Source organism: Cyprinus carpio, chromosome B16 (genome assembly GCF_018340385.1).
Source record: "Cyprinus carpio isolate SPL01 chromosome B16, ASM1834038v1, whole genome shotgun sequence".
NCBI classification, from domain to species: domain Eukaryota; kingdom Metazoa; phylum Chordata; class Actinopteri; order Cypriniformes; family Cyprinidae; genus Cyprinus; species Cyprinus carpio.
In genome coordinates, this window is record NC_056612.1 from 5,837,658 (window position 1) to 5,977,253 (window position 139,596).

The 139,596-nt window shown below is 37.0% G+C and overlaps 3 protein-coding genes and 1 long non-coding RNA gene across 7 annotated transcripts in view; 2 read left to right on the forward strand and 2 right to left on the reverse strand.

Annotated features, from left to right (window-relative positions):
- Window positions 1-46,281, reverse strand: part of LOC109095453 (CUGBP Elav-like family member 3) — a 48,259-nt gene extending 1,978 nt beyond the window's left edge. Inside the window, exons 1-13 of one of the 4 annotated variants that reach the window (XM_042740462.1) lie at window positions 46,126-46,281; window positions 44,821-45,049; window positions 42,760-42,842; window positions 31,115-31,163; window positions 24,957-25,085; window positions 24,493-24,572; window positions 20,020-20,163; window positions 18,458-18,593; window positions 17,197-17,343; window positions 16,676-16,756; window positions 16,527-16,619; window positions 15,791-15,934; window positions 15,342-15,480 (exon numbers count right to left, since the gene is read on the reverse strand). In XM_042740462.1, coding sequence (XP_042596396.1) covers window positions 15,353-15,480; window positions 15,791-15,934; window positions 16,527-16,619; window positions 16,676-16,756; window positions 17,197-17,343; window positions 18,458-18,593; window positions 20,020-20,163; window positions 24,493-24,572; window positions 24,957-25,085; window positions 31,115-31,163; window positions 42,760-42,842; window positions 44,821-44,965 — 1,359 coding nt within the window. In that variant the 5' untranslated portion in view covers window positions 44,966-45,049; window positions 46,126-46,281 and the 3' untranslated portion in view covers window positions 15,342-15,352. Of the gene's footprint in view, window positions 1-15,341; window positions 15,481-15,790; window positions 15,935-16,526; window positions 16,757-17,196; window positions 17,344-18,406; window positions 18,594-20,019; window positions 20,164-24,492; window positions 24,573-24,956; window positions 25,086-31,114; window positions 31,164-42,759; window positions 42,843-44,820; window positions 45,050-45,907 lie in introns of those variants that run through there. The other 3 variants (XM_042740461.1, XM_042740459.1, XM_042740460.1) reach the window with 3 other exon arrangements.
- LOC109078526 lies at window positions 5,084-7,181 on the forward strand. Its single transcript, XR_006156671.1, has 4 exons — window positions 5,084-5,126; window positions 5,787-5,804; window positions 6,247-6,341; window positions 6,932-7,181. It is a non-coding gene; the product is annotated as an uncharacterized LOC109078526 (long non-coding RNA).
- On the forward strand, window positions 25,773-29,413 carry LOC122139945. The gene is made up of 5 exons (XM_042740463.1): window positions 25,773-25,921; window positions 26,144-26,207; window positions 27,691-27,978; window positions 28,614-28,916; window positions 29,069-29,413. Exons 1-5 carry the CDS (start codon window positions 25,844-25,846, stop codon window positions 29,359-29,361), a joined length of 1,026 nt encoding a protein of 341 aa, XP_042596397.1. The 5' UTR covers window positions 25,773-25,843; the 3' UTR covers window positions 29,362-29,413.
- Window positions 46,282-50,196: 3,915 nt separating the features above from the next.
- Window positions 50,197-109,526, reverse strand: LOC109104582 (ADAMTS-like protein 4). Its single transcript, XM_042740465.1, is given in 18 exon segments — window positions 50,197-51,009; window positions 51,093-51,237; window positions 51,314-51,328; window positions 51,330-51,494; window positions 52,806-52,985; window positions 53,091-53,264; window positions 54,332-54,536; window positions 55,929-56,058; window positions 57,289-57,561; window positions 59,028-59,154; window positions 61,178-61,365; window positions 66,970-67,174; window positions 67,740-67,879; window positions 80,131-80,233; window positions 95,224-95,842; window positions 101,087-101,631; window positions 106,356-106,425; window positions 109,355-109,526. Coding segments are annotated over 18 exon segments (3,438 nt in total). The 5' UTR covers window positions 109,378-109,526; the 3' UTR covers window positions 50,197-50,878.
- Between the last annotated feature and the right edge of the window lie 30,070 nt (window positions 109,527-139,596).

Below are 139,596 nucleotides of genomic sequence, written 5' to 3' on the forward strand. Positions count from 1 at the left end.
CAACATCTAGTAGACGTCATTATGGTAACGTCCAATCAACGTCAAGTTCTAACATCATTTGATGTTGATCTGTAGTTAGTTTTAGGTTGTGGCATTAACTAACCAAAATCCAACGTCGAGCCAACGTCTCAAGCCAACGTCACATTGACATCAAAAACTTATGTTTTGTTGTCAGGTATGGCAACCATAATCCAACGTTTTCTAGACGTCATAATGGCAACATCCACACAACGTCAAATTAAAACATCATTTGATGTTGATCTGTAGTTAGTTTTAGGTTGTGGCATTAACTAACCAAAATCCAACGTCGAGCCAACGTCTCAAGCCAACGTCACATTGACATCAAATACTGATGTTTTGTCGTCAGGTATGGCAACCAAAATCCAACATCTAGTAGACGTTATTATGGTAACGTCCAATCAACGTCAATTTATAACATCATTTGATGTTGATCTTTAGTTAGTTTTAGGTTGTGGCATTAACTAACCAAAATCCAACGTCGAGCCAACGTCTCAAGCCAACGTCACATTGACATCAAAAACTCATGTTTTGTCGTCAGGTATGGCAACCATAATCCAACGTTTTCTAGACGTCATAATGGCAACATCCACACAACGTCAAATTAAAACATCATTTGATGTTGATCTGTAGTTAGTTTTAGGTTGTGGCATTAACTAACCAAAATCCAACATCAAGACATCGTCTCAAGCCAACGTCAGTATGACATCAAATACTGATACTTAGTCGTCAGGTATGGCAACCAAAATCCAATGTCTTCAAGACGTCATAATGGTAACGTCGAATCAACGTCCAATTATAACATCATTTGACTTTGATCTTTAGTTTGTTTTTAGGTTGTGACAATAACTAACCTAAACCCAACGTCGAGCCAACGTCTCAGGCCAACGTCAGATTGACATCAAATACTGATGTTTAGTCGTCAGGTATGGCAACCAAAATCCAATGTCTTCAAGACGTCATAATGGTAACGTCCAATCAACGTCAAATTATAACGTCATTTGACTTTGATCTTTAGTTAGTTTTAGGTTGTGACATTAACTAACCAAAATCCAACGTCGAGCCAACGTCTCAAGCCAACGTCACATTGACATCAAAAACTTATGTTTTGTCGTCAGGTATGGCAACCATAATCCAACGTTTTCTAGACGTCATAATGGCAACATCCACACAACGTCTATTTAAAACATCATTTGATGTTGATCTGTAGTTAGTTTTATGTTGTGGCATTAACTAACCAAAATCCAACGTCGAGCCAACGTTTCAAGCCAACGTCACATTGACATCAAATACTGATGTTTTGTCGTCAGGTATGGCAACCAAAATCCAACATCTTGTAGACGTCATTATGGTAACTGTCCAATCAACGTCAAGTTCTAACATCATTTGATGTTGATCTGTAGTTAGTTTTAGGTTGTGGCATTAACTAACCAAAATCCAACCTCGAGACAACGTCTCAAGCCAACGTCACATTGACATCAAATACTGATGTTTTGTCGTCAGGTATGGCAACCAAAATCCAACATCTAGTAGACGTCATTATGGTAACGTCCAATCAACGTCAAGTTATAACATCATTTGATGTTGATCTTTAGTTAGTTTTAGGTTGTGACATTAACTAACCTAAACCCAACGTCGAGCCAACGTCTCAGGCCAACATCACATTGACATCAAAAACTTATGTTTTGTCATCAGGTATGGCAACCATAATCCAACGTTTTCTAGACGTCATAATGGCAACATCCACACAACGTCAAATTAAAACATCATTTGATGTTGATCTGTAGTTAGTTTTAGGTTGTGGCATTAACTAACCAAAATCCAACGTCGCGCCAACGTCTCAAGCCAACGTCACATTGACATCAAATACTGATACTTAGTCGTCAGGTATGGCAACCAAAATCCAATGTCTTCAAGACGCCATACTGGTAACGTCCAATCAACGTCCAATTATAACGTCATTTGACTTTGATCTTTAGTTTGTTTTTAGGTTGTGACATTAACTAACCTAAACCCAACGTCGAGCCAACGTCTCAGGCCAATGTCATATGACATCAAATACTGATGTTTAGTCGTCAGGTATGGCAACCAAAATCCAATGTCTTCAAGACGTCATAATGGTAACGTCCAATCAACCAATTATAACGTAATTTGACTTTGATCTTTAGTTGTTTTTAGGTTGTGACATTAACTAACCTAAACCCAACGTCGAGCCAACGTCTCAAGGCCAACGTCACATTGACATCAAATACTGATGTTTAGTCGTCAGGTATGGCAACCAAAAATCCAATGTCTTCAAGACGTCATAATGGTAACGTCCAATCAACGTCAAATTATAACGTCATTTGACTTTGATCTTTAGTTTGTTTTTAGGTTGTGATATTAACTAACCCATAACCCAACGTCGAGCCAACGTCTCGAGCCAATGTCACATTGACATCAAATACTGACAACGTCAAATTATAACATCAATTTATTCTTTTTTTTATTATTATTATTTAATAAAATGGTTTCACTTCATTTGATGGTCCCTTTTGAAATTTACGTTGTCGCACCTACAGTCATTGCCAAAAATATCAGCACCCTTGGTAAATATGATCAAAGAAGGCTGTGAAAATTCATCTGCATTGATAATCGTTTTGAACTTTTATATAAAAAATTCACAAAATTGTATCCTTTCATTGGATAATAAGAATTTAAAACAGGGGGAAATATCATTATGAAATAAATGTTTTTCTCTAATACAAATTTTCCACAATTAATGGCACCCTTTTATTCAGTACTTTTTGAAAACTCCATTTGCCAGGTTAACAGGTCTATTTTTTTTTCCTATAATGCCTGATGAGGTTAGAGAACACCTGACAAGAGATCAGAGACCATTCCTTCATCCAGAATCACTCCAGACCCTTTAGATTCCCAGCTCCATGTTGGTGCTTCTCCTCTTCAGTTCACTCCTCTCATATTCCGTAGGGTTCAGGTCAGAGGACTGGAATGGCTATAGCAAGCAGAAGCTTGGTTTTGAGCTCAGTGACCCATATCTGAATTGTTGTTTTCGAGGTTTGTGTTTGGATTATTGTACGGTTGAAAGATCCAAACATGGACCATTATACGATTTCTTACAGTCACTTACTGATTTTTTTATCTGTTGGTATTTGATAGAATCCATGATGTCATGTATCTAAACAAGATGTCCAGGACCTCCAGCAGAAATATAGGCCCAGAAAATAAAAAATACAGCAGTATATTTCATTGTACACATGGGGTAGTTTTTTCTCTCTGTGTTCACCAAACCCATCTTGAGTGTTTGCTGCTAAAAAGCTAATTTTTTAGTTTCATCTGATCATATAAGCCATTCCCATGTAAAGTTCCAGTCATGGCTGATAACTGAATATGCTTTAGTTTGTTTTTGAATGAGCTAGGAGAATTTTTCTTGTAACCCTCCCAAACAAAATGTGTTGGTGTAGGTTCTGTTTGACAATTTTTTTAACGGTTTTCTGAACCAGAGACTCTGCTATTTTCTGCAATTCTCCAGCTGTGACCCTTGGAGAGTCTTTAGCTACTCAAACTCTCCTTATCATCGCACATTAGGATGATTTAAACACACGTCCTCTTCCAGGCAGTTTTGTAACATTTTCTGTTGATTGGAAATTCTTAATTATTGCCCTGATGGTGGAAATAGGAATTTTCACTGCTCTAGCTCTTTTCTTAAAGCCACTTCACCAATTTGTGAAGCTCAATTATCTTTTGCTGCACATCAGAAATACATTCTTTGGTTTTTCTCATTTTGATGAATGATTAAAGGAATTTGGGCTTTGTTTTCCCTCCTCTTTATATTTCTGTGAAACAGGTAGCCATGTCTGGATAATTTCATGTTTATAATCATGCTGGAGTGCTCAAAATTGTGAATTTGAATGGGAATATACTTCAGAGATATTTTACTCATAAGAATTTCTAGGGGGGCCAATAATTGTGTCCAAAGAGCATTTGAGAAAAAAAAACGTTTTCAATTCTTATTATCCAATGAAAGGATACATTTTTTGTGAATTTTTTTTAAATAAAAGATCAAAAGGATTAACAATGCAGAAGAATTTTTTATTTTTTTTTTTTATAATATTTACCAAGGGTGCCAATATTTTTGGCCAGGACTGTACATACCTGCTCTCATTAGAGTGTTAGAATAAATTGATGTACTTGCAAAGTTACTTGTAGTGAGTATTTTGGGAGACCATCAGAATTAAGAGTTAGAAATTAAGCAGACAGGCTATTAACACTGTAATGAGAGTTAGTTGACATGTAAGTGCAATTATATTGTCAATAGAATATTCAAAAGGGACTATGAAAATAAAGTGTTATGACTTTAATTTGACCCATGACCCATTCATGAACCATTGCAGTTTATATAAATTGATATCCAATCTTTTTTTTGCAATATAATGCAATTCAAACACTCTCAAGCCTGTTAAGACATATTTAGGATGATCAAAACAGTATTGCTTACTCGATTCTGGGCTGGAAACATTGCTTATCACAACATAAACTTTTTGATCTTTGTGTTGGAAAGTAAAGTGAGTGCATGCAGACAATGCAAACATTAGGCTACTGTTTATTGTACAGTCTTGTAATTATGCAATATAACTGTCTAATTCCTTTGCTATAATTTGGTCTGTTCTTTATATTATTATTCTTTTTTTATATATATAAAATAATTGATCAGATTGATTGCTGCTGCTTCTTACTTGCATTTTTTTTTTATATTTAAAGTACATTCTAGTTAAAAATGTAAAATTACAAATCATTTCATATTTAAATGTTGATCTCATCCATCAAAGATGATTATGCTTCAACTTTTTCTGTGTATGGATTTTGTGGATAAGCACTAATGTACAGAATAATACAAGTTAATTTAAAGTATATTATTGTTTATTTTATTTGAATTATTATTATTATTATTTATTTATTATTTTGCCAACCCCCATAATCCCATGTCCAAACATAATGCAACGCGGTGACATCGCGCTATTGCGCCATTTTGCGACTACTTGGCGGTCTTTTTTGGATCGGCATCAATTTATCAGGAGGCCTGCAGTGCACTTACAGCTCGAACTGTGGTGAGTATATCTGGAAATTAGATCATGTATAATGTAAGTGTTTATGCCCCCCTATATAATGATATTACTTGTAATACGTATCAAATACATCGAAGTGTTTTAGCTGTAAGACGATGGGTAGAGATAATTAATTAGAAAATGGTAACGTTAACTGTTAAGTTATATCCCTGAAATAACGCCTGAGTCACTAAAGCCATCTAGCGCTGAAAAACAGTTCAAATGAAGTTTAAACTTAAGACGTATGTTTTTAATTAGTATATTATTATTGTTTCGGATAATTTAACGTTAAGCTTTTCATCATGAAATTCGTTCGATTCGATGCTTTTTTTTCCTTCAATTGTGTCATGCGAATTAGTTATGCAGATGTTTATAGTAACTTAATATTCTGCTGTACAAGTTGTTTAATTAATTTGGGAGTAATTAGGCTATCTCCTTTAGCTGTGAGATTTCTACACAGGATGTAAAGAGGCTCCTTTTTTTATTAATTTAAGCAAAAACAGCCTTTTCTACTACAAGCTCTAGTTTTATATTTGGGGTTCAAGTTTATCACTGAGGTCTATTATAGTATTTAATATTGTGTGATTTCAGGTGTTGTGGAGCTATACTATATGAGGTTATAACATTTGGTTTTTGCTTTTATCTCCTTGCCATGGTCTGAAGAAGCCATATTGTTGTAAGGTATGTTTTTTGTTCATTTATAAATGAGCCGCTAGAACACTTATGTTTTAATATATTACATTAATTAGATTTAAAATATTAATAGATTGAAGGTCATTAATCTAATTCTTCTGGTTTTCTTGTGTGCTCTTCTGTTATCCTATAATTTTGCACTTTACAGTTGCTAGCAAGGAGAAAATGAATGAAATTAATATTTACAGGCCAAGTTGTTGAAATAGTGTTGGTTTTACATTTTGAAATGGCACAAAATCAGTTGTTCTGCAATAAGATAAAAACCTGCCAGTTTGGGTGAGCCTATGACTTTTAATCTAGTACCAACTGGAGGACCTGTATGATATCTGCATTATACTAGATATGATGAACACGTAACACAAACTATAATACCTGCCTCATAATGTGTCATCTATAATCAATTATTTGGGCATTACTCTTGTATCCACAGGTTGATGACAAATGAGGTCATGGCCTGTTTCAGTATGAAGTGGGGGAAGGGGAAGCTTGCCTTCACCAAGATCAATCTTTACACTGTTGTCACAGGTAAAACAAAATTAACAAATAATACTAATATTAGCGTCATATCACTGTGACATTCAGGGTTGTTTAGTTTCTGTTTTAGTTGGTTTAGTGAAAACCAGTAACCTCGTATTGTAGGTACTCATCTGTCACACAGAAATCACACAAACGTTCATATATACACTTCTTGCTGATTGGCAGGTCATTCCTGTTGTCAGCCTTTCTTTATTGTTCAGAACTCTAACAATTGTTTTTGCATTTTAAAGATATGTATTAGACATTAAATGTTAATTTACCTTAAGACACTCTGCAAAAATACTGCAATGTGTCTTTGTTGTCATGGTTTTCTTTTGCTTGCTTAGTGTTTGTGAATTGCATCACAAGCTGAAATATATTTTGATGACTTATAGCATGTACTTTACATTCATGAGTTTCTGTTTTAGTTGGTTTAGTGAAAACCAGTAAACTCGTATTGTAATTACCCAGTCAATAGTTTAAGTGGTCTAAATGTATTCTGTGGAAGGCAAAGAAATAGTTAATGATAAAATACAGTGATTACTGTAGTGCATCATATTCTATACTTATACATTTTCTTATTCAAATATTTCTTACAGAGAGTGTCCAGAAAACATCAAAAGAGACGGGGCAAATATTGCAGCGGCCACCGCCTTTTGTTTAAAATATGCCCCAGCAGAGCCGTCGCAAGAAGGGTGAGATGCCCTGTGCAAAGTTGACATGCGAGGCCCTCTACAATTTTGCGTGTGTGTGTGTGTGTGTGTGTGTGTGGTGGGGGAGGTTGCTGTAGTAAGGCAAGGCAAGTTTATTTATATAGCAGATTTCGTACACAATGGTAATTCAAAGTGCTTTACATAAAATAAAGTAAAATAATCATGAAGAACAAAACTAAAACAAGCAATTTTTAAAACTTTGGAAATGATTTAAAAATTGACTTGAATTTAAAACAGTTAGAAATAGAAAATGATTTTACATAAAATACAGTGAATACGTAAAATACAGTGCAATCAGGTCGGACATCGCACAGTGCTCATTAAATAAATGCACAGCTAAACAGATGAGTTATTGAGTCTAGATTTAAATGTGACTAGTGTTTTAGCACATCTGATCTCTTCTGGAAGCAATGTATTTTGGTACTAGGTCACTGAGTGACTTCTAGACGAGTAAAAGTACTTTAAAATCAATCCTTAAATGTAACTGGAAGCCAGTGTAAGGACCTGAGGACTGGTTTTTTTTGTTCAGTTGTTATTGTTTTTTTAAGTGTTTTGGCAGCAGCGTTCTGGATGAGCTGCATCATTTTTGAAAAAAGATGTGGGAAGTGTGTCAAGATAGCAAGTTGACGATTTTAGTTGCTGCACTACTATGTCTTCCAAAATGTTTGCTATCAATTGCTTCAAAATAGACAGTATCTTTTTGATATTGCAGCCGAATCTGTCTGACCTCTGCATTGCTTGAGGATGTGCTAATCGCCTTCCTGATATTGATGATCTTCTCAGAAAAGAAGGAAGCAAACTCATTGCATTTGCAGTCTGACAGCATTTCACTGGGAATCTGACTCTGGGAAACTGATTTCTGTCTGTTTTGTTTTCTTACTGACTATTATTGGAGCAATATCATTAATACCATTCTTAACTTTTGAGTTAAAGGAATCATGGAGAATATCAACAGAGTCCACAAAAATACTTAGTGTTAAAGATATAGCCTCCATAAATAGTACACTAGTGTTCTCGTTAGGGCTGCACTATTAATCGCATGCAATTGTCATACGCGTCTCATCAGTAAAGCTGGTTCTGTGATTAGCGCTTAATGTCCAGAGCCGTAGTTCGCTGACGCAATATCACGTTAATAACGGCATGCGATTCATCTGCGATTATGAACGCGATATTGCGCCGCTTGTCAGCAAACTACGGCTCGGTCTATTAAGTGCAGCTACATTTGAAAGCATCTCCTTCTGACAGAGACAGATCTAGATTCAGTGGTAGCAGAGATCAATATATCAAAGAAAATACAGAAGTGATCAGATAATAACAATGGATGAAATGTTAGGAGCCCTACTGATGATTAAATCTAGGGTGTGTCCACCCTTGTGTGTGGGTCCATGCACATGATGAATCAGGTCAAAAGTGTTTAGAACCGTTATCATTTCTTTTGTAGTTTTGTTTTCTGCATTATCTATGTGAATATTAAAATCCCTGCAATAGCAAAACAGTCAAACTCTGAGGAAATCATTGATAACATTTCTGTGACCTCTTCAACAAAGGCTGGAGAGTATTTTGGAGGCCTGTAAATAATGATAAACAGAATGCATGGAGCACCTTTCAGCACAATTCCTAGATATTCAAAAGACAAGTACTGACCAAATGACACTTGCTTGCATTGATAGACATCTTTAAATAGAGCAGCTACACCTCCACCTCTCCTAACAGTCCTGCAGACACTCATGAAAGTAAAGTTAGGAGGGGCTGCTTCATTGAGGACTGTTGTACTGCAGCTGTCTTCTAGCCATGTTTCATTTAGAAACATAAAATCCAGATTGTTTGTGGTTATAAAGTCATTGATTAGAAAATGATAAATTTTTTAGTGAGCGAATGTTTAAAGATGCTAACTTGATGGCAGTGCTTTATGTCATTACATCATTTTAGTTTGATGCATAATAGGCTGCAGATTAGATGAGTTTTGCCCTTCGGCTTGAGATGGACTTAAACTTTCTGTCACATGATAAAACTGAAATAGAGAAAGCTACAGGCACACTGGGTTCCCGCTTGTTCTTTAAACATTTGTGAATGTTGCTGCTATTATAGCGGGGACCCGACACATATCACTGAGAGCTGCTATCAGTTGTTTTTGGTTCACCTACAGCAGATGGAGGGTTTGGGCCCTGACGTTGTGGCAGCGGTCGGAGAGCTCTCAGAGGAGCAGGTCCCACAGGCTTTGGTGTTTGGGGGGCCCGCTGTTTTCTTGTTGATATCTGCGGGCTTGCAACGAATGAGTGTGAGAGTTTAGTCCCAGCATACACCAATTCCTCCATTTTCTGTGAAAAGCACAGAAGTGGAGATGCTGGAGAGAGGGATAATGTGTCTGGTGAGATGGGCTGTGTCTCTGGTGTTTCCGGTGACTGTGATATGTTGTCTTGGCTTCCCCGGCTGTCTTCCAGAAAGTCATCCTTGAGTGCTGAGTCTTGTAGCTGTTTTGATACATCACAGTCTGTCTGTGAGGAGCTCTGAGGGCAGGGCTCGGCCAGGATGGTGTCCATCAGCAGTGCTTATTGTGGCTGCATGGTGTTATCAGTTGGGAGTGGTCCACTGATGAACTTTGAGTCTTCAAAGTGTTTGAAAAAGGTTCACTAAAGTCCTTCTTAAGGAGTTCTGACTGCTCTTTCAGAGTATCATTCTTCCCCACATGGATGATAATTGGATTTGTAGTCTTGTGCTTCATCAGAATATTCTGAAGTTCCTTGTTCACATCAGAGACCATTGCTTGAGGAAGGCAGCATGTTGTTGTAGTCCTGCTACTGATGTTTCTGATAATAGAGTCACCCACTATCAGAGTCCTGGGCTTGACTGCGCTCTGAGCTGAATGTCGTTGTCTGCTCGACCTTGAGCACCTGTTAGTAGCGGTGTGTTAGCTGCTGGCTGATCCAATAGATGTTTATCACATTTGGGGATTCCTCACCCGCATTCATTAATGCTTCAAATCTGTTCTCAAGATGTATAGGGGGTGGTAGAATACTGGTATTCACAAGCCTTGTCATAGTCGAATCTGGGGTAGAGGATGCTACAGCAGCAATACGAGAAACTCGTGACAATCTGATGTCTCCCTGTTTGTGCCATCGATTAGTGTGGCGATCAGTTTTGGCTTGTTCCTCTACACTTGGTATAAACTGTTGAGATTTAGAAGATTCATGGGACTCACCGGCTGTATGCTGAGAGGGTCCATGACGATGGTCTGCTGAATGTTCTGCCTGTTTTGGAAGTCCGGCAAGTAACTTTGTTTCAAGAATCACAATCCTTTGTAGAAGTTTGCAGCAGTTCATGCAACAAGTGGATCCAACAGGAGGCATTTTTTCTCTCTCTTCTCTTTGAATGTAGGCAGTTGTTATCCCATCTCCGGAATGTAAGCTGCTGGCAGTGGGAGGCAAAGTCTTCATTTGTAGTATTATCCAGTCCCAAAGTTTTTAGTTTTAGTGTTTGTGCCAAAAATCTTTTGTTTGAGCACTGTGCTGATCTTCTGAAGTAAAAAATCTTAGAAAAATCAGAGAAAAGTACAGAAATAAGAAGCAAAAGCGGAGAACAGTAAGCTAGAACGTCCGAACGGTAGCGAAGCCGGAACCTTAACAAACTCAACTTTAACATGCATCTGTCCGATTGTGATGCCTTGCTTACTGACATGCTTGCGCACAAATCACGGCCACGCACTAGCTCATAAGGATCTACAATCATAATAATAATAATAATAAGTTAATAAGAATGCTTAAATTAGTTCTAGGCTTGTAGACAGTTATATATGAAGAGTTCAGATGGAAAAGCCTCTAAGTGCGATCCAACATTTTCTTCTAAAATAATTATTTTCTCATCCTCCTATGTTTATGTTCAGTTATTTCACTTTAATAGGAAAGAAAAGAAACTGTTCATTGCTATTAAAGTGAAATTACTGAACCTATACATGGGAGCCTGATAAAATTTGTATTTTTTAGAAGAAAATTTCAAACGGCACTAGGTTTTTGGCAGCTGAACTTTTCATAAAATCAATTTGCACTATTGCACTCTCACTCTTATTCGTATGTTTAATAGTCGAAAACGCAAACATCTATTGTCACATTTATTAATGTTTTACATGAATCATTAACCTATCGCATATTTTCAATTCAAAAGGGCGGAATTTCATAAAAGGTTGAGTAGTTTGCATCACTAGATAGTCTATGTCGGTGGCTGAACATTTCTATCATAAAACAGTTCTGTAATACTGTAGGCTACTGCTTACATTTTTCCACAAACTCTAGTCATGATGCGCTTTCTACCGTCTCGTCTTGAACAGGAGCGCTTCACAAAAATTAACCAAAGCTCAGTGAATACATGGCTCACAGACGTGACAAATATATCTATTGAAAGCTTTAAATGACTACTAAACGAAATACAACAAATCAGAAACAAAAAAACTCATTCATTATAATCATAATCCGTAAAGATTAACTTTTTTCTAAAGGCGCGTAAAATGAAGAGGTTGCGAGTCAGGATTGGCAACATCATCCTTGCGACACCAACTCAGAAAACACTATTTATTAGTAAATAATTCAATATCTCATTCCTGTTTCCCCCATGACTCATTTATGGTAATAATTTTTTGACGATGCTTTGTGTCAAGCTTAAGCCTATTGCATGCATTTGAAAGCAGAACACTGCGCTGCTGCGGGACACTTAACACTGTTGAGCCACTATTGACAGTCACGGTAGCACGGTCTTGTGTTGTTTTCCCCCAGTGCGGCAATTTTTTCATCATTTGACAGTCGTGGCAGCACGGTCTCTAATTGATGGATGTTTAAACAGGTCTGAGGCCGGCCCGCATCTGAACTATGATGTGAAAATTGGCCCGAAGCCCGGCCCAAGGTGTAAAAAATTCAGGGTGAAATGCAGGGCTCTAGACCAGACTAAAAGTTAAACTTTATAACTTTTTGTCGTCCTAACAACAAACAGTTTTACTCATTCTTATACTCAGAGTCTTATACTGTCTATCCGCTATGACTATTTTAGTCTTACAAAGGACAAGATGGGTGGAAAAACAGTAATAAAAATTAGATATAAACAACATAAAATGCAGGCCAGGAGCGAGGCCCTCTAGAGGTGCGAGGCCCTGTGCAGTTACACACTTGGCACAGCCCTTGCGACAGTACTGTGCACCAGACAGGGTGGGTGGAGGTGGCAGGAAAAAAAAGCTGTTAATAAAATGTATCTTAATGTTTTCAAAACTATTCAGTTCCAATAAGGTTGATGTTAAAATGTAATTATTTTGAAAATGTTCTGTTGCATGTTAAATGTAAATGATAGAACAATTGAATAAATAAATCATATTTGTTATAACCCAGTTCATCTCTTAGTCATTTTTCTGATAAAACCACAAAACATTTGTGGATTCCATTTTCAGATTAAGTTTAACTATTCTTTTTGCTAATGTCTTAAAGGGTTAGTTCACCCCAAAAATTAAAATTGTCATTAATGACTCACCCTCATGTCATTCCAAACCCGTAAGACCTCCGTACATCTTCGGAACAGAGTTTAAGATATTTTAGATTTAGTCCGAGAGCTTTCTGTTCCTCCATTGAAAGTGTATGTACGTACGGTATACTGTCCGTGGTTAGAAAGGTAATAAAAACATCATCAAAGTTTCTGACATATGATGCTGCGGATGTGTTTTCTGGTGCGCCCAATAACACATCAGCAGCATCACTGCAGTGTTGTGAACGCGCTCAGAACAGACCCGGAAGAGAAGACAATGAATAAAGTTGTAATTTTTGTTATTTTTTGGACCAAAATGTATTTTCGATGCTTCAACAAATTCTGACTGACCCTCTGATGTCACATGGACTACTTTGATGATGATTTTTTATTACCTTTCTGGACATGGACAGTATACCGTACATACATTTTCAATGGAGGGACAGAAAGCTCTCTGACTAAATCTAAAATATCTTAAACTGTGTTCCGAAGATGAATGAAGGTCTTACGGGTTTGGAACAACATGAGGGTGAGTCATTAATGACATAATTTTCAGTTTTGGGTGAACTAACCCTTTAAAATTTAATCATTTAGTGTTGTCTCACATTGAATCTTGAACTCTGTCTGATCTGATGTTACACTTTCTCTGTATGTTTTTATTTTTCTTTTCTCTCTCTGTATGTTGATTTTTATTTTACAACAAAATTCCTGTCTCTGTTAAAGGTTTGATGTCATGTCAACACAATCCATACTAGCCATATCTTATTTTAAAGTTTGAGTTTGACAGTTTTGACAATTTTGACAGTTGTTGGTTTGTGACAGATAATGATTTTGATTTAATTTTCCAACAAAATGCAATGTCTGTCAGATGAAGGAGATTGATGTTAGTCTGACGTTGGGTTCTAACATCGACCCGATTTTCATTTTCATCCTAAATACCAGATCTGACCAACGTCGGAGATTGACGTCAGTCTGACGTTGGGTTCTGACGTCAACCCAGATTTTCATTTTCAACCAAAATGCAACGTCTTACCAACGTCGGAGATTGACGTCAGTCTGACGTTGGGTTCTGACGTCAACCAGATTTTCATTTTCAACCAAAATGCAACGTCTTACCAACGTCGGAGATTGACGTCAGTCTGACGTTGGGTTCTGACGTCAACCAGATTTTCATTTTCAACAAAAATGCAACGTCTTACCAACGTCGGAGATTGACGTCAGTCTGACGTTGGGTTCTGACGTCAACCAGATTTTCATTTTCATCCAAAATGCAACGTCTTACCAACGTCGGAGATTGACGTCAGTCTGACGTTGGGTTCTGACGTCAACCAGATTTTCATTTTCATCCAAAATGCAACGTCTTACCAACGTCGGAGATTGACGTCAGTCTGACGTTGGGTTCTGACGTCAACCAGATTTTCATTTTCATCCAAAATGCAACGTCTTACCAACGTCGGAGATTGACGTCAGTCTGACGTTGGGTTCTGACGTCAACCAGATTTTCATTTTTCAACCAAAATGCAACGTCTTACCAACGTCGGAGATTGACGTCAGTCTGACGTTGGGTTCTGTCGTCAACCCGATTTTAATTTTCAACCAAATTACAACGTCTGTCCAACGTTGGGATCCAATGTCAGTATGACGTTATATTGACGTCCAGTGCCTGCTGGGTCATCACAGAGAGGGAGAGGGTTACTAATGTGTAACTCATTTCCAATCGAACTGAAAATGATCAGTCAAATCTCACAGTAATTCATCAGAGGAATCAAATGCACCAAACAATGCATCGGCAAAATGCCATGCAGCCCACACCTCGTGGCCAAAAACAACAGAGCAACCCGAACCAAACAGGCCAATCAACTTACTACTACTTCAGAGCTAGTGGATTATCTGTTGCTATAGCAAACCATAGCCACGGGGTCTCCGTCATTTATGATTTTCATCAAGAGAACACAAAACAGCATCATCAGTAATGAAAACTGGATCATAGTATTTATTATTATGCTTGTTTGTCGCATTTAAACGTGACGTGTATAATTTCTGACAGTGTTACTTTAGAAAAAAAAGTGATTTATTAAGTTTTTATATCATATTTCATAGTTGCTTTATTTTCACTTGTTTTCTAAAGTTAGTTATGTCAAGTTGTTACTTGTTTCTTTGTCATTTGTTTCTCTTTCATTTTTATATGACCCTCTATAGCACTCTCAATTCTAATTCTATTCTTTAAAAAAAATTAAACTTGCAATCTATTCATTTACAACTGCTTGTTTTCTTAAAAACAAACAAACAAAACAAAAAAAAAACAACACTAGCTTTTCTAATCTTTTTGTATTCTATCTGTTTTCTTTTTACATATTATTCAATTAACAAAAGCTTGCTCTATTCTTTTTCTATTCTATCTGTTTTCTTTATTTATTATATGATTTATAATAAGTGTTCTGTGTTAAGCTAACCGAGACTTGTTAAAACACTTGCATATCATTTCTCTTTTGTTGATTTTGATTGCATTTGTAAGTCACTTTGGATAAAAGCATCTGCTAAATGACTAAATGTAAAAGTAATCATTTGTGAAATTTACTAAGTGAAAACTGTTTTCACAATTTTTTAAGTCCTCTGGGTCAATTTCTCATCTGTTTTTTTTTTTTTTTTTTTTTTTGCATGCACTGCCTCTGTCGCCTCCTATTATCTATTATAAGCATCCTTATTCAGACAAATCCCTGCAGAACTGACTCTTTTTCTCATCTTCTCCTCCTTTTGCATGATAAATCTCTCTTTTCCCTAATGTTTGGTCCTCTCTTACCTGTCTGGGTCTCAGTAGGGTCTGTTGGCATCTTTTGGTCTTTTCAGCTGCACTTTGAGTCTCTTCATGCCGATCTGAAATCCGTTCATGGCCTGGATGGCCGTCTGAGCGCTCGCTGGGTTATCAAAGCTCACAAAGCCTGAGAGACAAAGCGAACAGAAAAGTGCTGCTGTGCAGTTTCTGAGCTGTTCTGATTGGTCGATACTGGCAGGATTATTACTGTTAGCTAAAACTAAGACTAAAATAAAAATTGTTTACTTGAAATTAAATAAACATGAACTGAAATGTTTCATATATATACATGTATGTATGTATAAAAAAAAATCTAGATGATAATACAATAACATCAGTCTATTGCTATGTGAAAGCTGGGAATTGTGGGAGGTTTCTAGGTAGTTGCTCCCTACCTAGTTAGTATTTTCAGGAACACATACGCTGCTCGTTCTTACCGAAGCACTTGCTTTGATTGGTGGCTCGATCCACAAAGACTTTTGCAGAAATGACATTACCGAACGGCAGAAACATCTGGAGCATTTCTGAGTCAGTGAACTCCTGAGGCAAATGGTAAATGAAGATGTTACACCCCTCAGGACCTGCAGCACACACACACACACACACACACACACACACACACACACACATTAGACTCATACAGACATACTCATAATGAGAAACTCATATGCAATGATTTATGAACACATGTGTATAAATAAACCAATAATTAACAATGCACTTGTGAAAAAGTACACTTAATTGTACTGAATGTGCACTTGTAGTGTACTTAAAATTCTGTAAGTATATTTTGTTTTTTTTAAATGTATTAAATTGCAACTGCATTTTTACAAATGTGTAATATTTAAATACATACAAGTTTCAATAGAAATTACATTAATGTATATTTTAGCTTATCATAAAGTTATAGTTTTAGTTTGTCAGTACATTGAGCAGCACTTTAACCATTTTTCAAAGACAATACAAGTAATTATTAAATGAAAAAGTCCTACTTAAGTGTGTTCAAAATCTCTAAAGTTCAGCTAATCGAATTTAATATCAATCATATTATAGTACATTTAACATGCAATTAAATGTCAGGAAACATGCATTCATTTGACACTTTATTTTCCTAAGAACTCATTTGTGGAAGTACACAAACTGTCCTTTTTTTCGAACAGGAAATGACATCACCTTCTCTCTGTTGCTGCAGCTGTTGCTGGGAAACCAGGGCGGGCTGCTGTATATACGGCTGGCTGACCAGTCCATATGCGGCCGGATAGGCAGCTGTGAAACAGAGAGTTTGACACATGCTGATACAGACTGATGTGACACAGAGAGACACTGCAGCAGCTCAGTCACCTGTATAGTGCTGCACGCCTGCTGGAGCGGATCTAACGCTGCCGCCGCCGCTGGACTCTGGGCTGGAGGAACGATGAAGAGAAAGCATTGCAGTTTCTGAATAAACGTGAGTGGTTCTGTGCATGCTAAACTCGCTGCCATGATGTTAGAGGACTAGTTAGTGACTTAATACAACTCGACTAGTTCAAGTCGACTAAACATATTTGAGTTGACTGAACTTCAAATTTGAAGGCAGTGGGATTTTTTAAAGTGTAAATGAAGTACCCTACACACACATACACATACAAAGACATATGAATACTCAAAACTGTAGAATAGTTCTGTTGTTTCTATTTTTATTGTTATGTCATAATAAAAAAAAAATGTGTTCTTTCTTTTTTTATTTAGATTTCAAGTACTTTATTTCCTACAATAAAACATTTATTTTAATCACTATGGGTTTTGTGATGTTATTTGGCATACCAAAGCATGTTTCAAAGCATTAGGGATCCTCATTTCTCACCTTGATATGGATGAACACCGTTGGTGTAGATTTCTGAAGCTGGCAGTCCATTGGTGTTTGCCGGTATGGGGCTATAGCCGTTCACTCCGATTGGTGGAGGCAGAGCTGAGACGGGAGTGGCTGCAATAGTGGGCGGAGTGTTTGTGCCTGTAGCCAATCACAGAGCAGCGTGGAGTTTAAACAGACAAGTAAAAGAACAGTAAACACTGAGCTCTTCACATACAGATCACCTTGTGAAAAAGAAGGCTCTTGTATTGAATGTGCACTTGTAGTGTATAATATAAAATGAATGAAATAAAAGGTAATTTAAGTGCACTTAAAGGATGTTTTCATCAAAAAATTCGACTGAAGAAAAAAATACATAAACATCTTGGATGACATGGGAGTGAGTAAATTATCAGGAAATTTTAATTTGAAAGTGAACTAATCCTTTAAACAGAGACAAATCCATGACTTAAGTACACTTTTAAAACGTGCACTTTGTAATGATGTCAAATTAAAAGATTCACTTTAAAGGACATTTTAAATCAACATGTTTTAATAATCTTTTGTCATGTTTTAAAGTAGTACATTTATTTTGATGTGTTGGCTAACATACTTAATCACAAGAACTTGATCACGATTTTAACTGTAGTGTGTTATTTGATATTACATATTAAAGTGAATGTATTTTAAATGTACTAAATTCCAAATTCATTACAAATGTGTAATTGCAAACATATTTAAAATACAAGTTTCAATAGAAATGTCATTAAAGTATATTTTAGTTTATCATAAATGCTTGTTAGTATTCAGCAGTAACACTTTAACCATAATTATGAAATTACAATTACTTGTATTTAAGTCCTACTTAAGTGGGTCAAAACACTCTAAAGTTTAGATAACTGCATTTAACATAAATTTAAACTATAATACATATAATACATTTTTTACATGTTTAACTGCAGATAGCAAGCATTTAAGTCTAAGAAAACATTGGATTCAGTTTGCACTTAAGTACTTTTTTTCTGTAATAAATACTCTTTTAAGAAGTATGCTAAAGGGTACTTTTCCCAACTTTTTTAAAGTTTTCTGGCTTTTAGTTAATGTCTACCTTTATTTTTAACAAAATAAACCTTTAGGACACACAAAGACTTTCTTATCCACTCTTTGACATCCGTCTGTGTGGTCTGAATATTGTAAGGTAACCATATTATGATGTCATTCGGACCTGGTTCCTGGAGCACAGGTAGCTGTGCTGTGTGGTGACGGTGGTGATCACCTGACGAGGGGGTGATGGGTGCGGCTACGATGCTGTTAGCACTGAGTGCTGCCATCTGCTGCATCTGCAGCGCCGCTACGGTAGACACAGGTGACAGGTATGATGACTGTGCGGCCAGCGCCTGCTGCTGAAGCACCTGAGGCAGAGAGGAAAGAGTTAACACAACACTACTTCCACATACGCTTGAGCACAAGATAAATCCACAACGACTGTCATTAATAATGGAGAGAACAACGATATAACTGGAAACAGCAATATATGTAAGTTCAGAGATTCAAGCAGGGTCTGTAATAAAGACAGGTGGAATACTGGATAAAGAGCTGTAGGCTCTTTGTGTTTCTACAACTGCAGGCACTTTTATGGCCTAGGGCTTGATTTTTATTGCAGTCTGTTAAAACTTGCTCTCTTTAGTTTGTTTACTTACATGGAAATAAACAAATAATTTAAATATTTATTGTTTGAAACTGATTCATGATATGTGTCATATAACATGACACAACAGAAAAATATATTGTTTGTATATTATATATTTAATAAAAACAATACAGTGTTGTTGTTATTATTATTATTAGGGAAAATAATTTACATTATGAAGTCTCTTTTGCTCACCAAGGCTGCATTTTTAAAAAATAAAGTAAAACCGGTAATATTGTGAAATTGTTGTTTTCTATGTGAATGTATTATAAAATGTAATTTACTTCTGTGATCAAAGCTGAATTTTCAGCATCACTTCAGTCTTTAGTGTACAGTCTTCATTCTAATATGCTGCCTTGCTACTCCAGAAACATTTCTGATTATTATCAATGTTGAAAACAGCCCAAATATTTTTGTGGAAACTGTGATACATTTTATTTTTCAGGATTCACATATGAATAGACAGTTTAAAAGAACAGTATTTATTTGAAACAGAAATCTCTTGTAACATTATAAATGTCTTTACTGTCACTGAATAATTCTTATTGAATAAAAGTATAACTTTAAATAAATGTGTACTGCGTTAAGCTAACTGAGACTTTTTATAGCACTAGCATATCATTGCTCTTTTGTTGATTTTGATTGCTTCCATTGTCCTCATTTGTAAGTCATTTTGGATAAAAGCGTCTGCTAAATGAAATGTAAATGCAAAATCCCATTTAAAGCTACTTTTCTTTCTACAATGATAAAAAGGGAAAACTAAAATCTTATAAAGCTAATGGACATGTAATGTATCACTGCTCTGTGTGTGTGCACTGGTTTGGGTGGTTTACAGAAACACAAATTAGTAGAATGTCATGGTTATGACATAGGTATTACAATTTTAAGGTGGTTTATGGGGGACACTGCCTATGTCCCCATAATTCAAAAGGCTTAAAAAAAACATACTAAATTGAGTTTTTTTTTTTTTTTTGAAAATCTAAAATGCAGAAAGTTTTCTGTGAGGTATAGGGTTAGGTGTAGTGTTGGTGTAGGGTGATAGAAAATACAGTTTGTACAGTATTAAAACCATTACGCCTACGGAGAGTCCCCGTAAACCACCAATACCAACATATGTGTGTGTGTGTCTGTGTGTGTGTTGTACTCACTGCTTGTGTGTAGGCATTATATGCATTAAAGTTGAGTGTCACCGGACTGAAGATGCTGAGCTGCGAGGCCACCTGCTGCATGCGCCGCATCCCACGCTCCTTCTCTGTGTCTGCAAACTTCACCACCAGACTGGAGGAGGCACCCTGACCACACACAGACAGAGATTACAGCCAACAGGAGAGGAGGAGAGACTGAGAGGAGAGAGATGAGAGAGGAGGAGAGAGAGAGAAGAGATGAAGAGAGACCATGAGGATAGAGGAGGAGAGACTGAGAGGAGAGAGGAGAGAGGAGGAGAGAGAGAGAAGAGATGAAGAGAGACCATGAGGATAGAGGAGGAGAGACTGAGAGGAGAGAGGAGGAGAGATCGAGAGGAGAGAGGAGGAGAGACCGAAAGGAGAGAGGAGAAGAGACTGAAAGGAGCGAGGAGGACAGAAGAGACCAAGAGGAGGGATGAGGACAGGAGAGACCAAGCGGAGAGAGGAGGAGAGACCGAGAGGAGGGAGGAGAAAGGAGAGTGGAGGAGGGACCAAGAGGAGAGAGGAGGAGAGACCGAAAGGAGGGAGGAGGAAAGATCGAGAGGAGAGAAGAGGAGAGAGGAGGAGAGACCGAAAGGAGGGAGGAGGACAGGAGAGACAGAGAGGAGGAGACATCGAGAGGAAAGAGGAGGGAGGAGGAGAGACCGAGAGTAGAGAGGAGGAGAGACTGAGAGGAGGGAGGAGGAGAGCATCGAGAGGAAAGAGGAGGGAGGAGGAGAGACCGAGTGGAGGGAGGAGGACAGAAGAGACCAAGAGGGGAGAGGAGGAGAGACCGAGAGGAAAGTAACAGCACTATAGATTATTTCATCACAGACATTGATCAAGTTCAGTCCTCAAACACCTCTGTCAGACCACTGTAAAATTACAGTCTATCTGAAACCAATTCAAAACAATTAAATATGCAGACAGCCCTCTCATTTACTAAGGCTACATCAATCCTACAAATGGACAAAAAACACCAAAGAAAACGATCAAAGTGTAATAGAAAGTCAAACTATTAAATTACTATTGAACAAATTTAGAATTAACACATATCCACAAAATAAAGTAGGCATAAATCTGGCACTATAAGGACATTAAAGATATATTCCACCAATCAGCATCCATGTGCAATTTGAAAAAAAAAAAAATCATCAAAAAGAAAACCAAAAAAACACCAATGAAAGTGGTTTGACGATGAGTGTAAAAGAATTAGAACGAAGTATAGTTCATTTTAAATGGTTAATTTAGCATTTGTATGTTACTGGCACTTTTTTGGTTTTTAATAATTGAATGTAATATAAAAGTGACCATTGGGTTTTCTTTTACTAGTAAATACAAATACAAGTGCTTTTATTTTTAAAAAGTTAACTCGTTCCAAATTTAGTAGGCACTCATTATATTCTAGTAGCTTTTCTCTAAAGTATGCAATCAATGTTAAATAGTAATGTAGCAAAAGAAAAGAGATGAGATTTCTGTTTCAGTGTTACTTATACTTATGGCTTCAGACATTTGTTCTATTCGAACGTAAGTGCCCTGCGAAGTGGACATCACAGGATATTCCGCCATGATTCCAGTTCGAAGCGAACGCATATGTTCCATTCAAAGTGCACTGAAGTGTGCGAGACGTGAATTTAAATTGTGTTTATTTACAGAGGTATATGATGTCACACTTGTCCGTGTGTGAAGAAGTTGCGCAGTGCAAATCCGTGAATGAATGTTCCGAAGTGAAGTAAACTTGAACAGATTTTCCCTGCTCAGGGAGTAGGGAGCAATGAACACTGTGTAGGGACCATGTCAATGGGAACACAGTTCATGCACGGAGCTCACCTCTAACGAGCTGATTATCTGAATCAGGTGTGTTAACAAAGAGAGACATGCAAAATATGCAGAGCTGGGGGGTGCGAGGACTGGAATTGAGAACCGCTGGTGTAGAGGACACACTTTGAAAATATGTACAAAACAACTGAAACAAATCCTGCTCGAAATGAAATAAAAACCAAATTAGAAATCCTGAAAGAGAAAATTAAAGACAATCAGAACCCGCTGGATTTCCCAATCACAGTAAATGAGCTACCAGAGAGACTACATGCACTAAAACCTAACAAGGCATGTGGCGTCGACGGAATATTAAACGAAATGATCAAATACACAAATGACAAATTCAAAACTGCAATAACCAAATTATTCAACATTGTTTTGAGTGTAGGATATTTTCCAGACACCTGGAATCAAGGCCTCTTTAAACTTTAAACTAAATCTTTAAACAAGGAGACAAGTTTGAGCCAAGTAATGACAGAGGCATCTGTTTTAATAGCAACCTGTGGAAAATATTCTGTTCGATTATTAACAAAAGAATACAAAACTTTCTCAAAACCCACAAAAATCTTGGAAAAAAGTCAAATTGGATTTCTGCCCAAACACAGAATATCTGACCACATCTATACCCTTCACATAATCATTGATAAACGTACATCAAAACAAAACCAAAATCTTTGCTTGCTTTATCGACTTTGAAAAAGCTTTTGATTCAATCTGGCATGAAGGACTCTTTCTAAAACTACTGGAAAATGGGTTTGGAGGGAAAATTTTTTATTTAATCAGCACCATGTATAAAAACAATGCATGTGCTGTAAAAATAGGGAACGAACGAACTGAATTTTTCTCTCAACAATGAGGAGTTAGACAAGGCTGCTCATTGAGCCCCACTCTGTTTAACATTTATATAAATGAATTAGCCAAAGAAATAAACAATTCGTCTGCCCCCGGCCCAACCCTAACTGAATCAGAAATCAAATGTCTCCTCTTCGCAGATGATTTAGTGAATCAGAAATCAAATGTCTCCTCTTTACAACAGCTCCTCGACATCAAGAGAGACATTCAGTCAAACATGGGCTCTAGCAAAAACAAAAATAATGATTTATCAAAAGAGACCCAGGTGTAAGGAAAACAAATACACTTTAAGAGCAGGAAACCAGGTCCTCCAACACACCCAGGAATACACCTATCTGGGGTAAAAATCAGTTCAACAGGGAACTTCAATCTGGCTGTGAATGAACTGAAAGCAAATGCACTGAGAGTCTTCTACATGATCAAAAATACAAATTCCAAAACGAAATTCCAATTCAAACCTGGCTAAAAATCCTAAAACCAATAATCAAACCAATTTCTCTTTACGGCAGTGAGATATGGGGACCTCTAAAAACCCAAGATTTCTCTAAATGGGATAAAGAAGACATTGAAATTATGCACACCCAAATATGTAAACCATCTTAAAAGTTAACAGAGCAACCTCAAACAACTCGTGCAGAGCTGAATTAGGACAATACCCATTATTAATTAGTATTCAGAAGAGAGCTGTGAAATTCCAGCAGCACCTGAAATGCAGTGATGCGAGCTCGTATCAGACTGAAGCCCCGCAGCAATCCGAGCTCGTATCAGGCTGAAGCCCCTATTTGGTATGAGCTTGTATGTGATCCGAACTCTTACCAGATTCGAGCTCGTATCAGGCTGAAGCCCCGCTGCAATCCGAGCTCGTATCAGACTGAAGCCCTGCAGTGGCAGGACCAGAACCTGCAGAAGAGCGCCCTTCTACAGCTGGTGCTCAAACTACACCCAAACCAGCACAGCACAATCCGGCCCAACCAAATCACAGTTACAAAAACACAATTACATTGCCTACTGGAAAGATGCCACTAAAATACAAAAGAAGATGGAACTGTATTTAGACCTGAAAGAGACTACAAACCAGCAGAATACTTGAGCTGTGTAAAAGATCCCAAATTAAGAAAGACACTAACAAAATACAGAGTAAGTGATCAGTGTCTGGCTCTAGAGAGAGGATGACACAGACAGAGAACAGAGACTGTGTTAACTGTGCTCGCAGAAAGAGCTGGAAACAGAGCAATATTTCCTACTGCACTGTGATTACGATCACAACGTTAGAGCTGCATATTTCCCCAAATTACAACAAATTAAACCAAATTTTATGGCATCACCAAATGCAGAAAAATTAAGTCACATTTTAGGGTAAAATTCCAAAATGATCACAACAGCTGCAAGATATGTATCAGCCTGTCACAAACTAAGACTGTCAGCCAGTAGACAAAAAAACTGAAGCCAGATCATTCCTTACATGTACTGTTTTTTTTTTTTTTTTTTTTTTAAACAATGTCTTTAATATTTTTCTTGTTTCTTGTTTGTGGAAAAAAGAAAGAAAGAAAGTATACATATACTTATTTACTTAATTATTTTACAGATCTGTTTTTGTTTTGTTTATGTATTATACTGTATAATCGTTTATTCTTTATTCATGTAATGGACAATGCTTTGGCAATACTGTGCAAGTCATGCCAATAAAGCTCATTTGAATTTAAATTGACGAGAGGCGAGAGAAGAGAGGAGAGACCAAGAGGAGAGACCGAGAGAGTAGAGAGGACGAGAGGAGGACACACTCACGGGAAGAGTCCGGCTCCCATGCAGACTGTTAATGGCAGACTGGGCCTCTGAGTGATTCTGGAACTTCACAAACGCACAACCTGTGAAAACAAGACAAACATCAGATTGTGTGAGGCAGATTAAGTTTGTGTTTAACACAGTCTCCCAGCATGAAAATGTCCTCACCTTCAGTCCATCCATGATGCAGATGAGTTTGTTTCTTCATCAGATTTGGAGAAATGTAGCATTGCAAACACGCAGCTTTTGTCTTCTCCAGATGTTAACTGATGGACTGGAGTGCTGTGGATTATTGTGATGTTTTTATCTGCTGATTGGACTCTCATTCTGATGGCACCCATTCACTGCAGAGAATCCATTGCTGAGACACTGATGCAATGCTACATTTCTCCAAAACTCATCTACACGTTGGATGGTCTGAGGGTGAGGACATTTTAATTTCTGGGTGAACTATTCCTTGAACAGACCTTTGCTGGTGCCTTCAGGTCCTCTCAGTACCGTACACTCATCAATGCTCCCAAACGGCTCAAACATCTTCCTCACGTCCTCATCAGACTGCTGCTTTCCCAACATCCCCACAAACAGCTTTCTGTCCTCTAAAAAAAAAAAAAGGAAAAAGGGAGAAATGGTCATGATCTGTTATTTAGTATCATGACTTTATTTTTAATTCTAGTTTTTTTTGAAGTGTGTCATTATAAGTTGTAATACCATAAGTCGCCAGGAGAGGGATGGTTGTAATATGAACTGTGTGTGTGTGTTAGTTTGATGATACAGTACTTGTAAGGCCCAAATGTCCTGACTAATACAACACTGTAGCAACATGTCTCTGATGTCATCACATCTCTCTGGTATTCATCTACAGTACTTATGCAACTCTTCCACATTGCTCTCATTGTATGGCAGGCCGTTTTAACATCTATTGTTTAAACTGTATTGGTATAAAACACTGAAACAGAAATCTCATCTCTTTTCTTTTGCTACATTACTATTTAACATTGATTGCATACTATAGAGAAAAGCTACTAGAATATAATGAGTGCCTACTAAATTTGGAACGAGTTAACTTTTTAAAAATAAAAGCACTTGTATTTGTATTTACTAGTAAAAGAAAACCCAGTGGTCACTTTTATATTACATTCTATTATTAAAAACCAAAAAAGTGCCAGTAACATACAAATGCTAAATTAACCATTTAAAATGAACTATACTGGTGTTTAGTCTAACTAGTTTTCATTTAAATGTTCAAATGTCTTGCCATAGCTCTCTGGGAGGAGCTTTCTCTCACTGTCTCGGAAGTAAAGACACCTTGTTGTTATGCGCTGAAATGGCGTTACAGTAGAGTTTTAAACTTCTTATGGTCATTTTGAGGAAAAAAAAAACGACTCTTTTTAGCACTTGGAACTTTCAATTGTTGCTGCTGAGTGCTTTTGCAGTGAGTTGAACTAAATATTTGGTCTTGCGTTAGAGAGAGTCACGATTGTTTTTTACCTGCGTCAGATCAGAAATTTTCATTACAATCAGAAGACTGTAATAAATCTACAGTTAATCTTAACGACCAACCCACAAGTGTGATATGAATCATTGCATTGAGTGTATTTATAGCTGAGCACAATGACTGACATGATGTAATAGTATTTGCGGATGTGTGTTTCAGTGCATCATAATGAAGGCTATTCATTTGATTTTGGCTTCAGCAGTTATGGTTGTACTTTATGAAGGTAGGAAACTTCTTTCTTTGTCTTTCCCTTTTAATTTAGGTTGATTGTTGTGTGTTTATACAGTATAATTAATCACAGCCATACTGATGTTCAGTACTAAGGCATTATACTGTATATTTCATATGCATTTGGTTGAGTAATAATTTTCTTGCATTTGAACTGCATTCATATGTGTAGCTGCATATCTGTTCACTATACAGTATGTTTACCTTTCTGTTTGCAATAAATTCCCAGTAACGTGTCCTTGTTATACATGTACTTACTATAGTAATAACCTATCTGGTCTCATGGCATGAATGTACATGTGTGCATTTTTTAGTGAGATGCAAAATACGTACCAATAAGTACATATCGCTGCAGTTTTCAAACACTAGAGGCAGTAAAACTTTGACAGCTTTTATTCCTCTTCACACAAATTTACAGAGTTTTGATTAATAAAGCGTAATTTTTGAGCAATTTCTTGACAAATATCATGTTATGACTTCAAAACAATATTAATATGCTGGGAGATTTGAAAACCAATGCTTTTGAACGTTAGCATCGCACATCTCCAGCTTCAGATCTATGGGTTTTCATAGACGGTAGGTTTGTTCGGTAGCTCACGGAGTAAGGAGATGTACTTGAGAGACGAGAGGTCTGGTTTGAAACCTGTGTAACCACGGTTTGACAAAGCAGTTCAAATCTGCAAATAAGGAAGTTGAAATGGCACGGTTGCATCAGCAAATGCGTTTTTTTTTTATCAGTTTTGCATCTGTTAACACTTTTGGGTAGGTTTAGGGTTGGGTTTGGTGTAGTGCATATTTCCAACACGATAGAGCATTAGCTTTAGCGACAGTCCCCGGATATTTGGATTCTGAACCGCCGCAATATGTACCTGAAGCAACATAATAAAAACACAGCAATACGTACCTATATCAACGTAATAAAAACGTGCCAGGGTTCACGAATTGAACCAGTGTTTTAGAGCCGCTAAGCGGACATTTCTCTTTAAAACTGCGGCGAAACGTGCAGTAAGGAATGTAAAAACAGTGTTGCACAACAAGTGAACAGAGGTACGTATTTTTATGAGACCAGGTTGGTAAATAACAGCAAAATTACAAACAACTAACCCTAAATCAAATACCTTTACAAATACACTTACAAATAAAGGGTCCTAAGGGATGTTTATCACAATAAATGAGCCATTTTTTGTTCCTCAAAGAACATTTCAGTGATCAGTTCTTAAAAGAACCAGTTTATTCTAATTCTGCTGAACATTTTAATCATCTAAAGAACCGTTTTCCATTTTGTGCAATGGAAAGGTTCCACAGATGTTAAAGCTTCCACAGATGTAAATAAGGACCATTTATTTTTAAGAGTGTATTGCTAATTAATATTACTCAGTGCTTTTTTGTGTATTTGCACTGTAACAATGACACCTTTAAAAAGTGTAACCAAAATTCCCTTCATTAGAGTGTCTGTCTCTTCTGTGAATCTGTTTCAGGAGCGTTCTGCCAGAGTATTCAGTCTGGATTTGTGTTGCTAAACCAACCGTACACATTCCCCGGTAACGCCAGCGGCTGTCATCACGCTGAATGGAGAAAGATACCCCCCACAGACACCACTATCGCCACATACAAAAACCATGTGTGCACGACTGGCAAAGGTTTTGAGGAAGAATTCACATGTGAAGACAACCACCTGCTTCTCATATCATCACAATACACCGACCAGGGGCCCTATGAGTTCATCTGTAATGGGGTTAAAACTTCAGTTATTCTGGATGTTTTATGTAAGTCTTTACTATATCTGATTGTTTTATTTAATGTATAAATTTTTTAATAATTGAGATGTTTTTTTTTTCATTTTATTTTTTTTGTGGAAGCCATGAAACTTTTTTTCTTCTTCTCATGATTCTTTAATGAATAGAAAGTTTAAAAACAGCATTTATTCGGAATAGAAATAATTTTTAAAAGTCTTTAGTGAAGCTGCTATCAATTTAATGCATTCTTGCATTACTTCAGTTTTTAATGATAATATATGATTGGTTTCCATAAAAATATTGTGCAGCACAACTGTTTTCAACATTGATAATAATCAGAAATGTATCTTGAGCAGCAAATCATCATATTAGAATGGTTTCTGAAGATCATGTGACACTGAAGACTGGAGTAATGATGCTGAAAATACAGCTTTCATAATCAATTACAGCTGAACAGATATTTACACAGAAAACATTATTTTAAGTTGCAATAATATTTTGCAGTATTACTGTTTTTACTGTATTTTTGATTAAATAAATGACACTTAAAAAAAAAATATTAATAACCTTTTGACTGGTCATGTATAAGAGAGCTACTTACTGAAAGTAGATCATCAGCACATGATCATCAATTGATCTTGATTTAAATCATGTTCCCTGTATAGATGCTCTAAATGAGAGTGCAGAAGAAACGGACAGCATCACCCTGAACTGTTATGCGCACAGTGCCAAAGATGTGACGTGGCTGCATAACAACAAAAGAGTTTTGCACTACAAGATGGACAGATCCATGAATCCCGGCAAAGGCTTCGAGAGAAGAGATTTGCTGGCAAAGAATTACTTCAAAACCGGCAATTTCTCTTTGACCATTACTCGTGTTCGCAAGGCAGATGCTGGATTATACCGTTGCTTTGTGGATAGTGAAACAGTTAAAGGAAACCCACAAGCCTATGTGCTGCATGTGAACGGTAAGACATGGGAAACTTGATTGCATCGCATTATATTTAATTTTTACCAGCCAGCGTTGGCATAATAACAATTCGGTGCAGTCTGCACTGTTTTCACCCTGAAAAATGCAGTCAGCGTCTATAAGCCTGATTCTGTTGTTTAATTCACACAGAGAAAAGCTCCGGTCCAGGAGACCAGACACACTCCAGCTGCAACGAAACAATTCTGATCGTGCTCACTGTGGTTTTTGGGCTCATCTCAGTGATCAGTGTGACATATTTGATCACCATAAAACTACGCAATCGTCAATCCATGTCCACTACAGCCACTGAAACTGACCGTATGCTGATGTCTGCTATTAGCACAGCTTCACCTGTCAGCGAAAGTCAGTCGGTGGATACTTATCCTGTTCAGGAGAGCGACTCCACTGGAAACAAGCCTTCCAACACCAGGCCTATTTTGTAATCTTGTGAAACGAGGCCTGTGAAGATACAGTCAGCTACAGTAGGCGTGTTTTAGGTCGTGTTTAACATTTCTGGTGAATTTTCTGCTGCATTAAAGTATTCAATTACTGGGGTCAACTGTGATCGTTGTGGAATTTAATTTACTTGAGAAGCAGCACCACATTTGCATCCAAACTGTAATGAATGTAAACGATCAAGTTTAAACATTATTCACTCCAGCATTAAATGTTTTAATTGCGTATGGAATAACTGATGAAGGTTTCAGTGTGTTTGTGTGTGTGTGGACGAAAGAATGTCTACATGTTATTTAGCAGCAAAATTGTTTGTTATATTTCTTTGCAGTCAGTGTTGTTGTAGGCTTTGAATAATTTGCTGTTTCAGGGACTTAACTTAATAAGTAACTTAAATACTATGATATGAAGCTGTAATGACAATCCTGGAACTACTTCATAGCTGGGCGTTTACTGGAAAAAAAAAAATTGCACACCTTACAATGTTGTCAACCAATTAGAATCAAGTATTTAACAACCCTGCGATAAAATAGGTTTTTATTTTCATATACACTAATATGGACATTGGAATGATTATGGAACATAGTTGCTGCTTACAACTTTTAGTCTTTTATTTTGGTATTTTGGTAATCTAGTCCATTTTATAGAAAAATAAACTGAATATATATATATATATATATATATATATATATATATATATATATATATATATATATATATATATATATATATATATATATATATATTTGGTGAGAAAAAAAGGAGACTTTCAGACCAAATATATATATTTTTCTAATTAGCATTTTAATGCATTAGCCATTTTAATGTTAATTTATTGAGTGTTTTGTAGGAAGACAAATCAGTCATTGTAATGTTCACACAGTGCATTAACTTCCTTTGTTCCTCATCACATTTATGCATTTAGCAGATGCTTTTATCCAAAGAGACTTACAGTGTATTCAGGTTATACATTTTTTATTTTTTAGTTTTTTTTTTACCAGTATGTGTGTTCCCTGGGAATTGAACCCACAACCTTTTGTGCTGTTAATGCAATGCTCTCCACTGAGCCACAGGAACACTCATCAAAAACCTCATGCATGAAGAGACTTCCTATATAGCTCCTGTTTAGCACTTTTATTAGTCTTTGCTATTTCATATATTTTCTGTTCTTTTTACCATATACATTTCATATATATATAGATTTTTTTTTCCATTTAATGTGTACAGCTTTATATTTGTTGAGAGTATTACTTGTAGTAGTTGAAATGGAGTATTATTATAGTGTTTTCTAATGCTGACTGAACAATAAGGTTGTATCAGCAAACCCATGGAAGTTTTCAGATTAATAAAATGTACAGGTGGCAGTCAATAGAATACATTTTATCTTGAACAAATGGTGTTGTTTTGAATTTACACACATATACACAAACTGTTTTCAGCATTAATGATGACTTGCTGCTCAAGAAACATTTCTCATTATTAGACTTGATTAGAATGATTTCTGAAGATCGTGTGACACTGAAGACTGGAGTAATGATGCTGAAAATACAGCTGTGCATCACAGAAATAAATTACAGTTTAACAGATATTCAAAAAGAAAATGGCTACTTTAAATTTTAACATTTCACAATATTAATCTATAAATATAATTACATTTATGATCAACTGAATGCAGCCTTGATGAGCAGAGGATCTTTAGAAATCTTTATAATAAGCCAAATAAAGATGTATAAGATGATTTACCTCCTCTCCCCTCACTCTCTGCAGGCTTCACTTGAATGGGCCGATTCATCTAAAAAATACAAATCAATAAAAATAATTTGAATTACAAAATATATAGACTCTATTCATGCATCATACAAGACAATTAAGACTTCTAGTATACAGTACATAACCATAGCCTATAGGTGAAAGTGCAATAATAATAATAATAATAATAATAATAATAATAATAATAATAATAATAATAATAGGTCAGTTTTAATTCCTCAAATGACAACAATCATGAGCAGAATAATTATGATAATTAGTTTAACCATTGTGCTGTATGACAAAAAAGTTTTTAACTGACTAAAGATAGACTAAAATTCCCAGATGTTTAGTCGACTAAAACTTGATTAATCAAACAACAGGTTTAACTGGCTCAAAGTTAAAGCACCAAGACTGATTTCACTAGGAATGGGAGAAAAAAATAACAGCAAAACATAAAGACCGTAATATATAATGAAAAGATAGAGAGAGTTCTTGACGTAAACAAGATTTAAAGAAAATCCAGAGAAAGAGGAAGACTAATACATAGGGCATTCTTTAAGTGTATTTAAAATCAACCAGAGGGATCAAATAAACCGCTGTTTTATCTGTTGACAGTTTGTGCATAGATCAGACATACATAATAAACATTATTTGGTAACACTTTTTTAAAGGTGTCATTGTTACACATAAATTAGCACTGATTTACACACCTACTGAAATCTGCTTGACGTACACTGATAACCCACCACAATAACACAGGTGTAAAATACAGAATGTAAAATAAAAGAGTCCAACATACATGATCACAACACAAATAAGAAAAATAACAATTTAACAAAAAACACTCATTAAATGTGATGGGAACTTCTTTTTCCCCCTTAAACTGTGGCTTGCATTTTTTTTTTTACACATATTTAATATTTAAATTTATTTTTACTGCACATAGTCTTATGAATATATAATAGATAATATCAGCATATATATATATATATATATATACACAAATATACAGTATATATAACCTAATATATATTTTGCAATAGGCCTATAGCCTACTATATGGCAAGGTAACTTATAGTTAACAGGTTTCAAAAGTTGTACTCCACATGCTTTTCTGCTGAAATTACAAAGCTTTTTATCAGTGTATGAGTGAAAGAGAGCGTGAGGGAGAGAAGAGACACGCTTTAGTTTCTAGAGTCACGAAGCTCATTTGTAAAATGTCACGAGCACAGCGATGTGCTTAGTCATGGAGAGAGATAGAGATACTGAGAATACAGGAGGACTGAGAAACTGTGAAGGACAAACGGCAGATAGACAGCACAGTGAAGACATGAATGAGAAATGAGGGAGAGAGAGAGAGAAAAGCACACAACAAAAAAAGTGTTGAAAGCCCAAGACATTTCTTAGTTGTCAGTCCAAGGGCTGCTATATTTACTAGGAACATTTACTATTCATTATTTCTGTAACACAGTGACACTCCGCATTGCCATGGTAACAGAGGCAACAGCCTCCTCCGTTGTCATGGCATCATCGTGGCATCAGCATTGGACAACATCATCATGCTGATAGTAGGTAAACAAGGATGCTTGTTGCCAGGGGCAACAGTTGAAATGAGTGGTTAAATAAAGGATAAAACTAAAACTATAAAAAAGAGAAAAAAAAATTAAAAGAAAATATAAAAAACTGAAGTAATAAAAAAAAAACCTAAATAAACTAATGCTTAACTAAACCATATAGACATATGAAAAAAAAACTACACACAGTAAAATTACTAAATCTTAACTAAAATTAAAATGAAAAAAAAAAAAAAAAATGAAAAAATAAAATTTTATTTATTTTCTAAGTTAACAAAACCTATAATAGTATATCAATGATACTAAAATAACAGTGAATAACAGTTCTCCTTAGTGAAGCAGCTCTGACCTTCAGTAGTTTCATCACATGACTAACACTGAGCACTAGTGATGCTTGATCTTTCCTCTACTCTAAGATGGGTTGGTGGAGGGTAATTAATAAATACATACATGCATACAATGATGTACTGAAAAAAAAAAGCTATCTAAACACACTCTCTTCTAGGTGAAATATCAAATGATTATTTAAAAGGGTCATATGATGCTGCTAAAAAGAACATTATTTTGTGTATTTGGTGTAATGCAATGTGTTTATATGGTTTAGGGGTTCAAAAAACATTATTTTCCACATACAGTAAATTATTGTTTCTCCTCTATGCCCCGCCTTCTGAAACACGTTGATTTTTACAAAGCTCATCGTTCTGAAAAATGAGGTGTGCTCTGATTGGCCAGCTATCCAGTGCTTTGTGATTGGCTGAATGCCTCAAGCGTGTGACGGAAAAGTCACGCCTCTTAACATACTGTGATGCCGTGTGTCCCGGTGCGACGATTCAATACCAATAAAACACATTACAAACTAGCCATTTGTTGCATCCAGTGGGGACATAATTACTGATTATAATGACTTGTACTGTCTTTTTACACGTTGCGTTGCGTACAGTGCTGCGTAAACATAGAACCATGTCTGCATTTGTGATCTGAGAAACGACAAACAACAAGCTCCAACAGTTATTCTACACTGCTTAAATCTCACGTTTGAATCATCAGTGACAAATCCTTTAAATATGAAAACATACTTACAGGCTGTGAGTCAGAAGCACCAGACTGTCCTTGCAAAGTTGGAACTGCCCCACTTTATAGAAACAGACACAGGCATTATAGGCTACTCTCACAGGAAACAGTCCTTGTCCTCCGCAAAATCTGAATATTTGGCTTGAACTGTTCTGGAACAGTGTTGTAAGAACAACTTTTTTCTTTTTTTGGAAAAAAAAAAAGTGTATTTTTTTTTTCACAAAAAAACACAGAGTGTCTACAAAATGTGAGATGTGCGGCTACAGAGAGAATAAAAGTCACGCCTTCTTTCTTTGTGTGAACATCTGGGCGGTGTTATGCAAATCTTCCCACACAGTGACGTAGAGATGTGGGGTGTGTTAGAACGAGGTGTTTAAGGAGGGTGTGGTTGACTCTTAACTTTTATAAAGAATATCTCTTTGGATTTGAGACTTTAGTCTTTGTAACTTTACAGATCTTCTTTATGCACCAAGAGCTTGTAACACTCCAAAGAGAAAGTAAAACTTGAAATCGCATCATATGACCCCTTTAAAAAAAATCTACACGTCCACACAGCAGAATCCTCAGGCACCTCATCATAAACCTGCTAGATGAGGGTTTGATTTAAACACATCTGTAGGCTTTATATTAAGTCTCTCTCACACATAAATAGATTTTCATGCACTCGCTCTCTCTCTCTCTCTCACACACACACACACACACACACACTCCTCCTGTACAGTTTACAAAACACACACAGCAAGATGCACACGCTCTGTAAGTCTCGACCCTGCAGTCATTCTGAAAGGATTTTTCTTGGATTATGCTGTATTAAATCTGAGGATTATTCAACAAATTGTATTTTTCCACCTTCCATCCCCAGCCAACATGCAGTCACTGGACCGAACCAAACACACACACACACACACACACACACACACACACACACACACACGCATGCAGACACACACACACACACACACACACACGCATGCAGACACACACACACACACACACACACACACACACACACACACACACACACACACACACACACACACACACACACACACACTTTAACAATTTATTTAAGTCCACATAAAAGAAGCAACTTACAAGGACATAGATATTTTAGATGCAGTTAAATACAAGTACAAGATCATGGACCAGTGGCATACAGCAGATCTTTACAATATTAAGCACAACACTCAGTTCTTATGGGTATAAATAACAGCGTCTCCTCCATACATGACGGCTGCCTATAATAGCAGACAGTGCACAATACTTTGTCAAGCGTTTGGCCCTCGTTTTGGGCATCCCAAGTTGTTAAAGCCCTCTTACAACCAGCCTATGTGTGTCCAAAGCTGCCAAATATAAAAACAAGTAATCAGCCTCGATAACCTATTTCTGAAATGGTATTTAGGAGTGATTGATATTTAATGATTTTAGTCATGAAAGCTTCCTCCATACTAGAGTCAAAGGTGCATGCAACACCTCTCTACACTCCTCATTAATCACAATAACATCTGGTGTGTTAGCAGACAGATGAGAAAAGATTTCAGAATTACTGTTAAGATACTGAAACATGGATGAATTTACACAGGAATGTTTGAATATTCTTACTAAAGATGGTAAATAGTTTTGTAGGAGCCATTTTTGAGTTTAGGTTAATCTAAATTGTTGTGCTATTGGAGCATGGGTATGTTTTGTTTTGTTAGGTTAGTTTATTTTGTTTGGTATTTTATTTTAGTTTGATAGTCGAATGTTTGAAGATAAAGATGGCCGCCTCTCACCTTTCTAAAACAAAAGGAACATAGGAAGCTGTTGGAACGTATTAAACATACAGTCCTTTACATCGCTATTGAATCGCTAAAGAATCTATACTGAATTAATCGAATCACTATTGAAAACTATTTGGACATTGCTTTTGATATTAAGTTGTGCCTTTTTTAACCACCATTTTTTCAACCACTTACCAATCGTTTGTTGGACTACTGGAGTCCATGCTTTGTCTGCTACTACCAACCTACTTACCTGCCTGCTGCCTGCCTTGCTCTGCTTACCTGCCCTGTTTATCTATCGGCTGGAATCCCGTCTCATCCACCTCAAAAAAAGGTACAATTTAAGTTTCTCTGTGTTGGATAGCTTGTCAAAGAAGCTAAGCAATACGTCCCAGCTAAGAGTGGTCCGCCAATACAAGTTTGATATGTCTTTCACTACCAAGTCAACTATTCTATCGTGGCGTGCTATGTACAGTACATTCCTTTGTAAGCATGACAGCTGTTCAATGTTTCTGTGATCTGTTCTGTAGTGTGATGCACACAGTGAGGAACCTGAGTTGTAGGAAACCAGATAGAAAGGTTGAGGCTAGTTGGAAGAACTTGTAATCTGGCTTTTACTGTGAAAATAACAATGTCCTCGCTGAGTGCAGTATTCTTGAGAAATGAGTGATCAGCAGAGGGAAGACAAGCAAGTTTTCCCTGAAGGTTCAATCCTGTCCAGTGTTGTTTTTGGTGATACTGATGTAAATCCATGAGAGTTCGCCGGGCACCTGTAGATGTTAGCAGGGGGCTATATCCACCAAATGCAGCTGTTGCTCTGACATAGATCAGGGGGTCAGTGATGATATCCTCTGAGACCTCACTGTCCCAGAGTCAGACCGAGCCCACTCCAGTGATACTCCAGAGGTCCATCCAGTCTGACCAGACACCAAAACCAGCCGAGAGAGTGTCCAGTTTCCTGCTGGTTTTTTTTTTTAAAGCCAAGGAAGCGGGGCTCTGAGTTCGTGGCTAACGGCACCCTGCGTCTCCTGAGATCCAGGAACAGGGAGGATCGAGCCAACTCCCTAACGTCTCTGTCATCATTATTCAGCATGTTCAGAAGGTGGGAGATCCGCATGCTGGTATAAACCCATATCACGTTCGGCACCCCAACCCTCCTTCCCATTGGGGATGAAAAATGATGTCACGAGTGCTGTGTGTATTCAGTCCGAAACACTTTCGCACTAAGCTCATTGTTTTGTTATTCATTTCGCTCAGCACTTTCTGCTGGATATGAACGTTGGAGAACAGATGTTGTACTTTAGACAGTGCCACCTGTCTAACAGCCTCCAGCTTCATGGTCAGTGGCAGTGGACATTTATCAATCAGGTCCAGCCTGCATGTGAACTCTGACAAGATGATGTTTACTTGCTCTTTCCATTCTCCTGCAATATTAATTTTATGTCCAAGATAAGTGTATGTCTCATGAAGAGAATATACACGAATAGGTTTTGTTGCTACTGTAAACACTGGACATTTATCAGATTTTGAGCGGTACCAGCTGTTCCCTCCACTCCTCCTCTCATACAGAACAGCACATTTTGAGTCATTAATCTCCAGACCTGGCCATTTCAGAAAAGAATCTGTTCTGGCTAGCATGTTTTTAATTACGCTCTCTTCTCTGGAGGCAATCTGGACATCATCTGCATAGCCCTGTACTGGGATCGGGGATATCACACCGGGGGGGGCACACTGACACATCCACTTTAACCATTGGTTAATGGCAATTATAAAATGAATTGCACTCCAAGGGCATCCAGTTTTTATGCCTATCTGAAGTGGTGTTGGGTGAGTGAGCTGTTCTCCACAGCTGAGGCAGCTGTATTTCCTCCAGTGGTCTAGGAAGACTGAATACAATCTGGACCGAACCAAACACACACACACACACACACACACACACACACACACACACACACACACACACACAGTATAAGAGAGAAGATGGGAGGTTGCTAGGGAACATGAATGATGCAACAAGTGAATGTGGAATGGAAATTTGGGAGAGAAAGAAAAATCGTGTATGCTTGTGTTGTAAAATTAAGTGTGTGTGTGTGTGTGTGTGTGTGTGTGAGTGTATGTGTATGTGTGTGTGTGTGTGTGTGTGTGTGTGTGTGTGAGTGTGTGCGTGTTTTTGTGACATATCAGGACACAACTTTGTATAATGTCATGGGTATGTCACAGGTATTACAAGGAGAGGGTGACTTATGAGGACATAACCCATGTCCCCATTTTTCAAAACGCTTATAAACCATACAGAATGAGTTTTTTTGAGAAAGTAAAAATGCACAAAGTTTCCTGTAAGGTGTAGGGTTGGTGTAGGGCAATAGCACATATAAACTGTACTACAAACTGTACAATATAAAAACCATTATGCCTATGGAATGTCCCCACAATTTACAAAAACAAACGTGTGTGTGTGTGTGTGTGTGTGTGTGTGTTACTAATACTAATACAAAAATGTGTTGCACTGTCTATGTGGTTATGATATTCTGGAAAAAATAAAACTAATTTAACTGGTTTTATTCAAGTCAATATTATGTAATATCACTGAATAAAAGTTCACCAAAAAATAATACCATAATTATACCAAAAAAACAAAATTGCATAGGTTAAATCAAGTAGAAATAGCTATTCAGTGTAACAAATGCTTGCCAGCAGTTTTACAGTGTAGATAACATTAAGTGTGAGGTGTATGTGTGATATAAATGTAAAAGCACAGCTCTCTTCAACAAACCTCAAGATCTGATACTGCATGAGCCTCAACAAGCACCATTAATAATTTCCCTCTGATAGCATCACTGTTTTATGGCTTCATGATGTAATACATTGTATGTATTAGAATGACTGCACATTCAGACACACTCCTAAAAGAGCTGCTGTTGCTCATATCCTCACTATAGCAGATAAAACAAGATACAGAACAGGAGATGTCCACAAACACTGGGTCACATCAGTTTAACTCTGTCAGATGCCTCAGTGCAGACTGACAGCTGGATTTCTCTCATTAAGGCAAAGGTTTATTTCCCATCCTCCCACAGCTCTTTTCATCTCGTCATTCTCTCTCTGACCTTCCTGAGCTCATTCAGCTCCTCTCATCTCATCTCTCCTCACTGCCCCAATCCCTTTATCCTTCAGAGAGGAGAGGAAAAGAGATTATCAATTAGAAATTGGAAAAAGAGATCTTAAACATAAATCTGACTGCAATTTAAATTAGGATCTTCATAGAGGTTTCAAAATGTTAGTTATTAAGTGAGTGTATACACTACTGTTCAGCTGTTTGGGGTCAGTTTTTTATTTTTTATTTTTTGTTAAGTTAAAGAAGTCTCTTAGGCTCATCAAGGATTTGATGCATTTTTTTGATTAAAATACAATAAAACAATAAAATATTATTAAAATTTTATACAACTTTCTATGTGTATATTGTCACATGTATGATCTGTTTAACTTCAGTCTTCAATGTCACATGATCTTCAGAAATCATTCTTATTTGCTGCTAGGGAAACATTTCTGATTATTATCAATGTTGAACACAGTTGTGCTGCTTCATATTTTTGTGGAAACCGTGACACATTTTATTTTTCATGATTATTTGAATAGAAAGTTCAAAAGAACAGCATTTATTAGAAATAGAAATCTTTTGTAACATTATAAATGTCTTTACTGTCACTTTTGATTAGTTTAATGCATCCTTGATGCATAAAAGTATTTCTTTCAAAAATCTTACTGACCCCAAACTTTTGAGCAGTTGTATACGTACAGTCTGTACGCATCTATCTATTAGGACTTTAATTTAATTAATTGCATGATATGCTGATTAATTAATAGTCTATGTAAAAACCTTTGGCTATGTATCACATCTTTCAATTTTTCAGCATCTTGCAGCATGAAAGCCATAGGGCTGTAACTAAACATTATTTTTAGGCCCATTGTTGTGCCATTCATCCACGACCATCACCTCACGTTGCAGCATATTAATGCACGGCCCCATGTTGCAAGGATCTGTACACAATCCCTGGAAGCTGAAAACATCCCAGTTCTTGCATGGCCAGCATACTCACCGGACATGTCACCCATTGAGCATGTTTGGGATGCTCTGGATCGGCGTATACAACAGCGTGTTCCAGTTCCTGCCAATATCCAGCAGCTTCACACAGCCATTGAAGAGGAGTGGACCAACATTCCACAATCAACAACCAGATCAACTCTATGTGAAGGAGATGTGTTGCACTGCGTGAGGCGAATGGTGTTCACACCAGATACTGACTGGTAGAACTGCACATTTTAGAGTGGTCTTTTATTGTGGTCAGCCTAAGGCACACCTGTGCAATAATCATGCTGTCTAATCAGCATCTTGATACGCCACACCTGTGAGGTGGATGGATTATCTCGGCTCACAAACACAGATTTAGACAGATTTGTGAACAATATTTGAGAGAAATAGGCCTTTTGTGTACATAGAAAAAGTCTTAGATCTTTGAGTTCAACTCATGAAAAATGGGGGCAAAAATAATTGTTGCGTTTATAATCTTGTTCAGTGTAGATTAGTTCTTGCCGCCCTAGAAAGCAGCATGTCAAACTTTTTGAATGTGTCTTATGCACTCAATTTTTCTAAGTACAATAAATGAACAAGCTAGATTGTATGCTGTTTATCTGTCATTTTATTCCAAGCTGTAGTTATTACTTCTTTACTGTCTATCTCTATGCTACTCACTGCTCAATCAGAATTCACCGAACACTCATCCCAAACTCTGCTGCGTGACTCCTGTTTGACCTCTAGAAATCCTCTTGGCTATTCTCTGGACTCCAGCAGCTGCTGCCATTAGATTCATGTCACTGTTTCTGTGTACTGTAACAGCTCAGCCTCTGCTCCACCCCCTCACTACCCACAATCCATTACAGTCCATTATCAGACAGTATGTGTCCCAGAGAGGCCACTGCCAGCGCTGATATGAGCCTCCTCATCTCTGCACTCCAAGAGACACTGCCTGAGTCACTCTGGGAAGGGAGTAGTGAATATAACTACATAATTTAAATGTAAATTCATTTTATGGCTGGGTAGTGCATGCAAGTTGTTTTCTATAAGCAGTTTGCATATGTGTGTGTGTGTGTGTGTGTGTGTGTGTGTGTGTTTGTGTGTGTGTGTGTGTGTGTGTGTGTGTGTGTGTTCAGATTCAGATGAAAAGCACAGTGTGCTTAACCACTAATTACATTTAGACTAATGTGTTTTTGATTTATGTCCTTACAACTCCACCCCCCACCCCTACCAAAGTGTAATTAGCTAATGATATATGCCTTCATAAAAACATAAACATGCTTCACCACACACACACACACACACACACACACACACACACACACACACACACACACACACACACACTTATGTATCCCTTTGGGGGCCTTCCATAGATTTCTATTGTTCTTATAGTCAGCTGGTTATCAATTATATACACTTACCCCATACCCTAACCTCAGCGCTAACAGAAAACATAAAAATGCAAACTACAGTGTAGTTAAATAGGCACACACACAATAATTCATGCATGAACTTTCTACTATTTCTAAATGATCAGAAATAGCAAATTTGTGACTGTTAAGGCCTGTTCACAACAAAGATTTACAACAATAAATATAACTACATCTCTGGAATAGTATCGTTGGTATCACTTTCAGAGCAATTTGTTTTCAAGCTGATGAATGATAAAAACACTGACATCCAATCAGAATCTACTGACTTTGAAGAGCTCGAGCATTTATGACAGAAAAGCCACACGATTATAATTAACAGAGTGCTTTCGTCCATTGATAAGGATGCTTATATAGTTTTCATCCATTGGTGTGAACCGAGTTATTGTTATAGTTATCATTAGAGTCATCGTGTCAACTTCACAGCATTAGAGTTATAGCGCTTCTCAACAGACATTTCAAGTCAGAACTGCGGTGACATGTACAATAGCAATGTCACTTAAAACTTACCATATGCAGTTATCCATTAGTGTGGACACTAATATAGTTATTGTTATAGTTATCAATAAAACGTACACAAAGAGCATGCGATGCAGTAGTGATGAGTATAAAAGCAGAACTGCACTCACAGAGAGACACAGAGAGATGATGTGCTATTATCACTACTGCTGACCAAAGTCAACTAAACATCTAACAAATGTCCTGTTGTGAACACACACACACACACACACACACACAAACACAGAAGCATTAGAGAGTGAACTGCTCATAATAGCACTTCCCAGAGGACAGCAAGGCCACGACACACACATAAACACAAACACACTCATCACTAACATGACACTTCCTCAGAAGAAAGAAGGGAATGAAAGGAAAAACTGTGAGCAGTATAATGTCTGTCTTTGGCTGCCCTCAGTTATTGCCCATTGTCTTGTTATCTTTCTCTGCTGAAATTAAACCAGTGTTTGTGCTTCAGTGATCCACAGAAAGGGCCATCTGTCACCCTCAACCAGGGATTGCCTGCATTTCAGTATAACATCTGATAAAATATCAGACCAATATCACTCTTGAGCACATAACAGGACAGAAATGAAGACAAAAATGTAGAATAAGAAAAGGAAAAGGACAAAAAGACACCAAATGGGAGACAAAGTCAGAGTTTGCAACAGATCAGGAGGAAAAAAAAAACAGAAGAAATGATGCAACTCTCTATCCAAAGAGTGTCACAGAAGCAGGAGGAGGCAGAGTGGAGGGATAGAGAGAAGACTGTCAGAGTGATCTTCAGCTAAAGGTCAGCCTGGTGTCATGCTGCTAATAGGATTAATTACTGCATTTGCTCCCCACCAACCCTCCACCCCGCCGTCATCACTCTCAGCCCCAGTCTGTGACAAACAGCCGCTCTTGGCTCTGCTCTGCAGCGCGTTTACATTTTAATGCCTCATTTCTGAGAGCCTGCAGCTTGAAAAGGTGTGGGGAATACTCCAAATAATCTCTGCGGATACATACAGCTCGCCACTCCAGTGGAGCAATCCAGATGGACACACAGTCTCTGAGCTGAGCCTGGTCTGGACGTGTGTACAGGACACACACACACAAACACACACACAAAGTGAGAGAGATGGCAGGACATGAAAGAGGATAAAATGTTATGAGACCCCTGTCATGCCCTCCACACACACACACTATATATATATATATATAACACACACACACAGAAAGGACTCACCCCTGGCAGGGTTTTCTGTTCATGAAGAGCACTTTGTGCTTTAACGGCTGACTCTCGAGCACAATACGTCAGAAAGGCACATCCTAAGACAGAAAGGCACACTGTTAGAATTCATTGATAGTTTATGTTTGCAGAGTTTTTATTTATATATTTATATAAATAGACATAATTTTCATTCATGCAAAATTATTGTCATCATCAATCATATTAAAATATTATTAATTATATTCATTCATCAAGCAATGACCTACATTTTAAATGGAAATTCAATTTCAAATATTTTTTTCCTGTATTTCTTAGAATACATGCAGCATGATTACACATGATGAACGACAGAAATGTAATTTCACACTCATTACATTTCCAGTGGAGCTTCTGGGATAGCTCACCCTGAACTCTCTCTCTCTCTCTCTCTCTCTCTCTCTCTCTCTCTCTCTCTCTCTCTCTCTCTCTCTCTCTCTCTCTCTCACAAACACACACACACACACAGACACACACACACACATCTCTCTCTCTCTCTCTCTCTCTCTCTCACACACACACACACACACACACACAAAGCTAAAGAAATCAGGTGGCACCTTATGCCTTCATTTCTGTGATGGAAACTCTGTGTAAAAGCACATGCAAACCACAAAGCAATGCTACATATGCCTCTATAGAACAGTGTGTGTGTGTGTGTGTTTGAGGCAGTGTGATTTTAATATCATTATTGTTTGTTAATATTGTGAATAAGATTTTATTATATTCTGTTTTCTGTTCATATATATACACACAGTATATATACAGTTGAGGTCATAAGTTTACACCCCCTTTCAGAATCTGCAAAATGTTAATCACTTTACCAAATTAAGAGGGATCATACAAAATGCATGTTATTGTTTATTTAGTACTGACCTGAATAAGATTTTTCACATAATGATTCTTACATATCATCCACAAGAGAAAATAATAATTGAATTTATAAAAATGACCCCATTCAAAAGTTTACATCCCCTTGATTCTTGATACTGTTTTGTTACCTGAATGATCTACGGCTGTGTGTTTTTGTTTAGTTATTGTAGTGTATTTGAACCCTTACCAAAAATGACTGTATGATTTTGACTTTGAGATGCATCTTTTCACACTGAGGACATCTGAGGGACTCATACACAACTATTACAGAAGGTTCAAACGCTCAACTGATGCTCCAGAAGGAAAACCATGCATTAAGATGCCAGCACACGTGACTTGAAAGCTGCTGCAAAGATTTTAGTGAGTAACTACTTACTCATCAGATGACTTCAGAGGACTATAGTGCATTAGTCATGGTGATGACCACTTCCTGGCCTTAATCGGAGAAAGATGTGGACTGCATATATTCTTTAAAAATTCACCTTTTGTGTTTCACAAAGGAAATAAATTCATATGAATTTGAGAGTGAGTAGCATACTTTATAATGCATGGGTGAACTAATGCATCTTTCTTCTTTTATCACCTCAGTGACCTTAAACCACTAAGAAATCCACATGATTAAATCCCGGTCAAGCCCCCGAACAGGGTTGATTCAGCGCAAACAAACACCCAGAACAGAGTTGCACCACAGAGTAGAATCCTAATACTCAACCACAGGGCACAGAAAGCAAGAGCAGTTAATGAAGACGACAACAGAGAGACGGTGAGAGGCTTTCCTGGTATATACAACATACTGTCCCTTTTTATAGTAACACAGAACTCATGCTGTGCACCGTCATGCTTGTGCTGCTGCTACTGTCCTCTACATCACACCCGCCCAGCCCATGACAAAAACATTACTCATATACACACATTCCCTAAATGCACTAAAATAATACTGCAATAAGTATACTAAAAGAAAATGCACTGCATGATGCAGAATCTAGATTCAGAAGCTAAAATAAATCACATTCAGAATGTTTGCATACAAAGCATGCAAATGAACACCACTGTAAAGAAAGGGTTAAATCACACTGTTTATTCAAATGCACTCTACACATGCGAGTCGTGACTGAGAAACGCTCAGCCCCGTCCCCTCCTGAAGCGTAAACTCATGCGTCTCCTTACCTTTGTGCACGCCTGTGTACTTGTCCTTGATCACAGTCAGCTCGTAGATCCTGCCGAACTGCTCGAAGATGGGCTTGAGTTCCTTCTCGTCCAGATTGCGTGGGATCTGCCCGATGAAGAGTTTGATGGCATCGGGCTCCTTCATTGGGTCGATGTTTGGAGAAAGTCAGAGGCGAGATGAACGTGCGGAGAGTGAGCGGGAGAGAGAGGATGGAGGTGTGGATGGTGCCTGCGGAGGCGGGGTGTGATCAAAACAATGAATGAATGGATGAGTTGATCTTTAATTGATGCATCATTTTTGAGAAATTTAAACCTTATTGCGATGTGTTATTCAATGCTAATATTAATGCATTAGTTATCATAACCTGACAATACTGCTAACACTTTGTCTTAAGGTGTCCTTTTACATGTACTTACTATACTAATAATAACAAAACATTATACATAATTATATGCATATAACCCTTAACCAAATCCTAACCCTAACCATATAACCAACTACATGCAGTTAAATGTATATTTGAACTTTAACAAGGACCCCTTAAAATAAAGTATAACCACAATACTTTTTATTTATGTAGCCATCTTGGTTATTACTAATACATAAAATACACTGTTTGTTTTTATTTTTAATATGGATATGTAAAAAATGAACATTAACCAAGATTAATAAATGCTGGGTATAGTTCATAACCAGTTAACATTGTAAAGTGTTAACAATACTGGTACTGTAAAAAGTAAGTAAATATAGGCTACTGTACCTTAAAAATCCGATCCTTTAATATGACCTCACTGGTGTGATTCATATATCTGACTTAAATAAAACCAGTTAGGTTACAAAACTCTGCATCTTTCAATACTTTATTTTGATTCTTCCCGTATTAAAACAGAAGCATACAAACTGGACTATTTCATAAATAATTAAATGAACACAACTCCCCCCCCACCCCCCACCCACACACACACAAATTATGCATTACAGCTCTGAATTCTGAACAATAACGAGAAACAATACAACAAAAGCTCGTGCGTTTGCCAGCAATTACACAAATCATAAATAGCTGCTAAAACAATAAGGGATCCTTACAAGCTCAATAGAACCAAGACGGCTTGATTTCCAGAATGATGGCAGATCTTTAATAACGGAGATCAATGTAAATAAGCACACGCGTATAGTTTATGAACGAGCGCATCCTTTGTTTAGTCGGCGGAGGCTCTGGAGCTCTTTGTCCGTCTCCGTTACCGGATAACGGTCCACGTTCACACGAGAGGAACACACACTGATGAAGACCGAAAACAGCTCACCTAGAGGGACGTGTTTGTTATCACAATCTTCCTCGCATCTCATTCAGCGCGGTTCACTACGTGATTGCTCTTGTTTGCCATTAACGCTTCTCACGCCGGTGTCTCCCTCTCACGAGCGCTCGTGATGTAACGGGCAGGGAACGTCTGCCTTTTACAGCCCCGTTAAAACAACACAGCCTCGCGTTTCAATCAGCATCCCTAGGAAAGATAAGTTATAAGTTATGCATGTTTTATCAGTGCAGTATACAGCGATAGAGTGTTGTTACAGATCTCCCAGCTGCACCTACAGTAGCACACTCTGAATGATTCAAGCTTTTATGGTTTATTGAGGATGCTACTAATAGTTTGCCATACTAGAGAAAAAAATCAGACCTCTTTTTGTTTTAGTTCATTTTGAGGAAGCCCCTTAATATGACAGTTCACCCAAAAATGAAAATGTGCTGTTAATCTACTCATTCTCAGGCCATCCAAGATGTACGTGACCTTCTTCTTAGAACAGTATAAAATTTTGTTCTTTTGTTATTCACAAAATGCAAGTCGACGGCTGCCGTCACTTTGAGAGTAAAAAAATATAATTAATATACAGGCTAGAAATTAATACACATGGCTCCTAACGATATATTGCCAAATACTCTGAAAACAAATAGCCTTAACGCACAGAAATTACAATGTGCAGTGTTTTTTAAAAAAAAAAAAAAATTTTTATTTCAGAGGGATATGACATTACTCAGAACACAGTCATAGATTCAAACTAATTATGTGTCCAGTACAAAAAACAACTAAACAAATAAATTAAACGTAAACATGAGGTGGCACTAGCGTCAGGAGCAGATTTGGTAGCGCTGGGGGTGGTGTGGGAGTATTAAAAATATAAATAATTAATCATAAAATTACTATTGTTTTGCATTAATAAGTGCAATTACTAATAATATTACATGTTAATTTCTTGTTTATTTCATGTGTGCTGGTACTGTAGTCATTGACTTACATTTTATGAATCAACATTAACCACAATTTCAGCTAAAGATCTTTACTGTTCTACTGAAGAAACAAGTTAACTACATCTTGGATGGTTGAGGGTGAATAAAACTGAGCAGCAAATTCTCGTTTTCCATGAACTATCCCTTTAATCTCGCACACCTGTGATGGTGTAAAGTGTTAGTGTGTGTTTTGGATGAGATGGTGTTATTGGTCGACAGTCCCTGAAGCTCCTCTTGTTCTCGCGCTGAGCTCTGACCGTGGTGCTGAAGTTACGCGCGCTTTACACCTGCTGTCATTTCTAGAACACCACGCGTCATTAACTAATGTATCCAGGCAGCTCATCAAAGCGCAATTTAATGTTAAAAGAGGATTTATAAAACAGACAGCTCCGGATATCTAAATGGATGAAAAAGCCTTTGTAAAACATAAGCACGCAACTTTAAAATATACATTTATTTATGCACAATGTATTACAACGTTATGCAATTTGATAGCCTAAGAAAGCTAATGAACCATATTATACCATATATATATATATATATATATATATACTGTTTATTACTAATAACAAATGTAACGATTAGTGTGTATATATTTTTTTTTGCTGATGAAAAGTGTGGGCATTTTTGTGTTTGACACTGTTGTTGCAGCCGAAACGGCGGGGCATTTTAACTGTTGTGTTATAGGTTTCATAGTGATTTACTGTGAAAAGGTCACCATCTGCCTCCAGTGCCCCCAGAATCAAGACCCAGACCCCTTCTCTTCTCTTCTGAGGTCACACATTAAGGACGGGCACATGGCCTGCTGCATCATCTCAGGCAGGCCGGTGTTCTTGGGTAGAGATCTACCTTGATTACAGATGATTAGAACAACAGTTTCACACAGTCTGTGTTCAGGTGAACGAGCAGAGCGTCCTCTGCTGGAGAGATTGCAGCATTGTAATCGAGACGTATAGAGGTGACAATAGAAATACACTATCATTAATTTACATTATATAGTGTTAGTGTAGATAAACATTAAAGTTGTATTAATATTTTTCCACATACAGTAGTCACAAAAATGATTTGTGATTGTCACTGCATTTCAAAAGTCTTTTGCAAATACATGATGCCAGAATGTTTTATCCCACCAGGATTAACATGACTTATTGTGCAATTGTTGTTAACCTTTATGTACAAAAACAATGTTTATATTAACATTTAGGCCTAGTTAAAGATATGGAGCACTGAAACTTCTGCATAGATGACAAAACAGTAATATGGTTTTAGGTTTGTTTATTATGAATAATAATTTTTGTAAAATCTGCACACACTGTTTATTCCATAACAAAGCGACATATATGTATAGTAACAAGTTGATCTTAAATTTTTCAAAAACAATAACTGATCAATATAAGAAAAAAAATAAATTATATGTGTTTTATCATAGATAAATAGCTGTTTCCTGTTTTATATATAAAAGCATCTTTTTATTATTCTAAAGAGTGTCTGCTACCTGTCTAAACGTATGTGATAATATACATAATATACATAAACTCTCGGACATGAAACACACACACACACACACACACACACACACACACAGACACACACACACACACAACTGACTGTTTTTATATACTACAATGTAAATTGGAGTCAAGTTACTGCAACAAAAATCCACCCCATCTCTGTTATTACTCATTTATATATTCATTTGCTCAATGACATACTGCTCATTGCATAAGAGATTGTGATCACCTGCTGGCTTTAGCTATGGACTAGTAACAGAAAGCTCACATGTTCTAACACTAAAGAGTATTTTAACCTCAGTTTGATCCAGGGCAATGGTCTTGCATTGTACCTGACCTGAAATCACTATACTGTTTGCATATTGAATACTAATGCAATGAATAAACCATACAAATAATGCTGCCCTAAATGCATTCTGCCTGTGCATATATCCACAGCAAATCTTTAGGCCTTATATTACACAATACGACATGCACAACAAAACTGCTCTGTGGTTTACAATATTGTTGTAAAACTGTTAATGCTATTGTGGCTTTGTTTCTGTAATGGCCATATTTTAAAGAAATAGTTCACCCCAAAATTAAAATTATCTGAAAATGTCTTCATCCTCAGGCCACCCAAGATGTAGATGAGTTTTTTTGTCCATGGGAACAGATTTGTAGAAATGTAGCATTGCATCAGTGTCTCATCAATGGATGCTCTGCAGTGAATGGGTGCCGTCAGAATGATAGTCCAAACAGCTGATAAAAACATCACAATAATCCACAAGTAATCCACAGCACTCCAGTCCATCAGTTAATGTCTTGTGAATAATGACATTTTAACTTCAAACCATTGCTTCTGGCTAAAACACAAGTCAATAATCCATAATAATGCTTCCTCCAGTGAAAAAGTCCATCTCATCTGAACCAGGAGAGAAATATGCTTAAAACTTAAAACATCTAAAATGATGGACAAGATGTGAACTGATGGACTGGAGTGGTGTGGATTACTTGTGGATTATTGCGATGTATTTATCAGCTTTTTGGACTCTCATTCTGACGGCACCCATTCACAGCAGAGCAGCCATTGCTGAGACAGTGATGCAATGCTATATTTCTCCAAATGTGACGAAGAAACAAACTCAGCCTAATCCTGGACGGGTGAGCACATTTACATTTCTGTGTAAACTATTGCTTTAATTTACAATGTGGGAACCAATAAAAACAGCCAGAAATAACAATAAAAAAAAAAAAAAAAAAAAAGAAATAACAATACAAAAAATGACAAAACCATGAAACACTAAAAGGACTGGTATACATTCAGACAAAACCAACCTAAAGAAATAAAGACTGAATCAAATAAAGACAGCTGAACATAATGCTCATCTTCTCTTTATAGCTTAATGATGAATAGATTCATAGTAGATTTCCAGATTTCTGTTCACACTGCACTCAAATATGATCTGTAGGACTGACTGATGACTGACTTTTTAGACAGTCATGAGCATTTATGCTGGAATATTTATGTCCTTGCTGAAGTACTGATATCTTAAGGCCATTTAGAGGACTGAGACAAGGCCAAAGGCACTGTCTTTGAGGAGAGAATCAATGTTTATGTAAAAATGTATCACTGCTCACAAGTTTTATGCAATAAGTATGTAATTTTAATTGGAAAATCATTCGCTTTTTTACTTACTAACAAAAACTTTAAGTTTTAAGTGCTAATGCAACATACTTATAAATTACTTAATGTAACTTATGCTTTATCTGCATGTTTTGTCATACTTCGGCCGCACAAATAAACCAAATAAATGAGGCAGAATATTAGTTCAAATACCAGATTCTGTATTCAATTACTTGCAATAAAAGTAAACCGTTATGAAACACTTCATGTGTGACAAAAGCACAAAGGCAACTTCTAGAATTGTTCCCACTTATCAATATCTTCATTCACGTGTCCAGAATGTGGACCTGCAGCTTCAGTGCATTTGCTTAAAGATCATTTAAGGAATGGTTGAGTATTTGACAGGACAGTGTACTAAACACTTGTCATCAATGGGGAAAGAGCTACTGTCAATCATTTGAGCCTATGGGCCCATATGCGGTAACATTTAAAAACTTTAAAAGGAATCCTGATCTCAAGTTGGAATTCTCTCCTGGAATTCCTTTTGAACCTGAAAGGCCTCTGATTGGCTGTTTCCTCTGACAGAACTGTGATTGGCTGAGTTTTGGCTCTGGTGGTGAATCTCTGAACCTGACGTCTCTGTGGCTTGTGCAGGGTTAATGTCTTTTGGCCCGCTGGGCACTCTGGGTGCAGGACGCACAGCAGGCGGTCTTATAGTAAGAGTAGACGCAGAGACGAGCCTGGACCACCATTACACAGTTATGTCGTCTGTCCTTACAGTTCTCATCTACAATGAGAGAGAGATGGAACAAGAGAGAGGGATTAAAATCTGAATCATTACACAGAATGCCAAAACACTCTCAGACACACCTTCGAAGGGACTGCAGGGTATGGTGTTGCAGGTGCGCTCATGAGCAGGTTTTGAGTCCAGATCGCAGGCTGCGTTGTGCTGTTTGTCTGCAGTGAGACACCGCACCTCCCGCGTCTGCACCCCTTCACCGCAGGACCGAGAGCACTGGACAGACACAGAGGGGAAGTCAGTGACAGCAGAGGAAGGAAAGAACCTGCAGGACAGATGAAGCCGTCCTCACCGTGCTCCACTCGGTGGTGGAACCACTGCGGTGTGCAGGGCTGCAGTTCACACGGCTGCACTGGAGACGGTTTCTCCAGGTGTGAGCACTCACTGGCAGCGCTCACGGTGAAGTCACTTCCTGCCTTCCTCACGCAGATGATGTCCCTGCGCTGGGTCCCGCTTCCACATGCTGCGTTACACTGTTCAACAGAGAGTCCAGAGACAGAAGGTGTAAGGCTGAGGCAAGACTGCTCTGTGCCTGCTTAAAATTCAGTGTAACGGGCATAAATGCCACTTCAGAAGCGCTTCATTGCCACCTTTGCAGTGTAAACTTGGCAAGAGTGACCAGTGCCATCACACACTTGTGACAGTTTACTTGTCTATTCTATTCTATTGTATTGTATTGTATTCTATTCTTTATGCAATGCTTTTTCAATGTTATTCAATTCTATTTTACATTGTTGCATTCTGTTTTCAGAATGTTCTAAGTTAATTATTCTTTATAATTCAATGAACTTTATAAGAATTATATTGTTCTTCCCTGTATTATTATTATTTTGTTCTATTTGGCACTGTTCTACATTTAACTATTCTATTCTATTGTGTTCTATTCTGTTCTGTGCAGCTTAATTTCCTTTCCTTTTTTCTATTGCATTTCATTTGTTTTATTTAATATGATCCCATTTCATTCGATTTTTCTTTAATTATTTTCTATTCTACAATAGTCTACTCTGTTGTTGAATGTTCTAATGGAATTATTTAAACTTTATTCTAATAGACTATTCTACACCATTCTATTAATCTTTATTCTACTCTATTCATCTTCATTCTAACTTCATTCTGATCTATTAAACTATATTCTAATCTGCATTGTTCAATTCTTGCATTTCCTTTTGTACTATTTCATTTTAATCAGTTTCGTAATTTTTCTTTTGACATTATTATATTCTTCACTATTCTATTTTATTTTTAGAATGTTCTGATATAATTATTTTAACTTTATTGAACTATGTTGAGTTATTCTACATTGTTCTACATTAAAAAATGCCATTCTATTTACCTGTACTCTGTGCAATATTATTCCATTCTATTCAATGTTATTCCATTCAGCATTTTCTATTATATTTTATTTTGTTCTATTTAAATTTATTAGGTTTCCTTTGATGTTATTTTGTTCTACATTATTCTAAAAAAAAAAAAATTCTATTTGACGTGTTCTGCTCTACACGGTTATTCTATTCTAAATTGTTTTACATTTAATTTTGTTCAGTTCTATTTTATATCCTTATTCTGTGCAATGTTAAACTATTCTATTCACTTGCATTCTATTCTTCATTGGTTGATTAAATTTTTTGTTCTATTTAATTTTATGTTTTTTAATTCTATTCTATTCTATTCTATTATATTCTATTCTATTCTATTCTCTGACTTGTTCTTCTATTGTATTCTAACACAGACCTTAACATTGGAATATAATTTACTGATATTTGCTGTAGGCAGACGGCCCTCACCTGTCCCCAGGGTCCGGTGTACCAGAGGTGGGTGGGTGTACAGGGGCCACCGTTACATGCCTTCATATCAGCCGGTTTCTCCCCCCCACAGTCCACTCCTCCATCTCCTTCTCTCCTGCCTCCGCCGGTCAAACACACCACCTCTCTTCGCTGGACGCCCGGCCCGCACATCGCAGAGCACTGACAGAGAAACAATCATCCACATCACTACATAAATAAATCATTTTATGAAATCACCTTTTGGCAAACCAAGTGCAAACATGAATCTCACTGGTCAGTACTCACAGTGTTTGTCCAGTCCGTGAAGTACCAGTTAGTGACACAAGGACCCATGTGACAGTCCTCTGTGCGCTGTGGGCGGAGCCTGTCACTGCACTCCCTGTCATTCACAGTGTTGCCATGGTCACTGACACAGCGCACGCTCCGGGATCTCTTTCCCACTCCACAATCCACTGAGCACTGTGGGAAACAGACACGTTTACACACACAAACACACACACCAGTCTCTCTCACTCTCTCTCTCTCACACACACACACACACACACACACACACATAGAGATATATCAAAGACGGCTATGTGACCAGACTTAAACACTTACAGACTTACAGACTAGAGTAAAACTACATTTTCTAAATCAGCTAGTCAGTAGGTTGCTTTATCAACTAGCCAACTAACTAATCAGTCTCAAGGAAGTTCTGATTTTGGATTCATCTGACCCAGATCAAACACTTTTCATTAGAGGAATTAACTCAAGAAACAGCTACACAGAAAGCAATATGGAACAATACAGAGGTCTCAATTCACAATTCACAAGACTAATTTTTTAAAAGTTGGACTATTTTTAATCTTAAAAATGCAATGCTTGTGGTGGCCTTAAGCCTAATAAGCCTTAAGCCTTATGTATCCTTAGGAACATATTTGCATTTTTCATTTTTTTTTATATATATATTTGGCTGTGTTAAAGCAAAAAACATAATTTTTGCCAAAAAAAAAAAAAAAAAAAAAAAAAACGCCGACCAAGTTAATAAACAAAAAGTGTATTTTCATTGGAATTTTAAATTCTCTTTATAAATCTATTTTACACTCAAGATCAAAAATGTCACCAGTGAAAACCATTAAAACAAGTGTATGTAAACAAACCAGCATTTAAAGGGTTTAAATCTCTATTTCCCAAAAGCATCGCTAGCTATGGTCGTTAATTCCATTGAACGCTACTGGTAATGATGGAACTTGCAACCATAGTTACTTTTATGGGAAATGCACCCCAGGACTGATGTTGGTAAAAAAAAACAAAAAAAAAACATAATTATTATTTTTTTCTCTAATGACCTCTGTGTAACTTTTAAATTAATGCACAAGGTAAAGGAGTTTAGTCACAACTTTTATGAGGGTTTCACAATGTAAACTGTCTAACAAAAAACCCCACAGCTGCTAAAATATAAAAAACATTTTATTAAAAATAATATGTACTAAATATACTAAATAACAGTAAATAGATAACCTGTAGTCACCCTGTAGTCTTACCGTGCTCCAGTTGGTGCTGATCTCCCAGTGCGAGCAGACGCGTGGGTGGCAGGGCTGCGTGGCGTTGGGGCGGGTGAGACTGGAGCAGCGCTGAGGGTGAACCATGGTTGAGCGATTCCCAAAACTCTGCCTGCACTGTATGTGACGCTGCTGCACGCCCCAGCCGCAGGAAACACTGCACTCGGACCACGAGCCCATATCCCAGCTACACAAACACACACACACAGGTTCACTGAGATACACACTATACAGCAACCCTAATACAGTATATTCATACAGAAAGTCTGTGGTGCAGGATGTGGAACAGCAGAAACCTGAGCATGTTTTTAAGAGCCCTTACAGGCATGATTCAAATAAATTGTTTCCTATTTTATCTGTAAAGTTACTACTTTTCTAGATGGATGAACTTTTTTTGTTTGATGTGAACAGTGTTTAATGGAAAATTATATGCCTACATGCTGTCAACAGACCTTACACTGTATTTAACCTGGAATATTTTTGTAATTGATGGTAAGGAATACAGAAACATACTTACTTGTTGTGTTTGGGTTATTTTGTTTTTATGGTGTTGGATTTTTTCTTTAAATATACAAGTATTATGGTTTGTTATTATGTTAGTTACTTTTTATGGAAAGTAATGCGTTACGTTACGTTTTGCGTTACTTTTGTGTTACTTTTGAAATATAAGCAGATTGTTTTTAATATCAAACATTTTATTCATAGAAAATGTAAAAGCCCTTTCATACCAAAAAGTGTAAGGAATAAACCTCAGGCTGAAGGGAAAGTAAATTCACATCTGTGCAGTAGAACACAATTAATCACATCCAAAATAAAAGTTTTTGTTTCCATCATATATGTATGTGTGTGTGTGTGTGTGTGTATAAAAATACACATACATACAGAATATATTTTGAAAATATTTGCACATTTATACTTGTATATATTCATATAAATATATTTAATATATAAGCATAACATATTTTTCTTGAATATCAGTGATGTCATCATGCAGCTCAGTTCAGTTTAAATAGTATCTGTGCAATAATTTGCAATCAAGTCAACGATATCGCTGTAAATGAAGTGTCCCAACTAAGCAAGCCAGAGGCGACAGTGGCAAGGAACCAAAACTACATCGTTGACAGAATGGAGAAAAAACCTTGGGAGAAACCAGGCTCAGTCGGGGGCCAGTTCTCCTCTGACCAGACGAAACCAGCAGTTCAGTTCAAGTATGGGGTCATTAAATTTTTTTAAATGTTTTTGAATTAAAAATGTGAATTATTATTACAATTTAAATTAGCTTTTTATAATGTGAATATATAATATAATGTAATTTATTTCTGTGATCAAAGCTGAATTTTCAGCATCATTGCTCCAGTCTTCAGTGTCACATGATCTTCAGAAATCATTCTGATATTCTGATTTGCTGCTCAATGATATTTTGTTTTCATTGTTGTATTCTTTTTTGCTGCTTATTTTATGTTTCTTTTTTTTGTAAGTTGTGTTATTGCATTTTTTTAGAATAAAATTATTCATTTCTAGAAAAAAAGAAAAAGAAAAAAAAGAGCAGTTTATCACAATCACACAGAGAGTTACTCACAATGGTGGACAGGGATGAACGTTACACGGTTCCTCCTCTGGTGCAGGTTTGGTTGCGGAGTCACACCTCCTCTCATGGACTTCCTGTTCTGTGTGTCGATTCACACACACAATCTCTCTGTACTGAGAGCCTGAATACACACAAACACACATGCACACATCAAAAAACAAGCAAACACACACATAGCACATAGCACAGCATTGTTAGCGGTAAGTGGTGTAAAATGGTAAGGTATTCTGGGTAGTAGTTTACACCATCAAGTCTCTGTGATCATCTTGTCTCTAGATATTGCTGGGATTCCTTGTTTTTTTTTTTCTCTCTCTCTCTCTCTTTCTCTTGGAATAGTTAAAAAAATCATCTAAAAATTTTCTCACCTCAGCATCCATTGCTGAGACACTGATGCAATGCTACATTTCTCCAAATCTGATGAAGAAACAAACTTGGATGGTCTGAGGGTGAGCACATTTTATAAAAATTTTGGGTGAACTATAAGTTTAGGGGTTTGTTTAAATCATTAACTCTAAATCTGAGCAATAGTAATGTTGACGCTTGCCTGAGCAAACACCACTAACATAAGAGCACAGTGTCAGTCTGCAGCTCTTCAAACACACCAGAAGGAGGAGGCAGAGAGCAAATCCACACTCGGCAAATCAGATTAATCAAAACCAGTGGTGAGCATCTGAGAAACCCCTCAAAAACACACACAGCCCTGCAGAGAAACTCCCTAACAGTTTGGCACATGTACGCCCTGTTCCACAGCGCTTGGCTTTCTTCATGTCAGTAGGCAATGGGTTCATGTTCTCTGAGTGTTTCCAGCTCTCCTATTACAAATAAACATAGCATTAATCCACCACGTCCACTCTGGATCACAGGTTTAAAGAAGAGCCTCTCAAAGCAGTAATGTGTGCTGTCAACTGCTGTAAAACCTAAAGCACAGGTCCATGTGAGTTGAACCATGGATTTACAATGTACTAAAGAGAGCCATCATTCACAAAACAGAATATGTAGTTTTTTGGTAAACATTTTATATAAAGCCTTTATGTACAGTATAATGCATTATAAAAGTAGTTTTAATGCATTAATTGTGCCTTGAAGATGCACCTTAATGTATTTTACATATAGGCTTTACGTTCAGTGTTACTGATTTTTTTCTCTTACGCTCATCAAAGCTGCATTTATTTGATCAAAAATACAGTAAAAACAGTTATATAGTGAAATATTATTACAAGGCAAAATAGCTGTTTTCTATATGAATGTATTGCACAAAGCTTAATTTTCAGCATCATTACTCCGGTCTTCAGAGTCACATGATCTTCAGAAATCATTTGCGGAACTGTAAAATTTTTAATAATTCTCTGACCTTTTCCACAGGTAGCCGTGCATTCTGTCAGCGCGCCTCTTCGCCACACAAACACAGGCTGATTGTCCAATGGGAGGTCTGTTCTTGGAGGGATTCGAGCGTTCCGATTGGGTCCTAAGCCCTGTGGGCGGGGCCTCTCTTGTGGCCATCGATCAGATACAGAGGAAGACGATGATGAAGATGAGGAGGAAGGGAATGAAAATGGAGGTGAGGAGGCAGAAGAAGATACAGGAGGAGCAGCGATAGGATTCTCCACTGCCACTGAGAAGCCATCTGAAACACAGAGAGAAGAGCCCTCAAAAACTAGTGCCTACCTATAACTAAATGCTAAACTATTAGTCATTCAACAGTGAATGCAACTTGTGGAGAGAAAGAAAAAAATAAATAAAACTTTAGCATGCTTTTAAAAAGAGTAGCCTACTTAATACAGAAATAAAAATAACTACATGTAATGTTTTTAGAATTAATTGCATGTTAAAGGAAATTAAAACTGCATTATAGTTTAAATTTATATTAAATACAATTAGCCGAACTACTGAGTGCTTTTTTGATTTAGTTAGGACTTAAGTACATCTTTACATGTAATTTCATAATTCTAGTGTCTTGGAAATATTATTAAAGTGTTACTGCTGAATGTACTGACAAGCATTTATGGTAATCTAAAATTTACCTTAATGCAATTTCTTTTGAATCTAGTATGTCATGGATTTAAATTAATTTGTAATTACACGTTTGTAATGCACTTAAGTGTCCAGTCATGAAAGTCTTTTAAGTGCACTTAAGTGGACCTTTATTTCAATAATATTACTATATTATCTGCAAGTATTTTTTTTTTTTATAAAAATGCACTTTTAAGATTTGAAGTACACTATGAGTGCACAAAGTTGTAAAAAGGTAAGAAATGTTGTGCAAAAAAACGTGGTTAAGTATTTGTTTTGCACTAGTGCATTGCTAATAGCTGCTGTTGCTCATGTATCAGAAATCCTCATATCGCTCATTAAAATAGTGCTGCAAGTTACTACATGTGTGAATATCCTTTAGGATATTCTGTTATTTTAGCAACATGCAGCGTCAGAAATAAATAAAATGTCACTGATGATGTTCCCTTTTAGCTGGGATGCTGCTTCAGAAGGTAACCTTGCTGTCTGTGTAGGGAACAGAAGCAAGGCAGTCTGACTAGGTTTTAATTCCCTGCTGAAAAGACCAGCTTAAACCAGCCTGTGGTGTGCTGGTATTAGCTGGTTTAAGCTGATTTAGCTGGTCTCCTAGCCTGTTCCCAAGTTACAACAAGAATATTTTTTAGCAGGGCTGGCACAGAACTAAAGCCTGATTCATGCTTTTTGTCTCATGTCACACACTCTCACTGTGACCCCATTCTCATAAAACCTCTGTTAAGCATCATCCTCTGTTGCCCATTTTACACACACACACACACACACACTCACACACAAACACACACAAACACAAACACAAACACACACATACACAGACACACACAGACACACACACACACACACACACACACACACACTCTCCTGTAATGACCTTAAAAGGTTTCAGTGGTAGCCAATAAGTGATGAGAGAAATAAGAGAAGACTGCTCAGTGAAATATATCTTTGTGACACACACGTATAAACACTATAAATTTAGAGTGAGAGAGAAGATCATCAGGAGAGAAAAATAGAAATGGTTAGTCAGAGAGAGACTCTCTGTGACAAGGAGACTGTAGGAAAACTCACTGATTTCTCTGAGCGCAGCCCGTCCTCGCTCTCTCTCTCTGTGTACTTCTCTCTCTCCGTCCCTCTGTTTCTCCACTGGGATGTAATATTCATAGTCTATGCCTGGATTCTGCCTGTGGAAAATAATCTACAGCGAGAGAGAGAGCGAGACAGCAAAAAACAGGTTAATAAACTCCAGCATATGGTAACGTCTCACTCCATGACCGCATTCCAGTTAGAATCGGCCGTATTTCACTGATGCACAGACACTCAGAACACACTCCTACACACGCACCACAGTATGTGGACTGTCTTTTTCATAACATCTGAATGAACTTAAAGCTGAAGTATGAATTCTTCCAAAACCAAATCAACAGCTATCCATGCTGTTACTGTGTTAACAACCAACTTCAACTGACACCCAAACTAGACCAATACTGAAGCTTAAACTAGTATCACCAAACTAGTGATACTTGAACGAGCCTAATACTGACACTTAAATTAGTATGACTACAGAAACCACTGACACCCAACTAGACTAGTGCTGATAATTAAACTAGTATGACTACCCAGACCACCAACACCTAAACTAGACCAATACTGACATTTCAACTAGTATCGATAAAAAGTGATACTTAAACTACACCAATACTGATACGCAAACCAGTATAACTATCCAAACCACTGACACATAAACTAGACCAATACTGACACTTAAACTAGTAGCAATAAAAACATCACGCTTAAACTAGATCACTACTTTTACTTAAACTAGTATGACAATACACAAACCACTGACACTACAACAGTACTAATACTTCAACTAGTATGACTTCCTGAATCATTAACACCTAAACCAGACTAATACTGTTATTTAACTAGTATGACAACTGAGTATGACTACTGAGACCTAAACTATACCAATACTGTATGACTACCCAAACCACTAACACATAAACTAGACCAATACTAACATTTAAACTAGTATCAATAAAACATCACACCTAAACTAGACCAATACTGATACTTAAACTAGTATGACTACCCAAACCACTAACACCTAAACTAGACCAATACTGATAGTTAAACAAGTATGACTGTCCAAACCACTGACACATAAACTAGACCAATACTAACATTTAAACTAGAAGCAATAAAACATCACACCTAAACTAGACCAATACTGATACTTAAACTTCTAGTATGACTAACCAAACCACTAACATCTACACTAGACCAATAGTGAGACTTAAACTAGTATCTAGTAAACTAGTAAAGTAGTGTGACTACTAAAACTACTGATACCTTTAGTAGACAAATACTGATACTTAAACTAGTATAATTAGACAAGCCATACCTAAACTAGACCAATACTGATATTAAACTAGATCATTAAACAAATGGTACCTAAAGTTGACCATTACTGATACTTCAACTAGTATCACAACTTAAATACTGAAAATATAACTAGATAAATGCTGATACTTAAACTAGATTTATAATTTAAATACTGATTATTAAGGTAGCAGGACTAACATAACTACCAATACCTAAAACAGACCAATACTAACTAGTATCAAGAAACTGGTCATACCTAAACAAGACCATTACTAACATTTAAACTAGTATCAAAACTTAAATATTGACAATTAAACTAGCACAAAACAGATAACTAAACTTGTATGTCTACCAAACTACTAAATATTGATAACTAATTACTGATAACCACAGTATGACTATCAAACCTAAATAAACTTGTATGATTGATTACTATTGATACCTAAATTACACAAATACTGACACTTTAACTAATATGAATACCCAAACTACTGATACCTGACCAATACTGATATTCAGCTGTGTAATTTTTATTAATTTAAAATACTTTCTGGTATTGGCTCATACTGTTTCATGATATAAGCCGTTACAGGAAAATGATAGAGTTTCTAACATGAGTTAGGAGAAGTGTTATATTCATATAATATCATCATGTATAAACATAAAGATAATGGCTTATTCCTGCGGTAAAACCTCCCAGTTCAGAGTTTGTGCTCCATCACACACAAGCCAGATCTGTCTACCTCTTTCCACATTACTCTAATATACTATATGAACATGAGTGTGAGTGTGAGTGTGTGTGTGTGTGTGTGTGAGTGTGTGTGTGTGCTTACGTATAGCTGCAGCTGGGCTGTTGTGGGTCCAGGAGCGGTGAGGGTTTCTCCTCTCTCTTCTCCCTGCTCTTGAGGCCCAGTTTTGGGTCGGCTGTACAGGAAAGTGGTTCCTCCTGCCTGATACTCTCCCGGAGGATCGACCGCCCAGCGTCCGTTCACCACCGACTGACCTGTTCCACTGCGCAAGGCTGCAGACACAAACACATGCATTTATGAGCTGCTCACAGTCACAACATACAGAGCTGGACATGATCTTAAAAATATGGTTTTAAGATTCATTTGACAGTCATTATTTGTTTGTAGAACGGCTGTTTTTAGCTGTCTGTAATTACAGATCCCAGTTCTGCTTGTGATGAACTTTTTATGAGTTTCCTACCATAATCACACATCTTATGCAACTAGGAACTCTAAGAAGTGCATAGCAAGAGTTTCAAAGAAAGAGGAATGAAAAAGAAAGGATGCAGCACAAAGATCAGTAAACTAAAATTAAGCAAATCTGTATGGCACTCATTGAATGAAACAGCTACCAGCTAATAATGAGATCTCTTTCATATCTCAATTGTTTCACATCACCCTACATTGAGAGCAAATGTAAATCTCAAACTGTGCTTAGATTTGCCTAAGACAACAATACTGGTAATCAAACATGAGAGATCTCAATATGAGCTTATCGTTATTCATTAAATTCTTCTGAGACCTAATGATCAGAGCTGTACAATTCACAACACACTTAGTATTACACTACAAATGACTGACACCTAAACAAGATCTATACAAATACTACATCAGTACTGATACTTACACAAGTGTCATTAAACTAGTGATACCTAAACTAGATACAAACTGACACTTAAGCTATTCAACTACCCAGAAAAACTGACACCAAAACTAGACCATTACTGATACTTAAACTCGTATCATGACATGAATACTGATAATTAAACTAAACAAACACTGATAACCAAAGTAGTATGAATACTCGGAATACCAAAACTACTCACACCCAAACTAGTCCAGTACTGATACCAAAACAATTATTATTGACCGATACAGAAACTTGACATTACTTAATACTTAAAGGGATATTCCACCCCAAAATGAAAATTTTGTCATTAAGCACTTACCCCCATGTCGTTCCAAACCCGTAAAAGTTTGTTCGTCTTCAGAACACAACTTAAGATATTTTGGATGAAAACCGGGAGGCCTGTGACTGTCCCATAGACTGCCAAATAAATAACAGTGTCAAGGTCCAGAAAAGGTATTAAAGTCGTCTTCAGAATAATCCATCTGCCATCAGACGTGCAATCTGGGTTATATGAAGCACCGGGAACACTTTTTGTAAGCGAAGAAAATAAAAATAACGACTTTATTCAACAATTCCTTTGTCAACAGTCTCCTCTGTGTCTCTCCATATCACCGTATGCTCTTCTGTATCATCCGTGCCACAAGGATGCGAAACAGCGCACCCTTTTGGCGCGGATGCTACAGAAGAGCATATGCAGCATACGGTGATATGGAGAGTTACAGAGGAGACTGTTGACAAAAGAATTGTTGAATAAAGTCATTATTTTTGGTTTCTTTGCTTACAAAAAGTGTTCCCGGTGCTTCATATAACCCAGATTGCACGTCTGATGGCAGATGGAGTATTCTGATGACGACTTTCATAACTTTCCTGGACCTTGACACTGTTATTTATTTGGCAGTTTATGGGACAGTCACAGGCCTCCAGGTTTTCATCCAAAATATCTTAAATTTGTTCTGAAGATGAACGGAGCTTTTACGGGTTTGGAATGACATGGGGGTAAGTGCTTAATGACTAAATTTTCATTTTGGGGTGGAGTTACCCTTTAAACTACTACTTAAATACTGATGATTAAACAAACACTGATCATTACATTACCATTACTTCCCAAACTACTGACATCCAAACTAGAGAAATATAGATACTTAAACTAGGATGACTACTCAAACTAGTGACACCTGAACTAGATCAATACTGATACTTAAATTAGTATTACTAACTGAACTACTGACCCCTAAACTAGTGAAATATTGATACTTAAACTGGTATCAGTAAACAAGTGAGACTTAAACTAGACCAACACTGACACTTAAAACTAGTATGACTACTCATACTACTGACACCTAAACTAGTCAAATACAAATACATAAACTAGTATCAATAAACAACCGAGACTTAAACTAGACCAACACTGACAATTAAACTAATATGACTACCAAAACTACTGACACCTACACTAGACTAATATTGCTACTTAAAATATATAAACTAGTTTAGTGATACTAGTTTTACTAGTATCACTAGTAAACTGATACTTAAACTAGTCATACCCAAACTAGACAAATACAATTCTTCTTCAATTTTTTTTTTTTTTTTACATTTTCTGTTTTGCTTGTGCAAATGATCTTTTATGTGCACTTGTGCAAAACTGTCTGCAGTGATGCTGGAGAATTGTGGGTGGTTTCCAGGGCACTGCTGAGGGCAGGTGCTGTTTGCGCAAACACTGCAGGATGACACACACACACACACACTGACCTATAATACTCAGTGCTAGAGGAAATATAAACAATAATAACAGCGATAGTTAACACCTCCGATGCAATAAAAGTGGGTCAGACAGAATCAAAGAGAGACACAGGAGAAAACAAATACAAAGCCAAAAAAAAAGGATGTCAGAGAGAGAAAAAGAGCTGATTTGTCATGTAACCCGGTAAGTGTTTTGTCTACTACAGCAGTCAGCCTCCGGGGCACAATCCCACCATACTAGAACACACAGAGAAACGGGCCTGGGAGTACAGAAAAACAAACACAGACATGTCCATGAGTCTGACTCAGGGTCATATTCACTTATGAAAACATGCCTGCATTACCTAATCCAGCCCAGAGAGATCCTCCAAACCCCACGCACCCTCAGCTGTGAATATGTGCATTCCTGAGTCATGTTCAGATGTAACATATTAATATTAAGATGAACGTAATATCAGCATCCCTCTCAGGACAGTGAGTCATCGCTGCCCCAAACGCACCGCACGCTCAAACAATTGGACATTATCATCTGAATTTAGACATACACGCTCTAGATCATCTGTAGTGATCAACAGCAGCTGTGAAGAATTTAAAAAACATCCCTCTGCTCGTGATCGCTGTTGTTTATGAGCTGAATGTTTGGCTGGAGGTTTGAACTCTGAGCTGAGGTAAAGCCGAGGAACAATGACCAAGTCACACCAATCTCACATTAGCAGGTAGAAACATATCCTGTTGTATGATGTATGTGAGTGCATGCATTTACAGTCACACACACACACACACACACACACACACACACACACACACACACACACACACACACACACACACGCACACACGCACTCACTCATGAATGTGATGATTTGTGTCAGGACAAACATCCATTGCTTTAAATTTAGCTAATCATAATTCCTTAAAACTAATCCAACTAAATTATGTCATCATTTATTCACCCTATGGTGCAAACCCTTTTGTCAAACAAAAAATAAGGAGTTTAGAAGAATGTTCAGGCTGCTCTCTTACTTACAAATGTGTAAGAAGACTAGGGCTGTCAAGCTCCCAAAATGACAAAAATGCATAGACTGAAAAGTGAAATGACTGTGTTATTATCTAAATTCAGTTTGGTTGAAAGCAAATAAAACTCCTGAAAGGACAATAAATAAATAAATAAATAAATAATAATAATAAAATAGACTTAATCGTTTTTTGGCTTGACTGGGCTTATTAATGTCTTTCAAAACAAACATTTATGTCTTTATAGTAAGCAAAAGAAATTAAACATTGATTAACAAAATGTTTTTAGTTTTACTAAAAATTCTACTTTCATATTATATGATATTATTATAAGATAAAAGGTGTGCATTATAACCGAGACCTACATCAACACTGTAAGTCCTTCTCCTCAAATGCTATTGAGCTTTAAATTATGATATATTTTGTGTTTGAGCCCATTCAGTAGTAAAATAAACAGCATTTATATATGATTTAACAGTTTATTTAAAAAAAATATATAAAAAAAAATAAAAGGTGTGCATTATAACTGAGACGTATATAAACACGGTCCCTTGCGAACATTGAAGGATGGAAAGGACACCTCTGGCCATTCAGTTGGATCGTTTGTAAAGTCACAGATACTGTATTGACAATACAGCTCAGTTTTTCTCAGTTTTTTTTTTTAAAAGTATGCTCTGTTGAACTGCAAAAAATTACTTAAATAGTTAGGATGAGTTTAGCATTTCCTTAAACATTTTCCATTTGCCCACCAATTTATTTTATTTATTTGCCTACTTTCATCACACGTTTAATTATTAATATATGTATTTATCAAGAATATGTGTATTTATACACACATGTATTTATTTGCATATTTATTTATTTTAAATTTCTGCAGGTTTGGTCCTCTATATGTGTCTAAAGAAAGTGTCTTGATATATAATAATTGATTAAGTATGGTCTTTATAATAAATAATATTTTTTACTTTTACTCGATGAATATACATTTTTATCTTTGGGAAAATAAATGTTTTTGATTAACATTAATTTGAAGTTTGTGCCAAATCATAAATATAATTAAAGGAAAACTAATAAATTTGGCTGCAACAATAGCTTTGTGTCACAACAACATGACCTTTAGTTTGTTTTCTTTGATCATGTGTTCGTTGACCTAGTTTCTGTCTTCCCTTGATTATGTTAGTTAGTTCACCTGTGTCTTGTTAATTAAATTATTATCCTCAAAAAACAAATAAATAAACACCGGTCAAATGACTGGCTGCAAAACAAAAACCGTAAAATTACGGTAAAATATCCTAATTGACAGAAAGTGCAAAAACAATAAAATTCATTAAAGGTTTTAATGGGTATCAAAAATATTTTACAGATTTTTCCTAGTTTCAATTACGATATTTTACTTTAATTTTATGGTTTTTGTCTGGCAGGCCTTAGCTGCCAGTCATTTGACCATTTTTTTGTAATACATTTTTTTCCCCGACTTTTTCACAGCGCTCGTTTGGTCTGTGTATTTAAGTTCCTGTCTGCTCAGTTTGAGTTTGTCGGTGATTATTTATACCTCATGTTTGCTGGTCATGGATTACCTGATCTTCTGTGTTTGTTGGAATAAATACCCTGTTTGAATTTATCTTCTTCATACGCCTTTACCTTCATCTAGCAGCAGCGTGACACTTTATGGATTTATATGGCCATTTTTACACCATTTTAAGCCCTATTTACTATCGCCACATCTATGTGAGGGTGAGTAAATACAGTTTATGTTTCAGAGTGAATTATTCTGCCCTGCAAAGACAAACCGTCATTCCAGTGTTCACATAGTTCATGCACTTGCCTTCATAGGGAAATACTCCAAAATTTAATGAAGTAAGATAGAATTTAGTTCCTTTATGAAGCTGTTTTCCACTAGGCATGTTGGCACAAGGAACGCTTGTCAGGTTTGATTATTGTAAGGACATTTGTTCACCATAAGGAAAGACAAACACAACAAAAATGACCACACACACACATACAGACACGTTTGTGTTTCTATCATGGCTGGGACTTTGCATTTTATACAGAGCTAATGACATTATCTGACCCATAACCCAATCCTCACACAATGCTTTAGGCAGTTATATATTTTCATTATTATTTTGTATTTAATTTAATTAAGCCATTTCCTCAAGGAGAAAAATGCAGAAAATGTTTCAGAGCAGATATTTGGTCCAAACCAGACCCACACACACAGAGTTCATACCCAGATAGTTGGGACTGGCTCGTCTCTCAGTGATGTTGATGGCCGTGGCTCCGGGCGGGATGTTCAGGATTTTATGGTAGCCCAGTGGGACGCTGGTGTTCAGGAAACTTCCTGTGACCCTCTCACAGGTGCCGTCTCCCCCGCCGCACATGCCACAGCGATCCCGGACCAACCCTGAGCCCAACACACCGTCACAGCCCTCGCTCTGACACACACACACACACACACACACACACACACACACGGAGGAAACAATCACTTCATTACAGTGGAGCATGAAGCAGACAGATTCTAGAACTAAACATCAGGGCCCATATTCATGAAAAGTTTTAGAGCAAAGAGTTGCTCCTAGTGACAAAATTGTGTGAGTGAGTGAGTGAGTGAGTGAGTGTGTGATTAGGGTAAAACTAGGGGAAAAAAAGGCACTATTTAAAAGCGCTTTTTTTCTTCTTGGACAATCAATCACTGTCTTCAAAAGAATGTGTCATACTTAGCATCGGGGTCACCACTGCCTACTTAATAAGATGAATGTTTTTGGCTTTTCCTCTTTGTCCTGAATCACTCTTAAGCTACGATTCCTAGTTAAAAAGAAAAAAAATGTAAGCAAAATTAAGAGCTCTCTGAGAGGATTCTTAGAAGCTTTAAGAATACGGGCCCGGTAATGTTGTCCTCACAATGTCAGCACTAGAACTGAGCAGATTTAGACTTAGACATGAATCACAGTGGCTGGTGTTACTATCATATTGGTGCATGTGGGCCTGTTTTCTCACCAGACAGCGTCCTCCCACACACACATCGTTGGGTGTGTTATTTGCGCAGGGCGTTCCATCTCGTACCCTCTCCGCCTGCCGCACGTAGAAACGATACCCGACCGGTCGACAGGTCAGCTCACACTGCTGCTCCAGACCCACTGCCACAGAACAACATCAGACAGCAGTTCATTCATCACATACTAGCTCTCCAAAACCATTTACTGAAAAAGCTGCTGCAAAAATGTATCTTTCAGAAATTGGCACAGTAATGATTTAATAGCCGTGATTGCCCATGTTTACATATTGTGTATCACATGTATCATACCATTTCAGTATTTCACAGCTTGGCTGAGGTCATTGCATTTGCAAAGAGGTTAGCTAAATATAATAAACCTCATCTGCATATAGAACTTCAAAAACAAAAATGACAATAGCTGCCTTCCCATATGGGAATGTAATATAGCATTTTTTGCCCTACATGCAAGTTTAATAAAACAACACACACACACACACACACACACACACACACACACACACACACACACACACACACACACACACACACACACACACACACACACACAATCAGTATGTTTATACAGTATATGTTTTTCATATATATTTACTTATATAATCATTGTATATCAACAGGTATTAGGATGGATATATGTATACATGACATACTGTATATGTGTCCCTGCAGCACAGAAGCAGTCATCAGTAGCACAGGTATATTTGTAGCAATAGACAACAATACATTGTATGGGTCAAAATGATTGATTTTTCTTTTATGCCAAAAAATATTATGATATTAAGTAAAGATCATGTTCCATGAAGATATTTTGTAAATTTCCTACTGTAAATATATCAAAACTTAGTTTTTGATTAGTAATATGCATTGCTAAGAACTTCATTTGGACAACTTTAAAGATGATTTTCTCAATATTTAGATTTTTTTGCACTTTCAGATTTCAGATTTTCAAATAGTTGTATCTCGACCAAATATTGTCCTCCTAACAAACCATACATCAATGGAAAGATTATTTATTCGGCTTTGATGTATAAATCTCAATTTTGAGAAATTTACACTTAAAACTGGTTTTGTGGTCCAGGGTCACATATGTCCAAAAATGTACTACACATACATAAATATATTTATATGGGCTAGAGATATATGAAATTCTTCCTAATTCTAATATATATGCTCTTACTTCATATGACAGTATATTTAATGTATATTTTAAATACATGCATATATTACATTCACTAACTGAAATAAAATATTTTTTAAAATGAAGTACTAAAATCGAAAACTATTTAAAAAACAAATACTAAAAAACTGAAATAAAAAATACATTAAAGCTAAAGAGAAATATTAAAAATGACAAAAGTACATATAGCAGATAACTAAAACAAAATCTTATCATTTGTGCTCCACAGAAAAAAATGGGTTTGGTATATATATATAGAACAACGAATGATAATTTAAAATATGAATAAAAACACACATATAAATTATACTAAAATAACACTGGTGGACCGTTCCATAAAAGAGTGCAATATGACTTTCATAAACACATGATCAGAATGGATGCTTCTGCTCTCATAAATGAAACTCTTTCTGTCTCTCTGTTGTATCTGTGAACCTCGTGAAATCCCTCGGGTGCGGATGCGAGCCGCTCTCACAAACACAACACAGTCCTGAGCTATTAATTACAGCTAATCAATGTCATGATCAAAACCCCCGTCACACACAGGAAACACTCATTATTAATGGTGTTTACTAACACAGATACAACACACACTTGATATTTGCCATTTAGGACTTTATCTGTTTGCCCGGAAATCACAGTTATAAATTCCCTGATACCTCCTGGCTTCCTGTGACTGTGGGAACACTGTGAATATCAGACCAACTCTGGCTCTTTTATCTCGGGCCAGTAAGTAACCAGCTAACCATGACCCAGAATGCACCAGCACATTCTGCGTGCTAAAACAACTCACAGCTTCTCTAGAAAATTTATACATCTAGCGACATATTTTGAACATCTGCTTACCGGTCCATCCGAGTGTTTTCTATTTTCAGTCTCAGCTGGACTACAGTACGTCCACCTGGAGCACACAAAGAGCACTTTCATGATCTGGCAAGCTCTAATCTGATAGGCTGATGTATGTCAGTAAGAGCACACAGGGTTTTAATCAGTCTGTTGGGGCTGATTCAGTGAAGACCTCTTACTGGACTTGAAGAAGTTTAGTTAGTCATCAAAACTTAGTTTTCTGAGGCATTTTCTGGCCTTCTTTGAGAGAAAGTACTTGTTATTTTTCAATGGCCAGAAATTTTTATCACAGAAATAAAATATGTATATTCTGAAGTAAAACTAAAATAAAAAAGCTATTAAATAAAAAAAAAATAAAAAATAAAAAAAAAAATAAAACTGACAAAAGCATGTAAACAAATTACTAAAACTTAAATAAATATAATAATAATAATAATAATAATAATAATAATAATAAATGCTTAGGCATAATATGAATTATTACTACAATAGCACATAAATAATCATGAAATAAAATATAAATAATACAAAAAAATAAAGCTTAAAAAGCATGTACCCAAATTAATAAAACTAAAGTAAAAGACAAATGAAAACTAAAAATATACAAATAAATGCTAATATAAAATGTGAATGAATATTATACTACCACATAAATAAAAAAAAAATAAAACACTAATAGTAAAATTGGTGTGACATTATTTTAATACATTGTTTTTATGCTGGTGTATTATGTGACATGATCTAATTTAAATAATCCCGCCCCTAAGCACAAAACAAACACCTCAGTTCTCTTCATGTAGAAGTGGGCGGTTCTTCCAGAAAATGCTGTAGTGTAGCCGACTTTATCCAGTCAGTCAAAGGTCAGGTTACGTGAGACTCTCTCTCTCTCTCTCTCTCTCTCTCTCTCTCTCTCTCTCTCTCTCTCGGTAGAATTTAGGGTTGCATATTATAAACAAACTGATAATGTACCTTTTTTCAAAATGAGGTGGGGTGTGAGAGATGCTTTAGTGACAATGAGTGAGTTTGGAAATATGGTTTCTAATTGGTAAAATTGTTCTGTGTTTATTTATTTATTATTTAGTTTTTTGTGTATTAGCTTTGTAATGCTTTGATGGTGTAAATTAAAAGGAGTTTAAAAGTCTCTCTCTCTCTCTCTCTCTCTCTCTCAGTCTGTCTATCAGAATCAGCTGACACTGACAAAAGAGTGAGAGATTCCAAGCCTTTCCCGTTCAGTCACAGTTATCTTTGAGAGATTATGATGGAGACAATGGAAGAGAGAGAGACGGTCACAGAGACAGACAGAGAGGGAAATGCACGAGAAAGGAAAGTCAATAAAAGTTATACAAAAAATTGGCAAAAAATGCCCATTTTAAAGAAGGGCAAAAGCAAGAATCTAGAAGAAATATCGTAATTTCTCTGCTCTCTCTCTCTCTCTCTCTCTCTCTGGTGTGCAGACAGTGAGTCTATTCAGACTAAATATACTTCCCCGCTATCGCTGTCTCTAAACAAACTCAGCGAGACAAGCGGTGCACGACACAGGAAGACCGAGGGATGACGAGAGAAAGAAAGAAAGAACAGCACAGGATGAGAGAGGAATCCGTTCAGGGAAAGAGGGATATACAGACAGACCAAAAGAAAGAGCTGGAATGTCAGAAGAAGAGCGCGAGCCTGGAAACTATTCACACACTTCAGCCTCACTTAAATAACAACTCACAAAAACAAGTCTGTTCAGTCTCAAATTACTCGGTGATGAATGTAATGTTGAAAATGTGGTTGTGAAACATGAATTATATGTGCAGTGTTTAGCAAAGCTATTATAGTTAACCATAACAAATAATTGTATTACTTGGAAGAAAAAAAAAAAAAAACTTAAACTGAAATAAAATGAAATAGAACATTTTGTAAAAATCTTAATTCTATTTTTTCTAAGATTTCTAAATCTTAATTATTCATTTTAATAAAATCATCAAATGTTTAGACTGTAACACTATGTAAACTGTGTCTGGGGATATTTATCTACACTACTGCTCAAAAAGTCTCTTCTGCTCACAAAGGCTGCAATTATTTGGTAAAAAATACAGTGAAAACAGAAATATTGTGAAACATTATTATAATATAAAATAGCTGTTCATTATTGTAAATATGTGTTAAACTTTAATTGATTATGAAAGCTGAATTTTCAGCATCATTACTCCAGTCTTCAGTGTCATATGATCTTCAGAAATCATTCTAATATTTGCTGCTCAAGAAACATTTCTGATTATTATCAATGTTGAAAACAGTTGTGCTACACAATATTTCTGTGGAAACCATTATACTTTTTTTTTTTTCAAATTTTATTAAAAATCTTAATTATTGCAAACCTTTGAGCAGTAGTGTGTAATATCTGTCTAAAATGCTACTTTAGCAAGCTTGTGGCTTAATTGTTCCCTGGTTAAAAATACAAACAGTGTTATACAGTGAAACCTGGCCTTCCTCACTGTAAAACCAAAACAGACGCATTTTCCGACATTCTGGATGCAAGAGCCGACAGAGTGGGCAGAGGTTTTGCAAAGACGAGCCCAGATTTACTGATCAAAGGTGGTTTCATCTGAAACACACACCTCATCTTACACAGACTTCTTGCAGGATATTAAAGGTTGTTTGCTCTTTACAAAAGGAAGACTCGTGGAGTCAGTGTTAAGATCTTAGACAGATGACACACTCCAGCGCTGCTCCGGATGAAATACTAGCTTTCTGCTTACTGAAAACTGACAAAACACTCATTGAATAAGTAGACATCTTGCAAACGTTTCCAGCAGTAGTATTGCCACGTAGCGTGAAAAACAAGTGCACTTGAGCATACTTTTGAAAGAGTACTTCAGAATGCTTTGACCCACTTTAAGACTTCAGTACATCTTTACTTCATAACAACTATATTATCTTTGAAATAGGATTAAAGTGTTACTGATGAATGTCCTGACAAACATAAACTAAAATCTACTTTAATGTCATTTCTGTTGAAACTTAAAAATAAAAGCAATTGTTTCACACTTGCAATTCAATTTTTGTGCAAAATAAATGTCTTGCCTTTCAGCAGTCTGATTAAATGAGGTCAAACAAAGAAAATATGGTTTTTGACATTAATCTTCAATTAAATGAAGTATTACTTTGTAAATTTGTTTTTTGATTTTGATGTTCAAATCTTGGACATACAGCGGCGGAGGATTGCAGCGGGTTTTTGCTTCAGTGCTCGCTCTACATCGAGGCCAACACTCACCTGTTCCAGAATGAATGCGGTCGCGTTGCATTCGTCATCTCGCTTCTCTCTGGACGAGCACTACAATGGGCTCAACCCCTCTGGGAAACAAATGCTCCGGTAACGACTTCACTATCCACCTTCTTTGGTCATATGAAAGATGTTTTTGGTCATCATACCGCTGAACTGTCAATCCATGATCAGTTATATCATATTCATCAAGGAGAGGAGTCCGTCAGCATGTATGCTCTCTTGATTTCCAACTGCCAGGTCCGACCTCCACACCCAGCGGTGAGTACACTCCAATTTCCACCTCAAACCCTCTCAACTCATTAAGACTTTGGTCCATGTCGGTAATTCTCATTCCTGTGTTTCAGTGCAAGCCCTCATCGACTCTGGGTCGGCTGGGAACTTCATTAGCACCCAAATCCTCCAAGAATTAAATGTTCGTCAGAAGAAATGCCCAGTCGACCTGAGAATACTCACCATCCAAGGAAAGCCGCTGGGTAGATGTTGTGTCTGCCATTACTCCCCCACACTATCCCTCCATGTTGGCAGCCTGCATATGGAGGAAATCACGTTCATGGTGCTGGAAGAGTCAACCGCGGACTTCATCCTGGGACGCCCCTGGTTAAACGCCCACCAACCACATATCCAATGGGGGCAACCGGTGAGATTCTCAAATGGAGTGATGAATGTTTTGAGAAGTGTATTAATCGCCCAAGAAAGCCCCAACCGAAATCTCCTGCAACTCCTGATCATCTTCCTGTCCTGTCCACCTCTGTGGAGAGCCCGGCGACTAATGTGATAGTGGAAATCCCACCAGCGTACCGGGCGTTCCAGGATCTATTCAGCAAGCGGTTGGCTACACGTTTACCACCTCATCGGCCATGGGACTGTGCCATCGACCTCCTGCCTGGAGCGACCCTCCCAAAGGGTTGGATCTACCCACTGTCCATCCTGGAACAGAAGGCCATGGAGGTGTACGTTCAGGAGGCCCTGCGTCAGGGATTCATTCGTCCATCTACGTCCCCTGCCGCTTCGAGTTTCTTCGTGGCCAAAAAGGATGGAGGCTTGAGGCCGTGCATAGACTACCGTCACCTGAACTCCCAAACAGTGAAATTCAGTTATCCCCTTCCTCTGGTCCCAGCAGCTTTGGAACAGCTACGAGGTGCCCGTATCTTCTCTAAGCTTGATCGCCGAAGCGCCTACAATCTCATCCTGTTTAGATTATTAGTTTATTGGAAGACTGCCTTCATAACCCCGTCAGGACACTACGAATACCGGGTTATGCCGTATGGCCTGTCCAACTCCCCATCCGTCTTCCAGAACTACATGAATGAGATCTTCCGTGAGTACCTGGATCGCTTTGTCCTCTATATAGACGATATCCTGATATACTCCAGTGACATGAAAGAACATGAGAAGCATGTACTCCAAATCCTTCAAAAACTACGAGAACATCAACTGTTTCTAAAATTTAGAGAAGTGTGAGTTCCATACCTCCACCGTCCAATTCTTAGGCTACATCATCAGCCAGCACGGTATCAAGATGGACCAGAGGAAGGTGGAAACCATCCAGCAGTGGCCATTACCCAACACCGTGAAAGAACTTCAACGCTTCTTGGGATTTGCCAATTTCTACTGCTTCATTAAGCAGTACAGTATGCTTAGTGCTCCTCTCACTTCTATGCTAAAGAACCGGCTTCCTGTGTCTGAAACCTGTCACAATAAATACTGCTACACGTTCACCTACCTCTGTGTTCCTGTCTTGTGTCTGACACTGACTAATTTACTTTATTTTATTTTTTTATTTTTTTGCTGTCATTCTGCTTTATTTGATGTTTGATTCATCATTACGTCATACTCCAGTGTTCCCTTAGGTATTTATGCACTTTTCAAAAATGGCACTTCTAGAAGATGCTCGAATACATAGATTAAAATGCATTTAAATTTTAGATCGACTGGAAGATATAGATTGAACTGCATGCTTGCTTATTATGCCCAAGAGCATATTTAAGTCCATATCCCTTACTAACAAGAAACTATGCTTCTAACCACAGGTAGAGAGCTGTAGTACCAACCACGTAAGTTTGCGACGCTGTTTGCGAATGTTTGTTTGAACTATGGTTTCGGGAAACATAGAATCATTTAACTTTGTTGGTAACTATGTTTCCCTTTTGGGAAATGCACCCCTGAATAGCTGAGCTTGAACAATGTATTCAACAAGAACACCTTTAATGTGCTCAAAACAAACTGTTTTTCATAGTTTGTTCACCCAACAAGGGTTTTATGCATCTACTGCACATGTTTTATCTTACTTGCATGCATACAGAACATTTGCATAATGTAGTATGCAGTATAGAAACTAAAGAGCAGTGAGTGGCTCTTCCAGGTGTGAGTGTGGTCACAGAGGACTGAAGCATTAAGAGCATGTTAGTGTGTTATTCTGATCAGAGCCCACATGTCTCTCTTTCTCACAAACACAGCTGTGCCTCCATCCCTCCCTCAAACTCTCTCGCTCGCTCTGGCCAGTCAAGCGCCGTCTTTCCCAACTCCTCTTAATCTCTGTTTACAGTTTTGTGTCCGTGTCCCAGCCCTGTCCCCAGTCATCCACGTTTATCCAACACATCCAGCTCTCTAATACTCTCTGAGCTGGGTGGAGAGATTCTGGCAGCGGACGGACACAATAGCAAGGGATTTGGACCAACGCAAGGAAAACGAAAGGAGGGAATGTTTAGTGAGAATTAAACGAGTTCAGTTTCTCTGTTCATGCATGCTCTCTTTCTCCTTGTTCACTTGGATCTCTGTCCATCTCTCCATCAAGCTCTCATAGGGAGAGTGCACTCAAAATGTTCACCTTTGTTTTGATCCAAACCCACACGACTTTCTGTCTTTTATGGAAGAAAAAAGAAATTATGAAGACTTGTACTGGTCACACTTTTCCATTAACCCTTTAAAGCCTACTGTTTCGCATTTAATGCATAAACTTCTAAGGTCTCTAAATGGTCAACATGATCAAAACACACACAATCTACTCCATGACCTGATTGACAGTTTATACATTTTTTATCAAGTAAAAGCTCTTTTAGTGTAATTGTACAAACATCCACCTTTTTGCTGTTAAATCTTTACTGGTTTTTATCATGTCAACGTAAGAATAACTTTGATATTGTTAGTAATATTTCAGCAAAATGAACACTTAGTGTACTGGATACATTTGTTTTTTAATCATGTTTAAATGTCTCAAATATGATCATCAGGCTTTGCATTGCATTATGTTTTGATCATCATATTAAGCACTTAAATCTCATCTTACTAAAACATGTTATTAGAGATATAGAGTGAAGACTGATATTTATATAATTTATTGAAAGTACTCTGTTATAAAAGTCTCATTGATGCACATAATCAGAATTGTATATATATATATGAGCAATAAAAGAGCCGTTTTAATTTTTAAATTACAATAAATAGGGGACTGAAGACTTAGAAATCTGAAATGTATCATAAAAAGTGGTCTATTATTTTAAACTTTCTTAAGTAATTTGTTACTTTTTTGTGAGAAAAAAACAAAACAAAACAAAATTTAAGTTGCTACTAACTAAAAATCTCTCCCTCCAGTGCAGCAGAAAAGTCAGTTTTGTGAAAGAATAATTTAAATTGGTTCCGACAACTGATTCATTGAAATTATCCAGCTATAAAGGTTGATTTGTTCCTGTATTGTTTATTGCTTTTAATAATTTTTTTGAATGCGCCGAGGTGAATTAAGATTTTCAATAAATTACTTTTTGGTCTGTTCACCATTTTCTGTGAATAACAAAATCTTGGTCCGATATTATTATATTATTTTGGGTTTTGAAAGGTTATATGGGTTTGGAACGGCATGAGGGCGAGTAAATGAGACAGAATTTAATTTTTCAATGAAATTTTTTTTTACGTCCTTTAAAAACCCTCTGGAGCATTAAGTGAACTGCACAGCAGCGCCATGCAGTAACAATTACTGCACACACACACAATCACATAATGATCTTTAGCATAGCGCCGGCCAAAAAATGATCTCCCAGGGACAACAAAACAAAAGCATGTTCACCCTACAGCCAAACCCCCAGTGCCTCGTCCAACAATAGCTCAAATAACTGCAACCATTTTACTTCTAATAAATCCGAGCACATTCTAATACCTCCTCCATCAGCAAAACATACACAGTCCCAGTGTCGCCTTGTCACATAAGAGTTCTCTTTCGCTGCGGCTCATGGCCTGAATACCCCTGAGGGCTTTTGTTTTCATTTCATTTTTACATAAAAGCAGATTTAGACACGAGTGTAAACAGAAGGGTGAATGAGCGCCAAGTCTCTGTCATTTCAGTGTAACTGAATTCTTACACTGAACTCTTCCTGAGCCTGAACCCTGTAGGATATCAGCACTGTCCCAAACTGAGTCTGATTCTGAACCCTGTTCAGTACTGTCTGATAAAACAATGTCATAGCTTAAAGACATGCATTTGACTCACACCTACTGACACACTCACCATCAAACCATAAAACATTCTGTTTCAAAACACTCTTGTTCAAGCTTGTACTTTTCCAAGTCATTTGGGAAGTGTGTATTGGCTCTCTTCATGTTACACGATCTCCTCAGAATGAATCACTTATACTCAGGCATTCCTCAATTATAAGTCACTTTGGATAAAAGCATTTGCAAAATGAATAAATCACTATCAGTTTAATTACACTTAAATAAACACTACATCTGTAGTTCAAAGCAAGCATTCTACAGTCATGTACCCAAAAACAAAACGTGCCAAACTTTATATCTGCGCCGTACTGTATATCATGTGACGCTGTTGTTGAAACAATCTTGTGACTTATGAATTATAAGGTTTGGAGTTATATCATGTAATTAATGTACAATCCTTTCTCCTTCTGTAAAACTATTCCTTTAATATCATACGATTTTCCTCATCTAGAAATGATTTACTCAGTATGACTGGAAGCAGGAGGGAGATCATAAAGTCTCTCAGAACCTTGCTGAGAAAAAGCTCAGTGAGATTTATAGATATAAACAACGCGTCAGCCATAACAACTCTTTAGCAGCACTTCATCAGTGAATAACTTCAAACAGGATTCAGTGATGTAAACTCAAGACTCAAGGTTATAACTGAAGAATCTAAACCCAAGATTAAGGGTCCTTAACTCAAGATTCAAGGTTTAGACTCAAAAATCAAGACTCTAAACTGAACATTCAACATTCTAAACTAAAGATTTGTGGGTCTAAATGTGGGAATCAAGATTTTAAACACAAGATTAAATATTCTAAACTAAAGATTCAGGGTTTAACCTCAAGATTGTTGATTCAAGATTCAAGGGTCTAAACTCAGTATTCATGATTCCAATTCAAGGAATTCTATACTCAAGATTCAAGGTGCTAAACTATTCAACTCAACTCAGGATTGTAAATTCAAGATTCAAGTGTCTAAACTCGGTTTTCACATTTCTAAATGCATTCGTCTACACTCAAGATTCAAGGTTTGAATTCAGGGTTCTAAATTCTAAATTTAAGGTGCTACACTTAAGAGTCAAGATAAATTCAAAAAATAAAGTAAGTAAATGAAATTAAATTCTAATTAAAATAAATTCTAAATTCAAGACTTAAGGTTTAAAACACAAGATTGTAAATTGAAGATTCACGTGTCTAAACTCATTATTCACTTTTCTAAATGCGAGGTTCTGCACTCAAGATTCAAGGTTCAGAAATCAAAAATCAAGATTTAACATTCTAAACCGAAGATTCAGTGTTCTAAACTTAAAATTCAAGACTGTAAACTCAACATTCAAACCTCTGATCTCAGTCTTCACAATTCTAAATTTAAGGTTCTACACTCAAAGATTTTAGGTTTTAAACCGAAGAATCAAGACTTTTAACTCAAGGTGAACTTATAAGTTTAAGATTGTGAAAGATTGTAAGTTCAAGATTCAAGTGTCAGAACTCATGATTCTAAAAATCCTAGAAACAAAATTCTATGCTGTGTCAAGGATACAAACGGAAGATTTAAGGTCCTGTCCTAATGATTAGTGGTCGTCTCTATGGAAATCTATCAGAAAGGGGCTCTTGTTGTGGCCCAGACGGCTTCCTCTCCTCAACAGTAGATTGGGTGTCACTTCAGTTACGTCTGTCCTCACTTCCCCCTTTTTCAAGCCTCTCACTTACTATTCAGGCCTTTCTTCCTCCATTCATGGACCCTTTCATCCCATCCATCCATCCATCCATCCCGAACAGCAGCATTTTTCATTCGGTTGCTATGACTCCCTAACCTCTGTCCTCTCTGACTCCGCCCCCCTCATCCGATTTCCCCACGAGAAGTCCCTCTATTTCTTTCTCTTCTCTCTCTGTATTGTTGATTTATGGTGGTGGTGTGGTACGTGTGCTCCATCTCGGTGACTTTTATAACAGCCCGTCACACATTCCTCTGTTTTTAACTCTGTGTTTCTCTTTAACTTCTCTTCTCTATCCTCACAAAGAGTCTTTGCTTGTACAGTAATACCCATGACCCCTGCAGTCTCCCTCCTTCTCTCTTCATTCATTCTACATCTACTTTGTCTTCTTATGGCTCAGGTCATTTACAGCCTCTCAAAAACGCCTTTATTCTCACTTATCTGCTAGTTCTGATCTTTCTTAGAATCACTAACTATTTAAGGCCGTGCCGGTCTAAAAGGAATCCATGCACATTTTCCCACATTGTTTACTCTGATCATGAAGGAAAATCTGCGGAATGAATTTAAAGTAAAAATCTAAAAGCTTTTAAACAGTAGTGCCTTAAAAGGTTTTCTAAATAGGCAGCACACTATCTTTTGAAACAGAGCTCATATGAACTTTTTAATAAACAGATAAACAACCAAACTGCAAAACAATACAGTCTGATCATGAAACACTAACTGAAAAGACGTAATGGAAAATATTGTCTAAGCAGATGTCCAGTATACTCGATTATTAGACAATAAGCTCCAAATGCTGCTCCACAATGGCAGAGGGGTAAGTAACAGGGTAATATTCCACCACACCTCTGTTATTGCTTCTTTTTTCCCTTAATACCCCTTCAATTTCCGTTTCTAACCTTCTGTGAAAGGCTCCCAGTCATACACGCGTCCCATAAACTCTTGATTGTTGAACTCTGCACACTGCTCAGCCCTGGAGTTTACTGGAGCACCTGGACATGCCTACAGGGAGAGAGAAAGAGACTCAAGTTATAGTGTCTCACTTTGACAAGCATGACAGTGCGTGTGTGTGTGTGTGTGTGTGTGTGTGTGTGTGTGTGTGTGTGTGTGTGTGTGTGTGTGTGTGCGCATGCTTTGGGTCAGCCTGTGACACAGAGTGATACATTAGTTACCATATGGAAATAATAGTGAACCTGGAAACACTCAGATAAAGCTCCAGAGAGAGAGACAGACAGAGGCCAGTGTTTACAGAGTCAGAGAAAGACAAGAGCCCTGAAGAAGATGACTCAGAGTGACACATTTTAAGAAATGAAAAACTGGCAAACCACTAGGTTTAGGAATTTTTTTAACACGTAAAAGGTCATTAAGTCTAATTGTACAAATTTCCACCTTCAGCTCAAGCTTCGCATGCCTTTTTGCTGTGAAAACTTTACTGATTTTCATAAAGTAAACATAAGAATAGCTTTGATACTGTCCAGATGAACACTTATTGGAACGAAGCAGCTCGGCTTTACTTGATTCTCCATCAATCATTTTTTAGAAAAACGTTTGTTTCCAGAAGCTTTACTTTCACTGTTCCTCAGCGGAGGAATGATCTTCACAAGCCTCCAGAACATCTCACATCTTCTGAGGAGTGTTTATTTCTTCATCTCTCAATCAGCATTGGATTACATTGCATTATATGTTTGGATCATTTAAATCTCATTTTACTAAGACATATTATTGGAGATATAAAGTGACAACTGATATTTCTATCATTTTATGTCATTATCTGGTATACTGTTATAAAGATATCACTGATTCACATTACAAGCATCAAAATTTCATCATATAAAAATCAGCATCTGCACCAAATTGCATATATTTGCTCAGTTTGAGTCTGAATAAAACTGAGCTATTTTTTTTTTCTTTCAAACATGTGCATTTTCTCTCTCTCTCTCTGAAGGTTCAATGAACTGTTTTATTTCCATTTCGGACTATTATTTAACATGGGTTTAAGGGGTTAAGAAAGCAGAATTGTTAAGTGGAAAGGTTACCAGAATGGATAAATTCCTTACAATCCCCAAACCACCGCCAGAACAGGACTTCAAGATAAAACATATGGCATCATAAATCAGACCTATATCAGCTTTAAGAGTGCAAGAGCCCAGATGCTCGTCTCAAGATCTTCCACGTGTTTGTTCACGATGCCAGTGACATCAGGAAACACTGCTCATTTTCTCTCTCAGTTTCTTGAACACAATGGGAAGCACCCACAGAGGGAGAGATGAAGCGGAGGGATGGTACAGTACACTAAAGACAGGCAGAGACAGCTGTGGACGGTAATGGGGGTGAAATTAAAGAGGCACAGGGTCATCGAGGTGTCATTTCACCTCACAGACCACTGCACACACATCCGTTAATAACCAAACACCGGCCCATTAATGCACAGCAAACACACTGTGGTTCTCCACAAACCAGCCCTAAATATTTATAGCACGTCTGAGTGTGTTTGCTCAGGAAAACTTCTGCTCCGTTTATTCTAGGGGTTCAGTGCTCATAATCGTGTTCACTGAATTAATCCATGCTTTGGGTGCTTACGGCATAAGTTACGATGTTAAGATTTGTGCATACTGTATATACATAGGTTTAATTAGGCTACATCAATGCTGACGAATATTTACAAACATTCAGAGTATTGGCTGAGTTTTGAAGTGCTTGAAATCTCCAGAAATTTTAAAAACAACCAAATTAATGATTAGGAACAAAGATATAAAAAACTAAAAGTAGAGTACAAGAACTAGAGTAATTACTAAGCATGTCTTGTTCATATAACAGCAGAAAGTACATTAAGTTGCATGAAATTTCAGTGATAAGAACTTTTAGATGAAATAGGCATTTTATTACTTTGCTATTCAGTTCAGTAGAGTTTATAGAACTCTTCAAAGCAAAATAATCATTAATTGGTTGTGTTTGTTTATTTAATAAAGGTGCAGTAGCAATTCGAAGTACTTTTGTGCAGCAGTATGTAACTATTCAGATCGCAATGTTAGCAATTTTTATAGCATGCATATCAAATTCAGATGCAAGGGTAGAAATAATATTAGCAGCAGCATGCATAGCAAGTCATATTATTATTGCTGCTAATATAGCAGCGGCAGCAGAAAGCACTTTAGTTACATGACATTTTAGAGATAACTCATGGAGGGTAAATTAACTCTTTAAAGTGCAATAGGCATTTATTACTTTGCTTATTCAACAGGGCTTGCAGCAGGTTTCGTGCAGCAGCAGTAGATTATGCTTCATAAATTCTGATTAAATATTACATCCGCAACAGCTCGCACAGTAAATTCCTACTACAACATTGTGAATATCATTAACAGCAACAGCATGTACTTCAACTCAGTATTGAAATGTCAGTGAATATTATCAACAGCAGCAGTGGCAGAAGTTTTGTTGCTTTACCTATCATAACGGGTCTATTGACTCATGTTGTGCCACTCGCGTCTGGTGTAGACACTGTGTTAGAGTAAAATAGGCATTCATCTAGCTACTTATACTGTATGCCTAATTAATGGAGCTCACAACAGTTCAGTCTCTTGTGCAGTAGCAGCAGCTTGCATAGGCATTCAGTCTTCAAAATTTTCTCAGCAGCAGCATGCACAGCATTTCTATGAATTTGAATTTGGACACAATTAATATAAAAGCAGACAACTGCATTTAAATAAAGTCACTGCAGTGTCTTGCTGAAGACCATCTTGGAACGAGCCATGCATTTAGCAATAATGTGTTCATAAAAAGAAACATTATTGTTCTTAATATGCAATATAAATATTTTAAATTATCAAAATTAATGAGCAGCTGCTTTTGAGGCAGAATTAGTCCTGGGTCACCACAACTACAGGGTGTACAGTGTTTTATTCTTTCGCCAAATATTTTGTTAGCTTAAGGTAAGTATTTCCATTGCAGTAACGTTGATGAACTTTAATGAAAAAAGAAATAAAAATACAACTCTTGAATGACAAATTTGCTCAGTCCGCCCGAGCCTGACTCAGGTGGCTGCTGGGGGTTACTTCATCTATCAGCCTGCAGTGTGATTCCTGTTTGTTAATGACACACACAGTGCGTGTTTCTACCTAGGTAAGTTTGAGTTATTGGCTCAGACACACATAGTTATTTAGGTCATTAGTTAAATGACCTAAGCGTACAGCACCCAGGTTCCCATTGTTAAGCCACTAGTTCATTTATCTGGGCTCCATCAGCCCAGAAACACTTTTAACTCAGGTCACTAGTTTAATCTATCTGGTCAACCGATCAGGTGCACACAGCAATAGTTCACTAGGGTTAAGCCATTCGGCAAAGCCGGCCCAGGCTCATATGTCTTGGCAATAGATTTTGTTATATCTTTTATATTTCTTCTGCCTTACTGGGATGATTTTAAGCATATTATTGTATTGCAGCAGCATACATATATACTTGCTTTGTTTTCTTCTTCCAGCTTTGTTGGGGGGTTATTTGTGCAGCAGCAGTATGTCTTAAATACTCACAGCACTGTATCGCCGTGTGCATTGGCAGTAGCAAGTTCCTGTACTTGCTTGCAGCCGCAGCAGCAATAATCTACAACTACAGCAATAACCAACAGCAGCATAGCAGATCTATTCCTCCAAGACCAAATACATTAACATTGTCATATCCATCACCATGCTAAAATCTTACGAGAGTTGTAATGACTGAACTAATAAAATGACAAAAACATGCAACAAAATTAACTAAAATGAACTAACATTAAGAATAAAATAAAACATAATAGTGTCTCAATTATACTAAAACAACAACGGTGGAGATATTTAGCAAAATGTTCATGCTGCTCAAGAAAGACTTAAAAAAAGAAACAAACTTTGTTCATTTCATTAAGTGAATTTAAGTAGTTCAGGTATGTTTTTGAAGTATACTGAATGTTGTACATATACTTATATTAGTGTATAGTATACTGTACTTCTAAGAGTATTGCTGTTTCAGTACTTGCATGGAACTAAATTGGTCCAGTTTTTAATTGATAAAAATATACTTTTAAGTGTATTTAAGTGTAACTTCAGTAAACTTAAAGCGCACAACTTGTCTTTTCTTTAGCAATTATACTACAAGTTAAGGTAAAAGGATTGCTTCACGCTAAAGTACAAGTCCATAATCCATAATAACACTTCCTCCAGTGAAAAAGTCCATCTCCTGTTGTCTCTTACATCAAAACCCACCCACATATTTGTTTAGAGCTGTTTTGGATTGTAAACAGTGCTTGACCCATGCAGATTTCTCTCCTGATTCAGACCAGAACACTTTTCACTGGAAGAAGTGTTATAATGGATCACGCACACATATTTTAGGTGAATGCGACGGTTTGAAATTAAAATTTGAGTGAAATATTCTTTTAAAGAATTACACAAAAACACAAAGCTAAGCATACAAAGATGAAAAGAGACAAAGTCATTTGTGAGGGTTTTACTTGCTAAGAGAGCGGAAGAACATCACAGAGCTGATATATAGCTGAACTGTACCAGTCAAAGAGTTCAGAAGAGCTCCTGTAATGAAGCAGAGCATCTACTAGAACTCAAGCTGAGAGACAGAGAGCTAATGCTCTACTGCCTTTCCTTAGGCCACATTCACTTCCTCGTTAATAGGGCCACTGTCAAACAAGGGCACACACGGGTCAGACCGCATCTGCACACACACACACACAAACGAACAGCTCCATCAGATCTTATTACAGGAGAAGCTAGCTCAGTAGGAATCAGGGTATAGCGCTCTCTCACACACACACACAAAACTGAATGAATGAATGAATGAATGAATGTATGGCTGGCTCAGATGCATCCATGGTGGATGAATATATAGTAAGAGCTCAAGATTTTCTCACACTTTGTGAACAGTAACAACACAACAGCTGTCACTCTCTCTCTCTCTCACTCACACACACACACACACACACACACACACACACACTTTCTCTGCACTCACCTTTTCTCTTTCTCTGTGAATACCACATTCTTTTATTTTTCTCTGTGTCCAGCTGACAAAAGCAGTTGGTCAGTGTAAACACATTTAACAAAGCAGCATGCTGAAACATGCACACACACTCTACAAGAGAGGTGCTTGAGAAAACAAGAAACTGAAAACACCTGAATAGACAGATGAAATGTGCCCACAAAGACATTCCTGTGTGCTTCTCCATGTGCATTTGTAAAAGTTGATGCATAACAGATCCAGGAGCTTTTTAGGTAAAAACTGATATAAGCATAGGTTAATGTTTACAACTTGGGCCATGTAAATGGTCACTGTTTCTTTAAACTTTTGCGCAACTTTTAATTACATTTTTAACTTTTGAAGAGTTAATTTAAATGGTCCTCCAGTGGGACGAACACATTTTTAAAGTATTTTAACCCTTTAAAGCCTGACACCTTAAGTAAGAGTCTTTTAGTTTAGACAGTTTAGACAAAACATAAAAATTAGTTTGCATAGTTTGTGCTTTTTTCTTCACTCTTTTATGGCTCATATTGTCTGAAAAAGTGAGAATGTGGTGGAGAAAACATCTCTAAAATATGCAATTTGGTGCAGCTGCTGATAGGCTATTTATATAATGAAATTCTGATAGTTGTGATGTAAATGACTCAGATCTTTATAACAGTATAACAGATATTTGCATAAAATTATAGAAATAACGGTTGTCACTCTATATCTCCAACATATAGAAAACATATATTGCAATGCAATCATGATCAAATCATGAAAAAAATAACATTCCTCAAAAGCCCAAATTTGAACATGATTTTTCAAAAAAGATTATGAATTTATAAAGTAAAGCAATGCTGCTCCACTCCAGTAAGTGTTCATCTTGAAATATTACAAACAAACAAGTCATTCTTACATCTACTTTATAAAAAAAAAAAATGTGCATGTCATATATAAGCTTTATAGGGTTAAAATGCTGTTTAAAACTGTTTTAGATGTAGAAATAGAATTCTTAGCCTAAAAGGCTTGAGCGGTATAGAAATAAGAGCAATACTAATAGTAGTAGTGATGCTTGACTAAGCAAATGCCACTAACTAGATTACACATAAGCCCTGTGTGTATAAGAAAGAGGGTTTGAGCATGTGGGGTTCATTTGTGCAGCACAGTAAGAATGTGGGCTATACACTTCTGTCTTTGTGTCTAAGTGTGTGTGAGTGTGTGTGTGGTGATGTAACATACATGTGTTTTTAATATGTGGTTCATGATATGTGTCTCTGAGTTTGTGTCTGTGCGTTTAAAGTTAATGCCCATTAAATCCTGCATGGATGTGTGTGTGTGTGTGTGTGTGTTACACAAGATTAGTCCAAGCTAGGAGAAAGCGCACAAAAAGAGAGAAGATTCAGATAAGGAAAAGAGAAGAGGAGGGAAGGGCAGAGCATCTGTAAAACAGCAGGTCTTTACAAACTCTACCTGAAGAGAACAAATGCTTAGAGTTATAGACAAATAAACATGAATGTTATAGGCCTCCCTCGAGGACAATGGGAGAACAAAGCTGAAGGAAATGAGGGAAAGAGAGAATATCTCAGGAAAATATCCATTACAAACAAACATTATTATTCTGAAACTCAAGTTTATCTAATGTGCTATTTAAAGTAAATAATTTGGGTAAACATTTTGTGAAATGCAATGTAAACACAACTGAGTCATCTGCGGTAGTTGGTTTGCACAGGTGATAGACAGCTGTCCAATCTCAGTCCCAGCGGAGATTTGAGCTCATTTCCTGCCAAATTCCCGATATATTGTCCCATATCAGCATTATGGCCTAAAGTCTTTAAATCCCCACAAAGGAAACTCTCTCAAACGCTTTAAAACTGAGGAATTTAGCAGCATCTGTAATGTATTTCAATTTGAAAACATCACCTTCAGCATGAGGACACTGATTGGACAGGGATGCATCACATGAAATGAACACTCTGGTCATATCTGAACTGTTGTTAAAGGACGAGTTCACCCCAAAATGCATATAATTCCTTTAATGTAATTTACCCACTGTCATGTCGCCCAAAACCAGAGATGTTTAAAAGAATGTTGATGTTGCTCTTTTTTTAGTGAATCTAAAGAGTAGTTTAAAGAAATAGTTTACCCATAAATGAAAAAATGCTGAAAATGTGCTCTCCTTCAGGCCATCTGAGATGTAGGTGAGTTTGTTTCTTCATCAGATTTGGAGAAATGTAGCATTGCTTCAGTGTCTTCATCAATGGATGCTTGCAGTGAATGGGTGCCGTCAGAATGAGAGTCCAAACAGCTGATAAAAACATCACAATAATCCACACCTCTCCAGTCCAGCAGTTCACATCTGGAGAAGAAAAAAGCTGAAACAAATCCAGCATTAAGATGTTTTTTAACTAACATAAGAGTTCATAATCCATAATAACACTTCCTCCAGTGAAAAAGTCCATCTCCTGATGTCTCTCACATCAAAATCCAGCCATAAATTAGTTTAGAGCTGTTTTGGACTGTAAATGGTGCTTGATCTGTGCAGATTTCTCTCCTGATTCACACCAGAACACCTTTTCCACTGGAGGAAGCGTTATTATGGATTATGGACTCATATTTTAGTTAAAAATGTCTTAATGCTGGATGTGTTTCAGCTTTTGTCTTCTCCAGATGTTAACTGATGGACCGGAGTGCTGTGGATTTTGTGTTGTTTTTTGTTATTTTTTTATTATTTTTTTGGACTCTCATTCTGACGGCACCCATTCACTGCAGAGCATCCATTGATGAAGACACATTTCTCCAAATCTGATGAAGAAACAAACTCATCTACATCTCAGATGGCCTGAGGGAGAGCACATTTTCATTTACAGTTGAGTTTTTTTCCTCACACAGACAGTACAACACACAAGTTGTATGTAATGATGCTTTTTAATTTATATTTTTACAGTGTTACAGCCCCAGTATACACTGAATTTCACTGGGCCTCATTTGTTAAAAGCAACACTTTTTCAGCGTTTCTTTGTTTTTACTACGTAAATTGTCGTATGATGCAAGATGTTACATTACCACAAGACATTCTTCATCATGTGACAGTTTACACAGAAATGTGTTCTGCTTGTGTTTCAAGCAAATGAGGACTTCTGATGAAAAACAGGAGCCATGAAATTCTGCAAAACACAGATTTTACACAAAATAAAGTCATATGGATTTGTGTTGACATAAATAAATGGTAAGCAAATGAAGAACAAAATTAGCATTTTTGGGTAAACCTCTGCTTTAAATGTAATTTTCAAATTAAAGCATTAAGTTTCACATCAGGATAACATGTTGGTATGTTTGTTCTTGCATGATAATAATCACGTATTTCCACATCACATGTTCAAACAGCTCCATTTTCTCAGTCAGCATTTGAATTATATGGTAAATTTGAGATGAATTCTCTCTCTTGTTTCTGAAAGTCCATTGTGAAGAGATTTAGCCTTTGACATGGCAATGTAAATGTTTATTTAGCGAGCGCAAAGCCCACCCTTTGCTCAATGACCTTTTTCTTTCTGCTCTTCATTTTCATTCACCCTTCTCTTTTTCTTTCCATTCCCACTCCCAGCTAAACTTTTCCTTCCTTCCTTCCTCATCTCTAATTTATTACTTCACTCCAGGCCTCTCATTCCCTCTATCTGTTTTTCTGCCCTCTCTATTTCTGGAGGCTGTGTGTCTGTCTGTGTGTGTGTGTGTGTGTGTGTGTGTGTTTTAAACAGTGGCGTCTTTCACTGCACTACAGCGTAACTGTGTCACACCCCCAGAAAGCCCCTTCGCTCCATTCCTCTCTTTCACTTACTCTCCTCCTCTACTCTCATTTCCCAATGCTCTCTCTCTCTCTCTCTCTCTCTCTCTCTCTCACACACACACACACACACACACAGAATAAAGTACACATAACTACAGTTTATCATTCCTCCAAATAGAATGTTGTACACCCAATAACATTCCTGAGATATCTAACCCATAATAAAACACACACTCTCTATATTTACACATCCAGAACAAGACATTACACAGTGTACCATTGATCGTGGAGAACAAAATGGCTTGTAGAACTGAAAGAAATCAACGTTTATGTACAAAGAAATAGTTTTAGTTGACTCTCTCCATCTGTTCATATTGAGGATTTCACCTTCACTTTGTGTTAGATGCCATTTTTTTCCTGAATATGCAGGCCTACGTATCAATGGAAATAGGGACCACTGACACAGAATGTGATTTTGCTTTAAAACACGGGCAGTGGAATGATGTTAAACTCCAACAACTTTTAACTTGAGCTGCGAGTTTTTAGAATGGTGTGTTATGTGCAAGATTCTGCAAAATCGCAATGGTCAAACACGTCCATCTAGTGCATGTTCTTTATCTTTATTTCATGCTTTATAGTTGCATTCAGCAGATTAGAGCTGAGCAATAATAGAGTTTACATTTTGCAATGATAAACATAATCAAGAAGTTTCAAGAGACTATATATTTATTTTTATATTTACTAGATTTGCTGTACAGTATAAATGGCACCCGGCGAATATATTGTATGTATGCAGAGAAAGTTGGACGTATTTAAATATCCAACTTTATATAATGAGCTGTGCCATAATATAGTTACGAATAAATAAATAAATAAATAAATAAATAAGTACATAAAATAAAAATTTTGAGGTTGATAAAACAAACAATTTTTAGCGACATGCATTAAATGGCAGTCATTTTATTTTTCTGGTGTTGCTACAGTATGTCAAAATGAGGGAGGTTACTTAAAAACCTTAAAAATATCTTATCTTAAAATTTGCATGACATATTGGGGTTATGACATAGAAAATATAAGTGCATGACCTAAACAACAATACCAACAGAAATGATTAAATTCACCACAAGAGTTGTGGACTTGGTTATTGCATAGCAGGTACAATATGGACTTTTTTTTCATAAATGTTTCCCTAAAAAATTTGACTGTGCTAAGGACGGCCCTGGAGAGAGCACATGGTCATCAAGTGTTCAGAAGCTCCACTTCCAGTCAAAACATGTGAGTTTGTCTTTCTGTGCCCAGTAATCTCACCGTCCCCTCAACACACACTCCAAACTACAGAGATAAACACACATACTCTTCTATGTATAGCCAAACAGCCCTCAGTCAGGGGCCAGTGAGAACATTTCCTGGGTTCCACCTCCATCTGTGGCATTTTAAAGCTCGGTTTCAAACCAAAAGTACTCAGTTATGTGCTGCTGAAAAAAACTCTTAGCAACCAACTCTCCATAAAAGTGACGGATTTAACCTATAGGTCCCTTAGGGAATCAGTGGAAATCTAAGGCAATGGCTGAACATGTCATGTGACTGTTAACTTGTGATTCATATATTGGTTGCAAAGAGCCTTTACACAGCAATTATAATCTAGCTCCATTGTGTTGCATTGCACATCTCACTTGCAGCGAACACAAGAAGTGAGAAATGTTGTATCTACAGCAAGAACAACTCCAGTGCTGTGTTTTGACAGAAACTATTGTGAAATGCTTAGCATAAACGCTTAGGTAAGGCGACAGATAAGATAGGTTGTAATGCATCTTAAGGAATCCTTTGCATCAGGGATTTTTGGCCCACATATACAACTGCTTGAATTCACATTCCCTTGTGAAATAGAAGTGCACTTTAGCATACTTTTATATTGAGTACTTATACACTTTACAAGAATATACCTAATTGTGAACTGAATGTAATGTTTTCAGATACTTCAATGCATGATAATTGCAATTAAATGAAAATTTTAGGTTACATAGCTTACATGTTAGACAGCACATCAAAATAAGTGTACTTCTTTAACATGACTTAAGTTTGTTAAAACATAATGATTTAAAATGTACTTTAAAGTAAAACTTTTAATTTGACATTATTACAAAGTGCACTTTTACAAGTGTACTTAAGCGTGTTAAGAATCAAAGTCATTAAAGTTTCTCTCTTTAAGTAAAGTTAAGTGGCCTTTTATTTCATTAATGTTATATTATATTATCTGCAAGTACAGATTATTTAAAAATACTACTACTGTCAAACAATTAATCGCGATTAATCACATCCAAAATAAAAAAATTTTGTCTGCATAATATATTTGTATATTTATTATGTACTGTATGTATAAATACACATGCATGTATATATTTCAGAAAAATGTGTTGTTTATTAAATATATTTATCTATAATATAAATGACATGAATATAAATATAGACCTGTAAATATTTTCAAAATATATACTGTATGTATGTGTATTTATATATTATTTTATAATTAATAAGTATATACAGATATATTATGATATATTATGTTTAATTTTTTTTCCGATTTTTTGTGTTCGATTAATAGATGTATTAAAATTAATTTATTATGTTTTTAGATTTTAAGTACACTACGACAGTAAGCACACTTTTTTCCACAAAGGATAATTAGAAATTACAGAATTACATTTTTTTCTTCTCCAGCATGTCTTTCTTTCCTCCATGAAACACAAAATTAGATGTTGAACAATGTCACAGATGCTTCTTTCCAAGGTGGATGGGAACCAAAAAGCACAAAAGCAATCCATATTTTGTGCGCATATGAAAATAATAGTGGCTTGGAATGACATGAGGGTGGGTCAGTTGACAAAGATGTCATTCAAACACACAAAACAATTACAGCTCAAGCAAAACCTGCCACCAGAGCCCTCGCCCAGATTTCAGCACTTGTTCACGACCCACAAGACCGACTGCTGAGTGTTTGGATGTATCTGAAGAAATCCTTTTAAAAGCGAGTCACTTGTTTCTGATGTGTGTATCTCGCCACCAACTGCAGGAAACGGCTTTACCACATCGACTTGACCACAGTTCAAAAATGACTAACTCTGGTTTGAGAGCAAACATGCTGCCCTGGGCCGCTGGAACGACTCGGAGATGTATAATATAACTACCGCCCAGGCTGATCCTGGAAAGTTGGATTAAAGGGAACTGGGTGATTTACGATTTGCAAAGAATCTGGCTCTAGTCAGCGTTCGACAGGGGAGTGAGAACGAGGCTCAGCTCAAATGAACCGAGTCGATCTGGAAGAAAAGTTGAAGAAAAAGACTGTTGTGGAGTTTCTGAGAGACGGAGAGATGGATGGAGAACCGGCACCTGGAATAGGGGGAAATCCATCCCTTTGACATGAAGAACATGCTTTGGGATGAAAGTGTTTGATGAAATCTTTCAGAAAATCAGCGATAATTACTAGTGGAAGCAATTTCACCAAACTGTGGTTAAATCTGGAGGTTGGTGTTGAACTAAAGATCTTCTCGAGTGATATAACATTGGACTTTCCAATGCAAGTGAAACATTGTCACTCTAGACCAACCAGCATATTTAAAAGGAAAGTTCACCCAAAAATGAAAAGTTAATTTACTCTCCCTCAGGCCATCCAAGATGTAGCTGACTCTTTTCTTCAGTAGAACAGTAAAGAAGATTTTTAGCTGAAACTGTGCTCCTTGGTGATTCATAAAATGCAAGTCAGCGGCTACCATCAATTTGAGAGTCAAAAAAGCATATACAGGCAAGAAAAATATAACACCCATGGCTCCTGATAATATATTGAGGTCTTACGAAGCAAAACAATCAAGAAACTGAACATTATTTACAACATTATTACCTGTAATCCAGAGCCTCAGGCAAATGGTCTGGAATGATTCACGTTCACGAACAAATCGTTCTTTTGAACTGGTTCTTTTAAGTGAACTAGATGAACCAGTTCACCAAATGGGACTGAATGTCTGAAACAGATCAGAGCTCGAGCAGCAGATCTACAAGTTACTCAATCAAAACTCACTTTCAGATGCCTGACAGTCACTCCGATTGGAAATGAGCCGAAATAGTAACGCATCTGATCCTGTGATGAATGAACTGATTTAGTGCTCGAGTTCCTAGAGCAGTCACTGAACTGAGGAAACAGTTCGGCTCGGACCAAAGAGCCGCTGATACAAGCATATTTTATATGCTTTAGACGATGTAAAACATCCACATTTCACATCTTTATTGAATAATATAACAACATAATTGCGTATAAGTGATGTGATTATGTAAACAAACTAGTGAGTCGGTCATTGAAACGAACTGAACAAAAGAACCAGTCTGTGGAATCAGACTTCCCTTGCCTGAAGATCTGGATTACAAATTATAATTTTGTAAATAGCATTAGTTTCTTGTAGAGACTGATAGTTTTGCATTATTTTTGACCTCAATATATTGTCAGGAGCCACACGTTTTAATTTTGTGTTGCCTGCTATGTTTTTTTTTTTTTTTGACCTGGTAGCCATTTACTTTTTACTTTGCATTTTATGAATCACCTATCTTTACGGTTTCAGGTAAAAATCTTCTTTTTTGTTCTACAGAAGAAAACAGTCACCTGCATCTTGAATGGCCTGAAGGTGGGTAAATTGACAGCTAGTTTTCATTGTTGTGTGAACTATCCCTTTAAAGCTAAAGTGTGTAATTTCCCCAAACAGAATAGCAAAATCATGAGATTTCCGAATCCTCTCGTCATGCACCACTGTTTGGTTAGTCCTGCTCCAAACTCACACCATTGCTGGCTGAGAGGATAGTCTGAGATCATTCCCAAACATATGCAAACTCCATTTTAGAAGTGAAGTCATTATACAAATGGTAAATATTTGGTATTAGAAATTCTAAAGCAGGCTGAATGAGATTAAACACTGATTAGACCATTTACAAAGCCAGTTAAAGGGGCCACACATTTGTAGCATTTCATTTATGTCATTTGCAATAGTAGTTGGGTTTTTCTGCACCACAACAGTCACAATTTAGTTTTTCATGAGAACTTTCCACCCTCTCTCTGACCCGTAAAATTAATCATGCTGTTTTTGCTGCATTTGACAAATGACCTCTGTTTGTCTGGCTAAACTCTGTGTCCCAGCACTAGTTCATTAGAGACAGCCGAGTTATAAATACTGAAAAGGGACTGATATGTAAATATGACTATCATATGTTAATCATCGTGTCAATCATGATGATTTATGAATAAGATGTTTATGTAGCTTAGTTTCAACAGAGAGTCTATGAGTTCTGAAAGTTATGATTGGAGTATTTCTACATCAAACTGTGTTATTTGCCTTGTGAAAAGAAGTGCACTTAATTGTACTGAATGTGCACTTGTATTTAAAAAAAAAATCTTTAAAGTATGTTTTTAAACACTGTACTTACAGATCACATAATTTTACTTAAATAAAAGGTCACTTAAGTGCACTTAAAGAGAAACTTTCATGACTGCTTCTCTTTCACTTTAAAAAAGTGCACTTTGTAATAATGTAATAATTTAATAATGCACTTTTGTTGTGCTTTAAAGAAATTAATTTATTTAATGTGACTAACAAACTAAAGCAAATGAAATATCCTTGATTATAATTTTAACTGCAGTGTGATATTTAAAATGACATTTAAAATCAATAATTTTTTCCCACCAAATTGCAACTTCATCATTATTACAAATGTGTAATTACAAATATATTTAAAATACAAGTTTCAATAGAGATGAGATTAAAGTTTATTTTAGTGTATCAGAAATGCTTGTCAGTGAATTCAACTGTAACACTTTAACCATATTTCAAAGAGAATAGAAGTAATTTTGAAATTGCATATGCATACTAAAGTCCTGCTTTAGTGGGTCAAAAAGCTCTACAGTTCAGCTAATTGCATTCAATATAAAATTAAACTATAACACATATTTTTATTTAATGCAATTAAGTGTCTGAGAACAATTTTTTCAGTTTGCACTTTAGTAAATTCTTTTAAATGCCTATTCCTTTTAAAATATGCTAACGTTTAGGGTTTAAAAGAGAAAATTTTCCATGATTCGTCCCCATCATACTTTCAAATCTAAAGCTTTTTAAATGTTAAAAAAGAACCACCAGCAGCAGAAATCAAAAGCCCAGATGCTGCATTTCTTATTCTTCCATAATCCTGGACTCACCTGTAGACTGCACCTGCGATACTCTGTGTCCCGTCCAGAGCATCTGTAGTTGTGGGCCGATGCTGGACTCCCGGCTTCATTTCTGGAAGGCTGAGCAGCGTTCTGCAGGACCCAGGGCTCGGGGTTGGGGTTTGTGGGAGTCTGGAGGCCGTAGGGAGGAGGTTCTCTGGGAGTGTGCGATCGCTGGATAGTGTGTGTGTAGGAGTGTGGGACTTGGCGAGAAGAGCGTCCATCGATGCGTCTGTTGCGGGCCACGTGTCTCTGGGTCAGGGGCTGTGAATGTGTGATTCGCTCGTGTTCCCGCATTCTCTCCACACGTCTGTGCATCTCTCCATCACTTGTTTTCTCGGCTGCCACATCACTCTCCACGTCTGCTGCCTCCGTCTCCTTTTCCTTCTCCTTTCTTTCTTTGTTAACACTGTCTGTGATCATTTGTTCTATTTCTTCTTGTGCTTTATGCACATGTGCGCTGGAGTTCACACTGAGAGCATCCAGACTATCTGTGGTGGTGGTGTTGTGGCGGCGTGTGTGGCGAGCGTGACGGTTTTGTCTGTGCAAGGGAAGAGAGAATGGCACCCTGCCGTACCCAAACTGTCCGGGACGAATAGAAGAACTAGACCTGGTGTGACATGGACAGAAAATAACATATATGAGTATGCTAAAAAAGACAAACACATTAGACATCAAAATATCAAAGCTAAAAGAACAATAAAAATCCCTTTAAAACAGCTGTGCTGAATGTTAACTATAAAATTAACTATATTAGCGTACACACAAGCGAATGATATCGTCTTCTGCTTTCAGTTCTTGAGTTTGTTATTGTAGGATTGATTCTGATTGGGTGTCAAAGTTTGTATCGTTCATCAGCTGGAAAAAAATGTTCTGAAAGTGATTCCAGTGATATCTTTTCTCTGTGCCTTTATCGTTATAGCTGTGGTGTGGACGCTGCTATTCTTTACAGTTTTTTACAATTGCTATGACAGTTTTTTCAATACTTTTAACAATTTTCCTAAACTCTTAACGCAGTTAGCATAACATCCGTCTGTATAGGCTATACAATTAACACATTTCTTGTTACTTTGACACAAAATGCATGCAGCTAACACAAATTTAAAATGCTTGAACTTATTTTACACACAAGCTCAACCAAGACCAAAACAATTCATTTTTACTGCCAAATTTAAAAATGCTTTCACACTATATGTTAGAACAGATAACATTATTTTCTAAACCTAACTTGTAGGCTAAAGTCTAAGTGATCAGTTGTTCATACTGTGAATTTGAAACATATCCTGTTTTTTATCCATTAAGGAGAAACGGCTGATTGCAAATATATAAATTACAGCGGATTCCCATCTAGGAAACACACTCAGGTGTTGAGGTTCTTTCAATCATATACTGTAAGCATATTCTATAAAGTAAAAGAAGACATCTTTCGGCTGATTTTGTGTGGAAAAGGAACAATACAGAGCAACACACACAAAAAGAAAAATGCTTGCATGAAGGAGAGGAAGACAAGTACCAGGACAAGTGAGAAGAGAGGGACAAGGGAAAGGGAGAGGAAGACAAGTACCAGGACAAGTGAGAAGAGAGGGACAAGGGAAAGGGAGAGGAAGACAAGTACCAGGACAAGGGAGAGGAGAGGGACAAGGGAAAGGGAGAGGAAGACAAGTACCAGGACAAGGGAGAGGAGAGGGACAAGGGAAAGGGAGAGGAAGACAAGTACCAGGACAAGGGAGAGGAGAGGGACAAGGGAAAGGGAGAGGAAGACAAGTACCAGGACAAGGGAGAGGAGAGGGACAAGGGCAAGAGAGAGGAAGACAAGTACCAGGACAAGGGAGAGGAGAGGGACAAGGGCAAGAGAGAGGAAGACAAGTACCAGGACAAGGGAGAGGAGAGGGACAAGGGAAAGGGAGAGGAAGACAAGTACCAGGACAAGGGAGAGGAGAGGGACAAGGGCAAGAGAGAGGAAGACAAGTACCAGGACAAGGGAGATGAGAGGGACAAGGGCAAGAGAGAGGAAGACAAGTACCAGGACAAGGGAGAGGAGAGGGACAAGGGGAAGGGAGAGGAAGACAAGTACCAGGACAAGGGAGAGGAGAGGGACAAGGGCAAGGGAGAGGAAGACAAGTACCAGGACAAGGGAGATGAGAGGGACAAGGGCAAGAGAGAGGAAGACAAGTACCAGGACAAGGGAGAGGAGAGGGACAAGGGAAAGGGAGAGGAAGACAAGTACCAGGACAAGGGAGAGGAGAGGGACAAGGGCAAGAGGAGAGGAAGACAAGTACCAGGACAAGGGAGAGGAGAGGGACAAGGGCAAGAGAGAGGAAGACAAGTACCAGGACAAGGGAGAGGAGTGGGACAAGGACATGATAGAGGGAAAGGAGTTAGAATGCGTGGTGGTGCTTGAATGTGCCAGAGCTAGGGTAACTAATGAAATAACAGCTACTATAATCGATCATGTCATAAACCATGGACTATCGTACAGAGAGGCTGGTGAACGAGTACAGCCAAATCTCAGCCGGGACACAGTGGCATCCATTGTACAGATTTTTCGAGAAACCAACAGGTAGGATATTGTATGAGAGCTTCTCCTACTGCAAAGTGTAAATTTTACCATGTACTACAGTGACTGTATACCTCCGGTCTCTAATATGTAACACTAATTTGTCTCTCTAAGGATTCAAGGTCTACCTCCCTCAGGGGGCAGAGGAAAGCTCCTAAATGAAGAACAGGAACTTGCTATTGTCAACATGGTGATTGCTGACAATGAATTTAAATTGAAGGACATTCAGTCGAGAGTTGTAGAAGACAACCTTGTCTTTGGGAACACTGCAGCAATCAGCATAACATTCATTTCTCGGACTCTAGCTAAACACAGAGTCTGAATGAAACAACTATACAAACTATTCAAACTAAACTATACTACAGCATACTATTCCTTTTGAAAGGAGCAGTGAGAGCATCAAAGAACTCCATCGCCAATATGTCCAGGTAAGATTATTACATAGTGTGTTTTCCAGTAAACTACTCTATAAACCTGGAGTACAGTAGGACATACAGTAAAGCATTTACACACACTGTGTCTGATTACTTTCAGAGAGTCATGGAGTTGGAGGCCAATCAAATCTCTCATGAAATGACCTATGTTGATGAGGCTGACTTCAACTTGGCGAAAAGGCGTAGGCGCGGAAGAAACATAAGTGGCAAAAGAGCCACAGTTACCGTGCCGGGCCAGAGAGGAGCCAACATCACCATGTGCACCACAATCTCCAACAATGGTGCACTCCTTAATAAATGTGTGCTTGGCCCATACAACACCGACCGCCTTCTCCTGTTTTTAGAAGACCTACATGAAAGACTTGTGCCAGAGGTAGAAAGGGGACAGGTGGGAGACCTGTCAATATTTGTGATCACATGGGACAATGTGGCATTCCACCATTCCCGTGCAGTCAAAGTCTGGTTTGATGCCCATCCGAGGATGATGTCCCTTTTCGTTGCCCCTTACTCCCCTTTCCTCAACCCCATTGAGGAGTTTTTCTCAGCCTGGAGATGGAAGGTTTTTGACCATCGTCCACAGGACCACATGTCCCTCCTGGATGCAATGGAAGCTGCATGCCAAGACATCACAGCTGAACACTGCCAGGGGTGGATAAGACATACCAAAAGATTCTTCCCAAGATGCCTTGCAAGAGAAGATATCAGGTGTGATGTGGATGAGAACATGTGGCCAAACAGAGAAGACCGGGAAGATTAGATTTTTTTTTTTTTATTATTATTATTATTATTATTATTATTCAGTGGCCTTTTGTTTATATATTTTTCATTTTCACAAAATAAATGACAGCTATATTTCATATTTTTTGTTTTGTTTTCTTGCAGTCAAGTTTTCTTTCTTGTTTTTCTTAATGTCCTGTTGCAAATAAAGCTTTTACTGCAGCCTCTCTTTTTTTCATAAACCGTTCATTCTACAAAGCTACTCTGAGATGGGTCATTCAGTTTTTGTATTGAACATCTGCAGCAAAATAATAAAAAAAAATACATGCAGTTACTAAACCCAACAAAACAAAAATGCAGAGAAGCTTCAAAAGAAACTGTAGTGTAAAACACAATCTATGATCAATGCAATATACTATTTTCTATTAAGGTCAGACCTGACACCTAAAATAATGCAGTTTCTGCAATTCCATTTGATGTTAGTGTTTTTATGATATTGTGCTATGATTGACTAAATGTTCCTGTTGGAAGATAACGTGTTAGGGTTTTGGAATAATAATATGATTTTGAGACATGTTTGCAATGTTTTGGTAGATGTAGTTATCGTGTTAGTGTATTATTGTAATTTGAAAAATTGTGATAAAGTTTAGTTTGCAATTGTGATTTTGAGCATGAAATTAACTGTTTTGTCAATTGTGTGTTGTAGGTGTGTTGTTGGTGAGTCAAGAGTTTAGGAAAATTGTTAGAAGTATTGAAAAAACTGTCGTAGCGATTGTAAAAAACTGTAATATCAGTAACGTTTTTTAGAACGATTTATATATTTATCATTATCTTTATAGTTTTTGTCCTTGGTGTGAATGGGCCTTAAGTCTTGTTTTATCCCACAGAAAGATTTTAGAGAAATCACACTGGTTTTCTTTAAAAAATTCAAAGTTAGACCTTATTCAGTGATTCACAATTGTGGCATTCACATTGTTACTCAACTTGAAATTGTATTTTTGGTAGTGCTGTCAAACGATTAATCATGATTAATCGCATCCAAAATAAAAGTTTTTGTTTACATAATATATGTGTGTATACTGTGTATATTTATGTATATATATATAAATACAAACACATGCATGTGATGTTTATATATTAAATATATTTATATCTCATATAAAATATAATAATATGTATATATAAATGTATAAACGTAAATATTTTCAAAAATATATATTGTATGTGTGTGTGTGTATTTATATATGCACAATAAACATACACAGTACACACACGTGTAAACAAAAACATTTATTTTGGATGCAATTAATTTTAATGAATCATTTGACAGCACTGATTTTTAGTTGTGTGACTGGGTCTCAACCTACTTATTTATTTAAGTTTTATATCATTTCGAAACACACTGCCATTCAAAAGTTTGGGGTCAGTATTTGTTTTTAAAAGAAATTGAAACTTTTTTTCATAGAGACAGCATTAATAGACCAAAAGTGGAAGTAAAGACATTTATAATGCTAAAAATGATGTAAAATGTATCATGGTTTCCACAAAAATATTGTGCAGCACAACTGTTTTCAACATTGATAATAATCAGAAATATTTATTGAGCAGCAAATCAGCACATTTTCATGTTTCTGAAGATCATGTGACACTGAAGACTGCAGTAATGATGCTGAAAATACAGCTTTGATTACAGAAATAAATTACAGTTTATAATATATCCACATAGAAAACAGTTATTTCATATTATTACTATTTCTATTTTATTTTTGAACAAATAAATGTAGCCTTGATGAGCAGAAGAGACTTACCAACCCGAACTGCTGAATGGTATAGTGTAATGCTGAATAAATAATATGATATACTGAAGACTCAAGTTACTACACAATATATGTAGCAGTTAGAAATGTTTGTAATTGCGTGAATACAGAAAAAGTGAATATCTACATTCACAATGCACAATTTAAGCCTGTATTGGCCACTAAAAGCCTTGAGCATGTGCATTTAAGGACAAAGCGTCGCCCTTTTACTCAAGCACGCAGCAATTTCAGACTGTATATTTATTTAAATCACAACCTATATTGCCATATTTATCACGCAACCCAAGCTATGAATGAGTATGCGACTGTAAACAGGAAGTCCTGCTCACCTTCTTACAGATGCTGGATCCCTATTGGTGGAAACCGACCTCCTGCTCCCACTGCCTACAGCTCTGCCGTGATTGGGCGACCTTGCGGGAACTCTCCCATAAGGAAGTGAAGCGGATGAGGAAGGTGAACGGTAGACTGAAACCGGCTCCTGATTGGGTGGGCCAAACTGCACTGACCCAGCACCACCGGCTTCGTTTCGGTAGAGCGGTAATCCGGGGTTTGGATTGGCTGGGAGAGGCGGGGAAAAGTATGGAGGCCTCTCAGCGCCCCCTGCTCCAAATGGAGGGGGCTCGTTGACGGGATACAAGGAGTTGTAGTAGGGCCTGACCGCAGAGATCACAGGGGTGTTGTTTGGGACACCTGGTGGAATGTAAGCCGGTCGGTTCCACATAAGAGGTGGAGTTTGGGGTGGGGGCATACACTGTCTCCGCCTCTCAGACACGCCCACTCCACAGCTCTGAGAACACTCCGCCCACTCGCTCCATGGACCCCACACTCCTTCGAGCGCCTCCTCTTCTGCTTGACGAGACTTTCGTCCGGTCACCTGTCAGAGGAAGGCCTCACAATTAGTACGTAAATATCCCACATGCAGCATATGCACAGTACTGATACTGTATATACAGTGGTGTCCAAATGTGACCCTGAACCGCAAAACTAGTCATAAGGATCAATTTTCTGAAACTGAAATTTATACATCATCTGAAGCTGAATAAATAATCTCTCCATTGATGTATGGTTTGTTAGGAGGACAATATTTGGTTGAGATACAACTATTTGCAAATCTGGAATCTGAGGGTGCAAAAACATCTAAATATTGAGAAAATCGCCTTTAAAGTTATCCAAATGAAGTTCTTAGCAATGCATATTACTAATCAAAAATTACGTTTTTATATATTTGTGGTAGGAAATTTACAAAATGTCTAAATGGACCATGATCTTTACTTAATATCCTAATGATTTTTGGCATAAAAGAAAAATCAATCATTTTGACACAATTATTTAACAATGTATTGTTAGCTATTACTACAAATTTACCTGTGCTACTTAAGACTGGTTTTGTGTTTCAGGGTCACAAATATCTGAAAATCTGGGATTCAAAATCTCATTTCTTCTGAAGCCCAATGCTATTTGGATAATCTTAAATCATGCTGGAGAATATGATCGCCGTGTTTTGTTCATATAGCTCCGGTGCTGCTGTCCTTGCTATACTGCATGACATTCTCAAAGTCTTTTTCACTTAAATTTTTGTGCAGATAATGCAATTTTTGCATTAAAAAATCATAATTATTTAGAAAAGTTTCAGACTCAGACCCTGCCATCCACATGCACAGCTGTAAAAACAAACATCTCAGACAAATGCACAACCACAAAACCAGCCTGAGTGCATAAGCTGAAACCTACTAGCAGCAGCAATTGGATTTATTTAAAAAAAAAAAAAAAAAGTCTGATCAATATCAAATTACATAGTGCAAATCACAAGATTAAACAAGCAAAGCATGAAAATTTGTTTTGAAAAAAAAAAAAAAACAGAATAATTCACCAAACCGCACCCGACAACATACAAGTTGAAACACATGTCCTGTTCTATCGTGCTTGGTGATGAATGACATTCTGACTAAGAAAGAGGCATTATTAAACTAATGGCGTGTGCTGCATTCAGGAAGAGGCTGGACTCTGGATTTCAGCCCAGGGCAATGACATTCTTTACAGTGCTGGACGCAGATTTGATCTAATTCCAGTTACTTATATAACCTCATTTCATCAATCACGAGTGGAGAATTCGAGCGTCTACAGGGCAGGCAGAGGTAGAAGGGAAGAAAGCAACAAACAAAAGAATCCATTCAGTTCACAAAGAAAGAGAGAAAAAAAAGGACAAGAGAACAAGGCCTGTTATGCACCTCTGATCCTGTCTAAACTGCCATCAAGGTCACACAACGCCAGCCTGTGTCTGCACCTTTTTTTCTGAGAGTGTACCATTAATATAGCGTTAGCTGCACTGATGTGTGTGTGTGTGTGTGTAATGCAGGTGAGATGCATTGATAGACAGACAGATACACTCTAAATATACTGGGTTAAAAACAACCCAGCACTGGGTGAAATATGGATAAACCCAGTCCAGTGTTATTTTTAGACTAAATTTATCGACAAAAACATACAGCATGTCTGATGTTTTTGAGTGGATCTTTAGAAGTGTTTTATAAGTCGTGTGTCCGAAGAAAAAATAATATTTAGGCTAAATGTATGTCAAGTTCACGCGTCAGGTAAGTGGAACTGAATTTATCAATACTTATATATTAAAAATAAAGGTTTAAACATATTATTTAAAACGTATGTATTTATACACAAATGTACAATATATATAAAAACATTGAATAAGCATTGTATGAATATGTCTGGGGAGCTGTTTAAGTGAAGGAAACGAGGTCTTGTTTAATCCATAAAACACTTAATGGCAAAAGCTGTGTTACTATAATGAGTTTTAGGTTTTTTGGCGTGTTGTATAATATGTTTGTGTTTGTGTGAAGTTAAAAGTCGACATTAAACGTGACTAACAACCAGGCTCTTTTCAAACGGGGCGGATTACACAATGTTTCTGGTCTCGTGAAGGCGCTTCGTAGAGGAGTTTGTCGTTCCGAACGAGAATAAACAACTGAATCCTTTCACAAGGCTGTTATCAAAGCAGACTGCGTCAGTCTGTTCCCTAGGTAGTGAATCACTAGATCGTGCAGACGAGTCCCTGCACTGTTAAAGAGGCCATGGCTTAATAAACATTGGGACAACTGATCACTCAATATGTAAAACGTCACCACTGGTATTCATCAACAACAGGCAGTCATATTTTGATAGTATTTTAATCCTGTTTCAGGTAGACTTATAATATGAAATGTGCATGTTCTGTTACAAATCCTTGCAACTAATGAATAGTCAACATCAATGCTCCCTGTGTTGTGTGATAGATTGAGATTTTTTGTGGCCAAAAAAAAAAAAAAACGTATTGTTTGCAACTTCTGTTCCATCACAAATTTAATCAACTGATGGTGTTACATTTTAAATGATTTAAAAGGCTTCAATTCATTTTTTGATATAATTTTTGTTTTATTTTTTAATTGTTTTGTGAGGATTGATTTGATTTGTGCTTTCTCATCATTGTAAGTTTTCATATGTTGGCCAGTCACTTCTTCCAAGACTCCAAACACTGCCATGTGACCAGACTGCTCCACTGCAACTACATAGTGTGTGTGAGTGTGTGTGTGCACTTTCAACACTAAGACTTACAGTTTTTCTCAGTCGCTTTGGTACATTTCGGATCATCCTTGATATTTGCAAAACAGTAAGTGCATTTCTCAAAACAACTCGTACAAATAGTAAAACACCATGGATTACCTGCAAAAGCCAGTCTCTTGCTCAAAATCCTTAGTTCATCTCTCAAAAATAAATATCTGTGTCAATGAACATGTCAGTGCCATCAGAATGACAAGTCCTTGTGTCACTGTGTACGGATAAGACAGTCAATTTGCTTAGTCATGCTGTCAATATAACAGTGTACTCTGGAGGGATGTTCTGATGTAAACTATGGCAACATTTTGGGTGACAGTTACTGTATTGAACAGTATGCCATTTGCTTATGTATGCCATATATCTATTTCAAAAGTACAAATTTACACATTACTGTATGTGGGATATTGATTGAAAGAGACTGGATAGAATTCCTAGTTACACTTTTACTAGTGGTCTGACCAAAAAATTAAAAATACCTAATTTTTTTAACCCCTTTACAATGTCATTGTGATATAGAAAAAGAAAAAGAAATATGGGCACAAAGATGATGTCAAAAATAAGTCCACTGTTGTGTTGTAACTCTTGTGTTGTCCTCTGGCTTTCCAACTGAAGATTCATGAGATGAACCTTTGAGCTATTTCAGAGAAATGGTTTACCATTTGTTGATCTACATTCTCTTCATTAGTCAAGATTCGCTTGCACAATTCATGCCAAATTTACAAAAAATCTAATAATAATGTGTAAAATGAAGAGTGCTTGGCAGTATATGACAACTAGATGAACCATTTTGCATTCAATGACTTATGCGATGAACTAAAGACTAGATGTTTTGAGGGGTAAGATTACTGCACAGAAAACTATATAATACATCTTGAGCAACATGACATTAGCAACTGATAATATAGGAATTCACAGATAAATGTGCATAATGAATTGCATGAATGTACAAAAGCAATCGCAACTTGTTCAAAAGAATGAGAAACTGGTTTTATGATGTATAAATGACTAGATGATGTGGAGGTTGTACAAGTAGTTTTGAGAATTTAATTTCTGAATTGATAAATGCACCTAAGCGAGAAAAACTGTAAATGTTCACCTTTTGATTATTGCTGATGCCTCTAGTGATTATGTGTCTGATTTTTAATTTACAAACTCTTTTGGGTTCATTTTAAACCAGCCATATAATATTTTTTAAGCAATAGTTGAGTAAAAAAAAAAAAAAACTATACAGAAGGCTAGTTATTTTTAACCCAGCATTTCTTTAGAGATGGATGGATGGATGGATGGATGGGTGGATGGATAGATAGATAAGGACAGACAGATAGATAGATAGATAGATAGATAGATAGATAGATAGATAGATAGATAGATAGATAGACAGACAGACAGACAGATTGTTTTTGGAGCTGCATTGGCTGCAGAAGCCAGTATAATCTGTGCATGTGTGTGATTTCCTGCCTGTTATAACATCTAGCATGCGGCGCTGTTTGAAATGCAAGGAAAAACAACAAACTCATTTCTAGTATTTCTACAATAAACTGTTGTTGAAATAGAGCATAACAGTGTGCTGTACAAACTACTCATGCACACATCAAACTCTCAGTGAGAGTGTGCCACTGCAACTCCTGTAGCTCTGGTGGTCCTCACCCTGTGTGTGTGTGTGTGTGTGCGTGTGTGTGTGCTTACTCAGAACGTGCATAACTGCTCACTTACTTACATGTGAGTGTGATTTTTTTCACACCAACGCCCAATCACAGCCACATCTCACATGCTCTACAAGGACAACCCCCCATCTGAGGCCAGATGACCAAACAATGGAAAGATCAGCTCATGCGGCCTGATTTAATGGTCAGATCCAGCAGTTTATCTGCGCTTCTCTCAGAGCCACAGAAGACCCATTCAGCCGGTCCACAAACACTCTAACAAGCACTTCTCTCTAATAGTAGAGTATGCAAATGTAAAATCTTCATCATCTTCATCATCACTCACCGGTTTCTCTGCTTCCTCAGCTTTTGTTAAGGACAGGACAGCAAACACACAACACCAAAATGCACACAATCTGCGAGGAAGAGGGGAAACACATGAAGATGAGTATTTAGAAGAAGAAGAGTACAATTTCAGTTTAATCATGTTGTGATATTAAATTATACTGTGATAATGAGCTGCTATATTAACACACGATGACCACTGTAAATTATAATGTCTATGGTCTATAAGAGGCTGATTAGATTAATCCCGGGACAATTAGGAAAATGTGCTGATGTATACAAATACTTCCCAATGGCTTTCCCAGAATTCCTCCTCCACCCTGCCCGGCTCCTATTGGCAGTTCCTCTGAACATGACTTATCCTCAAAACATTCCTATATCAACCACATTCATAATGCAACGCCTAAAGCCCACATGCTAAGGTTCTGGTTGGTGGCTTTTCATAATAAAAATACTTCACATTGTGTCTTGTTGATATGTCTTGTCCTTGTAAGCTGTTTCAATGTATCATGTTTCGAATGATAAATGCTAGGTTACTTCTGTTTGAGGCCCCAGGTATAAAACACACCTGAAATGGTTAAACGATATTTTCTTTGGGTAAAAGTCATCTTGGATTATCTTGTTCTTTATTCTGGATTAGCAATTAATCCAGAATGTTCAGGTCAAAATTTCACATTATAGATAATAACTTTGCCTGTTTACACCAAGGATGATAACTTTAATGATAAGTATTAAGTTTTAATTATTGTTCTAATTCTGAGAATACAGAAGTCCACATCACAACTGCAGAATGTGCTTATAATAAACAGAGCAATGCAGTGCACTAGCGTGGACACTAATTAAGGTTATAGTTTACTTTGTAGTTATCTTTCTTTGTGTGTACGTGCCTTTAACTTGGGGTAAGGACTCTTCTGAGCTACTTTTTACACTTAGCATTAACCTGGGTTTATGAAGCAAAGCGTAACAGTGCTAACCCTGAATTGTGGTGTCAAGGATAAACAGTACAGTGTGAAACTGTTTAGCTGTTTAGCAACAGACAACTCATAAATAAGTGTCTCAGTGGTTAACCCATTAAATACCCATTAGTGGTTAGGTTCAGTAGTGACAGCAAACACATTAATCATGGAATTAAAGAGATGGTGTTATGTATGAGCAGATTAATATGATGACAATGGAAAAGCAGTTAATTATGGTGTTTACAGGCACATCATTTTCCAGTGATTCTGTGTAAGTCTTTAAAACGTTGGTAAATTAAAAAAAAAATATATATACAGAATTACAACAGAATTGTATGGACATGCACAAATATAAATGAATGTCCAGTTATGAGTAAACAGTACAAATACATATTTCAGCTGTTTTATTCAGATTTCAAGAAACCAGAACATTGGTTCAATCTGATTATGGAAACCATGACATTTACATATTCAGAATATCTACTCAATATTCACTTTTTATTGACTAATATGCTTGTAATGGTTCCACAAAGAGTCTTGATAAACCATTTCAAAATGATTAATTACTAGCTCAAAGTAACATGTGAACAGTGTAAAACTGAACAAAATGATGTTTACTCAGTTTAAGAATAAACCTGGATTAGAAATATCAAGTGTATTGTATTTTTCATGTTATTGGGGCCAAATCGAACCCCAAACAGAAACAATATTACACTCTCAGAAATAAAGGTACAACAGCTGTCACTGGGGTGGTACCTTTTCAAAAGGTACACTTTTGTACCTATTAGGTTCTAATATGTACACTTTAAGTAACCATATTTACCTTTAAGGTACCAAAATGGACCCTTTAGGTACAAATATTTACTTTTTGAAAAGGTACCGCCCCAGTGACGGCTGTTGTACCTTTTTTTCTGAGAGTATAGGCTACTCTTCTGGATAACAGCCATCAAGTTTTTGAAAGTGCATGACCGCTTAGACCAACATCTGTATGTGTTGTATTAATTAGGTCATTTTATAGTGAACATAATGGGTTAATTTCAAAACCCCTGTTCTACAGTACAGCACAGGGGTCTATGGGACCCCAAACACTTAAGCAATCTGTCTCAAGAGAACGTGAGGCTTGTTTGTACCAATAATGTTTATCTGCCTGATGAGTTTCCACATCATCTGTGGTTTACTATTAGTATTTCAGAACAGTGTAAAATGATGCATGACATTTTGAGTGCAGCCGCAGACCCGTAATCACAGAGGTGGGTTAAAGCGGCGCGCCACGGAAACCATCAGGACAGCATCGAGCCAGAACTAGAGTCCCAGCGCGCTGAAGACCCCCCGCCTCTGGCCACGTTTTTCACCAACTACTGGAGAAACCTGCGTCCCCAAACAAGAGCTAAAACGCGCCAAATAATCCGAAAGGAATGTTCGGAGAAGAATTCGATCGTAAACATTTAAAAGCGACCTTACATTTGAAGCAAAACAGGAGAGTAATTAGATGGTGAAGATTTTTGCATTACAATTTCAGTTACTTATTTCTGAGATTTTTTCCTTCCACTTTTTATTGAAAGTATAAATCATGCTTTAAAGCATTTTATTTTATTTGTTTTTATTTAATTTATTTAATATTTATTTGATTGGCTGGTTTGTTAAATTTAAAGATTCCAAATTGCATAAACATACCTTAGCCTCACATGAAGAAATGTGCTGTAACCTTTTGCTTCTTTGAGCCCATTAGGATCTATTCGAAATAATGCTATAATTATCATATAATTATATAGCATTAGTATTCCTTTAGGATTATTGACGTATAGCCTATATGAAACATGCATACGCAACCGATACATTATTAGTATTTCTGAATACTGTGTGTATTTGTAGTCCAGCGGTCTGATCTGAGCAGGAACAGTCTTTGTGGTTCTCGTAGTTGTGATCGAGCCAGACTCGAACCCGTGGCCAGCGGCAAGAGCAGGAGACTCAATGCACACTTAACGTCTCTCCATCCGATACAATGATGCGCAAAAGTCACAAAGGTGGCCAAAGCCCGCGTTACCTGCTCACAGATGCAGTCGTCATTCTCTGCTCACGGCTTCGTTCTTCTGCGTCAGGTTTGTGAAAGAAACAGAAACAAACACCAGATCCGCGGAGCTGCTTGGCGAACTTTTCCTCGCTCCTTCAGACTCGTTCTCTACTCTGACACACACACACGCACGCGCACGCACACACACACACACACACACACACTCCTCTGGAGTAAGAGAGGGAGGGTGTAGTTTTTTTTTCCCTGTCGTTAACCCAACTTTTTTTGTCCTTGTGTAAATCTGGTGTGACGCTGGACAGCCACACAGAATCTCTCTCTCTCTCTTCTCTTCCTTGTGTAAATCTGGTGTGAAGATGGATCTCTCTCTCTCTCTCTCTCTCTCAAACATGTGATTAAAGCAAGAATTATTGTTGATTTTAATTATTCAAATTGATTAATTGAAAGTTTTTAGATTGAATGGTGTTGTGATGTTGGGTGGTGTTATGTAGTTAATGAGGATTATTAGGCTATTATTATTATTATTTTTAGAGTACTATAAAGGTTTGTGTTAATTGTTAAAATAATTGTTTTTAAAAAGTGATTATAAATCTCTCTCTCTCTCTGTCTCTCTCTCTCTCTCCATCTGTTTTTCTTCTCTTGTCCTCCTCCTCACAGCACGTCACTCCTCTCGCTGGTTTCTCTCCAGGTCTTTTGTTGGCTCTGACACACACCTGTACATCATGTGTCATCACCTTCAGCAGAGACTGCAGATATTTGCTCAGCAGTGAACACCACATGAGTTCAGAATCACACTGATAACAGCACTACTAATAGTTCATCGTATTTACTTTCAGTATCACCACAGAGGAGACTATAGGGTTAGTTTTCACTTTTGTCACCCGTTTTCTCAGGATTATTAATGAAAATCCATTTCTGTATAAAAATTTCAAGACTGCATTGATGGTTATTGCTCAGGAAAACCTACTTGAGCACACACTGACCTTTTGAACAGTAATGGGGCATGTTGTCACAACATTTGTTGGAATAATGGAACCTGCAGCAAAATATAAACGGTAAAATAAATTTAAAAACATAGAAAAAAAAATTTTTTTTTTTAATAAATGTTTAATCATGTACGTATGAAATAATTTATTAACATTGTAAAACAAATATGTAAAAATAAAGGAAAAAAATGTCAGTTAAAATTCTTTCTCCAACAGCGAAAGAGACAGGTGTGTGGAAACAATCCACAATACCTATTTTAATATTTGTTAAATCTTTGAATCCAGATTTTCACTGTGGTTTCATACATTTGACCCCTCTTAATAGATATGAAAGGTCTGAGACTAAATCTCTACACTAAATATCAAAAAAGAAAAGAAAAAAAATATATATAATTAATGTCAAGGAATGCTTTAAACAACACTCTCAATAAATCTCAAGAGAGAGCAGCATAATGACTGATAATGATTGGGGATATTTTTTCAGATATATATATCAACGGAACTTCAATGAGAATAAATTACTTTGAGGGAGTTTTCCAGTCTGATTGGGTCGCAGTTGTCCAAAAGTTTTTAAACAGAGATAATAGTCTTGAAATTGCTCTGAAAATCATGGTGGCGTGAAACATGGCATTTGTTTACTGTTAAGGGATGAGTGCATAGATTATAAACCACTGAGAACAAGGCCTGTCAAGCATGTCGAGATACACAACTGATGAATCCCACATGAGATCAGAGGAAAACTGTATATATGTATTTATGAATCACTAAATCAAGGGTCACTGCATGATTTCATCTGTGAGGACTCGCCGCATGAACAAAGTGCTTTGAGAGGTGAAATGAAACTACGTTCAAAGCGTGTAATCGTGCCAATATTATGAAGATAACGTGTATCTAACAAACAAGATAGCATATCGTAATCACACTGAGAGAAATGTTGGGTGACGGCTGCGCTTCAGTGCTCATACTGGATAAGTTCATGCCTGTTTCTGTGGGTGTTCTCCGACCTAGCTTAAATGAAAATATAACCTCTGGATATGAAGCAGAGAGGAAAGTAGCTAAGAACAAAATGATTAACGAGATACACAGAAGTTAAAGCTGAACAAAATGCATGTTCAAATATAATGCAAAAGATCTTAAAAGTCTATAAAATAATACAGTAAAATAAAAACAGTAATATTATCACAATTTAAAATAACTGTTTTCTATGTGAGTATATGGAGTATATTCCTGTGATGCGCAGCTGAATTTTCAGCATCATTTGCTGCTCAAAAAACATTTCTGATTATTATCAGTTTTGAAAACAGTTGTGCTGAACAATATTTTTGTGGAAACTGTGATGCACTTTATTTTTCAGGATTCTTTGATTAATAAAAAAGTTCAAAAGAAGAGCATTTATAATAAATCAAAATCTTTTGTTGATTAAAGTTATCTTTAATGACACTTTGATTTCATTTGTCCTTGCTGAAAAAAAAAAACCCTATACCTGACCCCAAAGTTTTGAACAGTGTTTGAACAAGTACAGCCAGAGCATTTATTGACGATAATGTATTGACTACGCTGTGAACCAGGTGATGTTCCAAAATGCATTATCAGTGTTTTCGCATGCACTCATGTGTCAGTATCTGTAACTTAATCCTAAATTGTTTATGTGTCGGTGTTTGTAAGTTGATTTTCAATTTTTTTGGTTTTTATTATGTTTAAGTTGTTTCTCCTGAATGTACTGACGAGCATTTATGATAAAACTAAAATATGAAATATTTGCTTCAAACATGAAATCAGAACTGGAAAATCTTAGTTTTGAACTAATTTATTTGTAATGCCCTCTGTTGAAATTTGCATGCCATCATGCAGTAGCAAGTAGTAAACATGTTAAAGTTAAATTAATTTCTATAATGAAATTACACTTTTTAGTAAGTGCATACTGAAAATCTACTATAGTTGAAATTTATACTAATGCATAATAGCGCTAAAATCGCATCGATTGGCATGCGATCTCGTTAAATCCTGTGAATTTAAATCACCATCACCTGCTTCAATTTGAGCAGCTTTAGACGTAGTTCACTGACAATAAGGCAAAATCGCCCTATGTTCGCAGATCAATTCATGCATTCGATTTCGAATTAAGTGTATGATCTTGTCAGCTCAAAACAAGCGGTGTTTACTACTATCACGGGACCGGCTTTACTGAAGAGATGTGTGCTGTCGATTAATTGCACAGCATCCTACAATTAGATGAACTTCAGAGTGCTTTTGTACCATTTAAGTGAGACACAAGTACATCTTTATATGTAATTTCTTTGAAATATGGTTTAAAGTGTTTCTCCTGAATGAAACTGACAAAGCATTTATGATAAAACCCTAATTTCTGTGAAACTTGCATGAATATTTGTAATTACACATTTGTAATGAAGTTGCAATTCAATACATTTAAAATATATTTTGACTTTAATATCGAATAACATACTACAATTATAAAATAGTAGTATGTTAGTCAACACATCGAATTAAGTGTACTTCATGACAAAACATTTGTAATGAAGGCGACTGGCAAAACATCCAAAATAAAAGTTTTTGTTTACATAATCCCTAGTAAAGGGAATAGCAGAGAGAATAAAAAAAGTGTGTTAAGTTTAGGGCAATGGATAAATATATATATATATATATAAAGTAATAGTTTTTGTTTAAATATTAAAAAGAGAGAAGAAAAGAAACATGCCTACTAGGAAAACTCTTAAAAAAAAAAAAAAAAAAAAAAACAACAACTTTGCAGTAAAACACCTACATTCCGCAAACAGAAAAAAGTGAGCGAGAGAGAGAGAGAGAGAGAGAGACTGAGACAGAATGATTGGTTTGGGTCAGTTGGAGTCAATATTTGCCTCATTCCAGTGATTTTATGGCCGTGGAGATCAAAGAACTGACTGTGTGTTCTTGCATCTGTGTAAAATGAGCGAAAGAACGAAGGAAACACTCAGTCCATCCCTGAAGCAAGGAGACAAGATGCTCAAGGGGCCTGCTAAGGGGACACCCACCGGGGCCAGGGGCCTTCAGTGTCACAGAGGCCAGGACAAGCGGATGTTAATTGGCTGACAAAGACATCCAGTGATGTTATTTCAATTATCAGCACAAAAAGAGTGTCAGCTTCTGCACATGGGCACATAATAAACATACAGACTATGTCTGGTGACCTGTCTGACCACACAGAAATCTAAATGACCCTAAAGCAGATCAAATCTACAGCAAAGACCTGATGCTGCAGTCCACCAGAGAGCTGAGTGCCATGATTGACTTTCCATCTGAGTATATTCTGTGTCTGAGAGCTTCTGCATGAACCAGAGTCTGTCTGATGGCAGCATTTTCCTTGAAGCCGCTGAACACGAGTGGAAGCTCTGACCAAGCAAAGAACGGATAATAATGTGCAAGATTCACTTGGAAGATGTGGATAAAGATGCAAATTTGAAATCAACAGGTCAACTGGATTTAGAAGTGTGCTTTTTGTATTGAATGTGCACTTGTAGTGGTTATATATATATGATGTTTTATTAACAAGGTTCAGGAGGAGCACGATCAGATAATCAATCAGTCTGGCCCAGCTGGAGCTCGTCAGCTAATCATCTTAACAAGCACAATATGGGTTTTGCTCCTTTGGCCATAATATCACAGATTCAACTTTTTCCATACAACGACGAGACCTGTACTGGGGATTTTTCGTATACTCTGTCGCAACCTGCCGGCCCTCACTCCTTTTCCACCAGTCACTGCCGCCGTGTACCAGGCTTCATTGCAGCCGCCGCGCTGCTTGACCAGCCACACGCTCTCTACAACGCCGAGACTTCCAACTTCTTCCCCCAACATCCTCGTATCATTTAGCCATGCCAATATATTATCCAATCGGAAAGTGGATGGTGTTTAAGCCTGAAGCAAACGCTGATTTATTCAGACAAACCATTCTCGCGGAGGGTAAATAAAGCGGATCTGTACAATCTATTCTTCACCCAAATTAGCCAAGTTGGTCAAAAGATCGAGCAAAGCCCAGAACTCGCTTTGCTCGTTACCACCATTGTCCCGCACAAGACCCAGCTCTCCTTGAGCTCTGGGTCACAGCGGCAAGCCTCAAATGAGCCTGGGCCGTGCCCCAGTTGTCACTGCAGCAAAACCTCACTCGCTTCCCGCTTCGGCTCAACTTTTCTCCGCAGCTCTTCCGGCCGCAGCGTCGCTTGTAGCCAGGCCTCCAGCTCTTGTAACAGTCGCTAGTGTGAGGCTGCCTCCGCTAGCGGCGCAGACCGTGTTGCAAATCAGGGTTTTAGGTAAAGACGCTAAAGGTAGGTTGTTTGTTGCTAAAAGTTTTTAAACGACATTGTATGTTAATGTGGTTTTTGTGTAAATGAGGTAAAGCTGTGTAGAACACACAATGTAATTACTCACATTTCAAATCACACATTGTACTTTCACCTTAGACAGATAAGATGAAAAACACTGATTTTTGAGAAAATAAGTTCAACAGTGTACCTAAATAATTAACAATTATAGGTGCAAACTAGTGGTTGAAGGACTTCTGATTTTTCTAAAGTCGAGTTGAAGTTGACTAGTCGCTGATGACGTCATTAATGAACAATTAAGTCTGGAGCTGTGACAAACCCCTTGTGCACAGCTATGGCATATGACATGGCTATTGCTCCTATAACAGCTCTTTTTTATCAGTTCTTTTGCCTTTGGGTCGTTTTATTTCTCACAGATTTCTGCTCGTTCTAAATCAGTTATAGATAAAGTAGCACAGTAAAGATTACATTTATATGAATGCATTAGTGAGAGCAATTGCGTGTGTGAATTAATTCTACATGGCAGTATCTCTCTAGTAGTAGTGACGCTGTAGGATTTAGTTATTAAGAAATATATGCTTGAACTTTTCAGATTCTAAGTTACTTTGAGATCACAGAACAGTGTTGACAGTACATTTCCGCACTGAATGATTCTGTGCGCGCGCGATCTGCATGAGACGTACAAGCTACTGTCTGTAGCCTATGTGCATGCGTTACAGTGCAGCAGCACATTACATTAGAACAGCGATTAACTTACCTGTACAATAAGCTGTTTCGAATGTGCATTCTCCCATTCAGTTTTGAGCATCCAGTAATATAATCACATGTCTTGTGGAGCTTTCAGAGTATACATTTCTCATTTCTCCTGCTACTTCTAACCTCTTTTTCTTTTCAGTGGTCTCCAGCTCCCGTAACACACATCCTGAGGCCTTCTGCAGCATTTTCCCCTCAGCCTTGGACTACAGCTACAGCACTGAAACAATCGCAAAGCTTTTTCGCTTGCAACACGGCTTCCACGTCTCCCTTTTCCATATCCTTTTACTTCTAATCTTTTTCCTTTTCAGCGGCTTCCAGCTGCACAGGCTCTTCAGAATGTCAAAAACCCCACTCCCTCCCTATGGCCTACAGCAGCTGAAGGAAGCATGAGCTTGGGTTTTTTCCTCCCGTTTCAAATGACCACGTTTTTCTTTTCAGTAGCCTCCAGCTTCCATAGCAGACACTAGCCCAGAGGCCAATTTAGATGCCTCTGCTGACAATTGCACCCCATGCTCCTCTTCCTCATAGCTCCCTGCTTCATTTCAAATTACATTGTCTTCCAAATCAAGTTCCGGCTCCCCTCAAGCTTCAAGATGCAGCAGGACGACAGCAAGTTTGGGCCGCGCCACAGAGTCGGCTGCTCCTCACACTGCATTGTCTCACTCCTTTTCTCAACCAATCACTGCGGCATTTTCAGCTACAGCGTCACATGCAATGTCGCCCACTGGCGTGGCTCCCTAAACTCCTATCCTTCCCACTCCCTTCCTTCTACTTCTGGCAGAAGACGTTAGCGTAAGGCTGCCTCCACTAGCTACTCAAGCTCAGCCACCTTACTCTTACCCTTCCTCTACTCCTTTTCTCCATCAATGGCCAGCAGACCCAGCTTCAGACATCCAAGCAGTTCACAATCATCAGCCGGCAACCCAAGCTTACTGGCCTCCGCCATCATTTCCTTCTACCTCTTCCTACGTGCTTCCCTAAGCACCAGAGGATAATCCGTGTGTGAGGCTGCACTTAAAGAGAGTACACTTTAATGACAATAGGTCTTAACATACTTAAGTGCACTTTTTTAAAAATGCACTTTATAATAATGTCTAATTAATTATTATTTAAACATACATTTTATTGTGTTTTAAATAAGAACACCTATTTTGATATATTTATCAGTATACTAAAGCACATGTAAAATAATTGATTTTAATTTCAACTTAAGTGTGTTCTCCAAAATTACATTTGTTAATGTATTATTAATGTATTTATCTAATATATACACTGTGCATCAATGCACTTGAAATGTATATTTATTCTAATCTTAAATATACTTTCTTATACAGTATACTCCAAAAAAACGTATTGTTGAAATTTTTATCACCAGCTCTTGCACTATGAACTCTATGAAGTTTAATTTTCGACATACTATTTGAAATACAGTGTCATTTATGAGAGTACTTTATTTGTATGTAATAGTACTGTACTTTACATCTGTGTACAGATTACTTTCAATATCAATATGTTGTTCTAAGTCACTTAAACACATTTAATTGCATTAATTGCAAGCAAAAGTACGGAGCCCCTCTGGTCCCACTTTGTCAAAAAAAAAAAAACTTATCTTGTGGCCTCAAGATACTAACTCGTGGCCTCAAGATACTAACATGTGGCCTCAAGATAAGTACTCGTGGCCTCAAGATACTAATTTGTGGCCATCAAGAATACTAACTCGATGGCCTCAAGATACTAACTCGGGGCCTCAAGATAAGTAACTTGTGGCCTCAAGATACTAACTCGTGGCCTCAAGATAAGTAACTCGTGGCCTCAAGATACTAACTCGTGGCTCAAGATACTAACTCGTGGGCCTCAAGATACTAATGCGTCGTGGCGCTCAAGATAAGTAACTCGTGGCCTCATAACGATACTAACTCGTGGCCTCAAGATACTAACTCGTTGCCTCAAGATACTAAACTCGTGGCCTCCAGAGAAGTAAACTTCGTGGCTCAAGATACTAACTCGTGGCCTCAAGATACTAACTCGTGGCGCTCAAGATAAGTAACTCGTGGCCTCAAGATAAAGTAAAACTCGTGGCCTCAAGATACTAACTCGTGGCTCAAGATACTAACCCGTGGCCTCAAGATAAGTAACTCGTGGCCTCAAGATACTAACTCGTGGCCTCAAGATACTAACTCGTGGCCTCAAGATAAGTAACTCGTGGCCACGCAAGATACTAACCGTGGCCTCAAGATACTAATTCGTGGCCTCAGATAAGTAACTCGTCGTGGCCGCTCAAGATACTAACTCGTGGCCTCAAGATAAGTAACTCGTGGCCTCAAGATACTAACTTGTGGCCTCAAGATACTAACTCGTGGCCTCAAGATAGTGAAGTGTCTGACAAATGGACCTTTGTTATTAAACTGGACCCTGTACTGTAGTGCAATGTAAAACTTCACATTCTGTGGCAATATTCTCTGTTTTAATATTCAGTGTAATATAGTTTTGCTGCAGTTCTGCTTCTCTTTATTTACTAGTACTGTTCATCACAATCAATTCAATTCTGTTAATACAGTAATGTAAATCTTGTAGGCTGCATATCCATAGTCCTTTTTAATTCTTCTACATATTTTATAGCATATATTTATACTTTTTACATGTTTATGGGCTACTTGTTTATTTACCAACTTCTATTATTATTTATATTCCTTTAAATGTCTTGATGTGCACATCAACTGTGACACAAGAACTGTCCCCCCCAAATTATCAATATCAATAAAGATCAATAAAGTATTTCTGATTCTGATTTTAAGTTAGCCTATAGTAGTGTGCAGGGACTGGTTCATTAATTATTGAAGTGTTTCACATTTTGGAAAAGCATGTCCGTGTAGCCTACAATAAAACGTCAGCAGAGGGCGTTCTAGGCTTGGTACCTCCGTCTGGCTGTATGTATTTATGTGTATTTCCCGGTATTTCCCAGCCAGTACTTGTGACGTTACAGTACGTGCAAAGTATGAATTAATAGGATCTTGCCAGAAACGTTGCCAGTTTTAATATATAAAACTTGGTGTTTTGAGGTGTAAACAATCGTCGCCTGCATGGCAGATAGTTGTTGTGCGATTGGATGCACACTTGGATGCATTTTGTCAGCGTTTGTTGCCCGCCAGGTATCCATGGTAGTCACGTGACTGCAAAGTATGAATTTCGTGTTTATGTTAATCACAACAACAAAATTGTCAGGCGTCTATGTCATCTGAGGAGATTTACGTTACAAAGATTAACCGAGTGTTGTATTATGTATCATTGCAATTACTTGGTTTTGTTTAACTCAAGAAACATATGCTATAAAATTATGAAGAATTATAAAGGACTATGGATAAGCAGCCTACAAGATTTACATTACCGTATTAACAGAATTGAATTGATTGTGATGAACAGTACTAGTAAATAAATAGAAGCAGAACTGCAGCAAACTATATTACACTGGATATTTAAACAGAGAATATTGCAACAGAATGTGAAGTTTTACATTGCACTACAGTAACAGGGTCCAGTTTAATAACAAAGGGTCCATGTGTCAGACACTTCACTATCTTGAGGCCACGAGTTAGTATCTTGAGGCACGACGTTACTTATCTTGAGGCCACGAGTTAGTATCTTGAGGCCACGAGTTAGTATCTTTGAGGCCACGAGTTACTTATCTTGAGGCCACGAGTTAGTATCTTTGAGGCCACAAGTTACTTATCTTGAGGCCATGAGTTAGTATCTTGAGGCCACGAGTTAGTATCCTGAGGCCACGAGTTACTTATCTTGAGGCCACGAGTTAGTATCTTGAGGCCACAAGATAAGTTTTTTTCTTTTTTTTTTTGACAAAGTGGGACCAGAGGGGCTCGTACAAAAGTTTAACAGATCTAAACAAAATTAATTTGCATTCAAATACATTTGATTTTAATTAGACTAGGCTACACTGTATAAAATTACTGACTTTAGTTATGTCAATGAGTCATGAATAAGTCTAACAAAAGTCTTTGGTCTAACTACACAATGAATTAGGAACTTTAAATTGAACAGAAATGAAAAGCCTGAAATAACATGTAACCAAATACTACGTCATGATGGCATGCTACTTCAGCAGAGTTTGAAAAATATGGCAAGCCCAAAGGTTCAGAATTACGCTATAGATTATTTGCGTTTACATACAAAATGCTTTTTTTGTGCCGTTTAAAACGGTATTAGCGCCGCCAAATATGCTGTCCTGATAGTATACGCCATAAAAAATGCGTGTAAACCATAAAAACGCTGTATTTAACAGCGTTTTAGTGTTTGTAAAAAGCGCCGCTTCTAACGCCATTCGGCTTGCCACAGGCCATCGTAAAAAACGCCATTCTGATTGCACAAAAGCGCAAGTTATTTGCGGCTTTCTCTTGTAGTATAATGAGCCACGCCTGCTGATTTCCACAGCCAGTAATATTGAACTGTTCTCACCCAATCAATGATGAACAGAACCAGACCAGACTAATTTACCACAGATTGTTCAAGCGGAAGAAGAACCTGTGAACTTATAGGAAATATGAAGTAACTTTTTGTATATTTTCATCTCTACAAACATTGAACATAGGCCGATTCCACGTCTTTATCATACTTTAATGTAATTGTTAATTACATGGACAGCATTTTAGCATACCAACCCCTAGTTTATATATCATTTACTATCCAAATACCTTTTATGTATATAAATAAGTGCTGGTTCATAATATTCAATTAGCTTTGAGTAATTTAATTTCAAATACAAGAAATCATACATGCTAACGGAAGTCAGAGAGTGTGTAAAAGCTGTGCAGCTACAGAAGTTGGAGGCAATGGTCTGTAGCCTTTTTGTTAGTGTTTGACTCCTATACCGCTATGACCGCTGGTTCGAGTCCTGCTCCATACAGATTCTGGTATACAAGGAGCTTATTTGCTGTTTAACAAACAAGTATATGGTGATGCATTGCTTCCATACATATTTTTTTCAGCTCACGTCATCATAACGAGATATTAGGTTGTTAAAACGACATTTTCTCGTAATAACAAGATGTTACGTCATTAAAATGACATAATTATCTCCTTAAAATGACATATTTCTTTCTCGTAATAACAGCGTCATAAAAACAATATTATTTTCCAGTTATAGATACATAATGTGAGCGAGCTAAGCGATTGTCCGCGCTGCTGTCGCCGCAGTCCTGACATAAATGAGCATCTGCATGCTGCTGAAATTATAAAAATACACTGTTTTGAATGTATTGTAATATTTTTACTGTAGTGTCATGTTTATTAGGATTAATCTCCAATCTTACTACAATATGCTATCCAATAACTGCACTCAGACCCAAAGTATATGACTCGTTTAAGATTATCAGATCAAACCAGTTATTTTTTAACAATACCGACTCTGAGCTAAGAATATTTCTTTATTTGAGGGACTCAAGTTTGATTTAACAACAAATCTAAATACGAACAAAAAGAAATAAAGTTAAGAAAGACAACACGTTCTATGCAAATGAAACATTCCTCAAATTATTCCAGTAATATTTATTTTAACATAGTTTAAGTTATCCGTAAAATATAGACTATCAATTAAATTATCAAATTGTCAGTAATATGTTCACACGATATGTTGTGACGGGTAGACGAACCAGGTATCCCTCGCTAATCGTCCACCCTCCTTATCCCGTTGTGCCACTTGTGCCGCTTCTTGACATGGGTTTAAACGACCCCCCCCCCCCTATTCTAAAAATTATGCAATACACTTTTATATTAATGGTAAGGTACTTTACAATCAGAATTCCCCGGATGTAATCCACGGCATGGCGCAGAAGGGCATTAGTGACAGTGTGGACGACCTCGATTAAGCTCCCTGTAGCAAAAAAACCTTAGTGCTGCAAGCAGCTGGACTTCAGGGCTTAAAGCAAAATTCCGCCGCGTTAGCCTGGCAAGCGTAGGTCTGAGAAGGTCCAGCAGCTCCATAATGAGTTGTCTTGGAAGGCGAAAATTTTTGAATATAGCCACGTCAGGCAAAATGTCAAAAGGGCTTAAGTTTTGCCGAATAAAAAAACTGACATGGACTAAACGGCTCCGCGGCCGGCGCCGTCTTTGATCAATACAAGGACAAGTTGGATCGCTGCCATAGTTGGTCGCTTACTGGGACACTACCATGCTTACCCATTTATAGATCTTAGCCATTTAGAGCCAAATTGTTTGCCAGATTTTATTATCAAAAGTGATTGCCAATTTAAAACACTTTAATGACATTACGAAAAATACGCCTCGGCTAATTACCACTATATTAGTTCTGATACCAAATAAAGTCAACTTCATAATAGCCCTGTTATCCATTGCGAACATATTTTATTATTAGTCTTAAAATGTCCATAACATAAAATCATTGTTGAGCCACAACATTGTCAGCATACCATAGTTGGACTTGTACTGCGCTGCGCTGATTTCTAAAGACTGCTGCACAGTGGCGGCGACTAGCGTCTTTGAGCTCAAACAACGCTAAGAGCGAGCTTACGAAAGGTCCAGACCAACCTTACGAAAGTGTGACTTACAGAAGATATACTTAGCGTACGAACGTGTCGGGAATCGTGCCATAACGTTAAGAGAGAGGTTAAGGAATAGGTTAAGAACTACTTAGCGATAAGAACGTTTTGGGGAACCGGGCCCAGATCTTTGTCGCCTGTTAACACTGTGTGTCTACACTGGATGTGTACACAGTTACATTGACAACATGCCTAAACATTTTGACAAGCTTGTTCGTGAACAATGACTCAATGACTTATCATTCTGATGGCACTGACATGATCGTTGGCATGAATATTTACTTTTGAGAGATGTACTAACGAATTTTTAGTCACTGACTAGCTTTAGAAACATATCTATTGTATATTGCAGTTTGTACAAATTGTTCTGAGAAATGCACTTATTATTTTGCACATGTTAGGGATGATGTGAAAAACACACCAAAGCGACTGAGAAAAACTGTAAGTAGACTTTTGAAAAGAGCACTCTGTAATGATGGCAAATTAGGTTTTACATTAAATCTTTGTATTTTAATTGTTTTTTTTGTGTGTGTGCTTTAAAGAAGTACATTAATTTTGACTAAAGCCCGATTTGGATGGTAATTGTTTCTAATGTGGACTTCTGTAAAAATAAATGTACATATCACCACAGTAATAAAACTCTTGGATTCAGATGGCGATCTATTCACAGCGGAGGAGTGAGTTCTACGAACCTGGGATCGCGCTGCTCACGTGACCAGTCACATAATTGTCTGCTGTAATTTTATTTACAAAATTTATTCTTATTATTGTGTAAAATGCACTTAAAAATGTAGTATTATTCCAAGCATATTTTATAATATATAATCCTATTTATTATTTGATTATTTAAATCTCCTGTTTAAAAAGACACGCTATAGTTGTATATAATTATACACAATATAGTTATGTAGCTTATATATCCATTTATAATATACATTTTAAAACTGTATTGCATACATGCTGCTGCATAATAAAGATCCATTTCGAATGTTTGCGTGCTTTTCTCTCTTTCTGCTCCCAGTCATTGTGAGCAGTTATGAAGTATTGTTCTTTAAAATACTTTTCAGCATTTCAAAAATAAATATGCAATTATGCAACAATTAAATTACCACATGACCTCTTGGCTGGGGATTTTTACAGGGGTGGTGAGAGAAAAACACAGAAATCCTGGATTCGGATGGCATTTAAATCACCGACTACCCCTTGTAAATGGTGAAAATCCCTTAAATCGCCCTGAGAAACAATTACCGTCCGGATAGGGCTTAACATATAGATATTACTACATTGTGTTATCCAATATTACTGTTAAATTTAAGATATTGTAAATGTACTAAAATACAGCTTCATCATTACAAATGTGTAACTACAAACATTTTAAAACATGACATACAAGTTTTAATAGAAATGACAAAATATATTCTAGTTTATTTTAAATGCTTGTCAGTATTCAGCTGTAACACTTTAACATATTTCAAAGACAAAAAAAAAATGAAATTACATATAAAGATACACTTAAATCTTAATTATTTGGGTCAAAAAATGCTCTACAGTTCAGCTAATTGCATTTAATATAATTATAAGTTATAATATATTTTCATTCAATTGGAAACAATATGCAGTGTCTAACATTAAAGTTCCCAAGTACATTATTTGAGTGTATGCTGAAGTGTACTTCTTTTTCACAAACGTATCAGGGGTGCCTAAGTTAGGCATTGGAATATTCTTAACCTTTGCATGTATTTTTGGAAACCTTTGTGTTTTCCCTTCACATTCACAGTGGATTCACAACAAATTATTATGAAGTGTAGGCCCCTTAAATAAGTGGTATGGACTTCCAGATTATTATTATTTCATACCAATCTTCATATATTGGTCTTGACAACATTGATACATTATTGTCATATTTAGAGATGCTTTGAGCTGTGAGAACAACAGTGAAGTGTGACAGTTCTCTACAGTGTGTCCACATCTGTTTGACTGAAGCACAAACATGACACTCATCACGGCGAGTCACGTTAGTTAACGACAGATGGCTTTACATACAATTGGTGTAATATGTTTAACAGCACGCTCAGAGTCACTCATCCTGAACAGGAAATGCTTAGCACACATCCATACAGCAAAGTATTGCTGGGAAAGTTTGAAAATGGAAACAGACAGCAATTGAAACAGCAGTAAAGACCTCATAAGGTTTTCAGTTCATAATCATAGCTCACAGAACGTTCCATTACTCACGACAGCTTAATGCCATTGAAATGTTGGTGATTTGTCATTTGGTAGATATTTATAGTGACGGTCACACTGGAGCTCCATCTTTGCTGGATTCCTGGCAATGTTGTTTTGTTGGAACTGTGGCCTAGAAGTTAGCGCACGATTCGACACACTGAATCTCGGAGCACATGTGGATGATGCAAGCTCAAATCTTGCTTAAGACATTTCCCCATCATTTCCTGTCCTCTCTCCATATGATTAAAAGCACCAACAAATTAAATTGAAAAAAGTCAGGCTACATTTGGAATGGAATACTAACATAATGCACACTGTACATTAAGTAAATAAACAAACAAACAAACAATCAGTATTTGAAACGTTACCCAGACTGCAAAAATGTTTCAAACAGGCTACACTGTTATCACATGAACTCATGATATTTCCATATTTAATTCAGTGAGAATGTGCTTTACTCCTGGTAGTTTTATCAAAAAGTAAGTAAAGATATAAAATGAGGTTAATGTCACTTCCGCCTTTTTAAAAAAGACGTGAACTTTTAAGAAAAAATGTTTAGGATTTTTAGTACACTGTAAGTTCACATTCATCAATACACTTAAGCTTTATTGTTTAATGTGCACTTGTAGTGTACTTAAAGTCTTAAAATATCGGTTTAAAAAGGTTCTTTCAGAAAATACAATATTACTGAAATAAGTAATCAAGTAATTCAAGTTTACTTAAAGAGAGATATTCTCATGACTATGTTTAAAAAGTCCACTTTGTAATTATGTAAAATAAATTCAAAGTTTTATTTTAAGGTTTATTTAAAAGGTTTTAATAATCTTTTGTCATGTTTAAATGAAGTACACTTATTTTGATGTGTTGACTAACATACTAAAGCACATGTAACACTTGATTATAGCTTTAATAGATAGTTTTTCAATATTACATTTAAAGTTAATATATCTTAAATGTATGAAATTATAGCTTCATCATTATAAATAAACACATCATATAGAAGTTTTAATAGAAATGCCATTAAAGTATACTTTAGTGTATCATAAATGCTTGTCAGTGCATTCAACAGTAACACTTTAACCATATTTCAAAGACAATAGAAGTCATTATGAAATTACCCATGAAGATGGGACGAAAAGCACTCTAAAGTTCCGCTAAATGAATTTAATATACATTTAAACTACAGTATAACACATTAATTTAATTACAAATAATATACAAATATAATTAATTTCACACCTAAGTATATTCTTTGAAAATTAACATTAACTTTACTTCTGTGATAAGGAATCATTTTTTTTAAGTATGCTAAAGTGTACATCATTTTCACTCTGGAAAATACAAGTAGTTATGTAATATGCCATTCAACAAACACTGCTGAATACTGTACACACGCTTCAGTAAATATGAGAAGTATGGTATTGGCTATTTCAAACGTATCCACAGCATTCCTCTGAGTTAAGCACTTAAAGTGCTCCAGAGGGACTGTGCTGTCTTTGTAGTAAGTATACTGTACTTTAGATAAAAAGCATCTGCTGAATGACAAATATCGGTGTCATTTTACAACTACGGGCTGCATCACATATCAAACATTTTTGGCTTCAGAATGATCCAACTGTTAATCCCATGCACAGTCCTAATCCTACAGCTGTTCCTCATCACCTCGCAGTGCTCTCAGCCGAGTCCTGTACGGCCTGAGACGGTGCCCACATGATCTGTGGAAGCTCTTCTAACAGTCTTTGTATGACAGTCTCAGAAACTGCAGTCACAATCGATAAATTTTTTACCAAAGCCCTCAGCATAACTGTATCTAATTGTGATCTTACAGACCATAATACGACTGGTCAAAAGCGGTCATTCGCATCATTTGCAGTGTCTAAGTATTGCTTCTGTGAAGAACTTTCTCACGGGTAAGAAACTGAACAAAGTACTGCTGACATTAGTGTGTTTGAGAGCTCTGCTGTACACATGGCAGTGAAGCGCTCTACTCTGGTTATAATTGGGAGATGATTCCATGATGCACACATCTTCCTGGAGCACACTGTGGATGAAGTGATCCAGCACTCGAGACTTGTTTTTCTCTGGCAGTGCTGTGGAATTAGAGTTTGTCACCATTATAAACATGGACCCTGAGGGAAGTTGCTCGTCAAAGCAACAGCTCTGTTAAAAAATATTTAAACAGAAAGAAGCAACTTCTGAGGTGAACACTCATGCCGCCTCCCTGCTTTTCTAAATAACCTAGAAATTATTTAAAGAAGGTCTTCAAGAGTCTTTAAAGATGAGCATGAAGCAGAGGGCAAAAGAGACTCTTCCAAATCATCAGAAAGAACTGGAACAGAACTCGAAAGTTTCTCTTGTTTTGATTCTTTCTTACATAAGCATTTCTTTTTCATCATACACAGATGCTTCTTTGGTTAGAAATTTTTTCGTTTGTGCTTTGTCCTTTCTGCGTCAGTACTTAACAGAAATTAAACATTAAGCATTTTTGTTATGAACTTTGTATCACTCATCACCACACCACACAAATTTGTTATACTTGGTATACAACAAACCTCTGTTCATGATCTAAAGGCCAGATTTACGTTACTGCTTGTGCAATGCAAACTTTTGGTATCAGGAACTAAAGGAGCACATACATTTGTTATTTCCTAATCAACATTTATGGTAAGAAGAGTATTTAAATGCATGCAAGATGGTTTAATGTCTTAACCCATTTTTACTTAACATGTCTGTGATAGTTGCTCATTTGTGCTGCTCTTGTTCTATTAGTCATTATGGAAATGGAGCCTGTGTTTGTGTTCTTTGTTTTTCTTATTGTGTTCATTTTTATTTTATTTTCCTTTCTGTTCTTTTTGCTATTTTATGGGATTGTTTTTTGGTTTTATTTTGGCCTGCTAAATAAATCACGTGTCGTCCGGCGGCATTTGTTCAACAGGAGTGCTGTTACTTTACTAAGTGACCAGATATGCATGATTTTCACCAGCGGAATGATAAAGAACCATGGATAAAAGAAAAAAAAAAAAAATCTCACAGATCCACATTGAAGAAGGGACCCAAGTCACATCTACAGACCAAATCACTGAACCCTAAAGGTCTTCGGAGCTCTGAAGGCATCTCTGCACTGGATTATGGCTAATAAAATATTTATTTCCAAGCACAAGTACACTATGAATGCAAATCAGAGCACTGCCAGTGTTAAATAGTGAACTATAAAATAAATGATAGTGTGTACTAGGACAGCTTTATACAATTTCAAGAATGACCCCTTAAATAGTGTGCTATTATAACGAATAGTGAGCGTTTTCTAATATCCTAACGCCGTCTGTCAGGAGAGAGAACAAAGTCATTAAACTGTCTCAGCATCTTATGTTTGTCAAGAAGTGAAACCACTGAAGCAGAGTTACCACTGTTGGGATTATGTGATGCATTTCCCCCATTTTTATGTCTAAAAGCCTGAACAGTAGTAGTTCATCTTCAACATTGTTAACGGCGGGTTTTCCTTACTAATGCTCACTCATCAATTGATTAAATTGCTTAATTATGCCATTTAATTTTAACTTGGCTTCAGTGTTACTTTTACACTCTGTAGATTGGGACACTATGTACTCCGAGCAGAGTTGATTTAACTCTGGGTATTTTGCTGTACATTGTCTGTGTTTGTACCTGTTCATGCAGAGTTAATATTTGTCTGCTAGTCTCTCATTGATGAAGCATAAACAATATGGTGCCAGCTTACACTGTGTAGAAATGAAAAGGGTTTGGATTGAGGTCATCTAATGTGCGCGGAGTTGCATGAATGGTTTACAGTGGACGGCTGCCAGGAGTTGAACTGAGCCGCTCTGTTAGGGACTGTTATGCATTACAGCCCACCGTGGGGTCAGCATCAGCGTCTGGGCAAGAGCTGTAATCGTCCTGCAAATATATCCCAAAAATGACAGGGGCTGCGCTTGGCTCTGAGGACCATAAGATGCTCTGAATGGGCTTCAGATGAGTCGCTGGAAAGTTCTGGGAACAAGCGAGGAAGTTGAGTAGACTGGCACGCAAAGGCCAAGCGATTAAGCAGATTCCTTCCTGGTCTCTTTATCACTGTTTCTCTCTCCTTCCTCTACATAAACACAAATGAGTTTTATTGAGCCCAAGACTGAGAAAAAAGTCTACTAAGGTGGGGAGTTCAGGGATGTTAGCCAAACGTGTCAAAGCGTATTCCAGAGAAATATGACACTTTTTTACCCCTCTGTAAAAATACTATAGTTAAGCCAGTCTAAAAAGGCTTCAAAGTGGTATTTGCATTGCATTGCATAAAGTCTGGTCTACAGTCTATTCCATGGCTGTCCAATCTTGGGTTTAGCTCCAACTTGCTCCAATGCACCTGCCTTGAAGTTTCCAGTGATCCTTAAGACCTTGATTAGCTGCTTGGTTCAGGTGTGTTTGACTTGGACTGGCGAATAAACTATAAAGATAAACTAAAATTGGACATCCCTGGCCTATCCCATCAAAGAATGCCCCACTTTTGATGGGAACTGGACGTCCCACAAATGCCAAGTCACCAATTACTGACTATCTGGTGCATGCTGTAAACAACACTGGCGAGTGCTAGCAGTGCTGCAGTCTGGTTGTTTGGGCTCATGCAAAGTTCTGGGAGTCTCTGCAATTGCCAAATTTTATCCGTTAAGGGCACTGAATCTTTGAAAGCTACTTAGTACTTTTATTAAAAGTGCTTTTTAGTTTCTGTCTTCCCGTTGAAGTGAGCAGCTCAAAATGAGCTACAATGTGGACCAGTGCAGGCTACATGAGGGATAAAATTGAAAATAGATTATCAAAGATGCTCAAACATATACTCTATCATGTTGCTAAGTGCAGAAGAGATGAGATGTTTGTTTGTTTGTTTATTAAGTTTTTTACGCCATGTTAGCATCATGGCTATTTACATGGCAAAAAAAGTTCAGTATCATCCATAAGATTTACATTATATAAAACATTTCAACTTAACATAAGATAGAAAATCTAAAATAACATTTAGGTGGTACATTTTCAAATATTCCATGCAAACATGTTTTTCGAATAAAAGCGTTTTTCTAGCAGTATCATAAAAATTACAATTCAACAAAATATGCTTAACAGTCAAAGGAACTTTACATGAAAGACATAAAGGAGGAACTTTGCCTATTAATAAAAACCATGGGTAAGTCTTGAATGCCCCAGTCTACAGCCTAGTAAAGACAACTTGATCATGTCTTGATTTTAAATTATAGAAGCTACTTCTTTTTATACTAGGGTTTTTTCATACAGCTTTATTTTTATTTCCATCCCATTCTTTCTGCCACTTCTAATTAGTTATATATAAATTAATTACTGGTTTAAAATCAGAAGGTGGTATTTGACAGTCAGATATTTCCAGGTCAAGTGCATCCCTGGCAGCCGTGTCCGCTCTCTCATTTCCAGTAAGTCCAATGTGACTTGGAACCCAGCAAAAAATAATATTAAAAGTTATCTTTCTTTAAAATATCTAATTTGTTTAAGATTTCAACAATTATGGGATGCTCAGTTTTTAGAGATTCAAGTGCTTGAAGACATGATCTTGAGTCAGAGGCAATTAAACAGTCCCCGTTCTTGACCCTTCTCAATATTTTCTAGAACAAGAAGTGAAGAGATGATTGTAGCATCCAGGATAATAACATTGTTTCCAGAACAAGTGGCTTAGCTCTTGCACTTTTTTTGTTGTGTAAAAATGCATAACATGCAATGAAAACAGTCTATGAACCACCCAAGTGGATAGTGGCAGCAAGACATAAACTGAACCTTAAGACTCTAAGCAGGGGTGTCCAATCCTGCTCCCGGAGGGCCAGTGTCCTGCAGAGTTCAGCTCCAAGCACAATTAAAACACCTGAAGAAGCTAATTGAGGTCTTCAGGATTACTCAAGACTTCCAGGCGGGTGTGTTTGGTTAATTTGGAGCTAAACTCCAAGTGCCAGGCATTGACTATCCAGGAGCAGGTTTGGACACCTCTGCTCACCCTCACCCCTAAATTTTACTAGTTGATTGGAATGTTGTTCAAGTACCAACAAGGATGTTAATACAAGAGTATGTCGTACATAAACCTAGGGTGGTGTAGTATAGAGTAGTGTTTCTCAACGGGGGCGATTACTTAGTTACTAATTATAGTAAGGCGTCACGTCAATATGGGACAGTTGAACACAAATAAACAAATTAAATTTCACATATTGTGCTGTTCGTCAGTTATTTAGACAGATAGTAGTTACTATGACAATGGTTCACATTGGACTTTACGTTAAAAGTTAGGTAAACACTACTTTAAATGCTCTCAATAAGAAAATTTAACTGCCAAAATTTGAAAATGCAAGAGTTTGGCCTTTACTATCCTATGACAGCAATTTCCAGCTTACTGCACATAAGTTTCCAAGGTCACTTGTCTAAATGTCATGATAGGAGGCTATTGTGGACATGATATCGCTTATACATTAACTTAAATAAATATAAAAAGGATATATTTCTAAAGTAAAATTAAGTGAACTTGCCAGGAATTATGAATAAAGCCTATAATCTTCAATCGTTCTCGCGCTGCTCCAGTCAGCTGGATTTTCAGATTTGAATGATGGGCGCGCAATCCCATAATGCCACACTACATTAAGTTAGTGTAAAAAGCAGGAGCTACAGTGACAACACCTGCCCTCTTGTAAATGAATTACAGTTGACGTGGAAATATACTGTTAACAAACTGTAAAAACCTTATTTGACCCCATAATGCATTGTAACCCATAATGTTACAGCTATATCTTGTAAAAAATTTTAAAACAGTAATATTCTTAAAATTTTGCTGTAGAAACTACGGCAAAGTTTTACAGTGCACATGACATTCATGACATAGTTGATTTGACTGGACTTGAAATACTATTAGCCTATCATTAGTTTCCCAAGGAGCAAAAAAAAGCCATGTGAATATAAATTAGGCTATATTTATGAGCGTTGAATAAACTCCTGAAATTTGGCATTCAAACCAACCTTCCAAACCAGGGGCGTAGCCATCATTTCAGAAGTGAGGGGGACAGTATAATATGTAATATCTAATATGCTGATTTACTGCTCAAGAAACCTTTTTAAATTATTATTATTATCAATATTTAAAACAGTTGTGTACATTTTTTCAGGATTCTTTGATGAATAGAAACATTTTGTCGCCAGATGATAAATGTGATGTGTTCATTGATGTTAGAGGTTACATTAACATTATACACTAGTCAAAAGTTTGAACAGATTTTTTTTATTTTTTAAAGAATTATGTTCTCCTATAGAAATTAATACTTTTATTTAGAAATTTAAATTGATCAAAAGTGATGATAAGACACATTTATAATGTTTTAACAAAGGATTTCTATTTCAGATAAATGCTGTTCTTCTGAACTTTACTTTCTATTCATCAAATAAACCTGAAAAAATTTATACTCAGCTGTTTTCAACATCATCATAATAATAAATGTTTTTTGAGCAGTAAATCAGAATATCAGAATGATTTCTGAAGGTTCATGTGACTGGAGTAATAATGATAAAACTGTAGCTTTAAAAAATATGGATTTGCTGTACTTTGGATCAAATACAGGTCCTTCTCAAAAATTCTCAGCAAAATTTCTTTCTGTGTCTTACCCTCTCGCTTGAGGGTTGTCAATGATGGCCTTCTGGACAGCAGTCAGGTCGGCAGTCTTACCCATGATTGCGGTTTTGAGTAATGAACCAGGCTGGGAGTTTTTTTTAAAAGCCTCAGGAATCGTTTTTGCAGGGTGTTTAGAGTTAATTAGTTGATTCAGATGATTAGGTTTTAATAGCTCGTTTAGAGAACCTTTTCATGATATGCTAATTTTTTTTGAGATAGGAATTTTGGGTTTTCATGAGCTGTATGCCAAAATCATCAGTATTAAAACAATAAAAAGACCTGAAATATTTCAGTTGGTGTGCAATGAATCTAAAATATATGAAAGTTTAATTTTTATCATTACATTATGGAAAATAATGAACTTTTTTCACAATATGCTAATTTTTTGAGAAGGACCTCGTAAATGCAGGCTTGGTGAACAGAAGAGACTTCTTTAAAAAACATTAAGTAAATGCAGGCTTGGTGAAATTTTGACTGGTAGTGTATAGGCAACTTTAAATTTTTTTTCTAATTTTTCTAGCTTTTTAATTGGCTTAGAAATCTATAACTGTTGGAAAATAAACCAATAATAATGATTTGTTTATATACTACAAACCATTTTTTTATCACATAATAAGGCAGAATAGTTTCTATTCTGTAATAAATGATATATGTCAATCAGCACTGCATTGTTCATATAGGCTACTTTAATTATTAGGCTACCAGGAGATGACTTGAAAAAACAAATAAAACAATATGTCACAATCGTATGATGTTTAATGTCTTCATGGTTTCCAAACATTTCTGGTTTTCTGTGACAATACAGCGATAGCTGGACGGTTTTTGTCCATATTAGGAGTTTCCTGGTTACGACCTTTCTATTGCGGCGAGTAGCGCCTCCGTGCGTCGAGTTTTGAATGAAACACACCACTGCATGAGTGTTCAGCGCTCGATGATGTTCATCTCGCCTTATTCTGGGTCCGAATAAAACATCAGGTCATGCACAGACTATGCTGTCTCTTTGAATTTAAATCTATATTTATTAATACCAGCACTTGAAACCGTCTATGCGAACACACTTGCCCGGAAAAGTGCGGGGGATGAATTTACGTGATATTAAAAGTGGGGGAGGGACGTACCCCGTGACCCCGCGTAATCTACGCCCCTGTGCCAAACAGCAAATAAAAAACATTCAAAAGAAAAAGCACACTGTGCTTTAACATATCTAAATGTTTGCTATTGTTTTCACTGGTAGTCTGGCAGATGCGCTACAGAAAGCTATGGAAATTATAGTTTAGAAGCGGTAGTATTGGTGTAAACTAGTGGCTTACCCTAAACTAACACTTCTGCACCGGGCACGAACGTCGCAACACGTTGCGTCAAATCAAGGTGACCGTGAGTTCACCAAGTACATGTTCCTGGATCAACATCCTTGTTGATCATGGAACAACATTCCCAATTAACCAATCAGAATTGAGGGGATAACCTTTCAGTAAGTATCTGTTTTAGTCTTTTGATCAGGGTTAGGTGCTACTACACCCTTGTTAATCAGCTATCATTTCACACTGATTTTAGGAATATAAAATATGGGTATGGTTAGGTTTTCTAGGGGTAGGAATTGGGTTTAGTCTATAATTTTGAACAGTAATGTTGATCCAAGGATCAACAAAAGATGTTGATACCCAGGAACATGTCTTACTTGGCAAAATCACGGCGACCTCAAAGCACAGAGATCCTGATTATAATCAGTGGTTCAGTATCTGAGCCAGAGGGAGCGCTTCATAAAACGGATGCCACGTTCTCTGCCTGGTCGCGCTCCACTCGCTAGCCGACCAAGTGACAAAACGCGATATAGAAAGTGAGCTTAGATGCATCCAGTGTAGAGACCAGTGTTAGATGGTTGCCAGACCATTTTCTTTTGCAAAGTTTCAGCTCATACATCTTTAGTGTAAACTCACCTTAACCAAAACGCCTCCCAAAATCACCTCAACTTTGTGGCTGGATTTGCAGTCTTATTACAACTTCAGTCTTGGAGTCCCGGGAGCAGGCATCTTTTGGACACTTAAATTTTTTCAAAGGTAACATGTTTTACTTGAGTAATTTCATTTGCGAAAAAGGTTACTTATTTAGTTTAAAGGGTTACTCCACCCCAAAATGAAAATGTTGTCATTAATCACTTACCTCCATGTCGTTCCAAACCCGTAAAAGCTGTTTTCGTCTTCGGAACACAATTTAAGATATTTTGGATGAGAACCGGGAGGTTTGTGACTCACTGACTGCCAAACAATTAAACAGTGTCAAAAACCCAGAAAAGTAAGAAAAGCATTGTAAGAATAGTCCGTCTGCCATCAGTGATTCAACACATAATTTTACAAAAGCTACAAGAATACTTTTTTGTACACAACAAAGAAAACAATGCACTACACGTATGCAGTTTGTGTCCAGCGGATACTCTCCAAATGGTGCTACGCTGACGCAAAGGAGACAAATGTGTTGAATAAAGTCATAATTTTGGTTTTCTTCATGTACAAAAAGTATTCTTGTTGCTTCATAACGTTACGGTTGAATCACTGATAGCAGATGGACTATTCTGACGATTCTTTTCATACTTTCCTGGACCTTAACACTGTTATTTATTTGGCAGTCTATGGGACAGTCACAGGCCTCCCGGTTTTCATCAAAATATCTTAAATTGTGTTCCGAAGATGGAACAAAGCTTTTACGGGTTTGGAATGACATGGGGGTAAGTGATTAATGACAAAATATTCATTTTTTGGATGGAGTAACCCTTTAAGAACTGGTAAAATGCTGATTGTATTGTATAAGTGGCATTTTGACATTTATTTTATTGAGCTAGTTTCTTTTTTTAAACTGTTTATTTTCATATTTTCTTCTTACCATATACAGAAAAAATAACAAGAGACCTTAAAAAAAAAAAAAAAAAAAAACATCCTTCAATCCATATTAATACATGTTATTGCTTGCCAATCAAATCCAAAATAATCTTTAAGGGCGTTAAAAACCAATCATTTACAAAAGTATCCAGTGTTCCATCCAGTACATTATGCCGTCTTTCATATGGTAACAGTGCCAAGAGTTTTTTCCCACCTTGTTTATAATTTCGAGTAGAACTAAGGTAACTTCTCATTTTGTAAATATCGAAAAGAAGTGGACTTGGGAAATATTAAACTCATACTGTAATTGTTGGAAAGACTTATGAACATTGTCTGCATAAACATCTAACATTCTTGTGATACCAGCTTCTCTCCACTCATTAAAACCAGCATCGATACAGGTATGTCTAAAATCTGGATTATTAGCAATAGGAGCCAACAATGAGTATTTGTCAAGCCCAAAATATTTACAAACAGCACTAAGAGATTTACAGATATTTTTCAATATATAATTTTTCTTAATCTTGGGTAATATTTTTGTGAAACATATAAACGGAAGGTGTTCTAATTGACCCTATCCAGACCTATACCTTCCAAATCTGGAAAGCAAAAAAATACTTTTTTTTTTTTAATCCACTCTGACATAAATGTTAGTTGTGTGCAGCCCAATGATAAAATTTAAAATTTGGGATGCCAAGTCCTCCTTTTTTAATTGGTAGTTCAAGCCTTGGCCTTTTGTTATTCCACACAAATACTCCTTCTGCACTGTGTATTTTTGTAAATATTTTGGATGGAATATAAATAGGCAGCATTTGGATAATATACAACAGGCGAGGGAGAACATTCATCTTGGTTATGGCTATGCAGTCCAATAAAGATAATGAAAGATTAGTCCATCTTAGAAGGTCAGTTTTTATTTTTGCTATTACAGGTAAAAGATTATGTTTTATCAGATTTGAAAGATCTGCACTAAAATATATACCAAGATATTTAAATCCTTTTGTGGTCACTTTAAAAGGTTGATAGCTTAATGAGCTTATTCTAATCGCCAAGGCGGGGAAAGCTAAGGATTTTTCGTAGTTTATTTTATATCCTGAAAACTTACTGAGAGTTTTCAATCATTTTTGTTAGTAAAGGGATAGATTTGGTAGGATTTCTTCACTAAAATAGAAGTACCATCATCGACATAAAGTGATATCTTGTGGGAACTGCTTTCTGTTTCAATGCCCTCTATCTCCTCACTCATTCTTATTGATACCACCAATGTGCTCAATAACCAAGTTAAATAAGAGAGGGGACAAGGGGCATCCTTGTTTTTGTTTCTCTCTCCAACGAGAATGCCTCAGATGTAGTTCCATTAATCAAAAGAGCTGCCTGAGGATTTGTATACAATAATTTAATCCAGTTAATGAAACTTTCATTAAATGAAAATAATTTTAATACTCTAAATAAATACTTCCATTCAACGCGATCAAAAGCTTTTTCCGCGTCCAATGCAATGACCACTGCCTTTTCTTTTTTATATGCTACATACTGTAATTGAGCTAGTTTCATTCAATACTTAACTTTATCCTCATGCTTGTGCTTGTTTTTATGTGCAGATGTTTTCTTGGAATCACAACACTCACTGGATACAAGACAGATACATAGAGGCAAAACAAGTGGAAAGGTCTCAGAGAAGAGGGACAACCCTTGTGTGTGTGCTCGTCTCAGAAAGTTGATGGACTCTGAGTATGTATTTATTAATTTGTCTTTTGCATGAATATTCTTAATGTAATAGAACATAAGCTCAAACAACAGAATTTGTGATTTGTGTTGATTCCAGCATTTTACTTTAATCCTTTTAAAACATTTTTTTTTCTTTTACCAAAATTATACAAATTATGTTGATTGACCTTCATTTTTATAGAAAGTTAATGTTCTACTCAGAATATGGCTTTTTTTTTTTTAACAGGTATTTGTAGTTATTTTGTGATGCTATGTTATCTTTATGATAAGATTTTAACTGTTGAAATACTGAAAATTTTATTTTACCACTAAAAGCCTTGCAATGTCTTTCTGCCAGTTTTAATAAATACTTATTTGCAACATAATTGACTTGGTTTTTTATATTCATTAACCTATGTACCTGAATAATGGTTAAGGGGCGCTACTGGACCCAAAAAAGACTTGAGAACCACTGGTCCAGAGGTTAAAGCTCTGGGCTTCTAACCAAAAGGACGTAGGTCCAAATTAAGGTGTGATCCATGAATTACGATCACTGTGCTCTTAAAACAAGGCACTTATCGTAAGGTTACTTCAGGAGGATGGGAATACTGAACCAGTGTACTTGTAAATCCCACTGAATCATGAATGACAAAATTAGGAGATTTACCTCCTTGTTTTTGTTTCAGTGGCCGTGAACTGTACGGGTGTATTTTTATCAGGGAGAGCGAGTGCACTAGGAGCTCAAGGCGGGTTATTTTAAGCGCGTCCCTTAATCATTCCTGCCTGACATGCTCTCACTGATAGTCAGACCTTCTCAGAGCAACGCAGGAAGGCCTGCCGTTTCCCTCTGTTCATGTCAATGTCACCACTCTTTCACAGAAGGGTTTTACACATCTATATGCAGCCCTGACACCATTAGCAAACCCGTGCCCGCACTTATATACCATCAAACACACCGCCTCATGCACGCGGAGCTGTAAACACTCCTAAACCACTGCAGCCTAAAATAACCCCCGGTGAACTTCTGCAACACTGCCCTCTGAATGAAGAATGACCTTGTGCAGGGGAGTGTGTGTGTGTGTGTGTGTGTGTGTGGGACGACAGAGGAAGATATGCCATCCCTAGCATGACAGTTTTATAAAATTGCAACAAGTTTCTTTTTTTGGCTCTCAGACTCCAAGAGAAAGCAAATTCTTTAAAGGGGTCATGAATTGCCTTGGTGTTTTTTTTTTTTTTTAAACTGTTCTCTAAGGTACTCTTATAATGTTAAAAAAAAAAAACCTTATACCGCACTTCACTTTTTCCACATTTTGTCATGTTACAGCCTTATTCCAAAATGGATCAAATTCATTATTTTCCTTAAAATGACAACGTGAAAGGAGTCTGTTTGAAATCTTTGCAAATTTATTAAAAATAAAAAATGACATGTACTGCACATAAGTATTCACAGCCTTTGCTCAATACTTTGTCGAAGCACCTTTGGCACCAATTACAGCCTCAAATCTTTTTGGGTACTTTGATCATCATCATCACAGAATCGGGGGCGGGGCTAAACAGGCAGCGCTGTAGAAGCAGGTGTTGATCATCTTCTGCGGAGGCGGTGCTTAGCCACACACTGTTTCATCATAGAGTTGTGTTTGGCAGACTGTCTTCAGTATAAGCTGTTTTCAGACTAAAGAGAAAGTTTTGAGTTTGGAAAATAACAGGAAGTTTTTATAGCACAAGGACCTCTTATAGTTCAAAAGATCAAGAGAATTTCGGTTTCTCAGTTCATTACCCCTTTAAAGAAATGAGACCTCTATGCAAGATTTTGCATTTAAAGAGTGTAAGTGAAGCATTCCTATTGCACATACTTACTGAAGGCCTATGTGACTGAAACATTTAACATTAAGTACTAAACTTAAGTGTGTATTTTTTTGCATGCATATGTCTTCTCTCATGTCCAGTGGAAGCTTAAATGCTTCCCATGAGCACTTCAGTGAGTCCTCAAGCAGAACCAGGCCATGAACTTTCCTTCTCAGATCTCATTTTGTCTTTTTCTTTCTGGCTTGGCTTCGGTCTGCGGAGAGAGTCTCAAAGTCCCATAACCCCTGCACACACTCCAGCATGTCACCTTCTTTCATACGTGCATCCGATAAAACCTCTGTAGAGTCTTTTTTGGTGCCCTTTGTGGATCCGATAGACATTTGTTGGGGTGTGAGCGTGTTTTTCTCCCATGTGAGTCACGTCCTCTCCATTCTGACGCCTTTCTTCTAATAAGGCACAAACACCAGCGGGTCAAGGCCGTCCCTGACCTGTGCTGCTTTATCCTGTTTCGTCAACAACACACACCCCCTTCTATGAATTACTCCTATTTTAGTCAAACACTCAACTCTGCTCTCTATTAATGCACATTAGTTATTTTCAGACACTGACGCTGCTGCTGCTATTTATGCATTAACACAAATGTTTGGAGACATGGTAATGGATCCAAGGTCACATAACATGAATTAATAATAATACACACTATTAATGGAGCTTGATTGAAGGTGGGGCCTTGTCATAGCAACCATGTGTTTCCCAAAAGCATTGTTAGCTAACTATTGTTTGCTTTTGGATTTTGTGTGTGTGTGTGTATTTTCTTAATTCAACTTTGATACCAGGGTTTTTTTTTTTTTTTTTTTTTAAGTAAAATATGATCCCCTTGCAAAAGACCTCACTTAAATATATATGCAGCTTTATAATTTAAGACTAATTTGTTAGCTGTGAGAAAAACTGAAATTAAAAATAAACAAAATAAAATAAACAAATATATAATAATAATTAAATAATTGACATTCATATTATACTATATATTGCTATACTATATAGAAATATTGATGCAAAGCAAAAAAAAAAAAAAAAAATTCACATATTAATATTCAAAGTTATTTAAATGTATTATGTTACAATAAATAATAATAAAAAACATATTGCAGTCAACATAATATAACGCTTACCCTTGTGAATTTTAATTAATTAACCTTTGATTTATACCAGGGTTTTTCAAATTTTGATGTAAAGGACCCCAAATATATTTGATCCTCATACCAACTACCTCGCTTCTTAAAATATAAATGCAGTTCTGTATTTTAGCACACATTTGTACCTGAGATAGTAATATAATGTGGTATTTAAAATTA

Coding starts and splice junctions, on each gene's coding strand:
- LOC122139945 (XM_042740463.1), top strand. CDS start 25,844: ATGGTCATTTTGAGGAAAAAAAAAACGACTCTTTTTAGCACTTGGAAC. Junction 25,922..26,143: donor TGCTGCTGAGTGCTTTTGCA/GTGAGTTGAACT, acceptor TGTGTGTTTCAG/TGCATCATAATGAAGGCTAT. Junction 26,208..27,690: donor TATGGTTGTACTTTATGAAG/GTAGGAAACTTC, acceptor AATCTGTTTCAG/GAGCGTTCTGCCAGAGTATT.